This window comes from Uloborus diversus, chromosome 1 (assembly GCF_026930045.1).
Source record: "Uloborus diversus isolate 005 chromosome 1, Udiv.v.3.1, whole genome shotgun sequence".
NCBI classification, from domain to species: Eukaryota; Metazoa; Arthropoda; class Arachnida; order Araneae; family Uloboridae; genus Uloborus; species Uloborus diversus.
This window is the reverse complement of record NC_072731.1, coordinates 106,685,198-106,829,376: the sequence shown is the minus strand read 5'-3', so window position 1 is coordinate 106,829,376 and position 144,179 is coordinate 106,685,198. Positions and strand designations below refer to the sequence as shown.

General features: G+C 32.0%; 1 protein-coding gene across 1 annotated transcript; it reads left to right on the top strand.

Annotated features, from left to right (window-relative positions):
- Positions 1–99,723: 99,723 nt before the first annotated feature.
- LOC129218373 (uncharacterized) lies at positions 99,724–143,661 on the top strand. The gene is made up of 9 exons (XM_054852655.1): positions 99,724–99,927; positions 113,242–113,418; positions 117,506–117,670; positions 128,192–128,362; positions 131,134–131,268; positions 134,223–134,359; positions 136,009–136,123; positions 136,989–137,120; positions 140,877–143,661. The coding sequence occupies exons 1-9, from the start codon at positions 99,831–99,833 to the stop codon at positions 142,412–142,414; spliced, it is 2,667 nt and encodes an 888-aa protein (XP_054708630.1). The 5' UTR covers positions 99,724–99,830; the 3' UTR covers positions 142,415–143,661.
- Positions 143,662–144,179: the final 518 nt, after the last annotated feature.

Genomic DNA, 144,179 nt, shown 5'->3' with positions numbered 1-144,179 from the left:
ATATGTGAGCTAATGGATGAAAAGATCCAACAAAAGCGTTTTTCTTTCACAAGCTCACAATCCTTTGCAATGAAAACGGGTGATGGGAAAGAACGAAATACGTGTATGCAGTTTTCGGCAAATTCGTGCGATTCAGCGTTGCAGTACTTAATTTACTTTTCTGCACACGCTTATTTTTTTTCTTTCTTAGTTCAACATGTGAGACATGAAAATCTTGTCATTTAAACAGATTTTACAGGCGATAGATTGAAACCGTTTTCCGTCTGTGTTTTATTTATGACATATACAGAGGGTAGACAAATTATTATACATAAACAAAATTTTTTGTGTGTGAAACACATCGCCAGCTCAGTCAATTCCAGCCGAGTACTGCAGTTTCGTGCTTATTAGCACTCATCAACCCGGCATAGGAGTAACTGAGCTGGAGGTAGAAAACCTCTTAAGGAAGCCAAGAGTGCCAACAAACTGGTAGCCATTATAGAATTAGCACTGACTAGACGAGTGACCGAAGCAATGATTCGGTTCAACTCGAATATTGAAGGAAGGCAGTTACCATATTCAGTAAGTTACCGACCTATAGCCAGGGCTAAGGCAGAAATACATGAAATACACCGCCAGCTCAGTCAATTCCAGCCGAGGACTGCAGTGCCTTTAAGAGGTTTTCCACCTCCAGCTCAGTTACTCCTATGCCGGGCTGATGAGTGCTAATAAGCACGAAACTGCAGTCCTCGACTGGAATTGACTGAGGTGGCGGTGAATTTCATGTATTTCTGCCATAGCCCTGGCTATAGGACGGTAACTTACTGAAAATTTTCTGTAACTTTACTGTTTTTTGTTGTTGTTTCATAGTTTTATTTATTTGAACACTTTTTAAAGTTTATTTATAATATGAATTAAACCTATCATGCGTAAAGTACCTTCTGATCGATATTATAAATGGGCAAAAAAAATAATTATTTTATATTTATTAACTCCGCCTTTTTCTGCGATCACGGCTTGGATGCGGCGTGGCATGCTCTCAATTCATGATACGGCTACTTGAGTTACCAAGTATTATATATAAAATATTTAATCTTTTTTAAAAACCACACTCACAAGAATAAGCTTGTAACTTTAAATTTTAACGAAATCTGACACTGACGTCTATCTTATTAAAAAATTTAAAATAAAGTGTTGCAAGAATAAACTTTAATCTTTTAAATACATTGTAATATGTATTCAGATAATAAAAATATGTGTTACAGCAATTAAAGTTTGTTTAAGTATAATGATTTGGCCCCCCTCTGTAACTGCTAGGAAAAATTTGAATAAGAGAAATTGTGCAGCTTTACTTTTGGTTGTTAATTTCAAAAAGCAGTTTCCCGAGGAAAAAGAAAACAATTATAGAATACCAATATACTCTATAGATTTACGATACTTTTCTTGATTGACAAACAGCTGAAAGTGTCACACATTAAACAGAAGAAAATATCGAAAATCATTACTTCGATATTTAATTTTGTCACATGAAGAAGATAGTGTTTAAAATTCTTTATAGAGAACCAAAATATGCAAAGAAGATTTGTCATCCGACACATTTCCTTGTAATTAGATATCTAATTGTACGTTACTTTGCAATTTTTAAAGGTAATTTTAAATTTAAAGTCACTCAAAAATTTATTAAAATATGTGAGATTTTTAAAAGAAAAAAAAAATACAAAGATTTATTAGCGAAAAACGTTACTGCATTCGTTTGATCGATTTAGAGTATTTAAGTATTTTCAATAAGTAATAAATCTAGTTACATGCAAAGGTTTTACCAAGATTTGTTATCATCTATGTCTTTCTACAAGGTTAATCAAAAAGAAAAACTCCTTGTAGTTTTTTGAGAAAAAAATCTTTAGAGCACTTTTGATTGAAATATAAGTTTTTGACCAGAAAAATCGGTTTAGAAATGATGTATTTTTACTTTTTCTTAATAAAAAGGCATAAGAAGTTTTTATGCTATGACCTTATAAATGATTTCAATAGAAAAATTTATAGAAATGTAAATAAATAAGCGGTTAAGTAACCCAAATTACTAATTTATAAACCACTGTAGTAAGATCCTTTCTTCAGGTTAAATGACAAACTATAAGGATATAGATGTTGTACTTAAAAAGAAAAATTAAATTTGTAATAAAATTTAATTTAAATGATGTATCCATGAAAGAAGGTTACAGGAAATGTTAGAAAGATTATAAATGTTGGCTTTACTTACAAGGCAAACTACTGCGAATAAAAGTATTTCAAAAAAAAAAAAAAAAACCCTCCAAACTTCTATCGTTTATAACCATTATTAATCTCTGAGAAGAAAAAAAACTAACTTCTTTCCTGAGAGATTTAAAAAAAAAAAGTTTTTAGTGAGGTTAATGTAAAAAAGTGTGTTGAAATATTTACCAATATTATAATTGCGAAAAAGACTTTGATTGTTTGTTACTTTTTCACGCCTTAATTACTCATTCCCATCATCATGAACTTTTTACACACTTTGTCACGAGTTCCGGGGTGAGCATAGGGTACCTTTCGTTTAGAAAAAAGTCTTACATGATTTTTATTCCAATTTTAATGAAAATTATAAATTTGAGAGTGTCTCACAGAAAAAAAGGTCATATTTGTTAGATTTTTTGCAGCATGTTAAAGTCCTTAAAATGTTGCACAAGGTGAGTTTTACACGTAATTCGGGGGATAATTAGAACACCCCACAATTCTTCATTAAAGTATCGTCTGCGATTTAGGTCACGGAATTGCTGCGAGCTCAGTTTTAAATAGTGTGAATAAAATCATTGATAACAAAAATATGTTGCCATTTTTTTCTCGAGTGTAAACAAATAAATTTTTGCTTTTGCTTTGAGGCTTTTCCTGTGATCAAGAGATTTAATTTTTTCACCTTTTGGTTATTTTCCCCGCGATTTATTAATTTTTTGTACTCTGTCGGCAGAAGATAATCTAACATTTCAGTAGCATTAAAAATGGAAACTTTTATTATTCATTTAAGGTAAACGCACTAGTAGTGGCCACAGTTAAGCATATTTTGCGTCTTTTTTAAACAGTAGATATACAATATCAATTCCAATTTTAAAACTCAATGAGCGCATTATAGCCTAATTATTCCTTTATCGTCCCATTTTCTAAAAATGCCAGAATTTCAATTTTTTAACCCTTTTTTTCTGAACTTCAAACTTGATCCATTAGTGGTCACCCCAAAATTTGAGATTTTCAGTAGTGGCCTCATGCATGAGTCAGTAGTGGTCATCTGACATCTATTCCTTAGAATTAACATTACTTACTTAAAATTCAAATACCTGATGAATAAAATTGATTCAATATAATAGTTACATTAAGTAACAATGTATTAATCACATTTTTGTAGTACAATACTTTCTTCGAAGTACATAAGTAGGGGAACATGGGGCAAAGTGAACTAGCAGGGCAAAGTGAAATGGTGAAATCTTTACTCTGCTTTTAGCTCCACCCATCTGGTATTATTTTAACTATATAGTATCATATGCAGTCTATTTCTGTCAGGAAAAAAATACCGCCGAAGATTAAAGCATTTGGTAGTATATGCAACTTTAAATAATTGGTACTCAGATTGTAATATTTTGTTGTAACTCAAAAATTATTTCTGTTGCTACAAAATAATAAAGTTCTTGTTATTAACATTTTAAATATTAATTGAGTCCTCTTAATGTCCAATGCAGTATTTATTTAGTTAATATTAAGTTTATTTGTATTTAAAATAAATTGTACATTTAGTCAAGTACATGTGCGGGCAAAGTGGATGGGGCGAAGTGAAATAGTTTGTTTCATTTACTCAATCAATCATTTAATACACTGCAAATAAACCTGCACAATTTGGAACACTTTGTTCCAGAAAAACTTCCAGTTAATAACTTTTGATCAACCTAATAATCAGAATTTCACGAAATTTTATTCTAGAAGTAACTTTTTTCAAAAATCATAGTGAAATGATAATTTAGAAACAGTATCTAGTGAAATATTTTTCGCTCAATTTTTCACCAAGTAGGCGTCCATTCATAACATCATTTCAGGGGCACATTCAACCTAATATAATTGATGATTCAATTCGAACGAATGCTATCAACCAAAAGTGAAGCCACAAATTTCCTTTACTCCACCCAGAAGAAAATGTCTCGCTACCTGACTGGTAGACAGAATTCGATCGAATCGAACATAATCGAGAAAAATATGCTTCTTAGTCGTCATTGAAAACTACACCGAATTGGCTCAAAAAAAAAAAAAAAAAAGAAAAATTGTAAACGCATCTTTTGGAACCTCTGTGCACACCAATAACGGAGATGCACAACCAGACTCCCCTCAGTCTACATACAAAATTTTAACTTGTTACGGCATACAGTTTTTCAGTTATGCGAGATACATTAAAACCAGGGGTGAATTTGTGCTTGATCTTACTGGAATGCCGTTACTTTTCAAGAAAAATAATTCCGCTTCCACACAAAACTGGTCAAGAATCGTTTAATGAATCATTTATCATTTTAGCGTTTCTGGTACTGGGACATTTACGAATTCACCTCTGATACATACGTACTTTCTGACTCATGAGAAAACTCATGATAATAAATTCAGTAATTATCAAAAATGGGCATTTTGATTGCCTGTACATTCATATGCACCTGCAGACGGGTCGAAAACACTAAACATACATCTGGGAATGAGTTAAATGGAATTTTTTGGCCTAATTCAAATGAAATTGGTTTTCTTTAATTTAATTCATTTACACCTATACTTTTCACAAGGAAGAAAAACTAAATGCTAACTAATTGGTAATTCCATCTTTGCAGTGAAGTTTCACAGAAATGATTAGTTATTAAAGAATTTCATTGCATTTCAATGGTATAAAAAAAACACTTCTTTCTTTAATGGTCATTGATCATAAACCGAGCAGCAGAACTACTGAGTAGCTAAGTAGTAGGAACGTAAACGAATTAGATTTATAGACAGCAATAAAAAAAAGTTTTTTTCTTTGAGGAACTTTTTTTAAAAAATTAATTTATATAAAAATTTGTTTTTGACACATTTTTGTTTACTTTTTACACTATTGATTGGATTTGAAAAATCATTTATGGAAATTTATATTTCAAACTTAGTTGTCATTTCTGTAGTAAATATGATTTTGTACAACAATTTCCTGCTACTTTTTTTGCTCGTTTGTCATTTTGCTGTAAACTATTCAATTGGTTTTGAGATGCTATTAGATTTTAAATTTTCATACTAATAATGCAGATTAATAATCATATTCGCTCAAAGTCTAAAGCCATCATCAAGTCTGCAGTCTCAACAAAAATGAATTTAGTGAGTATTTTTTCTTTTTATAAGCTTCTTTTATACTTGACACACATTCCGGGAGAATATTAGTGATCGGTAATTGTTCCGAAACATATCCTAAAAACTGTACTAAAACGTGTGCCACAAAATGTTTAGCGCAAGTGCTCAAAAACCATTCTTTTACATTATCCATGAAATGTCTAAAAAGTGCGCTAAAATGGATATACATGTTCCGAACAGTGTTTCTAGAAGTGTTTTGAAAACTGACCTGAAAAAGTGTTCTAAAAAAGGGGACAAGTGTACGTGTTCAAAAAAGTATTATGACATGTGTTCACAAAACGGTTCTAATAACTATTACAAAAAATAGTGTTCTTAAAAAGGAGACAAGTGTACGTGTGCAAATAGTGTTGAAAAAAGTGTTTGATTATTTGCAGTGCATAAATCACTTTCGTTTTCATTTATTAATTTATTCATTTGGATTCCTTCTTTTGGTTATTCACTTATTTGTTCATTCATTCACTTATTTTCTTATTCATTCATTCTTTTACTTGCTCATTTGTTTTTCTTCATATCTTAATTGATTTATTCATTTCATTGTTCGTTTATTGTTTCATTATCTTTTCATTTATTCATTCAACCTTTTATTTAGTGATTTTTTTAATCAAAAATACTTTCTACAATCGAATAGAAATTATTTCATTAGAGAAATATTGCATTTTTCACTTTATCACATGAAAAAAAAGTGAAAAGTTTCCACTTTTATTTGAAGACTGAAATTATCCGCCAAAAATAAAAAAAAAACTACTGTTTCAACGCAAGTTTCATTAGAAAATACAATGTACAAAACAAATTTCCGATTTTTTCATTTTGAAAAAACTCAGTCATCTTAATCATTTCCATTTGCCCCACATTCCCCTACTTAGGATAAAGGAAAGAAGAGTTTTTAGTAAAAAATTCGCATTTGTAATTTTTGTACGCTAATGTAAAAAGTAAAGCAAAAGAAAATGTATGTACTTATATAAATAAACTTTGGTAAGTATGAGCTGAATACTTATTATCACTTCAAAATCAATCATAATTAATAATAAGGTAAGCACACCATTGAATGTAATTCTAGGACAATTTGTTTCCTATAACTTACGAAGGCACATCAATGGATATCGGATTTTGTGGGGTAGCATAAGTTTTCAATTCTGGAAAGTCATGGATTTTGGCTATGATCGAAATTGTTCATGGAAAGTCATGGTTTTTGGCAAAAAATGCTCAAAAATCATGGAACATAACTATTGGTTTGAGTTGAAGAACAAGTATATTTATCGAATTCTACACATTAGATCACGGGACGCGGGAGCGTCCCGCCCCGCCAAGGAAACCAAACATCAGCAGCCAACAGAAGCAAATCCACCGCCAAAGACGAAAGAAAATAAAAGCGACCAATAACAAGATTACACGACAGAACGAATTGAGATTTTTTGGGTTTTTCACCCCTCTGTATCTCAGCCCCATGAAGACCCCCGGAGTTGATTTTTGGTACACTCAATCTCTAGTGGCCCCTGACTCCGTAAACCTAAATACAATCCCCTGGACCATCAGGGGGAGGAGGTATTAAAGTTATAAAATCGCTGTTCAAAAAAGTTTTCGCTTTCTTTGACAGGGCTACAGCCCAGACGAAAAAAGGAATCAAGCTGAAATTTCGCACACACATTCCTTGTGCCCTACTGATGTGCCTTTTGTGCCATTTGACCCCCCTTCCCTTCCCCCCTCGTTTTTACCCCCCAAATTGTACCTTCCCGGGGTTCTATCACAGCCCCCCGGGGGGCTACGGTAATGATTTTTTGTATACATATTCTTGGGGGGCCATTGAGTACATATACAAAAATTCAACCCCCAAGGACATCATGGGCCGGAGTAATTGAAGTTTGAAAATCACTAATTTTCCCTACATTCTTATGTACTTACTCTCAGCTCATAGGGTTTGTTTATCTCGGACTGCAGTTGCAAGGTTAGAACACATCTAACAGTTATTCCAAAGTTGTCTTAGGAAATGAAATTCAATCAAGACTAAAACATATCCAACAGTATCCCTCCTGGTTGTTGAACGCATGCCATTTGGCATATCTTTTATTTTTGAGGTAAAGCGTGCAACGCCGGGCACTGCAGTCAGTAAAATATTAACTTGAAATGTTTTCATTTCTATCGTATATTTTTGTAGTATAATGTTGAAATCAATGTTTTTTTTTTTTTTAGAATTTAACTGTTCTTGTTGAAGATTCCAATACCTATTTTTACTCTAAATATGCTTCACAAACGTTAAAATTAGTACAAAATGTTTTGTAGAACCATACGTGTATGAAATACCATTAACAAAATTAAAAGCTAAATTCCTATAAAGTTTTTTTTTTAATTAAGAAAACCGTTTAAAACAAATTTAAAAATAAATGAACAAATTTTGAAAAATAAATATGCGGATATTTAAAATTTATAGTGCTTTAAATACATTAAACACGCATGGTTTGAGGAAAGCGTAGTATTTGTGCCGTTGTACGAACTTTATTAATGCTAATATTAAAACTAGCTCCTTTAAAAATATTTGTGTTTACAATCCCATAGGAATTTACAATTTTCTTTGATTAAAGTCTAATCAAAATGACGCTAACATAAGTAATGAAACCATAACAAAAATACTAAAATATTTGCTTTCACATGTTTTTAAACAATTTAACTACATTGTTCTGAACTTAAATATTTTCAATCATCGATGTATTACGGAAGAATTGTTTAAAAAAACTTTCAGTTGTAAATTGGTAATGCTTTTAATCCTGTTTTAATTAACACATTTGCTGAAGGATATTTAAAAAAAAAGAACTACCCTTTTCCCTCAATTCAGAAACAGAGATTAAAAACTGAATTAAATTGAAAACTGTGCTGAGAGTCTGTAAAAATTAATTATTTAGATTAAACCCCAAGGGAAAGGAAAAAAACAATCTTACAACGAGAAATCAAAAACTTTTGCTGAACTTTTACATTTTAAAGAAATGCTCAAAAAACGTGCCTTCTGGGAATAAAGGGAAAGAACCACCCATTTGGAAAATAGTATTAACATTTGTTCCAGAAAATTAGAACTAATTGTGTTTTCTATTGGAGCAGAAAAGGACATTTTTTACAACATAGTTCATTCATTTTGTAGAAAACTAGCAATTACATTAAAAAGTATGAGTCTGATTCCATTCGTTTCGCATTAAAGAATGAGTGCGAAGAAGTTCTGATTTAAATTAAGTTTCGAAGATCAGATACCTGAGAATGTCATGAGTATAAACTTATTTTCTAATACATTTATTTTATATTAAACTACAGGTACCCGCGTGGCTTAGCCAGTATTAGAAAATTAAAGGGTCATTTAATTATCCTGTATATTAACAGTTAACATCTACTATGCGTTAAGCAATTTTTTTCAAGATATCTTTATATTTTTTGTTAGATTTAAAAACTTAGCAATACGAATTGATAGCAAATTGATTTGTCGCTATTACGACAACAACTGTATTTTTTTTGAAAAAAAAGTCAAAGGAATAAAAAACCTGGTTGCATTTGCTGATGTACGTTGTACGCTAGTCACTGAAAGTGTGGCATCATTTTCGGCTTTAAAACACAAAAGAAGACAATTTAAAAATCATCAATATCAAAATTAGACTGTAGAAAGAACGTTGTAATTCAATATTTTAATAATTTATTGAAAATAAGTCCATAAAAACTAAAAAAATAATTGCAGATGATGCGTCACAGAAATTCAGAGACTTCATATAACTTCCAGTTTTATTAAATGTAAACATGCATCAAATGTAATATTGGCTTATAATGTGCGGCACTTGTCAGAACCTTTTTTACGCAAAAGTATTGCCTTTCATTTAATTTAAAAGCTATTTTTCAACAAAGATAATTTTACCCCAGATTTTAAACATACATACGGTAATTAATTAAAATAGACACTTGATGCGGATACAATTCAATTATCCGAATTTCTGATAATCCGAATCGAGTCCAGTTCAAACTGATTCGGATAATTGGAGCTCTTTTGCTTTTCATTTAAGTCGTTATATATGCTGAAGTAATTTTTTCAATTGTTTAGGAAAAAGGATGGAACTATACTTAAAACATTGTAAATAAATTTAAATTAAAAAAAAAACAACTTAACACGCAATATAATAATTGAACAAGCTATAACTGTCAACAGAAAGAAAAAAGAGTTATTGAACCATTGGTGTCAGACTCTTTTTTTCTATATTAGGCGCCATGATAAAACACCGAGAAACATAACAAGCTTCGCACGTTTTGACCTTCATGTCCAATTATTGATTACAGTAGTATAGCACTATGACTGAAATGGGACCCATATATTAAATTTGCGTGTGTTATACAAGAGGTAGCAACTTACTCACGTCAATCCACAAAGCCGTCAAGAAGTATTCTTGCAGTGACGTCTTCACAAAGACACAAAGTGACCGGTCACAACTTAACATTTGCAAGAACGTGGTGGCAGTAAAGTCACATGAAACATACACAAATATGTCGCAAATGTCACCGAACAATCATGAGACTGGATTTTTTAAAACTTTTTTTGGCGAAGGAACAAAATAGTTCCGAAATGTGGTTACAGATAGAGCTGCTAGGCTTAACACTTGCTATTGTGGAAGTCTGCTAACCCCTAACTAGTGGCATATCTAACCGCAAGCATGACGTCCGTGGGACGTCAGAATTCAGTCCCAAATCAGATGTCTCGGGACTAACATTTACTGTGGCATTGTTTTAGGGTTTCCTTACGACTAAAATCAAAATATAACCTAATATTCCAATATCCAATTTTTAGAAAGAAATGAATAAATCTTAAAATTTACAAACTTAAATTTTAAAATTTATTTCAAACTATTCAAGTTTAAGAGTTTCGAAAATTCTTTTCTAAAATGAAGCAGGAATTTTTAATGTTAGTAAAATCAAGCTTGTATTTTCCTCATCACTTAAATAAGGAAAAAATAGTTTGAAGCTTTATTATAGAATCATTTAAAACTCTCTCCCTTCTATCGAGTTCTAATCGCCGACCGGAATGACTAAATTCCAGCCTCTGAAATTACTTTCCAGTAAATGATTCAAGGTTTTTGTTAAGTTACATGAAATCTAAAATGCTTCAGCTGTATTCAATGGCTGTCGAATGAAAAGAAAAATTGACATTTTATAAGAGAAGAAATATTTAAATTGAATATAATGTGACCTAAGGGTGGATTCCATTTACTGCTGAAAGCTTCATGGTAGATAAAAAATAAGATGAAGCTTTTTCCTTTTTGGAACTGAAATTAGTTTGCTTCTTTCAATTATAAACAATAAATTTGAGAAATTCAAAAAAAATCCTTGAGTCTTTAATAAATTCTTTGAAATTAAATAAACTGAAAATTTCTCAGAAAATATTTGTTACTCTAAATTGAAAGGAAATTAAATGTGCAACGTGAACCATGCATAAAAGGAACAAAACATAATGTTGTCGTTGTATTAATGACTTTATTTGTTACGAAAAGTAATTTGCATGAAGAATTTTTAGTAAGAATGAGGAGAGTCACTCAACTGCGTATTAATTTTTGCAATTAGATATCCTTCAATTTGTATTTAGAATTTAAAATCATTGAGTATTAAAAAATTGCTTTCATTTTCAATTACTTTTAAAAATTAGTCAATTTATTTTTACGTTTTCTATTTTGGTAAGTATTGTATAGTTATTAAATAATCATAATGAAAAGATTGCATAAAGAATTAAAGAAATAACATTTGGAAACTCTACAATAAATATTAAGTTATGCAAGGAAGATTATAGAACTAAAATAGAAAATGCACTTCCTTTGGGCTATTTGAAAGCTTCCGAATGCAGTAAGGTCTATACAATGCAAGCGCCAGAGATTTACAGATGAGGTAAAACGCAATCTACACTTTATATACGCATTTTTTGACGATTTACTGGTTGCGTCGAAAGACAAGGCAAAACATTTAGAGCAACTGTATTAAAAAAATATGTATAATATATTCTTTTAAAGTTGCTCTTAAATCATATAACAAATGTGTTATAATCATTTTCAATTTTGGTCTTATTACTTTGAGTGACGAAAAGAAAAGTTAATAAAAAGTAAATAAAACCAGGTAAATAGACAACAATCCCTGCTCCAATTTTCCAAATATCTTTAAATTTTTAAGAGAAAATTAGATTATGAAATCAAGATATTCAATCATTTTTTTGAGCATAACTTGAAAAATAAGTTCAATAGTAGCATTGAATTGCTTTTTAAATTCTTTGAATGCTGCAATGAATCAAGATAAATTTTCATAAAATCACATTACTAATACTGTAGCTTTAAATAATTTTCAAATGCGGCAGTTACGTGTTTCTTTTTTGAAAGTGAAAAGTAACCGAATTCTGGGTTATTTTGATAAAGAAGCTCTTCTCCGTTGATATTTCAAAATGTTTGTTTAATAAGAAGCACACATTATTGAAATAAACGGCAATGATTTGTTAAATGATGGTTTTAACACGCTTTGATATTGTAATGATTCTGTGATTTCAGATTTGATTTTAAAAAGCGACTGATTTTATAGTCCAGTGATTTTATGTGTGGCGTTTACTGTAGTACATAAATACAAGTTTTTTCAGTTGCTAAATTTTCTCCAAAAATATAGTAGCATTGGGGAAAGTCTTATAAAAATAGGCTGGAGTGGTATAAATTAAGGCCCCTATATATAAGAGTCGACGCATCAGCTTAAGATCTTGCATTTTGGATCGGAGCGCGTGTTTGAGTAGTTGTATTTTCTGGCAAGTTATCGCGTTTGGTGATTTCTCACTGCGAGCAATTATTAGCGAAATGTGAGTTGTTTATTAAATAAAGTATTATTTTTGGCTAATTTTGCAAAACCCGAAACTTGGCTCTGCTAACTCTAACCCTGCAACAATGAAAAATCCGATCCAAAATGGTTAAACTTAAGTTGATGCGCCGGCCTGTATATAAAGCGGCTCTAGTATAAATGTGTACCTGACTACCGTGTTCTCATTTGAAAAAATGCAAACATATGATAGCTAGCCGTTCCATTATTATTAGTCTTGTAATCTCGAAGTACAAGGAACACGTCTCATATGGCTGCCCTGTTCCTTCTCGTGAAAAGGTTATTGTGTACTTCAGAGGTTGTTTCAAAAGGAAAAATTTGACAAAACTATTATTTTTCAAAAATGTTTTGTGAATGTTTTAAAATGTACAGAAACAGCTTTAAATGATAAAATAAGGAAATACTAATATTTGGTAAACAGATTGCCTCCAGAAACACAAAGAGTAATTTTTCGGAAAAAGGCACGCATCTACCCCAACTCAGTTTCTTCAGAAAATTTGAAACGAAAAATGCAGAATTAGTCGGATACTATACAGTCAACACACACACACACACACACACGAAAAAAGGAAAACTTTGTCTCATATCAACTGTAAAAAAAAAAAAAAAAAAAACCAATAGGTATAGCATGAATTATCCGCTGCCATATTTTTAATCCCATGTATTTCCTAAATTATGCAGCAGAGTTCCAAATATGTAAAATTCTTCATATCACTTAATTTTTGATGCTCAACAAAGTAAATGAATGTATAAAAAAATAAAATAGTGTTTTTAAAAAATCAGCAGAAGAAAAGATTGTATTATATGAAATTAAATAGATGTAGCAAGATAACTTTGAGGATTAAGCAAAATTTTACAGATACACATGAAAGATATTTACCATAACTATTAAAACTTTTTTTTCAAAATTTGACGCATAAAATGTTTTTACATTTCCAAAAAGTTGTTTTCAATTTCAAATATTTACATTTTACATAACTTCTAGCAACGATGTCAACATCATCAAAAGATTATATTAAAAAAACATATTTTTTATCCACAACGAGCAAATAATAGTTCTCACATCAGCTGCATTGATTATTTATTTTTTAATATCCCCATTTGCTCCGGAAAAGTTTCCTCGCATAGATTTGAAAGAAAAGGAATAAAATGAGATTGAAATAGAAATTCGAAATCATGTTGAAAATCTAAAAAATGTATTAACTTCGATTTGGACCTTTAGGGAAATAAAAGCAAAATTTCTCGCTTGATGTGTAAACACGATTTGAGAGTTTCTGTTGTCAGAATTCTTGAAAAATTGGAAACATTTACTGGAACCTTGGAAAATGTGTTTCCCCAACATATGACTGCAGAAAACATCAAAGCCGAGAAACATATTGCATGACTGAGTTTTTGAAATATATCCTTTTAGTTGTATGCTAGGTAAATTGCCAAGCGTTATATTTGCTTAAAATTTTCTGTGAAAATTTAAAAGAAAAGATCACTTGGAAAACACTACGCTTGGTACGAAATCATTGAAATAATAAAATGTCAAATAACCAATAACATATAATATTTTAATACTACTTATGTTAAAGTGTTTAGTTATGTATGTAAGAATATTTCCTTTACATTTTAATATAAAAATATAATACATTTTTGACGAAAGAACAAAGGATAGCAAAATACAAGAAGTTCAACATTATAGGATATGTAGGTTGTGCAACTTAAGAATACTGCACACTGTGAAAAAGTACACAGCTAAAACAGGTAAATGGCTAGTAATTGTACAGGTAAATTGCAAAGCAATATATTTGATTGAAACTTTTTGTGAACATTTGAAAGAAACGATTATTTGGAAAACACTACGCTTGGTACGAAATCATTGTTTGTATAAAATATCAAATAAACAAGAATTTACAATATGTTAATAAGTTTAATTTGCATTTTAATACAATTCATTTTTGATAAAGTAACAAATGATGGCAAAATACAAGAAGTTCAACTACATAGGATACGTAGATTGTGCAAGGGTGCACTGTGTAAAAGTGTTCATATTTCTAAAAGATAGTAGAAGAAAACCTATCAAGATTAATTCTTAGAGAAATATAAGAGCTTACTGTCCTTTGCCATGTACAAAATACTATAATTTTCACTTTTTATTGCTAAGTATTAAATTGCAAACTGGTTTCGGAGAAATATTTTATTTACTAATAGACAGATTGTTTTGTTTTTTTGTAATTTATACTGAAAATATATTAAAAATAAAAAGCACAAAAGAATTATTTTTTGCTTTGAATATTATAAGTTTTGCCCAAGTCAGAAGTGGACATGTGCGATAACGTCAGAATGAATGATTTGTTTAGAGCGCCACTGCACAAGTATATAAAGGGTGGTATGAGGTATGCATCTCAAATGCTGTTCAGCGTTGAAACCTGTTAGCAGTAGAGAAAATTGTACAAAAGAAAAGTCATCCTATCCATGGATGTGTCCAGATCGGAACAACGCGCGGTAGTACGGTTTCTAGTTGTGGAAGACGAGCGTAATGCGGACATCTATCGGTAAATGGTAGCATTGTATGGCGAACAATGATTTAGTCGTACGGCTGTAAACATGTTGTGTAAAAGTTTTTGAGAAGGGCGGCAAACGACATCGTATCTGCCAAGACCGGGCCAAGTAAACACCGATGATTCCATTGATCACCAATGATTCCATTGTCTACGTTAATGAAATGATCCGAGCTAATGGAAGGATTAAGACCCGTGAAATCAGTGACGAAATCAACTGAGCAAAAGAAACGATTCACACTATCATCCACAAACATCTGCTCCTAACCAAATACCCACAAACACGACCCTAAACGAATTCCGTTGGAAAGTTTCGGAGTGCCCCCTGTATAGTCCGCGGACTTGTCACCCTGCATCTTCCCCATCTTTGGCCCGCTAAAGAGAGCATTACAGGGGAAATGTTTAAATTCGGACGAGGAAGTGAAGGAAGCCGTGCAAGACTTCCTCAGGAATCAGCCCCGATCTTTCTACAACAAAGGCATCGACCTGCTGCCGCAACGCCGTGTTTCAACGAATATGGCGATTTCTCTCTCTCTCTTGATTTACATTAAAAGTATTATTTTCATTCAACTTGTCCACTTTTCATCTGGGAAACCCTTATATATTGCATTTTAAGCAGTTTCAAACAACAGTTTCATTACATAGTGTTTTACACATTTAAATCATGGGAAACAGCACGGTATTTGCTTTAAATCGTGTTAATGAAAAAATTGATTTATATATATATATACATTTTTTTTAACTTTAAAAATGTGTTTCTTTTGTAGAAATCATAAGATTGAAGCAAGTTTATCTTATTCTTAAAAATATCATCGTTTTACAATCAACCAGTAAACCTACCGAGAGCTCTTGAGGTTCGTCTTACACTATTTCAAAAATGATAATTAAGATCGATAACCTACCTCCTTAGAAATAACGAGCAATATTGTCCCCAATGTATGATGAAAAAGAACTCAAATATCTGCACCTTACTCTTTTGTTACTCAAAGCATTCAAAAAGTTCAAAGCGTTAATCAGAAAAAAAATGCCGATATATTTATCAGTAAACGCGTAAATCTATTGAAGGCCTAAGCTGTCATCGTTCGTTAAAATGTCTCATTAGCGCAACATTAGTTGCGCTAACACTCCTTTGTAAAGACACGATTAACCATGTCATTTAGCAACAGATGTTGTTAATTATAGTATCAAGAGGATGTTCATCGATAATTAACCGTCAGTCTCAGTTTTTGAGATTGGGAGCTACTCATGAACATAATTTATTTCACGCAGTATATTTCAAAGTTTTCAGAGTATGTTCTTTAATTAAATTTCCATCAATAGCTTTTTTTTCGTCGAAGAATATTTATAAAATATATTTTTTTAGACAGTGCTAGACTGATAAATTTGTTTAGATATGTTATGTCTTAGATAAACTATGTTGCTATATTTTTACTACAAATTAAGCGAAAGTTAGCAGTATCTGGTTAATGCATCTTACACAATATGGGCTTTGTTTTTGAAAGGGTAACAAGTTTTTATATAAATCATGTTTTAATACAATTAAGTAGGTTGTCGCCATCTCGAAATTTCCTTCTATAATTCGCTTTTGTATTCTTGACTTTAAAGTAAAAGAAACAACAACAAAATTCTACTATTCGCAAAAGCAGGATCAAAGAGCGAAAATTGAAAATTATTTAAAAGACTTTCTTAAATAAAGTTACAAACATATTATTTGTTAAAAAATAGGCGATGGTTACACATAAAAAAATTCTATACCAGTGGTAAATCTCAACAATCACTTACAATTTTGAATCAAAAAAATTACAAAACTGATTTTTATAGGTCACGTTATGACAAAAATAATCTTCGTCGTTTCAAGCTTTTCTGTTTATTGATCAACAATGAACCAAACCTTCTTACTCTACACTAAGCAATAGAAAAAAAGTTACTTATTTGTTTTTGTGGGTTTATGCCGTAAAACACTCCCATGTCATAAAATATGGCATCCGGTTTTGACAGCCATTTCCAACTTTTGTTCGATCCTTCATTACAGAAACAGTAAAACACTAACCTGTTTTTCGATAAGATCTTTCTTAGAGAAAAATATCTTCATAAATGATAACAGCATGATTTAAAATTAAAAAATCTGTTATAACATTTTTTAGTTACTTTTAATTATATTTTTAAGTTAAATAATTCGTTCGGTTTTCATTGTTTGTTCCTTTAAAAAATTAATATGTATTGGGACTGAAAAATTTCACATAAAAAATTGTAAATCACTTACTTTATTGTTTTAATCTGTGGCATAGTTACCCATTAGATTTAAAGCGTTGGTTATGTCTGTAGCTGCGATATGAAAACAAAATAGTATATTTAAGGGAAAATGGTACACTATTAAAAATTCAGAAAAAAAACTATGGTAAATATTACTGTAAAATTGAGTTTTTACAGTACAGAAAAAAAAATTACAGAAAATTGTACCGAAAATTGTACCCGTAAACGATTGAAGCACCAATTGATAAAACACGTGACTTACAGTGCGAAAAAGATAACACGATATTTCCCCTCACTCGATGTAATTTAACTAGTATGATGGTCAGCGAAGCCACCTGCCCATATGAAGGTCCGAAGATCAAACCTGCTGCTCGCATGTTGCGTTTTTTAACTCTCGTTTATTCTACCGTAAAATTTTACAGTAAAATAGGATTTTACGGTAACAGTTACTGCCAACATGGATGCCAGTAACTTTTACCGTAAAATTTCAGGATTTTTTTAACAGTGTAAAACGAGAATTATTTTTTTTAATAGGTTTTATATTACAATATTCAAATCAAAAGCTTTCAAATGACACCAAATTCATGTTCCTATGTAGAATACAATTAACAAAATTTAAATAGTAATGGGGCAGAAATGTATTAAAAATTTACTTACAATTTTACTTTAAAACGCAATTTTCTCAAAACGTCTCTTTCAAAAGCTCATGCTGTCTGTTTTTAGAAAACTACTTTACTGATTACTTTGAAATTTTCACCATATTAATTTAAATGTTCATAATAATACTGAAGTGATTTTTTTTTTTGCTTCAGAACTTCCACTTTCTCTTAAACAGTTTTTTTAATGTTCAAAAACGTGCTCTTTCGTTTTAAAAATGATTACAGTAAATTCCCGATTATCCACGGAATAGGGCGGCACAGTAATCATGGATAAGCGAAAACAGCGGATAATTTGAATAATAGGTAAACAATATTACTAAACTCACACATTTATATACGAGGACTGTTTTTTTATCAACTTCCGATGTGGTATAAAAATAAAACTAGTGAGAGTAATTAAATAAATTTATTATCAAAAGTTAGGTACATTATTAGTTACTTTTCAACATAATCGTCATTTAAATTGAGGCATTTTTCATACCTGGGTACAAGCTTCTTAATATCTTCTTCATAGAAGTTTGCTGCCAGTGATTTGAGATGGGTTTTCACGGCGTTTTTTGTAGCCTAACTTGTCAGTTACGATAGTGTGACAGTGCGATAAGAATCACACTGCCACACTTTTTCATATCCTTCTATTCCTGCCATTCCCGAATCTCTTTTTTCAAGTTTTCATGCAACGCTAGCATTTTCTACACAATTTTTTTAGCAAGAGCGGAGTGAAAGTCCTTTCGAAGAAGATAATCTTTCACACAAGTTTTCTAGCAAGAGCGGAGTGAAATTCCTTTCGAAGAAGATAATCTTTCACACAATGTGTGAAAGATTCTTCGAAAGGAATTTCACTCCGCTCTTGCTAGAAAACTTTTGTAGAAAATGCTAGCGTTGCATGAAAACTTGAAAAAAGAGATTCGGGAATGGCAGGAATAGAAGGATATGAAAAAGTGTGGCTGTGTGATTCTTATTGCAGTCACAGATAGTGTATAGGGCTGACCTTAAAATTTCAGGAAACTGATCGGATAGGTCCGTAATCGTAAACCACCGATTGCTTCTCACAGTTTGGTCAACTCGATCAACGAGGTCTTCGTTTGCGACTGACTTTCGTCCTTGGCCCCCTTCATCATGAATGTCACCTCGTCCATCTTTAAATTTCCTACATCAATCACGCACTGCACTGTCACTCATAAAGCTTTCACCGTATACTCGTTTCACTCCACGGTGAATTTCTGCTGCGGATAACCCTTAAGCTTGCAAGAAGCGAATGACACTTCGCAACTCACACTTGGCGGGAGATTCTATCATGGTGGCCATGTTTATGTGTTTCTAGATAAACTGGTAATGGCGTCGGATCCCCAAAAAACGAGTGAGGTTGTAGTGGGAGAGGTGCACAATCGACTGCCGCGCATTGCTGGCCAATGCCGCTCGCCCTGCCGTCTAGCGACACGATCGGAAGTTGAAAAAAAAACAGCCCTCGTATATTGTAACTAAAAACATGGCTACATTGCATCTACTAACATTTAATATAAAATGTTTGTATAAAATCTAAAAGCGAACAATAACACAAATGGATAATCTGATCGCCAATGGGATAATCCAAACGCCAATAATCGTGTGAGTTTACGGTATTGGTTAAAATGTTATTAATTTTTAAACAAATTATGTACTGAAGTTTCACTTCAGTACACTGTTTGACATCTCTTGAAATTGCTTGAAATTGTAAGAGTCATAAAACATAATAACATTTGAGGAAAAAGTTCCTGAAATTTAGGAAATTAACATTACGCGTATACAGTGTACCGACTCCTCTATGATATAAATCCTCTTCTATTAAATAATTGAAGATAAACATGATTACTAATGTTATTACACGTAGAAACGTTTTAATGTTTCCTATTACAATGTAAGTAGCTTTTTTTTCATTTTGTATATTAGTTTGATAATTATCAAATAATTAGTCATTTGCAATAGTTTTCAATGTTCTTACGATCTTTGAATGTTTATTTGCTGCCCCCAAAACAATGCTAAAAATCAGTCTTGAGTGAAAGTCCTTAACTAGGGTCGCTTACTTTTTAAATTTTCTTGATTGTAAAAAATTGCTAAAACTAAGCATTGTTATTGTAATAAAATTAAATCTGAAGAAATCTTTCAGTTTTATGCTTCACATTCAGCAGAATAGTTTTTAAATGCTCGTAAATTTTGTGAGACTTATTCAGTGACAATGCTGTACTTATTCCAGTGCAGAGAATGAAAGTTTTAAGATATTCTTAGGAAGTACGCATCTGTAAACAAATACAGAATTTATGACTCAGTTCTATGTTCCAGCTATAATTCCACATTCTCTATCCAACTTTCCTCCATAAAAGCAAACAATAAACTTATGTCGCTTCTCCGATTTTAATATTAATATGCAAATATGTTTGTATGAGAGTTCTTGAGAGAATAGAAAAACTGCTTTCATTGAAGTTAATATTTGATTTTAGCTATGTCACTAATATCAATTTCAATGAGAACAAGGAACCTAATCTACTGTTTAAAGAGAAATATAAGTTGTCCATTTTAATTTGTTATAATTGCTTTAGTTTTTCCCTCTTTATTTCTCTCACTATGCACTAAAAGCAATCTCATCACACGCACACGCACGCACTGATATATCAGTGGCGTACCTAGCATGGGTGACGCCCGGGGTGGTAATTTGTGGTGTCACCCCCCTCTCCTACAAACACACACACACACACACACACAAATAAAAAACAAATTTTATGTTCTATGAAAACATGAAGTTCATACAATTTTTAGAAGCAACTACATTTGTGTTAGAATGAAATTTTAAGTGGGCTAATGTACAAAAAAACTATGAATAATAAAAACGATGAACACTTTTTATATTACTTGCCCCGAAACAAGACGGCCATCGAAAGGGCAAAAAAGTAAGAAAGTGTATGAAATCGATGGTCCTTTAATTATTTCAAACGTATTTCAGACATGGGGAGATACAAAGCAGTTCATTTTTTTTGGTATAAGAGAAAGTCATAACTAGATCAAAGTATTGACAATATGAACCTAATCCAGAGTATAGTTTTCACTGCATGATGTGGGGTGGGAAAGACCTGGGTGCTAAATTATTTACATAGTACAAACTAACTAAAAGATCAATTGAACTGGAAATCTGAATAAGGAAAGAATTCGCCTGTCCAATAATAAGACTGGTACTTTGCTTGAGTAGATAATGGAAGACTATTTAGGTAATAATTATGCCCACAAAAAAAGAAGCGGCAACTAGGATGAGTTAGCAAAGATATGGTTATTAATTTCAACGAGCATTCGTACACTTAATATATAGACTATACTCACAGCCCATACTGTTATGTAATTTTAATTGTTGTGAATGTTCAAAGTCTCAACTGTCAAAATAAAACGAAATAAAGAATTATTTTAACAATACGTAAAATTACAAATATTTTCGCCGTGAAATGTGTGTTTAGTTTATTAGGTTTTTTTTGCTGTCATCGTTATACCTTTCTATCTCATATACGCATGAATAATTTGAACACGTCAAATATGACCGGAAATCTTACTAACGAAGAAGCAATTTGCACCCGTCATAATATAACGGATAATTTCCTAGTTTGTATAATAAGTAGTGATTTACGCAGTATGTTCTAAGGAAAACTGTCACGATTATGGTTATGTAGTCTCACTTTTGCTGGGGGATAAATAACATATAGAAGATTAGGGAGAAAATGTGGGAAAGGCTAATTACCCTTTCTCATTTGAGGCAGCTGCTCTTTTTAAAGCCATTTTGTTGAAGACAGATAATTTCCTGCTGATATTTGGAACAATTTCCTGAGTTAAATGAAGCTAATTCGAAATAACTCACGAACCCCCGACACACAAAGAAAGGGAGTTATAAGTTTGAGGTGTCTGTGTATCTCTGTATATGTGTGTCTGTAGCACTCTAGAGCCTAAATGGATGGACCAATTTAAAAAAAAATTGTTCGAATGAAGAGTTGATCGAGAGTGTTTTTAGCTAGGTTGCATCTTTGGATGACATTAATTAACGAAGATATTAATTAAAACCTGTAAAAGGTTTTTCGCACTTTTTGCAGTGAAAACTTAGTTGCAAATTTTAAAATTTAATAAGAAAATAAAGAGAATTTTTTTTCTGCGTCTGTTAGAATGTGTTTGGAACTTTCATATTTCATATAATTCGAATTATAACGTTTTTTTAAAGCATATTTTAATAGCAGCTAAGCCTGTATTCCCGCGATTCATAACCGAATTCATTGTTGGCCGACAAGGAAATAAAACGCAATGATTTAAAATTTTTATCTGCTGCCATATTCTTTAGCAAATAAAATACTTGACATCGATTTTGAGTAATATAAGGCTTTTAAATGGATTTTCAATTTTAACTCTTGATTCTACAGTTGCGTCTCAGTCGGGGGTTTTTAAAATTTGTAATTTTACCGTTGCTTTTTCTCAAGTCATTTCTTAAAAGAATGTTCTTTCTGTCCCAGGAGAAATGGAGCTAGTTTCGCAAAATTAGTTTACGTCAGGTTGACATTTTGGCAGCAACCTACGCTAGCAAAAAAAAAGAAAATATGTGGGTGGAAAATAAAATCAGATACGGAGTGAAGAAATTTCTACTAATAATAGATGATTATATAGCTTAAAGATGTATAAAATATTCTTCTTTAAGTTATGCTTTTGCATTTGTTTGTTCTGTTTCTTCACCCACTTACACACACACACTTAAGGTGTGCAGTGGTTTCGTAGTTTGTAATCTACTCTTTTAATGAACTCATTTTATAGCTACCTATTACATCCCCTAGATTTAACTAAACACTTCTATAAACGACTGACAATCTAAAAAAAAGAGCAAGCACCGAAAAAGTATTTATACACATATTTTTGCATGGCATTAATTTTAAAAACACGAATTACACAACATTCCATGAGTATTTTGAAATGTTCTTTCGTATGTTATCAGGGCCTGATTACTGAATAGGCCAACTAGGCCTTGGCCTAGGGCCCCCGCTCTTTAGGGGCCCCCAAATGGCTAAAACTGCTTTATCTAACGAAAAAACGGTAGTGTTTGATTACAAGGGCCCCTGAAAAAGGGTTTGGCCTAAGGCCCCTCGACGTCTTAATTGGGCCCTGTATGTTATGTTAAATCATGTTCTTTCCGATTAAGCTTCATTAAGATAAAGGATCCTGTTGTAAGTGTATCATACTTCCTGAAAATGAAGTTTTAACTTTTTTTTGACTTTATATGCAGAATTTTACACGCGAACCAAATAAGCTTAAATTACGTATTTTCTCCTTGTTTTCTGCAATTTGCATTGGATAAGTATTAAAATTAATCACTTATCGTTGAAGCGTTGCGTCCCATGCAGCATCTTTTAGAGACCTTCCATTTATAACCTACAGATGAAATTCTGTAGTAGGATATTTATAGGTATTTATTTTCTAGAGCTCGTAGCAATTGCAAAAATTTCATTTTTTCGTGGCGGATTTTTCAACTTCCGGTTCTGTTCACATAAAATTCGCAAAATTTTCAGTTCGCGAAATCCCAGACTCTTCATTTTCGCAAACATTACGACTCGCAAAAATAAGTGCTTTAACAGTTTTGTCTGAAATACACCCGTTTTAAAACTGATTTGATTTCACTGCAAAGTTGAGCGATTAATTGTTTCCTTAATTTTTGTTAAATAATCAGGCATTTTTAAAAAACTTTAATTTTTTCAGCCTATGTTAAGGTATTAAGGTCGCACTAGCAAACGACGCGTAAGCAAGTTGTGTACTCTATATATGTTTGGTTGTACCGACTTTATAAATAAGTCCAACCTGTTATATCAAAAACTAACAATGAAATTTTCGAGTTGTCTTCCAAATTTTTGCCTCTATATGTTTTAGAGATTTATTTTCGTGGGGTAATGTGTAATCCACTGATTAAATTATAAAACTAACATTTCTACAGTTTTTTTCCAAATTTGTATTTCTCAAGAATTTGAATAGTTTGCACGTTTTTTAAATTTAGCTATTTTTTAAATATAGTTTTTAAATAAGAAATCAGAGCTTTTTCTAACCATGCTTCTTAAAGAAAAAAAATAGAGCTAAAAACAATTTTTTTATCAAAAAAATCCATTTATGTAGCCCGCATTAGCTTTCAACTTCGCTGGTCCCGAAAACTTTAACAACTTGCAAATTTATCTTGATTAATTGAGATTTCTACTTTTCAATAAATTAAATTACTTTAATGGCCATAACTGGAGTGCCTAAGGATTTTTCATATTTTATTTTCTCAAAAGACGTGTTTCTATATGTTGCTTAAGAAACATCACTATTTTAATGCACGTATTTTAACTACTAATAGCACCATTTTGGAATAAAATTACCAAATTATTTACACTTTAAAACTGCAAAGTAGCTTTTTTACATAGTGTTTTGAGCTTGTAAAAAAGGTGAAACAGAAAAAAAATGCATATTAGCTTGTGTCAAATAATGAGAAAAAATTTACTTATCTTAAGCCATTTTCGAAAAACTATTTACTCTAACTACATGAAGAAGAGCTTAGAAAGACTCTTTTACTTACTCTTAAAGGAAACTGTCAAAGTAATTAAGGAAATATTTCAAGGAAGAAAATCCATGCGGACATTCAAGTTCCATTTTCAGCACTTTGTGCAAAATTGTTTTTTGTTACGCCTTTCGCTCACGATGTTTTCTGACTTTGTATTAGGATGTATATGAATTAATAATTTCGCATAAACGTAAATGAGAAAGCAAAGTAAAGCATAAACTGCTGGTTTCTTCACGGCCAGTGATTTTTAGTGCATAGCACTTTTGTGGTTGATTAATGTTTAGTATATTTCTCAGAGGATAGTTCATTTCCTGTACGCATTAAAAGCGTTTTCGAATGCATACTTGAGTGGTAGAAAGTTATTTCTAGTAATTAATCTTAATGTCAAATTCTTCCGCTTTATGTAATTAAAATATTCCGAAATAGCGTCTCATTTAATGAATAACGATTAATTAACGTAGCGAATATGTTTCAAATCAAGAATTGGTATAGATGCTGAGATATAGAAATCTTTTCGTAATTACATACATAAGTAACAAAGCTCACTGCAATGTATTTTTCAGTATAGACGCAACGTATAAATGGACTTATTATTTGTTTGAAGCTTATAAACTGAAGTTCATATCTTGTGTGCCTCCGAGAGAATAGTTTCTATAAAGTAAGAATGTCGCATAGGCCAGATTTGTTATTGTTCGATGATTTTTAAACCATTTTGTTATTATTTTTTTTTTTGCAATAGTTGTGTTTCAATGCTGCCCTTTCTATTTATTGAAAAAAATGTTACTGAACCGATTGAATTTTTAAGCAGACAGTTGGGGCATGTTAGGTGAAGTGAAATAGTTAAGAAAACGCACATTTTTTTCAAAATGAATGAATCATTTTTTTTCATTTTTGGCAGTATTTTTTTTAACTACAAATAAAAGTGTAAAATTATTACTTTACTCTATGTATGGGCAGAGCATATTGCCTGCGTTAAAAATTCATTCATGTTTTAAATAAACGCAAGGAAAAAAAAAACAGGCAAAAATCAAAATATATAATATAGAAGTTTTCCCGACTAAAGTAAAATTTTTCACTTTTTAGTTCTGAAAAAAACCTTTTTTTAAACCAATTTTATCGAATTTAACACAAACATCAAACAGAATATTCGCTTTACCAAAAGGGAACTCAAAAACGCAGTTGAAATTGTACAAACTTGTTGCCAAATGCGTAATTAAAATATTTCGTTCGTTATATAATACTACAATTTAAACATTATTTGCTTTTTTGTGAACTAAGCAAATGATTTTGTTACGACCACTTGACTGCAACCGTTTTCTTGCCAATTTTAAACTAATTGAAGTATTCAGGTTAGATCTTAATTTTATGCTATCAAACCCTCATTCATTCTGCATGTAGGATAATCATACGTCACAATTGTGATGCAATAAGAAATTGAAATTCCCAATGTAAATAGAAAAAAATCTTTTCGTTAATGGGATATGTTTAAAAACATTAAATGCGAGCTGTCGAGGTAACTTTTTCTTTTAAGCTGAATTTGTGACTGAACACTTTTGGGCAATGAATTTTTCTTTTAAATCCACAAGTTTTAAATTTTACCATGTGGAACAAAAACGTTTGTAACGGTGCCTTTTAAAAATTTCTATATTTAATTGTTTGAAATACAAAAATCAAAGTTCATCATGTGGCTGCATTATCTGTAAACTAAATTTAATAAATCCAACTGTAACTTCCAACAAAGTTCAGGTCTGCTTGAAACGAATGAAAGCATCTTTTTTCTGTGCAACAGGAATCGATCAATGGAATTCGCGCTGACTACGTACCAGTCGCAATTATGCTTAACTGTGACTGGCAATTAGATGAATAATGAACGTAACGCCTATAATCATTTAAGAATTGGGAAATGAAATCGCATTTGCTTAAATACAATGAAATTTAGGAAATGTATTTGCATTGTAACTTTATTTAAAATATATTTTTCACTATGCGTTTTAATACTATTTCATTGAAATAGGAGTGAAATAAAAATTTAAATTCACTTGCTATTGTTTCGCTACATGAAATATTATTTTCCTAAAACGCTGTTATATTTGACTGAAAATAAGTTGCCAATTTTAAAGTTGTATATTAGTTACCAAACTAGATGTATAAACGTATGTTTTAAAAAAGAAAGAAAAAGAAGAAAGTTTAAATTTTAAACTTAAAACGCTTCTTTAAATATGTATTGTATTTTATTACATTGCATTGCATTGCACTGCATTGTATTGCATTGTACTGTATTATGTTAGATAAAAATTAAATTTAATAATTAAATTGTCATAGAAAACCGTCTTGCCACACCGCTTTTTCGAAAAATGCAATCATTTTAATCATTACCTCATCGGAAGTCACCTTATCAGAGTTAGACTATTACAAGCGTTACTATGTCGACTGCTTAATTTGTTATTGGCTGCGGGCAGAGCGATTGACCCATTGTTCGATGCATGAAGAAGCTGTTTAAAGGTATTAAGAATTCCTAAAAAATATTAGCAGCCAAAGTTTAGCAAAGAATTAACCATAACATTTGTTCGAAAATTGTTTTGCACTCCGATGGAAAATTACTTTTCGCATACAGAGATATTGAAAACACTGATAGACTTGCAGAATCAGTAACTTTTCGAGGCAAAGAACAATCTTTCAGATTTTCTAAGATCCTAACGTCTTGTGAAGAAGAACAACCTTGTTTGTGTCCAAGCAGTGAAAAGCTAGAGTATAATGGATAAAATTCAAACACTCAATTTTTATATGACAGAAATGAACACTGTCTTGTAAACTGCCTGCGTAAACCTAGAAAAAAAAATCAACAGTAATTGTTTGTTCTTTCCTTGCTATCATCACATTTTTGAGAGTTTTGAGAGGATAATTCAGCTCACTGATAACTGAAGATTAAACACCTCACAGAAGATTTTAAGAACAGGGCAAAAAATACAACAATATTATTTAAATAACTAGTTTTCAAATAAGTGCCTCATCACTAAAATCTCCATTGAACCATTCTTGGATTTCTTGAAAAGTGTAAGTGTAAAGAAAACAATGAGGAGATCACAAATGATTGTTGGAGTTAACTGTGATGTTTATGGGTGGCATGTTCACTATATGGCCAAAAATATTGAGACCCTTTCAAAAATTCACATTTTTAAGGATTTCTCAAGAAATAAAAGACCAATTGCTTTTTAACCTTTGTCACGTAACAAAGTATGCTCCAGCTGTCCTTTTCCAATAAAAATTGCATTAATCTTGCGTTTAGGGGATCATTAACAAATTGAGGAAAACAGAAATGATTTTTGATCATCATTCATCTTAAAGAACTGAGAATGAGCTGTAAGTTTCAGAAATTAGTAAGCTGACTATGTACAATCATTTTACATACTTTCGAGAAAGTATCACTGATATTCACGAAGATATGGGTCATTCTTCAAAAAGCGTAATTTTTCTGTCACACGCCTTTTACAGTAAAAACTTTAAGGAACAATCCATTTATAAATGATTTTTAATTTCATCAAAACTATATTTAAACCTGCCAACAATATTTTAATAATACTCTTAATTTTAGTATATTTTTTGTTCACAACATATGAATTCTCACCTCTGTGGCATGTCGTACACCTTGTGTGACTGTTTATGTTGCTTAATAACTTATTTAATTAAACGTGTATCCTTATTTATTTACTATTCCTTTCACAAGTGTCTCAAATACTAATCGTTTAAGAAAATGTCATTTTTTAATATTTTGTTTCAGTTCGTTTTAGAATTACAAGGAGCCATGTCACAATAAATTCTCACCTCCGTTACCTAAACACAAAATGCCATTCCTCATTAACACGTGGCAGTAATGACATCAAATTTTATTTTCCATGATACAAGAGAGCCCCCTCGTTTATTTTCCGTCATAGTTGAAGTTGTGAGATTTTTGTCGAAAAAGAAGAAGATAGATTTTTCTTTAAAAACTTAGTGTGGTTATTATGACTTCTCACCTCCGTGAACTTAAATTTCAGCGATGTAAATTAAAGTAAAAAAAGAAGTAAACATGATTTTATATGCTTAACATGTGCAGATTAACGAAGAAAAAATATTTCCATGAAAAATGTATCTATTAAGCCTATATTAATGGAAAAATCCTCACTTCCGTGCCAGACCTCATCAATGTCATTGTTTTTGAGGTGAAAATAACTGATGGTTGGAAAATACATCAATAATAGGCATTCTAAGAAAATTATAAATTGCCATTATATCCTCAAATTTACTAAATACTATCTTTTAGACTACGTTTGAAACTACTAATTAAGCCGTACTTTAATTAAGGGAGCTTAATATTATTATTCCCACTAATCATTAAAATAGCTGATTGTTTGTACAATTAACAAAATTACCACTTAGCTATTAAATTGGCCTCGATTCTTAAATATTAATTTTTTTTCTTATTTTTTATTTCCGTGAACAAGACATTTTTTTTTTACTTATGAGTGAAATAATTGGAACTTAGGTGGGCCATTGTTTACGGTACTTCTAGTAGGAAACACTTTCATGTAAGAATGAAAAAAAAAAAGAAAACAAAAGGTTTTGAAAATGAAAAATATTTGCGTTCAAAACTTACATTTCTGGAAAATGACCCTTCTACTGTTTTTTTTTTTTTTTTTTTTTTTTTTTTTTTTTTTACAGCTTTTATACAGAAATAGCTGGAATGGAGAAATGACTCATATGAGCTTTTCTATCAAAACTACGAATTTTATTTGAAGAGTTTGGGTTCCTAACACACAACGCTTTTCATCAAAGCTTACCAAACTTTTAGAAAAATTGACAGTTTACAAGAGAAACGTAATACTAAAATTTGAAGTTAAAATGCTGAAAATTAGATAAAATATGGACATTTGAAGCAATTAATTTTTCACTACAAAAGATAATAATTTATAAATTTCACAATCTAAAATACAACTAAATTCTTTAAGTCATAATAAAATTCCAGTTTAATATCTTAAAACTTCAGAAAGTTATTGTCGATTAAATGAGTAGAACTTCGACAATTCTTGGATAGACGAAATGTCATGAGCTGTCTTTCGCAAGTTTGCAACATTTGCTTGAAATCTTTCATTGTAATTCACGTTGCAAATAGATTATTTGCGAACGACCCCTCACGACTCGTCGCCTATCCAAGAATAGTTGAAATTCGACTCATTTGATCGCTGATAACTTTCTTAATTTTTAACACATTAAACTGGAACTTATTATGCTTTGAAGAATCTAGTTGGGCTTTAGACTGTGAAAGTTATAAATTGTTATCTTCCGCGCATGCGCAGTGAGAAATCAATTGTTTTAAATGTCCATATTTGATCAAATTTTCAATACTTTAACTTCAAAGTTTAGTATTATCCCAAACAACCAACCAAATCTAAAAGCCATCTATAAGAGATCCATTGGATAAAGCAAGTAGACATCACCAAATCCACTAGATATCCATGCCTGGTCTACATATCCAAGTCCATATCCACCAGAAGTCAGAAAGGTTGCACTTTAAAGACATCCCAGGGAGGTCTGGATATTTGGATCTCTCTTGGATATGATATGATCTCCAATTTTTGTTATGGATTTGCGATAGATATCCATGAGATATGCGTTTTATGTCAATTACGTGGATTAGATAGCCATGGGAGATAGCTATTTAGATAGTTTATAGATATCTAGAATATCCATGTTGTTTACTTTGCATACTAAGCCTATAAGCAAAATAAATCTGGACACAAAATGCATCCTTAAAATTTTAAATACTAAATCATTAAAAAAAAAACATAGAGATTATTAAAATTTATATATTTTCACTTTTACTCATTTAAAATATTTGTCAAATAAAATATTTGTCTAATGTCAAATTTAAAATGTGCACTTATATTTTACTTTATTTTGATAAAATCATAATTGCTAACTCTAAGCAATAACCTCCTTACTGCAATTTTATATATTTTATAAACCTTGTCATTAATTGTATTTGATTAAATCTTTTAAATTATGCTTGGAAATTTAAAGTAGCTTTACTAATGAATATGCAACCTCCCCCCCCCCATACACACACAAAAAAATATTTTTATTCAACTAGTAATTCACTTTATTTGCAACCAATTTGAAATTTTACATCTAATAATATATTATTAGAAACTCGTGGCTCAAATATAATTTATAATTAGAAGGATTTCACACAATGCATTATACTTAATAAAGTTTAGTTTATTTGATAAGTGTTCAAAAAAATTAACTATCACACTAAAATATTATGATGCATTGTGATTAATGCATGTATAATCTAAAAAAAATAATAGACAAATATGAAAATATTTATTTTGTTTCATATCTCTTAAAAGATGTCAAAATTCAAATCTGGAAACTGAACTTCAATAAAATTTTGATATTCTTAGGCAGAATGACCTACCTTTATATGCTCCTTCCTTTACATGAGTTACACACAGCAATCTCTACTTTTTAAAACTAAATTCTACGTAGTGAAAAAAGCTTTAATGTCATCAAAATTAATGTAAAATATTTTTATTGGCTAACATTTTAAAAAATGCATACAAACAAAACATCACAAATGCATGAAAATTTGACAGGGACAAAACATCTATGTTTGTTTTCAGCAATCACGAATTGCTTCTTGTTTTCACTTCACCGGTGAATGATGTTAGTCCTTTGATTTTTGGAAAGGAGCCTCGGAAGCAACACTGTTGACTGGCTCAGGTCCTGCTTCTCCAGCAAGCACGGTCTCCATCAGCAGCACTGACCACCAGAATCCGCTCCTGCTGTGCGGTTGCTTCTGTATCTTACCCACACGCCTTCAAACATACACACGTCTTTACACATACACACGCCTTCAAACATTCGCATATCTTTACACATACACATACCTACACAAAACGTAAACCTACACACGTACCAGCACATGCACACTCATGATTGCAAAAAACTTCATTTTAATTCAAGATGTCAAAAATTCAGGTTTATTATTATTATTTATTTGATTTTATCTAGTCAGGTTTTGATGTGCCGCAACTAATATTTAACCACAACTTTCATGGCAGAACCTGTTGCCCTAATTTTGATTAATACTGGGAGAAAACCAATTTATAAAAGTACTTATTTTGGCAATGCAATCTGGAACTTTGTTAATACATATTACAGCAGGAAAAAATACTTAGAATTTAATGCAAAAATTTAGAATTTCAATTACAATAACATCATGACATTTGGAACTATACTTGTCTGCAACTTAAGTGGACAGTGACATCATCACCACACACAGAAGAAAAACCGAGTTAACAGATAAAACGTCACACTTATTAGCTTCCTCACCTTACCTGCTTCACGAATAAGAGGAGATCACCACCTGTGTATGAGCTGCTACTGGCTGGCGTGTTTGATTCAAATGGTTTTAAAGTTCTTCGCTGCTTTGCTCGTAAAATTGAAAATATTTAAAGATTGACAGAAATTATTACTAAAAAAGGTAGTATGCATGGGTTTAACGAACAAATCTGATTTTTAAACGGTAGAGCATAATTTCACCCGAATATCGGAAAAGACGCAATAAACTATTTCCTTCATTTGGTCTCATCTTATTTCTCCATTGTCAAGTAAGCTTGCAGTCAAGTATACAATACTCAAGAAAATTGCAGCCATAACCACAATTGCAGATGTAACTAGCGTGAAGATCTTTTCACCAAAAAGTCGAAACTGTTCCAAAATATTTGAATTAAACATCTCCTTTTTCTAATTTTTGTTCTGAAAAACAGCCAAGAAAACTTTTTATTTCAAAAAATGAGAAAATTGCAAAAATAATGAACTGATGCTGCATAAAGCATGTGTTTTCACATTTGGAATTATTAAATTATAAGATATACTTACCTTATATGTTTGAGCGTTAAAGAATATAATTTTAAAAGATGTCGAAAACACAGAAAACAAATATAAAAGCGAAACTACATTTAATTTAAATAGTTCCTCCTGAATGTTTTTCTCAGTAATTTTTCGCTTGGTTTTTTTCTTCTGCTAAAATAAAGAAATAAATATTTGCTATCTTGTTTTTCATAACAATTTATGAATTATATATTTACATACTTGACAAACACAGGATACTGCAATTTAAAAAAAAAAAAAAAAAAAATGGCTTGACAGAGAAGGAACATAAAAAAGAAACTATGTCAATTTTATTAGGTAGTCGCTATTAAATGTTCCTCTCCGGATGTTTCTCATTCTCTATTTTCTCTTTCATACAGTAAAATAATGAAATATTTGAACAAGAATAATTTGTATATTATATTATGAGTATTAGTGTCATTCTAAGTGCTCGGTAAAGTGTATGTCAACAAGGTTGATATCTGAACTCGAACTACGAGTTACTTGGTACGGCACTAGTGAAAACTACAGATGAAATACATACAATGTGAATTTTGAAGCCAGACTTTTATGAGTAATAGTTGGCTAACTTGGATTCATATTTAATTGTTGCAAAATTTACAGCATTCAGAGACTTATAAAACATTACGCTAATTTTAATATGGTGGATTTCCAAGATACTTAATAACCCCGTCAAATTCAGAAAACTCATCTACATTCTGGCAGGACGAAAACACCTGGGAGAAAAACTTTACATATGCATTCTCATTAACCTGGTATTTTTAAACGCTACCACTTTTTAGTCAACAGTGGTCTGAGTTTTCAAGCAAATATAATACCATTTGAATTTAAATAAAACAATCGTGAAATTGAAAAAAAAAATCATGCCAAAAAATACTTATTATTAAGGAGGAGTAAGTGAGACACTTGGAATACATTGGTAAAACCAAAATTCCAGTATATTGAGATTTCATAGCTTTTAGGGAGAAATAATATTAATAGTAGTGTTCATCTTGCTAATGTAAACGATGAGGTGCTAAAACATGAATGCAAATAATAAACCCAACATTGGGCCTTTTTGTGCCATCCGACAACAAGGGGAAAGACTAAAATGCAATCTTTATCTTTATAATGCAAACACATATTCAAGCAATGTGCAATTGAAAAAATTAACAAACTGGATAGATGTTTTGGGGGAATGCATGCTTAAATTGAATGGTTAAACTGAACATTCATAAACATAAAAATTTCTAGAAAATAAGCTTTAAACATTTCCACAAAACAACTTTAGAGTTTTAATTCTTTCAGCAAAGTAACACAACACATGCAAAGAAATCTAAGTTAATAATAACCTAGTCTACTTGCAAGACAGGTTTTTATATTTAAAAAAATGAAAAGTTAACATTGTGGAAGAAATGCAGATCGAACATACACGAACAGAAATCAAAGTTAGGGTACCTGTGAACTTAACTCTTCATTAGTGAAAAAATTATCATTGAGTAAAAAAAAATACATTTACCAGAAACAAAGAAACATACCAATAAAGAAAAGAAAAACGTCAAAACAGTTTAATACTCCACTAAATTTTTAAAACAGCAAACAAAGTAGTAATGGCCGACATTCAAATCAAACGGAAAAGTGGTAGGTAACATACAAACACTTACCTTTTGCTGACCAACAAATGTTCTAAAATTTGAAAAACACAAAAAATCAGCAGCATCTAAAACACTTATCTAAGAAAAGAACATCTACATTAATTAATGTAGTTACAGCAAAGAAAAGTATCCAGTACAAAATTGTTATCCACCAAACTCACGCCGTATCGCGATAGCGATTTTGTTGATAAACAATGAAGTTTAGAAGAAGTGTTAGTTTTCTCAGTTCACCACACTTTAAAAAGAAATGAATTTAAAAAAAAACTCACCTCACATCAACAAAACTTTAAATTAAAAGAATTTTGCCGCAGAGACCTGAATATAAACAAATCAAGTAATATCCAACAGTCAAATATCTAGCAGATATCCATAAATGAGACTTCGATGGATATTTATTTTAAACATTCAGGTTATTGAACAGTCATCCACAAGCTATCCAAATATCTATATCTAAAACATGTAAAAATCTGGATAGCTAGACGACTTGCGAAAATCCATATCCAAAATCTGGATATCCATAAGCTATCCGAATATCCACATCCAAAACATGTAACCGTTTGGATGTCTTGAAGATATATCAGAAATCCATATCCATAGACATAACCAGATATGGATATCCATCAGCTGTGTGGCAAATCCAATGGATATTTGGATATGCCATGGACCTTTTTGGATGTCTAAGAGACAATTGTGGTTGTCTGGGATGCTTCTCTTGTATGCTGTCAAGTTTTCTGAAAGTTTGGTTAGTCTTAATGGAAAACTATGGAAAAATGGTTGCGTATTATGAGCCAAAAAACTTCAAATAAAATTCGTTGTTTTGAAAGAAATGCTCATATCTTCGTTAATATCAGCGATACTTTCTCAAAAGTATGTAAAGTCATTGAACATAGTGGGCTGACTATTTTCTGAAATTTACAGCTTATTCGCAGCTATTTACGATAAATAATGATCAAAGAACATTTTTTTCCTCAATTTGTTACTGAGCTCCAAAACACGCGTGTGATGTAACTTTTATTGCAAATTGACAGCTGGAGCATATCTCATATGGGACAAAAGTCACAAAGCAATTAGTCTCTTATTTCTAGAGAACTTCTTAAAATTGTGAGTTTTTGAAATTGTCCCGATACTTTTGGTCATGTAGTACAGATAGATGTAAAATTGTTTCTCATATCTTAAGCCGTAATTTCGGCTAGATAGGTATTAAAGGCAACTTATGCACTCAAGATGTACCTTTTTGTAGATTAATGTCAGTTGTTTTTTTACTAAACTTTTTCTACCTTTCCTTTTTTCCAAAGTTTACACTCCAATTATGTTTTCATATCATCTGAAGCAAAACAAGCACATTATCATGATTTTCTGTCCATGCGTCAACTGGTAAATCATCAGGATTCACAAATGAATAAATTTGAAAATAAAAATCTTTCACACCATATCTAGTTAATACACATTTCCCAACAGTTATCTGTTCGCTTTCTAATGTTTGCCACATATCTGCTTGACTAAAATAAAAGTTAAAGTATGATTTGTATCATCAGAAGACATTAAAGCCCCTTATGGTTTTCTGCTCATGAGTAAACTGTTAAACCAGCAGAATATTTATCCAGAAATGATTAAGGTTAAATTTAAAATTGTTTAACCACTTCTAGTAAGCATTTAGTTCCCAAGATTGTAGCTCTCTTTTTTCAAATACCTATGTCTAACCGTTTTTTAAAGAAACTCGGCTCAAGTTAATCTACAAAAAATGAAATGAAAAACAGGAAGAAGAATAAATTCATTAAAAAAAAAGAGCCGAAGGAATGCGCGACTGAGTGAAATAGTTAAGGTAACGTACATCTATGTAAATTAAAAAAAAAAGGAAGTTTGTTTAGAAATATAGGTTACATGAAAAGATAATATTGCCTTTTAAATAAAACTTGCATTAAAAGAATTTTTTTTTAAATATTTTTAGCATTATTTTAAATTTTAAAAAAGGAATAATAACAAATTGAAAAAATTCTACTTTGTCCCATACGTAGCGCAAAGTAATAATTAACATATTTTTCTAATGAATTATTTTCGGTTCGATTAATTATTATAATGAATGAAAAAATGAATAAATAAATAAACAAAATAATAAAACATTAACTGAACTTATTAATTAAATAATGGTTTGAATAAAATGATAAATGAATGAATAAGTGAGTAAATAATTAAATGATTTGAATGAATTTATATGAATTATTGCGCGCAAATGATACATTAAATAATTTAATACAGTAAAGAAATAAACGGTTTTACTTTTCTCCACTCACTTTGCTCCGAATGCAAATAGTATTTTAAGCATTTAAAACTAGAACAGGCCCAGTAATCAAAAAATAAATACATCACTGGACATTAATAAAACTCTATTAAAATTTGAAACCTTAATAACAAAAACCTTATAATTTTACAACAATCAAAATTATTTTGATGTGCTACAGTATATTAAAATAATGAGAATAAATTTTTAAAAGCGAGCTGCATCGTCACATACCACGATTTTTAGAGGGATTTATTTATTTATTTTTAACAGGAATCAATTGCTACATACTTAATAATAGTTAAAATACTGCCCGAGGTATAAACTGTTTAAAAAATACCATTTAGTTTTGCCGCGGTATTTTACTTTGCCCCACATTCCGCTACTCATTTTCTAGAACAAAAATAAATAGCTGATAATATCATTAACGAAAAAAGAACGTCTTATTAAAAACATCATTCTCAATTTTTGAAATTTAAATTATTTCACATATTTCTTTAGAATTCTGCATATTTTTAATCCGCATTCTGTTAAATTTTTTATCAAAAGTTTTAAAAAAGTTTTTAAAATTCATAGCTTTTTTTAAAGTTTGAATTGCAAAAATTAATTTCTAGTTTCTTTAGAATATGAAAATACTGCCCCAAACAGATAAAAACGATGCTTACACGAAAGAACAGAAAAGAGTGATTATTGCAATGTAAAATAAGTAAACATACATTAACACAAAACATAGTACAATGAAAAATAATAAATTAAAAAATTCTTGCTGATTATAACCTTAAATCAGAAGTCTTTTATAACACATGAATAATTTGGGAGGAGGGGGGGAGGGATCCAGTAGCCATTAAAATGTCACCGAAAAAGTGGATATTTATACATTCATGACATTAAATATGTATATTATACTGATATATTTTCACATTTTCTTTTCTTCAACTGAGTTTCTATTGATCGTTTCAGCTGCTTAACATTCGTTTCACTAACATTCGGCAACGCCCTTTCACTAAAAAACGCAACGCATTACAAAAGCCCCTGACAGAAGACGTGAAAAATTATTAATTATGCATTTCTTACAAAACAGCGTGTGTAATATCATTTTCATATGTTTTCTCAAGCTTTAAATATTTTGTGCTCATAGAGGGTAAGTTTGAGCCATTTTATCTCCATTTTAAACTGCAACACTTATATTTTACTGGTTTTGAGATATTTGTTGGTGTAAAACAGAAGAAACTTAATTTTTTTTAATAAAAGTAGTGCACGTTTAAATGTAGCAAAAAATATTTTGACGTATTTAAAAACTCTGTCAATGTACTTCACAGGATACCAAGATTTATGTCATTTGTAATATTGCATAGAACGTTACAATTTACAACATTGGAAGCGTATTTTCAAAAACTCACAAAAGCAGCTTAAAGAGATTATTATAATTTATTGCCGGAAGAGTACTTTTAACAACTTAAAGACAGTTTGCATAGAATATTACAATTTGTAACGCGGAAAGTACTTTCAATAATTACAAAAATAGTTTGCATAAAATATTACAATTTACCATGTCGGAAAAGCACTAGAATTAACTTCAAAAAAAGTTTGCATATAATATTACAATTCCCAGTGTCGGAAGAGCACTTTCAATAACTTCAAAAATAGCGCGCAGAGAATATTGTAATTTAAAATGCCAGAAAAAACATTTTAATTAACTTCAAAACCTAGTTTACGTATAATATTGCAATTTTCAATGTCGGAAACGTATTTTCAATAACTTCAAAAATAGTTTGTATAAGATATTACGATTAACAATGTCGAAATAGCACTTTCAATAACTTCAAAAAATAGTTTACACAGAATATTACTATTCCCAATGTCGAAAAAGTATTTTCAAAACTTTCAAAAATAGTTTGCATAGTTATTACAATTAACAATGTCGGAAGAGCAATTTCGATAACTTCAAAAATTGCTTGAATGGAATATCACAATTTATAGTTTTATAAGAACACTTAAAATAACATCAAAAAAAGCTCTCAAGCAATAATTGCAGCTTTATTGAATGATTCAATGAGCTGTGAGCAATATTGCAAACTTTTCTTCTTGTAAAATCAAGAGTAGAATTTTTTTTTTAGCCTTTTCGGGTGAGTGCTGCTTCGGGCGTTTTGCAACTAGAACATATGTATTAGAAAATGAATTAAAGTTTGCCGGTATTGCTCAAAGTTACCTTGCATGACTAATGTATTTTAAATAATTATCACATTTTATTATAGGGTAGCAAATATAAAAAAAATGTCATTGTACTATAAATGCTGAAGTTAACATTTTCTACAAAAATTTAAGTTTTGACTGAGTAAAAACTTTGTCACAACGAGGATAACCTTCAAAATAAAAAATAGAGAAATAAATTGATTTATCACTGCAGACACTGCTAAGAAATGAGTAAAATAAGTCCACGCGTACAGCTACAAGTAAAATCATTGAAAGGAGTTAAAAATCAGCTAACAGCTGTTTCGTGGAGATCAAAAACAATTCTCTTCTTCAGCGCATAAAAGAAAAGATGATTCCCGAAGTCTGAACTAACGGTAAAGTGAATGAGAAAAACAGGACCCTCAAGGTAGTAAACAAACCACGAGTGGTTGGAATCGGAAACGTCACTTCAACAAAACAACAAGAACATCTTAGGCAGTGATAAGCAAAGGGATGTGAGTTTATATTTTCAAGTTTGAGTAAGTTGCGGTGCTATGTAGGTTTTCATTGAAATATTTTTCTAAATCATTCTATATAGCAGCAACAAGATTATTGCCCTAAAACAAAGGACACGTTCACGTTTCGTTTGTACTGGTTATCGCAAAATTTCTAATGTTGGTACTTACATGCCTTTGCTTCTCCTTGCCGCATATGTATTTAAGAAAAAAGTCACAAACAAAAATGTTTTTAAAAAGAAATATTTCCAAACATTAGGGAAACGGGGTTTTGTTTCAAAAAGCCCCTTTAGTTAGCTAGATAGTAACTGGAGATAAAATGTAAAAATGAATTTTTTTTACGTTAAAACACTACGAGATGTTCAAGTACCTACCATTATACAAACTGTATTACTCATACACTATATGACCAAAAATGTTGGGACACTTTAAAAAATTAACATTTTAAGGGATTTCTTCAGAAATAAGAGACTAATTACTTTGTAACTTTTGTCACATAAGAGATGTTCTCCAGATGTCATTTTCCAATAAAGTTACATTATTTTTGTGTTTAGGGAATCAGTAACAAATTGAGAAAAACAAAAATTGTTTTTGATTATCATTCATCATGTGTTTAGGGTTCACATTTTTACGACAAAAATGTCCTTCCAATACCGTTTTTTAAATTTCATTTCACGAAAAAATCTTGGCTTCGGCTTTTTTAGCAACTTACCATGATTTGTACAAAATAGTGTGCATCAATTTTTGGAAAATATGTATTTTGATTAGTTCACGGACAGAAATGCATCGTTTTTTTTTCGTAAAACCTATTAATTTTCAAATACGTTTGTTACTTACATGCACAACATATTTATTTATTATTCATCCATTCGATGTGACATTTAATTTTGAACTGAAAAAATGGCAAAAAATACGCATTTAATGTTTGGAAAATTTTATAAATTGTTAAAATGTAAAGAAATAACTTATAAAAAAAGATCTTTGAAACATTAGTGAGCTTATACTAAAACATTAAAGGTTTATAACAAATCTTCTATTCTTTTTTTGTTTCGAGATTATTTGCTTTCGTAAAAAATGAATGTTACATAGAACTCTTTTAGAAAAGCATAAATTTCTAAAATAGCTCTGCAGTTTTTTCATTCTTCAAACGACTTAAATATCGTTCCTAACATTAGAAATCGTTAAGATTACAGCTTTAAATTGAAAACCTTTTACGCAGTACAAAAAATACAGCTTATTTTTGCAATCAAAAGCTTTTAACCGCTGAACAAGATTCAGGAAGTGCTTTCACCAGCAACCTTTTTTTTTTAATAGAAGCCTTTCAAAATAGGGGAAAAAATACCCAAATAACGTAATGGTGCAAAATGATTTATTAAAAAATAGAATAACAACAAAGAAACTATGAATATATTTACTTATGCACATATTTTTCTGTATTGACGTATAGCTTATTAGCAAACAACGCTTGAGACGCACAGCGACGTACAGCGAAGGTAAAAATGACGCTTTTTGTGAGCTGCAGAGCAAAATACTTCCAATAAAATGATAGACATAGTGGTAGATAGACGAATATGCGATTCGCTTTAATATATTTGTAGTTACGGTTAATCCCCATTAATCCGGATCTAATGAGCCGAATCTTGCTTAATCAGGATAGTTATTTAGGTGCACATACTGTATAACTAAAATACGAGTCAGGGAAATTATATCAGTTATTTAAAATAACTGTAGTTTCTTCAAATCATGAGCATGTCAAATCAATGAGGATTTACTCTTATTGTAAATGGCATCTATCAATAAAATTTAACTTCTCTTTAAACTAGCTTTTGAAATGAAACTTAATTCTTAGCTATTGTTGACATCTAAAAGTGTTTTTAGTCTTTCGCAATAAAATAAGATGAGAGATATGGATAATATTTATTGCAAAAAACCTTTTTGTTTTCAAAAGTCAATATGCATGCGATCTTTTGGTTGTTAAGAAACTTTACAGAGAAACTTACAGAGAAGAGCCAAATATAGTGTAGTTTGACTACAGGAAATCACATAGAAAATTAAGAGTTTTTTACCTTTTCTTTAAAAATGAGATTTGAAAACTGAACTGACGACCATTATATAAAATTCTGGAAAGAAAATGAAATTCCGGAAGAAAATTTGTTTGCCTTTTGTTTAGACTTGTTCATTTACTAGGTTGCTGCATCGCTTTGATTTTAAATTCCTACAAACTCCTGGAACTCCATAAAACTTCTCCCAGTTTCTTCACAATAACTACACACATCCATAAAAGATTTTAAATGTCATGTGTCAAGTGATCAAGCTTCTCAGAATATTATGTTTTCTGAATATGAAATTGTGCTTAAGTGTTCCTTTACTGTTCAGACAACTATTTATACCAGATGCTTCAGTAACAGTTATTTTAAAAAGCACTTACTTGTCATAAGCATTCGTTTACAGATGATCCTACGTTTTAGGAGGAGAGTGGATTCGAGATATTGTGACAGTTTGCGACAAGGAAGAGAGAAGGTGTGACAAGAAGAGTGACATCACATATTTTTTTTGTAATAAAATGTTTATGGAGAAACTGCGACATGTGACAAGGGGAGGGTTAGAGAAAAATTGACGCTTTGTGACAACGGTAAGTGTCAAATTTGTTGAAAAAAGAGTGGCATCAGTTATGAAAAGCGCCTTAATAAGTTGGACTAAATTCAACGCTGCTAAAAACTTCTTTTAAAGGAAATTGAGAAGTAACGTACAGGACTGATAAATAACCATTTTTTCCCCACCACCTCAAAAGAAAGATTATTTTCGATTTTTTTGTTTACGTGTTCGCAGTTTAAATTATATATCTATTTTTTAAGATAAATTTTAAAACTCTCTTTTTTCAGGAAATCACACCAATTTTGAGAAAATTAAACGTTTCATGAGTTTATATCGTTTATGACTGATTATTCAAAATCCTAAGAATATCGTCTCTGAAAAGAACAGCTGAAAAGTAGCTTGATCCACAAAGGTTTTTTTTTTTCTAAATTCAAAATTTTCTCTCTTTTAATTACAACTTGCAACTTAATTACATTACATAGTAGTAACCATCCAAGCTGAAAGAGGAGAACTATTTCAAACTATTTGATTTAATTACATGACTTTGCTTTTCATTGGTGACCGTAGTCACAGAACTTTTGGATCCTATCTCGTACGATTATTTTTATTCATAAAAACTAACTTTAAAGCAGAAAAGCCACCTTTTATTAAAGAATATTAGAAACTGTACCATTTGATGAAAGATGTAATTAATTGAAGATGTTATAAGAAATAGAGTAGCTTTCATAGCAGAAAGTTCTTCTAAGATTAGGCAGAATTGTACAAGTAAACAAATTAACTGAATCATCAAAGGCGGTTCGTTGCATATAAATTATAAAAAGTCATCAAAATTTTAACTGTTTCTGATAAAGTACACTATTATAACTATTATCAATCAGAATTTAAGTTAATGAAATTATTAGAAAAACATTTCATTTTACACGCACGACATGACCTATAAGATCACTTTTAAAAAACCCATAAACTTCTTCTGAGCAAAAACATAAGATTTAATGCATATTCACTTGCTAAACCTTATAAAATGTTCAAATGAGTCAATGTTTAGGTTTAATAAAAAGGGTTTTTTTTTCAGCAATCTCACTTCAAAATTCGTTAGGTTTTGAAAATTTTCGAATTTTCGAATTTGATTTCTTAGGCTGTATGCATAAACGATCACAGTAAAACATGTATGAAACAACCATATAAAGGCTTCCAACTTCTATCGCCGTTTTTTCAGTATGGCCTTTGTGCTGAAATTTAAAACTCTAACTGAAGAAAAGGAAAATCATGCAAAATCCTTTTACAATATTCCATATGCCTCTTAGATGCAACTTCAGTAATTAAAAAAAAAATATTGTTGGCCATATGACATTTCCCCCTCCTGTCTACCTGATATGAAATGGAGTGACTCGTATGTAAAATGTTTGCTGTCAGGTTCCTGGACAACATTTCTGTTAAATATAAAAGTTTTTTTTTAAACTAGTCCTGTTATGTGTAGTCTAATTAAGGGAAAATAATTTAAAAACAATATTTTAAACTAAACCTTAAATATAATTATGTTTCTTGGTATCAGGAAATGTGTAGGTAATACCATTTTTTGTTTGTGAGATTTACGTAGTCAAAATTTCTGTAAAAATTCCTTACAGTAGCGATTTTCACTGCATGTTCTGCATACATACAGGAACGCTCATTGAAATATGTTGTTCGTTTATAATTAACTAAATAAATCAGGAACAACCACACTTTTGACCAGTTGCGTAAAACTTTACTGAATGAAGCAACTTTTCTAACTGCACGGTTTTAATACGAAACATCGTATGGAACTTGCAACTGGAATTTGGTCCATGAATAAAAGAATAGAAACTTCTTCTGTGACGCAGATGCCGAGATGTATCGTTTATCATATATATGAAGAGATCTACTCCTTACGTTTGATAGCAAGTGAGACAACCAGGATCGATTTATACGACACCACTTTATCAATATTTTTCGAAAAGGTTATACTAAATGTAAAAAATATTTATTTCCAGGTAATTTTTTTTTTTTGAAAATGCTAGTTTGATTTGAATAAAAAGGAAGATATTTTTGTAGACGGTAGTTATTCAGATAAAAAGTAATATCTAAGAGTGCACAGTAATCAAAATACTACACTAGGGGCTTATTTTATAATGTGATATTTATTGAGCAGGTTCAGAGAGAAAAGCGAAATTTTGTTTCAAGGCTTAAAATGCTACTTGTTTTTTTAAGACATGAACTTCATTTTAGATGAGTGAAATATACGAAAACAGTTAATACCATTATAGAAATAAATTCTGCAAAACAATATTAATTCCCTAAGAATGTAATGGTTAATGGCAGGAAAAAGAGCGATGTACAGTGTTTTGATTATTAACTATAAAAATATTTGACATTTCGCATTAAAAAAGTGACAAAGCAGTAAAATGTTATATTAAAAATAGTATTTTTTTTATTTTCCACGATGTTACATTTTTACTTAAAATACAACAAAGCGTGGCAGCCTATGACTAAGCTTTAGAACCATATTTTAAATTTTCAATGAGTGAAGTGTAGCAGAGGTGCTAAAAATATTTCTCAGTGGTTTTTTATCTAGAAAGATTTTCACACTTGCTTTCCTTAATTTGTAACTAGTAGTTAAATGAGACTTTTAACATACGTACTTATTTTTAAATGTTTTTCGTTCCGCCAGTTATTTTTTTTCATATTTATTATTCATTCTTAATAAGATAGGCAGGGGCGGACTGGTTCTTCTTGAAAGCGCCAACTTTGAATCCTAAAAGGTGCACAATTTTGAAGGCGAAAATAAATAAATAAATAAATAAAATAAAAAAAACCTTGAAATCGCACAGGTCGAGGAGAGAGAGAGGAAAAAAAAAAAAAAAAAAAAAAAAAAAAAAAAAAACTCCAAGTCACATAGGTTTGAGGGTGGGAAAAAAAAACTAAAGGCCTACAGGTCTAAGATGCGCAAGGAAAATAAAAACAAAGTCACACAAGTTCGAAGAATGAAAAAAAACGAGCTGATGTGTACATCACATGACTTCCTTTTACTTCAATTTCTTGTCATTTTCTCATTGTTGGCAGTATCAATATGATTCAACAGTTTACTCTCTAAATATCACCAGCAATGACCAAATTGAAACCAGATTAAAAAAAAATAATAAATAAAATTAAAAAAAATAACCACCAAATTTATCGCCAAGTTGGCGAAAAAACTTGGCGACCAGAAAGACTGGCGATATATCGCTAAGTGTCCGCCAAATTATAACACCACTTGAGTTTACATCGAAATTACGCATGATTTCCCTCTAAAAAGGGGCAAAAGACCCCCTTTGGAGCATCCCAAAAAAAAAAAAAGATGCACAACTAGACTTCACTAGGAGTCTACGTACCAAATTTCAACTTTCTAAGACATTCCGTTCTTGAGTTATAGGATATACATAAACACATACGCACATACATAAGTACATACAGACGTCACGAGAAAACTCGTTGTAATTAACTCGGGGAATGTCAAAATGGATATTTCGGGTGTCTTTACGTTCCTAGGCACATATCCACGTGTGGTCGGGTTGAAAAAAAAAAAAAAAGAACCAACATTCATTTGGGGGAGAGAAAAATGGAAATTAAGGCCGATTTTTGGGTGAAAATTTTTTGCGAATACAATACTTCCTTTTTTGCAAAAGGAAGTAAAAAGAAGTCGCATTGTCAAGGATGCAAAAAAAAAAAAAAAAGGCATACAGTCGATGGCGCAGAGAGAGAGAGAGAGAACCGGGCGAGCCAATCCGTCCCTGGCTTCAAAGCTGAAAAAGTGGGCAAGCGTAAGTGCTCAAAATGTTCTCTAAAGGTGTTGAAGATTTGCAGTGTAATGGTGAATTAAATGTGTGTCAATCAGTAAGTGTAATGTAAAGCCGATTCAAGTAAGTTATGCAGACAAAATAACATAGCAGGATACCTAATAAATATCTCACCACTGTCAAAATGACTGCGAAATTAGCATTAGAATCATTTTACAGCCATTGAAACAGCAACATATTACTTACGTCGTAATAGACTGTTGCAATAATTATCTAACTGATAATGATAGTTTGTCTCTTACTTACAATAAGATAAAGCAATCGACAAATAATGGTCCTCTGGATGAAAATAATTTTAAATCATAAAATAAAACTTGTTATGTTGGACCAAACGAAAGCGTGTTGCTTGAATCATGTTAAAGCAATAACGTGTGTTAAAAGTGCACAATTAACTTTTTGTTACCCTCACAGTGGCTGTGAATCTACCATTATTCATTCGTGGAACATAGAGTTACTCTCTCTGAAAGTGCAAAAATAGTGATAAAAATATTAATATAAATATGAATATAATGATAAATAGTAATATATAATAATAATAATAATAAGCAACATGAAAGTGTGCTGCTTACGTTATGTAGAAGTAATAACGCGTGCTAAAAGTGCAGAGCTAACTTTTTGTTGCTCTTTCAGTGATGTGATCGCAGTGGCTGTGAGCATTGGCTCGAGTGAATAGTATTAAATAGCACGATTCACTCGAGAAAAATAGAATTACTGGGCGTTAAAGGGCAAAAATAGTGATAAAAATATTAATATCAATATAAATATAAATATTAAGATTAATGGTTATAATAATAGATAGTAATAATAATGATAATAATAATAGGCTAAATAAAAGCGTGCTGTTTAAATTATGAAGAAGTAATGACGTGTGCTAAAAGTGCATAGCTAACTTTTAATTGCTCTCGTAGTGGCTGATAATCTACTATTATTTTCTCGAGGAACATAAAATTATTGTCATTACAAAGGTAATAATAGTAATAATACTGTAAATAGATATAGCAATATAAAATTAAAAAATAATTACAATAATAATAATAATAATAGTAGGCAATACTAAAGCATGTTCCTTAAATTATATAAAAGCAATGACGCGTGCTTAAAGTGCATAGATAGCTTTTTGTTGCTGTCGCAGAATCTGTGAATCTGCCATTATTCATTCGAGGAGCATTAAATTGTTCTCACTATAAAGGAAAAAATAGTGATAAAAATATTAATATAAACATAAATATGTGTATTAAGATAAATAGCATTAATAATAATAATAATAGGCAAAATGAAAGCGTGCTGATTAAATTACGTAGAAATAAATGACGTGTGCTAAAAGTGCACAGCTAATTTTTTGTTGCTCTCGCAGTGGCTGTGAATCTACCATTATTCACTCGAGGAACAGTAAATCATTCTCAATTAAAGGGCAAAAATAGGTATAAAAACATTAATATAAATATAATAATGAATATTGAGATAAATAATAATTATAATAATAGGCGGGCTGAAAGCGTGCTGCTTAAATTACGTAGAGGTAATGACGTGTGCTAAAAGTGCACAGAAAACTTTTTGTTGCTCTCGCAGTAGCAGTAAATATACCATTATTCAAAAAAGCAATATTAAATTATTGTCATTAAAAGGGCAATTATATTAATAATAGTAATAATAATAATATTGATAGCAATAGTAATAATAATAATAATAAACAATGGTATCTATGCATGACATACACCGATATTACACACACATTATTTCTGCCTTAGCCCTGGCTGTAGTGCGGTAACTTATTGAATGGTATCTATGATGTGAACCTTTTAAAAACTACCTGTTTTATCACTTTGAAGGTAATTTGTTCCATTTTGGAAAAAAATGCATTTTCGATTACGAAACTTTAGCTTTCTGTTTAAAGTGAATTAAACTGTAAATATTCATGAAGCTAAAAGAATTTTTCAACATGTTCAACTTTTTTAAGAATACCTTCATTTCCTGTTTTATCTTTCAATTACCAGGAAAAAAATTGAATTTTTAATGGAAATATGTAAGCGAGATAGATAATGCTCTGCAACAATGAATTCAAATGGGAATTTCTTCCTCAATTGTTTTCAATTTAATTTAATAAAGTACATTTCTCAAGAAATATAATGGCTTTTTACATTAGTTCAATTTTATTCTTCTCCCCTTACTTAAAGAGAATTACTTAGTTTTTCCGTGAACAATACAGCTAATTAACATTCAAGAAAACTAAAAACACTTAATTAAAGGTCGTGGCTTTCTTCTTTTTTAAACTCTTCAAGTTCTAAAGTTGCTATTGGAGTAATCGAAATTCTTAATATAAATTTAATGGCTTTGGTTCTTTGTAACATATACAGACGAACACAAGTAAATGGTTTCTTTTTTTTGTGACACTGGCAAAAAAATTTATTACGCATAGATAATTCAAATTTACGTCACTGACTGATAAATAATTAAAGAACGTATTTCATGCATAGGTGGATATTTCTTGCAGGTGAGCATTATAAGCAAGTAGTTAATAGGATGATGACTTATTGTTAATTATCTGTTTTAGTTTTGAGCAGAGCCACCCTCTCTGTCTAGTGGTCAGAAGAGTCTGACTGCGACGGAGAGGTCCCAGGTTCGAATCCCGGCTCGGGCACGGATATACTTTCTCTCTCCTGTCCTTGTCCTTCCTTCGTATGAATGTGTGGTGAATGGTTACCTACTCTATAAACGGATCCATGTGTGAAATGTAGAAGTCGGACTTCACACCAAATTACGGTACAGTTGGAAAAGTAAAGCAACGCACCCCAAATCGCCAGCCTAGCTGGCACACGTAACAACAACAACAACAGTTTAGAGCAGAGCAGTAAGTAAGGAAATCAAATCTTTTTTCACGAGACTCCATTTATTTTATTTAAAACGCAATTCATACGATTTCCGTAGCCATAAAACTAGTTCAATGACGTATTCTCCATAAGAAACTAGAAAAGCAACTTGTTATAACTGCTATGAATGTAATTAGAAAACCTTTTTTTCTGAACTTATGTGTCAAACGAAGCTTCACAGGGTAAGTCTAAATTCCTGGGCAAAAATTTTAATCGGTGTAAGAGAGAACAATAAGAAGCAAGAATCATATAGGAACATATCATCGCGAACGCAATGCTGACGTACTACATGCACAAAAAGCCGACAACTGATGGAACAAAACAGGTCACACAAAGACGATTTTACAAAACATTTAAGCTTTTAATAAATATTCAGATTAGTTGTTAAAAGTTATGGCTTGTCATAGCTCTAATACGCGAGTCGCACGAAAGGTGCAGCGACCGATGAAAGTTTGTCTAAAACTCGTTATAACGACAGCGAGTTCTTTGTCATTACGACTCATGTTTTCCAACTGCTGGCCACAAATTTTATCAACCACTGTAAACCTTTTTCAAAAAGTAAAATGTTGTGTAAAGTTGTCTTTATGTAATAAAATTGTGACCTATTTTGTATCTATCAGTTTCTGGGGTGGTCTCGATGTAGTGCGACAGCATTCCGTTTGCTGCAATATGCTCCAATATGAATTTTGCTTCTTATCGTTCCCTCTAACATCCCTTAAAGTTTTGCTCAAGAGTTTGGACTCACCTTGTATACAAATAGTTCTGAATAAAAATGCATCCATAAATACACTAACACAGCGCATTCATTACTTTTTTATTGATATAACATCTTAATCAGATTTCAAAGAACTACGAAAAAAAAAAAGATATATGTATTACAGGGTGTTTATAAAGTCTTGCACTAATAATGAAAATTCATTAATAAAAGCTATTTCTGATTTAAACATGATTATTTGGTAATTCGGTATTTAGCTCACAGTTTTTATTTCCGTTTACATAGTGACGAAGCATTGTATTCACGAATAAAATTTCACTCAAATATCGGCCTAAATGCCTATTTTGCTCACCCCAGAAGGAATGTTGAGGTATTTTTCTGGTCGGGGGGGGGGGGGGGGGGACCGCACATGCATATGAACCTAAGAACGTAGGGACGGCCAAAATACAGTGAAAGTTCAGTAATTCAACATGCGGACTACCGCGGTAACTTGACATTTATTTTTCTTATGGTTGGTCCAATGATAATTTCAATGGGCGAAAACTTCTCTAACTTGACACACATTTTCTGGAACCTCTATAAGTCGACATCCAATTGCTATTCTTGTCCAATTTTTGCTACCAACATTCTTTTATATTGACCTCTTCTCAGAATTTTACGCTGCAATCTCTTGGTCAGTCAGTTCTTTTCTGGAATACTCTTTTAGAGAATTCCATCTTTTATCTAAGAGTGTCAGCAACCACTCTGTGGTAGTGTAATTCTAAAGGGTTGGATAAATGCACCCGTGGAAGTCCTTTACTGAAAGAAGGCACCATGATATGTTTTGCACATGTTGTGAGCAGGACGTTCTATTTTGACTAACAAGGAACTTTTTCACCTCGTTTCAAAAATTATGTAGATATTCCTTACCAGGTATTCAAATAGAATTAGTGATTTTATTATGTACTTAAAAAAATACGGAAAGAAAATTTATTTACTGGAATTTGTTTTCATAATGTGAATGATAACATCAGTAAGTAGGTGATGCTGAAACTCGTTAGGAATTTAAATAATGGAGCCATAGTAAGTTGACATCCGCTTAGATCGACATGTTTTCATGTTCTATTGGGATGTCGGTTTATCGAGGTATATACTATATTCATTTCAACAACCCCCGAAATATTTACTACGAGTTTTCTCGTGACGCCCGTATGTACGTCTGTACATATATATGTGCATGTGCGTATGTATCTTGCATAATTCAAAAACGGTGTGACATTGAAAGTTGAAGTTTGGTATGTTAACTACCCCTAGTGTGATCTAGTTGTGCACTTCCCCTTTTGATTGCATTCGGATGTTTCAAAAGGGGTCTTTTAAACCTTTTGGTGGAAAGTGTGTTAATTTCAATGCAAACTCAAGTAATGTTATAACTTGGTGAACATTTGCCCATATATCGCCAAGCTTCTAATCGCCAAGTTTTGTCATTAATCGCCAAGTTGGTGACAAATTTGATCTGCAAATACCGACTAATTATCAGTATTGGGAAGCGTTATCTCAGAAAAAAGTTTTCTTTTTGCATTAGTTCACGGCGAACTGGTTAAAATTAGAAATGTTTTTAGATTGCATAATCTGAGTGACGCGCCCCGAATGAGGTGTTTTTCTGAATATATTGATCAAAAACATTACATATGCGTGAAAGGAAGTCATGTCTTCTCACCGCTAATACGCTTTCTGCTCAGTCACCTTTTGCAGATGTGAGAAAATTTAAACGATTTCTAACTTCATTCCAGGCACTTGCGAAGCAATTAATCACCTTTTAAAGGGGGGGGGGGTTGGTCAGAACAGTCCAAAATGAATAGAAATTATTATATCATAGTTATAAGTAGGAAAACCAAAGTTTTTCGTGCGCGTGCGGGGGGGGGGACGGAGAGTTAACAGCCTAAACCACTTTTGCGGTGCCCGTTGGGATTGTTTCTCATTGATAGACGCCATTTTTTCGTTTTCGATGTTAGCGCCATTTGTATTAGTTTCATCTGAGTGGGAAAACTTGTAAAGTACGGAATAGAATTTAAAAAAAAAGTTATGCATAAATCCTAACTAAGTTTTGAAATAAATTTCCTTATCAGTGCAAGATTTGAATAAACAATCGGTATATATCACGTTTCAACTGTAGAATATGCAAATATGTTCATACTAAAATACTTTCCAAAAAATAATATAAATCTAACTGAAATAAAATTTATATGAGATAAATCTTAGAAAATAGGGGAAGAGATAAAAGAATATCTCTGTAATAAAATTGCAGTAAAAGAAGCATAAAGTTTAATCCCTCGCGTACTTATGTTTCTGCAAGATATTTCTTGAATCTAATCAAAAAGAAACTACGCACAACAGTGGAAAATTTAGAGACATCAATCATAAACTTGCGCACCTTGAGAATCCAACTGTGGATGCAGGAACACGAGAGAAATTTAGTATAATCATAAAAAAGTTATCCCAACGAACTCAATTTAAATTTGCTTCCAATGTGACTAGATTACAGGAAACTTTTATGTTGCGCTCCTGCTTTTTAACAAAGACTTTTTTTCTTGTATTTATTTTTCTCAATGGCTTGCAAGAGGAATCGAAAGAATGAAAGTAGAGCTTGCACTGTTTGAGTGTGCAAGATTCTAACAATATACAGTGACTGCCAAAAGTATACGTACACCTACGACTTTCAATGAAATAGGATCCTATTTATTGATTAGAATTAATATTTCGGAATAGATATTTAATTAATAAGATCTATGATCTATTTTCAGCAAAACTACATGAAATGTTTTTAAAAAATATTAAAACTTATTTTTTTTTTTCAATCAAAAACGAAAAAGTGCCGGAAATTTTTATCTCACAAAAGTTATCGTACACTTTAAAAAATGTCTATATATTATTGAACAATCTAACTTTTTATTAAGTTATTATTTAATGGAATATCATGCAGTTTTAACAACACCTTTTTAATGTCTGGGAATAGGTTTATTTTTATTTATTTATTTATTTTTTTACGTAATTTCTGAGTAAGTGTTCAACCACACTTCAAGAGTCTTACTGTATCTAGTTCTATTTTCGTTTCACAGCCGTATTTTCGTAATCTAGCCTCCAGATGTCTCTAAATATGTTACATTAAGTTCAAAACGGGAGATTGAAGGGATATTTTCTAAACTTTAGGACAATTTTTTGAAGGCACTAGACGCGAACGTTGAAAACCGTGTGCTTCTTATCGTTATCTTGATAAAAAACAAAGTTGTTTCCGATTACCAAATTTTTGGCTAAGAGTTTAAAATTTGTTTTTAAAATATTTAAATGAACAGTATGATTCATTATTTCATCAAAAAATTCCAAACTACTAAGTCCTGATGCTGATATGCACCCGCAAACAAAAACCCCTTTACCGTCCTGATTAATTGGTCCAACACTAAGTTCTTAAGAATAAGTTTCTATATTTTCTTCTATTTACAATTACACAACATTTTAACCACAAATAATACATTAATTTTTATCTGTAAGTAATACGTAATTCCAAAACGTTTTGAGCTTATTTATCATTGGTTTTGAGACGATAAGTGTAAGCTTTCTGTTTTTCGTACGGTCAAGATAATTTCTGGTCCCATTAAGATGTCCTATTTAATCCAGCTAGTCAGAGAACTTGGCGAACAATTTTAGGTGAAAATTAAATGTTAAAAAATTTTCATTTAACTCTGCAGAAACTTTTACAGCACTCAATTGTGTATTTTTTTATAAATTTATTAACTGTAAATATCCGAGCACGCTTTGTCAACTTTGCTAGTTGACCTTTTCTTATTTTATTTTCGGTCTGATTATTTTCTTTAAAGCATTTTATCAAGTTTTATTACTATGGAATAGAATAAATTGTCTAATTTAGAGAAATTTCAAAACCAATTTGCCACTAATGTGAGGAAAAAATTCAAAGTTCGAATGGTGTTTGGTTTTTTACGAATACTAGCCATTTTAAAGTAATAAGCACAATATTAAGGAATAAATAAACAAAAGAAATTAAAGCCAAATGACTTTTAAGGTGAACACAATGCAAAACTTATAAAAAAAAAACGACATGATAATTTTAATCATGAATTTAATCGAAAATATTTCAGCATACGATGACTTTTGTGGCGTATTATTTCTCTGTCTCTTCGTTTTTTTGACCCATTTTTTAAAAGAAGATCCGTCAGTATTTTTGAAAAAAACTACAGGGTTTTATTTATAATGACATAGGAATGATGTGAAAAAATTAATTGGACTTCATATTCGAATTCAGTTTCGCGTTAATTTTGTTTTACTGCAAAAATTTCAAAGTGTACGAATAGTTTTGGGAGCCACTCTATATTAGTTTTCCCGCAGAATCGTTAAGTTGTACTGGGGATTTTAAAAAATTTTGAACTGTATGGATGAGCAACAATTTATTGAATAGAAATTTAGTTTTGGCTTTTTCGTGCGCCTCGTAAAACTACTATCGCATAAATATCTAATACAATGTTGTATTGGCTTATGAATCGCATGTATAATATTAGGGCGGGTCGCAAAAAAAAAAAAAAAAAAACTTTTCGAATTTCAATCGGATTGCCCTCAAAATGTATGAACTGACTAGAAAATGTAGCTTTCAAAGCTTTAGCTTAAGCGTATAGTACTAACTCGTGCCTAAAACAGGGAGAGAACAACGAGATTTAAGGAAAACAGCGAGATTTTTCTACAATATAAGTAAAACCATTCGCCCTAAAAAGCGGGTTTTTGTTTCATTTTGTAGGAAAATTTTATTCTTTTGCAGTCTCATCCTATTAGTTTTCTGCTAAAATTTAGAGTGATATTTGACATTTCTCGGGTTAAGTTGCAGTGGATATCATCAAAAAAGCGTTTTTTACACAAAGGCGTAAAACAATATAAAATTAAACTACATTTCTTTGCTTTTTGTCCTTTTCATTTTGTATGAAAAAATGATTTTAGATAAGGACATTTTAAAAAGTAATTGCTACAATTCTAGAATTCAAAATGGAGGAATAAGGAGTCAGAGGAAGAAGCAAAGAGTGTTAGTGGGACAAAAAGGAGAATAAAAGTTCACATGCACTTTGTTAATTTTACTGCCAATTTATATATTATTATATATTTATTACCCTTAAAAACTGGAAAATCTTCCATCAAGATATGAAGGGCTTCTTTGGTGATATTATGATAGTTGAAAAAAAAAAATCTAACCCTAACTTCCTCCAGTGGATTAACCCTAAACTCCAGTAGATTGCGTTCGTTGACCACTTTTCCGTTTTCTTCATTACCCTGAAATGAGACAATCTTACCAGTAAAACAGTTAAGTTGCCGGATCGAGTTCAGCCTTGTCACAATAAAGCATGATCCCTGCATTGCTAAACATTACCAAAGCATATTATCAAATTATCATGCCTTGGCGCGAGTTTCATTGTTGATGACGTCAGGAGCGTCACTCTATCATTGGCGATTATATGAGGATTACAAATTAAGGTAGTAATGACTTAGACATAGTAGCTTTGAAACAGTCTGGGAAAATGGGGTCCACACTAAGATACAACTTAAAGGGTGTTAATTTTAGAGGTATAGAACTTTAACTGGCGGGCACTGTTTGATATGTGTGCCATTTGGATAGCTGTCACTTGCTTTTGTGTTCAGTTCGGTTTGCCATTTCATCATCATGAATAGACAACAAGTCGGTGCAACATGCCAGTCAGCGCGTGTCAGAATTGATTTATTACAAGAAACATTCAATGAACGAATAATTCCGCGTAATGGACCCGTGAATTGGCCTGCAAGATCATGCGATTTAACACCGTTGGACTACATTTTGTGGGGCTATGTGGAGTCTCTTGGTCTGTACCAATAAGTCACAGACGATTGACGCCTTGAAAGAGAACATTCGCCACCGTATTACTGACATACGGCCTCTATTGCTGCAAAAAAGTGGAGAAAATTGGAATTTCCAATTGAACTTTTCTCCGAGCCAGCCGAGGTGGTCATATGCCAGAAATCATATTTAAATAAAAATGGCAAAGAATCATCTTTCGAATTAAAGCAACATTCATGGCAATTAACAACATTTAACTGTGTTTTATTTGAACCTAAAGTTATATACCTCTAAAAAAGAAACACCCTTTATCAGAGAAACTGCCTTTATTCTTTGTCTTTCTTTAAAGAAATATTGAAATCTTGGGTTAATATTATTTATCTTTCACCAGTGTCCCGAACAACCCTTCAGCGATGTTTTAGCTTTTAAATCAAATTGATTTTTATGTAACACAATGGAATTATAACTTAACTATTCCGCTTTGGTATCAATTCTGTATAGAAATTTAAAAATCGAAGAGAATCACAATAGTCATCTTCTTCATTAAATAAATGATTAATTTTTTCAGATTGTGTTTTAATTTTACAGCCACAACATCACAAGCATCTTCATCATCTACTTCTTTAGATCTTGATTTTCTAATCAAGCTTTATTTGGACGGGAGGGGGGCGGTGGCAAACAAAAACGATTTCTGAATGCAGCTGAAAATTTATGATATGATTAGTTAAAGACATATCTGATGACATGTGATACGAAATCGAAACAGATCGTCATGGGTTTTAGAAAAAAAAAAAGAAAAGGTTAACTGTTACTCAATTTTTAAAAACATTTGTGATTCTTTTCACAATATAGTTAACACTAGTTAAAAATCCTAAAATAGGGTACTTAAAAGACTGCGGCCTGTGCTTAGTTTAAAAGAATTCAATAGTGTTTAATATATTTTTTAAAAATCTACAATGGGAGAGTCGTTTGTAATTGTTTTTAAACTAACATTTTAAGTCAAGTAGTTGTGATTTGAACAATATCTACCATAACTATTCTCCTTTACATATTTTATACAATGCACATGTAACAGCGATTATAAAAACGCCGTTCATTGTATCTATGAAATCCAAATGCTATTTGAAAGGGGAAAAAAAAGCAATTGAAATAAATTACGTGAAGTATGTGTACTCTATACAGAATACGATTTTGGATTGCGTCTACAGTGTGGTGCATTGGTTAGGCTCTGGCCTCTTACGCCCAAAGGTGAAAGTTCAAACCTGGCTCTAGTCGGTGGATTTTCATGACGCAAAAAAAGTTACTACGTTCATGTCATATAATTATGCGGCTTGAAAGAGATTCTTTTAGTAATCGTTTGTCTTCGTATACTCTTGGAAAAGTAAGATTCCTGGTGCAGCATACGAGCCCAAGTGTCTCCATCTGGTGGGGGACATTGGGCATTAGATTTCTAGAGGCAAGTATCCACCGTTAGTGGTGCCAAATGAAAGAATAATATCTATTAGGTCTGCGAATGGTGACAGGGCAGTCCCATTAGAAAACCAAAATCAAAACAACAATTTGGAAAAGTGAAAAACTAAAATAATTTATCCCCTCTCCCTGAACCAGAGAGTTCTCGTTGTAAGGTCGCAATGAGTTTGAAAAAAAGAGTGGGCAAGAGCGAGATATGATATTGTAACCCGTTTGCCTAAATGTTTTTATAATAACAAAAGTGTATCACAGTGTGACGTGTGTGAAATATATAAAAATCTGAATGTCTAAGAAGGAAAAAAGAGCAACTATTTTCTTTTCCACACATTGCATGCAAACTGCTGAGAATACAAATGTGCCATGCATGCAAGGAAAAGGTTTTTCCCTCCCTTATAAGTTAAGAGTTTCCGATGCAAAGTTTTAGGCAATGAATTAAAAAAAGAGTGCGAGAGCTCAAGAGATGATATTGTAACGTGTTCGCCTTAATCTTTTTAACGACTGAAGTGCACACAGTACACATCGTAATGTACCAGTATTATTTTAAATATTTTTCAATTTTAAAATTGGAGAAGACTTAAGAAACTATTTTTTTCTTAACTTCATTTATTGTAGCTTCTTCCATGTTCTCTGGGTAATACATTCTTCCCAGAAACTTTTCCCAGTTACATATTTTCAAAACAACATTTTCCTACCAGCCTTTGATAATGTTGATTTATGTATTCAGTTTATTTACATTTCCTCTTTCTGTTTTCGAGATATTCTCGGGTGGAAAATTCATATTGAATATGCTTTCCAAATTTCAAGGAAAAAAAAAACTTTCATTAGCAAAATACAAACTTTTTTTGCGTAATGTTGTTTTGATGCTCAAAGAAATGGGATGCATAAAAGAAACATTGATGAGAATTTTTTCTTTACATTTAAAACCTTGAGAAGAAGGTTTTGAAGGAACTTCGTTGATTTAGTTTTGATAAATCCCCTCTAGGATAAGCACTCAAAATTAAAAACGTAAATTGAATCGATACAAAGTACCAATACACCATGCTTTAGTTTCTTTTCATCCGAAGAAACTTTCTGACGCACTTTTTTTCGAAGAAAATTTCTTTCATGCAAAATATTTTTATCCTTCAATTTAAACTACTACAATGTACATTTCAAAATTAAAAAAGTGCATTAATTTCTTTTTTTTAAATGTAAATGTTGGTTATGTTGTTCTTTTTTGAAGGAATTATCTAATATAACTATGTTATTTATGTAGCAAACATTTAAATATCCAAAAAAAAAAAAAAAATCAAGAAAAAATAAATTTTTTAGCAAATTTGGGAATCAAATGAACGGGAGAATTTTTAACAATCATTGGGATACAGCAAAGAGTCGAAATTAGTTTTCTTTATTATTATTGTTATCACTATTATTGTTATTATTTGTTATTTTATCATTATTATTATTATTTTATTACCGTTATTATTATGATTATTGATCAATGGTAAACAAGGTTTCTGTCCAAAAGTAAGTAAATGTTGACTTTTATATTTTAGGGGGCGTTGAAAAAGAATATGAGAATACAAATATTCCATCACTCACAGATTTTTGGATAATCCAAAATTTTTAAAATCTCAATAAAATGACATTTTTTTCAAAATATATACAATATTTTTGTCATTTACCATTTTATGTAAAAAATTACAAAGCCTTAAAACTAATATAAAAAGCAAAACATATGAATTGTTTCAAAAGTTGAATAAGAAAAAAAGATTTTCAAGAAAAAATAATGATATTTGTAAAAAAAATTCTTAAATTATTAATACTTTATGTCCCTATAAATGCCTTAATTGAGAATACCCTCTTATACCTTATACTGCCTCTATGCCTTATACTGCGGATACCATAAACTTCTCTAATACGATTCCAACAGTAATCCCGAGCTTATTAAAAGTGGACTGTCCTTAGTATCGCGTTTCAATTGCAGAAATATCCTGGTGGAAAAAGCGCTTCCCATGTTCGTCGCTCACTGCTCCTATACTTTTAGAGAAAAAAACTAAAAATGAGATGACAAAAAAAAAAAAAAAAAAAAAAAACCAATGACATTGAGCATTTGAATTTTCTGTATTTTTTTTTACAGGTCTTTAATTACTTTTTCATAGTTAAAACTTCTATTACTTCCTAAGAATTGTACTGCAAAAAGTTTGTACTGTAAGTCGGATCCCGCTACACGCGATCCGACTTACGCAAAATGGCTATAACGCGAGTTTTTCATGAAAAATGATTTTTTTTTATTGCTAACGCAAATTGATAGCGTGCAATATGATTTTTTTTTGGAAAGGAGTCACGGAGTCTTAGAATGGATTCATTAACACTAAATATTTGTTTCGTGAATGAACTTTCGTCCCTTTAGCATCATTGAAAACGGAAGTTCACACACTTTGCTTTAAATTAGTGCACTCGTACACATAACCGCTCCAATTCCTTAGTTTTATTTTCATTCTACATATGAACGTTGATAAATTAGGATGGCTCCCAAGCGTTATTACTAAGGCATTTAAATCCCTTTATACTAGGGAGTGTCTCCAAAACCTTGTGCAAGCAATGAAAAGTGTGGAAAATTTCAACCTGAAAAAGTACTGGGAGCAGTACACAATTGCCTCTGTACTTCAAAACATAGGCACATCTTTAGAAATCATGAAAACACAGACAACCATTGAAAGTTGGAAGAAACGTCAACTGGATATCGTAAAGACTTTGCTCCTGAAGACATTTACCATGAAACAGTTCAAAATTCAGTGGCGTTGGCGACGCACCTCGGTGGAGAAGGCTTCTCCGACATGAAGGAAGAGGATATAAACGAGCTCATCGACTGCCATGGCAAAACTCTGTCAGGATACTGACCTAGCAGAATATGTTAAATTTGTAAGTGAGGAAGAAAACGAAGATAAAGAGCTTGAAAGATAGCTGCCTGAACTAAATTCTGAAGTCTTTAACAAAATGAGCACATACGCAAGAGAAATCTAAATCTGTCGGAGACGCAAGATCAGAATATAATGCGTTCCATTACCTTCGCTAAACACCTTGTGCCTGCTATAGCTTCTTACAACACTCAACTTGGTTTAGAGAAGGAAAAACTTAGGTAACCAAAAATAACATCCTTTTTGACAAATGTGGCTGATCCACCGAAAAAAAAAAAAAAAAAAAAAAAAAAAAAACGGGATGATACTAAAAATGTTGAAGATGAACCATCACTCTTTCATCTTCGGCCTCTTCTTCTAAAGAGTTTCTTGATGAGCATAGTCAGAAGACTGATAAGAATCTGATCGCATTGCGTAAACTCATTTTCTTCATTTTTAAAATTATAATTAAGTTTACTATAGCTACTGTTCTGTGCTGTTATAATACTGTGATGTACTTAATGTAAATACCGTACTGTTTTGTTTCATGTCTCTTTCTCCTATTGATCATTGATTTTGTGCTTCATAACCATAGTTTTTGTTAAATAATAACACTTTTTCTAAAATACAGTAAGAAGTCAGTTACGGTTATATATTAAGAAATGGGTTGAAACAATGGGAAGAGGGGGGGGGGGTTGTTACAAGTGTTTAAAATAATTGGATATGTTTATAAAAAACTCTAAACATACGTTGTTCCACAACGCGAAATTTCGATTTATGCGAGGGATCTTGGAACGCACCCCTCACGTAAGTCGGGATCTGTCTGTAAAGCATTTTTAAAATCAAGCCATTCTGTTTTTCCTAAATCACTTAAACAAGCTTCAAAATTTTGATCCTTTATAAGTTTTCTAATTTGTGAGTCAATGAAAATATCCCCCTTGTGAGTGATAGGAACTGTACCTGCAAATATTGATATCTAGGCACTTTTTTATCTATTGCTTAACAAAAATGTTTAATGATTGCAACTTTATGCGTGAAGGTGGGAAAATATTTTTTTTATCGATTAGATGACCATTTTGCATTTTTGTTTTTACAAGCAATAATTGTTTGCCTTCGGGCCATTTCTTTTTGATGTGCTCACGTTTTGCCCTGCTGTCCCACTTGCACAGAAAATAGCAGTATTTTGTATAATCGAGTTGCAGACCAGTGACAATGGCAACTACTTTAAAAAGTTTACAGATGCTCCAATTATGATTTTGAGTAGTCGATTTCATGATGCAATATCTACATATTTTCGTAAGATTCATTCAATATCCAAAAATAAGCTACGGGAACCGATGGCAGGGCATTTCGACGTGCCGGAAAACGACTTCAACTACCGTGATCTTGTGTGAAACCGAATGAGTTTAAAAATATGTCTATATATCAAATGCAGCTAAAAAGAAAAATGTAGTAATCTTATAACTACTATAAGATAGCCTATATAACCCAAAACTTGTTGGAAGATCCATCTTTTGTTTCCAAAGAATTTTTGCGACCAAGGTAAGACAACATCTTCCAAAATGCGTTTTCGGTATCTTTCTTGATTAAGTTTTATCCCTTGATCATCAAAAACAAGTGATATTTTCCCACTAGCACATATCCCACACCAAACCATCAGACTGGGATCGTTTACGCCGTTCAACAATGCAAGAAGGTATTGGAGACAATGATGTATGCTAAACCTCAAAAAACTTTTGCATCCCTAAAGAAATCCTTAAGCAAGTTTGTGACACATTTAAAATTCTTTATTAATGCTAAAGGTGACCATTTTGAAAATTTGTAAATATATCAGACGAAATAATGTATTTATATTAATTTTGAAGTTGTCTTAATATTTTCATTACCATTAAAAATTATAATGTATTAAGTGTAACTAAGTTATTTCTTGTTACCCTCTACACTATATATCGAGCTTGAGGCTTGGATTTCCAACACAGCCGCAGCATCTAGTGGTTATCAGAATGTTGGTTTGGTTTCTGAATCCGATACTTCCTTTGTCATTGACAAAACAAAATTTCTGGGGAAAAATATAGAATTGGAAAGGAATTGAAAATTATTTCCGAAAGTGAAAACAACAGTTATATACTCGGTCGTTACATAAACGGTCACGATGACTATAAGGATAAATGAAAAAAATGAGACAGGTAAGTTTTATGCCCGAACTATAGCAGAAAACCGCTGCTTTCTTGCAAAAGAGCCGGTTAGTCAGTATGTTGGACATGCCATCCTCAAATCAAGATATCATAGTAGTTACGTGGTTGTTTACATCCGTCGGTGGATTTGAAAACCTTCCAGTCATCGGAGCAGACGGATTAATTGTAAACATCAGAGTAAAAACTGAAGTCATTCGGATTTTAGAGCAAACTCTTTAGAAACCCCTCCTGTGGGCTTTTTTAAAAGTCAAGTCTCGTTTCTTTATTTAACACTAAAGCAAAGACTTTTTCTGGAAACAATTTTTTTCCGAAGAAAAATTATCTACGGTGAATAAACGCTGTTTGATAATTCAATAGGAAACATAAAATAAGATAAAAGAAAAATCAAATTAATTGAATTTCGATTTTTAATTTTTTCTTGTAAGAAAGTCATCTACAATTCATAATTAAATTTGTTACGTAGTGCAGAACTCCTTTTAAGAATCCATTTAACAAAACAATCACTTCATAATACATTATTTTATGATCAGAGATATTTCGAAGCTTTGCCGGCATTTAATTTACAAACTTTTAGCTATTCTAAATGAGATCTGATATTTCTTTAAAATATGTCGTAGCCAATTACTTAATAGTTAGCAATTACACATTTTTCACTGCTCGAGGCTAGCAATTTTATATCCAATTTTTATCTTCGTTTAATATTTGATTTCAATTTAATATTTACGTATTTTTCTTTTGAAAAACTGTTTAGACAGCAGAAAATCCTTAAATATTTAACTGCACGAATAAATTATTTTTTATTCTTTAAAATTAAAGTAAAATTAAGTTATTGTAAACGCTGAAGATATGTAAAAAAGGGAAGCCAATGAGGCAGTTTTCGTATAAAAATATCGCAGGTTGATTACAGCTTTGTTTGCTTACATAAAAATTTAATTAAGATTGGTTCTGCTTCATCATGGATATGATAAAAAAAAAATCCCCCCTCCAAGTTCAAATAGAAATAAAGTAGTTGAGATCACTGTTATAGTGATTGTGGATCTCACGAAAAGACGGCATGAGCTGGTTTTTAAAGAAAAAAACCTAAAGATGATTCTTATTGGGTAAAGTAGACATATTTTGTCCCCGAGCTCAATTACGTCCTCCTCGATTTCTCTGTTCTGACACTAGGTGTAATCACCGATGATTTTTTTTTCTGGTAGCGGCGAAGAACAATAATTATTTGCGGAAATTTTATGAGTCTAGTCCCCTGCGCAACCATATGAGAGAATTTATTCTGATTTTTTGAAAACTTGAATTATTGTTATACTGTTTGAAAAGTGTTCTTTCTTGTTTTTTAGAATATGTTTATTTAGTTGTATTTGACATATTTGTATAGGGTACATTGTAAGCTGAATAATCTGAGAGTTTTGCCGCATTAGGTTTACTTCAGGTAGAGCAGGAAGCCGCTATATTGGCAAATATAATGTTCCTTTATAAGTAAGTTTCTGCCCTATAGCCAGGGCTAAGGCAGAAGTACAAAAAATACACTGACTGCTCAGTCATTCCATCCGAGGACTGCAGTTTCGTGCGCATTAGCCTTCATCAGCCCGGAATAGGAATTGCCTGAAGTGGAGGTGGAAAACCTCTTAAGGAAGCCAAGAGTGCCAAACAAACTGGTAGCTAATATAGAATTAGCACTGACCAGACGAGTGACCGAAGCAATGGTTTGGTTCAACTCGAAGACTGAAGGCAAGGCATGCTATTTTTAGTAAGTTACCGCCCTGTAGCTAGGGCTAATGCAGAAATACATAAAATACACCACCAGCTCAGTCATTCCATCCGAGGACTGCAGTTTCGTGCTTATTAGCATTCATCAGCCTGGAATTAATTGGAGAAAAAGGCATCGATGTAATTTACCTTATGTTATTAAAACATTTTTATATAGACAAACATGGAGAAGATAAGGGCATTGCCCTCAATACTCCTCCTGGCACACGTAAAATGTGCTCCATTGCGGTTGAAAATCATTTGTGACGCTTGTTAAAAGGCTTGAAAAGTCATTACAACATTTGTTGATTAAATATTTTATAGAAAGATGGCCAATTTGCGATGGTTTTTTAGATACAGTTCTTATTCTGTATAATAAATCATTATTGCTTGTTTTTCTAGAAGGGGTACGGCGTACTGGAAGAGGGGGGGGGCAAAATAGGATGAATATTTTTTGGATCAATTAATCGTAACTTGTGCTACTTAGAGTCCAAAGAGCTAAGGAGGAGGGGTGTTGCGAAATATGGCGCTTTTACCCAATACATCGAAAGCGGTGAATACAGTGCTGGGGGTGTAATTTATCTCAACTTACACGTTTTCGAGATATTCGAAAGAGAAACATAGCATATTAGTATATCGCAAGTCTTGGGGTATTGAACTAGTACCGAAAAATTTCATGTAATTTTTAAATATTAAAACTAAATTGTTGTTACTTTACACAGGGACACAGATGCATAGAAAATGGAAAATAATACAAATTTTTAGAGAATAATTAATGACAACCAGAAAGTCTAATAGCTATGCATAGCTAATGGAGCTAGTTTACCTTTAAACTCTAATTTTACTATTAGAGTTAGACCCCGTGAGAGCGAGACCTACGCCATAGTATAAAGGCCCAAAATTTTTTCGTGTAAGCACATGACAGCTGGTAAGAAAAACTTAAATAAGAACGAACCTTTTGTTCTTATTTAAGCTGAGTCACACTGGTTTTAGCAAGAAACAGGTAGTAAAAGTTGCGTCAAAAACCGAGTCATTCCATGTCAAGTGATCTCGTCGTCTCCACCCGACCATTTTCGATTTGAACGAAATTTTATAGCGGTGCACAGACGTTTCTTTGAAACTCACCTATAGAACATTTTCAGCTTCCAAGACCAAAATCCTGAGGACTAAGGATTGATAAAATAAAAAAGGCCCTGAAGTGGCGGATCAGTTTTGTAATACGTATAGTTATGTTTACCACGATACCCCCATCGGAGGCCATTTTGGAGTACACTTTTCTTATCTTTTTGAGTTATCCTAAATACTCCTGACTTTTGTCTTAGAAGCTAAATTTGTATAGGTTAGTTTCAAAGGCGTGTCTGCAGCTCTATAGAATGTCCTCCTAATTGCTGATGGTTGGATGGGGACCACCAGGACACGAGACATGTAATCAATCTAAATTGTTTAGTTTTTGCAGCAATTATACGCACCTTTGCTACCTCTTTCCTGCCAAAGGCAGCTCGACTAAAATAATAGCGCACCTTTCTTACCTACTGTGATGTCCTTACGCAGAAAAATTTTGGGCCTTTACACTATGAAGTAGAGCTAGCACTCATGATGGTCTCAGGGACTATCTTGTTTATTTACAAAATTATTTTCCGATTGTGTCATTCTTGAAAAAAAAATATTGGTTCAAAATCTTTCTTGAGCTCAGGACTATTTTTTTTTCGTTGAAAAGGATTTTTTGCTGTTTTGGTATTCGTTGTAGCGGGATTCACTGTTTTGCTTTTTCCCTATTTCTTTCACTTAAAGATTAAGAATCTATTCTGTATCTGCAGTACTATTTGAGGTATATCTGCAGTACTTTTGGTACTATTTTTCTTCATTTCAAGTATTGTTGGTTTTTTAGGCTAAATAGTTTGAAATTCTTCAGTCGACGTTAAATATTGAAAATTTTGAGATTGTTCATTTTCGTTATTTTTTGAACATATTCTTCGTCAAGTAGTTTTTGTCACAAAGATTGTTTTAAGCAAATTAAAAAATTCGACTTAAAGTTCGGCAGACAGGCCGACAGACGACGCATTTTCCGCATTTCCAAACCCTACTCTTTTAATTTTTCAATGCTGATAAAATTATTTTGTTTACGTTTAAAATCTTTTTTTTTTGTTTTCAGCGACATTTATAGAAATGTATTCAGTTATTTATAAGGTTTTTTTCTACTGTTTTTCACTTTGACGAAAAATCAGGCATATTTATCCTTGTTTTGTGTCTTCAGCTACATCCGTTTTATTTAGCCCTTTTTCATACTTTTATTCTTCTGTCTTTTACTTTTACAGGAAAGTGGGCTAAAATTGGACAAAGCTGTATACGTTTGTGACATACCTGACCATCCCAACATTCTATTCTAAAACTAATAATCGTGAAAAATACATGTTAAGAAGAGGATTTCGTTTCTTGTGTTCTCGTTTTATGCCGTTCTAGTGTTGGAATTCTTTCAGCTGATGATAAACTAAGAATCATAATATTTTTGGATGTCAATCATTGAAAAATTCCTTTTTCGCTAGAGGCATGTATAAATTCCGTGGTTAATCGCTAAAATAAGTAAAGCAAGTAATTACAATGTTATGACAGTTCAACTGCATCAATTTAGGAGAACTGTAAGCAAGAGGATATTTGTATCTCTGATTTTGTTACAATTTATAACTTGATCAAAACCGCTTTATTTCGAAACTGCCTTATCTCGAATTAGTTTCTGATCCGATAATTTCTAGATACGCAACGTTGTCAAAAAATCTCTCTATCTACTAATCAATTTATATTACAAAAATAGATGTTATATTGACTAATTATATCATCATGATTTGTGAAGCATTTAATAAGTAAAAGTTATATAACTGCATTTTCTTTCTTTACAAAATTGAGATTCATTCAATTATGTTTCCCACTCTATGACATTTATGTTGCTATGGAAACAAAGGAATGACGTCAAGCTTAAACAAAAGATTGCATGAAACGTGTAAATGCTGCTTTGTGCATTTGAATGCGAAGGTAGACACCATTCAAAGACCTAATTACAATGGAGAAACCGAAAGACATCCCAGGAGTATCTCTTCAACTTTTGTCTTCCAATCTAAATGCCAGGGAATGCTGGGGTAGAAATTTGAATAAACCTCAGCTGGCAAAAATGTCCTCATCGAACAAAACCGCCTCTCTTACCTTTTATAGCCGCATTCTGTTCTGTTTTCAAATATTTTAAATTGTAAAAATATTTTTAAAAGTGCATAAAAGCAAGATGTATAACAAAAAATAAATAAAGTAAGAAAACATAGTTTGGAAATTATTGACAGGAAATTCCGTTCCCGTACCACAATGAAACATATTTTCTACATTAAACATAATATTATGAATTTTATTGAGTAGCAAAATTAAAAAAAATAAAGTGTTTTTAAGTGAGATCTACAAAAGTTTTAGAGCCTTCATAGAAGATACAAATGAAATATCACAGTGAGGATTATAAAAATAATATCGGATAAAAAAATAGCTAAAATAAAATAAAAAAAAGTTAGAAATGATAAGGACATTCAAAGCATTAAGAAATACGGTTTTAAAAGTAGAACACTAAAATGTGGGAGTGCCTGTAAGTGTTTATGTTGCTCTATGTACCTTCCCTTCATAACCTTTGAGGGATAATCTAATTTTAAAAAGCGTATACATATTATATATATTTTTTAGAAACCTAAAGTACAAGTTCCCAGCTCTCTACTTCTTGATTTGAATCTAAGTTTATTTGCTGTTAGAATTTGTACGACTCAGAAAATGGGGAAATTTGTAACAATCTGGCTGAAAGTGGGTTTAATCGTAAAAAATTGTATTTTGAGTTCAAAATGCATTTATTTTTGCCCAAAACTGATAATTTCTAAAATTAATTTAATGTTATTTAAAAAAATAAGTTAATTAATAAAAATAAAAATAAATCCCATAAATATGTCGATTACTGCTTTAGTGAAATAATTGTCACAGACATTACACCTACTGTCTTTTTCTAATATATATTTGTTTCATATTTTTAATATCTATTACTTGAGATATAATTTTAAATGGTTAATAAGTAAGTTTCAAAGAGCTGTATTTTCAAATGAATAAGCACAGATACATAATTATATACGATTTCTTTTATTTTAAGTCCAATCAAATGAACATAATCATCTACCAATTACAAGAGCAACGAATGGATGCATGCATTTTTCGACGTTTCAATACTCTTCCGTTTTTTTTCTTAATTTTTTTGTTCACGCATTCTTTCAATTTCTTCTGCACTATACTGTGTTTCTTTTTTCCGAATGATTCAGATTCATAAAAATACTCTCAAAATAGTTTAAAAAATATTTTGGTTCCTCATTTTACATTAAACGATTTTTCTGATAACTTGAAGGAAATTCCTAACTAAATGTTTTCAGTAGGATTTCACATGGCAATTAAAAATAATTAAATATTTAAAGATAGCTTCGATTTTGTAGATCTAAGTGCGTTTATAGGTTGCCAAGTAGGCACTTACCATTATTATTAGTATTTTTTTATTTATTTGCTCCCGAACAGTTTTAATACAGTTTGTCTACCACATTAATCCCTCGTCCTAAATTAAAGTAACCTACTTTTCACTTTTTCACTTTTCACTCCAGTGTCCCCCGTACCAACCACTATTTGTGGTTAAACCAGTTGGATGGGACCCAAAAGACAGCTCTAGTTTTTTGATCTGACCAGAAACCGAGCAATATCTGGTCCAGCACCCCCATAAATTTCGTTTCACATGCAAGAATTTGTGACCACGAGCATGTTTAACGTTCCCCAGTCACCATTAACGAAGACGGTGGATCTTCGGCTGGGATCGAACTCAGAAAGTTAACCCTACTGCTAACTGATACAGCAACAGCCCGTGGAATCCTCGAAGCAACACGCCATAAGAGTTTTCAACAATAATTTTTATTTAAAAAAAAAGGTGCAACATTAAAATAATAATAAACTTCATATGAATAAGTTTACAGCTCTGTAAGCGCATTTGTAGCCTGTAGAAAGCTACAAAGTTTTTCATGAAAATGCCTCGAATATATTTAACCTTCATAGCTAAGGGCAAGAAGGTTGGAAGACAACAATGTCTTCCAACCTCTGAAGTCGTTAAACGTGCCAAAAGTTACAGAATATTCAATCATGTAAAAATTCAGAAAATTGCAATACATCAAAATTTTTATTGCTAACTTGCACAGTATGACGTTGGTTAACATCTACACGTTGAATCTGCCATATTCGAAAATTAACCGAAAATTATTTTAACACCACTTATGTTTTTACTAAGAATCTAGATGTACAGGATGTCCCTGATTGCCGTGTACAAACTTGCATTGGAGGTAAAGAACACGATAACAGGCAAGAATATCTTTGGCACAGATGGTCGCAAACGCAATGCTGACGTCCTACATGCACACAAAGTCAGACATTGACGGATGTGAAACAGGTCATATATTTATTACACAAAGACGATTTTGCACAGCATTTCAGATTTTAAGACTGGTTCAAAGCAGTTGTTTAAAATTGCGACCAGTGATATTATCTGTACTAATAATAAAGCTGAAAGTCTCTCCGTCTGGATCGCTATCCGGAACTCTGTGACACTCATACAGTCTAGACCATTCGGCTAATTTTCTTGAAATTCGGCACAAAATTAGTTTGTAGCATGGGGGTGTGCACCTAGAAGCGGTTTTTCAAAAATTCAATTTTGTTCGTTTTCTGTTCCAATTTTAAGAACATTTTACCGATCAAATTATCATAACGTGGACAAGTAAGTTACCAAATTATCATAACGTAGAACCGTACAATGGGCGAGTAATATTAACATAGCAAATTGCCGAGAAATTCATCATCCTTTATTTGTAAATATATGGGCCAACCAAATGATTTGATAATTTTCTAATACAGGCAAAGCCGTGCGGGTACCGCTAGTGCATAATAAGCGAATCATTTATCGTGATTTTACAACTTGTCAAAATGGCTCGCAATTGCGACGCTTGGTCCGTTGTCATTGCGACCAATATATAACAGCTGCAGTAGCAACATGAAAAGCGACGCTTGGTCCGTTGTCATTGCGACCAATGTACAACAGCTGCAGTAGCAATATTAAAACAAGCCCATCTGAATAAGTGAAACGTAGAGTCAAATTTTATTAATGTGATAATTTATCATTATTTGTTACCTTTTCGCATCTTTCGTTGTCTGGTTTCGTGTGCATGGAGCGCATCAGCACTGCGTTTGCGACCTTATGTTCCTGAGTGATTCTTGATTGTAATCGTGTTCTGTGGCCGTGGTAGCCCGATCGGTAGAGTGTCGGATTCGGGGCCGGAGGGTCCTGGGTTCGAACCACGAAAGTCGAAGACCCACCGTCGTCATTAAAGGGGACTGGGCGACGTTAAATATGTTCGTGGTCTCAATGTCCTCCAAGTGAAATGATACCTCTGGGGGTGCTAGTACTAGGTAGCTATTAGCTCCTGGATTAGTTCTAAATTCTCATTAACTGTTCGATCCGGTGATGGTGCTGCCATCTATCGGTATATAAAGTAATGGAGGCAAGGCGTAGTATGCAGTCCTCGACATAAATACAATTGTAGTCAGTTGTGACTCTGAATAGGAATAGGAATAATCGTGTTCTCTACCTCCATTCTAAGTTTGTACACGGAATTCAGGGTCATCCTGTACATAATGTTGCATATCTTATACAATTTTGGATTCGTAAAAATTTTTGATTTTCGAATTTCGACAGATTTACACGTTTTGAGGAGTCTCGAATCCATTTTGATAATTTTCAAAAATGTTTGTATGTCTAACCGCGTGATCGTTTTTTTGGGGAAGCTCTAGAGCAAACCCTAGTGCAATTAATCGAATGAAATTCAATACGCATATGAGCCACCAAGCAAATTGTTGCTCATTAGTTTTTGGTGCCGAATCCTTTAAATGGAGCAATGGAACATTTTCTTCGCTATGCGTTACCTCTCTACCTCAGGAAGTAACGGACAGAATCAAACGGAAATAGGTCAATAGGTAGACCCTTAAAAGGTGCAAGTGTCGATTCAATTTTGGCATCATTATCTCAAAGAATGGGGTTGAGTAATCGAACTTATTTTCACTACTTGTGACTACAATATCTCGAGCAGTAAGGCATAGAATCAAACACCACCACCAGTAGTAGAACTTACTGGTGTATCCACCAGTCGACTTTGAAGTGTAGAGCAGCTGTTGCAAATTTAGCACAAATATTTGCAAGGGAAGTGCAATCTGACCTTCTTTCTTGTAAATTAGGACTGTTATATCGCAAGAAGTAATGTTACGTATTATATGAAGCTTGGTATAAAAATAAACCAACGCACTGTAAACCAATTTTGGCGCTAATCGTTCAAAAGGTTGATTTTTGTCATTGTTTCCTCTAGTTGTAATCAACTATGTGAAAGGTATAATTATAAATAGAAATGTTTTCACTTACGATTGCATCAAGAAATCATTTATCGTGATTTTACTATTGTTAAACGATAAAAAAAAATCATTACCGATATATCTCGATGACGGAATAACTGATTAATAAATAATACAGGTTTTAGTGTAGTCATTAGTAAATGGGAAAAATTGAAATCGTTATCTGTTACCAATTTCGATTTCTGAACAAAAAAAAAAATGTCTGTAATTTATTCAAGCAATCTTTTAAAATAATTTACATGTTTCACTATTGAATTTTCTTTCACGAAGAGAAAAATTTAGTAGTTAGTGATTGTACGTCAGAGCCAAGAGTTAATGAGAAATAAAAAGTTTTCAATGGCCACAACATACTTGCTAGTTGTGAAATTTTTAATAGAAGGTAAACATTATCAGACACACTCTTCGTTTAATCCAACTTCATCTAAATGTTTTGACCAAGAACAATTTATTACCGCCGTGCTGCAATTGTGCAATTATTCCCAGCTGTGTGAGAATAAAATGCTGAACTTTTTAAATTTTACTTGAATTTTTGGATCTAAATTTATTCGTATTAAGAACTTTGATAAATTTTAATTGTCAAATGAAAATAGCTCTATACTGTTAGGGTTTTTTAAAGTTGTGTACAATTTGAGAAATAGTTTTCAAAAATAAGCTCTTTAAAATTTTTGTAAGAAAAACTTTCAACTGTCTATTTTTTTTATGCTTTAAAGCTATATTACAGAACGAACTGCGTAAAAAAGGAAAAGAGAAACAAACATTGACAATATTTTTTGTTGCTTGCATTAAACTTCTTTATAAGTAAAAAAAAAAAATCTTAGTTTTTTTTTTCTCTATCCTAAGTCAAATAGTTAAATCTTTTGATGTTCAGAAATGTTTCCGTTTTTTGTGATGATATACGAAGTAGAAGTAAAACAGCCTAAGAGAAAATATTTTTTTTTCCGGTCAGTTTTGTAACGGTAAAAGGATACACTTCTTTTGCCTCAGAGCACTCTCATCCGCTGATTTAAGAATATTGAATGCAGAAAAAAATGTAATCCTTCATGAAAGAAATATTGAAATGGTACTGTTTTTTAAGCCTGCTTATATAAAAAAGGTTTTGAATGAGAATATGCTGCTAAGTAGCTATATGCCTGAGTTATAACAAGTAATAAACCTGATATATTAACTCTTTAATAACGGTCAACTTGGTTTCTAGTTGCTAGTATTTATAAATTTAAGGCGCACAGTCATATCAATTATTCATTTAGATTTGCAGAGAGGTGACAAAATACGAAAATCCACGAAAAAAACATGGTCAACTTCAAGGAAGCAGCACGAGCAGGTTACATTGCATTTAAATCTGGCACCTGATAGTAAAGAAAGGTAAGGTATCAGTCACTCAAAATCCGTCGTAGGTGCAGCATGCGCTTATCAATATGTTCTTAAAAACTCATTAAGAACTGATCTTTCAGAGTAGGAAAATAACATGATTGTTGGATGCAGTGCGTTGGTTGCTTGACGAGGGAAATAGCGCATTTTTAGGGTGTGCAATTGTGGGCAGAATTAAACACAGTTGCTAAGCACAAACATTTATTGATAGTTACACATCACAATTACACATAGATGAAAACTACAGACTACTCTGTTCTACATACTACAGCCTATTGCTACACATACAAGAAGGGCTCCGCGCTCGATGCAGCGCAAAGGTTTCTGGGAGGAAATAGGACGTAATATTGACATGCGCATTTAAAATAGAAATAAGGATTGAATCCTAACAGAAATGAATACTGTGTCACATTCTGACAGCATGTGTCTTATACGAATTACAACAGTAGACGTAAATGAAAGCTTTCTGAAAGCGGTAAAGGAGAGTTGGCCCACATAGTAGTCCGAAAGCGCAAGTATTATGTATCCGAAATAATGTCAGAAATAAATAACCCGTTCCTGAATCTCAGTTCAACTAGAAATGTCTAGGGAACTTCTTGCTTCAAGTAATTATGAAACAGTTCAATTCCTTAATTGCAGGTGACATAACGTCAGGATTTCAACAAAGGCAATGGTGTAAAACACACAAAAACTGAACTTCTCAATTGCGGCAATAAGGTCTTTGGCCCATTGAATCAACCTTCACCGTATTTAAGGCCACTGTAAGCGTTTGTGACAGGAAAAACACAGAAGTACTTTCCGCTGTCTGACTGCTAACTGTAAATGCCTGGTGGTGGTTCTCGTACGGTTGGGGTGACATATTTCAGCAGGGTCATCAACAGCTGGTTGCTCTGCATGGGAAGATTATAGCTGCTGACTTTGTTGCTTTTTTGGAGGTTGGGGGGGTTGTAGTTTTGGAGTTAATCCCGAACATAAACTCGTGATACAATATTTATATATAAAAAAATATGTCTGTGTATATGTACATATGTATGCAGGAGTGAACAATGCTTGAAAACTTTCCTGGGTGATAGACAACATTTGAAATCATAGCAATTCCTGTAAAACAGCGTTTCTTAATTTATTTGATTAGTGGAACCCTTTTTTAATGTTCACTTTTTTTGTGTAATCCTTGGTTTTTCGTAAATGGTTTATAGTGGCACAGCGGGGGGGGGGGGGGGGGGGGGGCTGTTTCGGGGAAGGGGGGAGGGCAGGTTCGTACCACAAAGACACTGTCACATTAACTTTTTGTCCTTAAATCGCTAATTAAATAGACTTTATTAAAAATCATGTTAATTATTAATAATTTCTAATCATTTTTAGTTATTGTAAAAAACCAATACATTTCCATTTGTGGTTTTAAGTATTTTTAAAAAGGTTAAATTACCTCAGAAGTTATCCATGAGTTATATAATTGAAATACTTTCTTGATTAGGAAAAGAAATTTTTATGTGTTTTACCTACAATAGTATAAATAGTTTACTTAAATTTACACAAACATATTTTTTGACCTTAAAAATTAAAATGTCTCTTATTTTTCAGCAATATTTTAGTTATTTATAAATCAGAGACTTGAACATTTCTGTGTGTTGACATCAGACGGAGCTAGACCATTTAGACGCCCGTGACCAGAACTACTCCTTAAATTGGTCCCCATTTGTTAAATGTTGAAACTGTTCTTTTAACTGCTGCCAAAGATGCTGGGAGAGTGCCTCACATCAAGAGCAAAATATTTGACACTGACGTCAAAAATTGTAATTTTAGGCAATATTTGGTAATGTTGTAGGGAAGGAGGTTTGGGGTGTACTCCCAAATTTTTGCAAGCATTGAAGTCACCTTTAAATTTTTTTAGTGATATTAGGGAGTCAATAGCTTCTTTCAGAATTTTTTCGAAATTAAAGCTTTTAAAACAAAATTTTTGACTGTCTTTGGAGACATTAGGTAAGAAGAAGGTATTTTGAGATTGATCTTGGGAACATTTCGAAGTTTAAATCTTAAAGGCACTAATTCAGATTACTTTTGATAGCCGAAAATTTGCATTATTTTAAGAGACAAATTAAATTATTCATGTAGCGGCTAACTCTGATGGGGAATACTGCTCAGATTAGTATACGAAATTAAAACTAAATGCATTTTTAGTCTTGAAGAGGTATTATTTTCCCGATTTTTAAGGGAAAAATTGAGAGGTGTGAAAAGAAAACATGCAGGTTTCTTGGAACACCTCTGTGGAACCATAGGTTCCGTGGAACACAATTTAAGAAAAGTTGCTGTAGAATTTAAAATTGCGCGCGCAATGCTGACGCATTAAGCCCTGGTTTCCTAGAAGCGAATCGCCGATCTTCGACGTCGCTCCTCGCTGTGACGCTGAAATCAAAGTCAAGTGGATTCCGGCGAGGCCATTCACAACGTCGATTTAGCTCGGGCACGCATGCGCAGAAGTATCAAGTTTTCGCCTCGGCAAGGAGCGACGCCGACGATCGGCGTGTTCGCTGCTAGAAAACCGAGGCTTTACATGTACTACACACAACGCCAGAAACTTACGACTGCGAAATAGGTCACAAACCTAATACACAAAGACGATTTTAAATGACGCAATTTTTTAAATATTGTTAAAAAACGGTTGTTTAAGAATGCGTCGTAACGACAGAACAGCTATCGATGAAAGCTTGCCAGAATTGCTCGTTGTTCCGACGGTCGGTGCGTTGTCATTGACACGCATTTTTTTTTTTTTTTTTACAACTGCGGGCCGAACATTTTCAAAAACTACTCTAAGAAGAAGAAAAAGAAAAGCTACAACGTAGCGTATCTTTCATATTACACAATTTAAATGTCCCAATTGTATTTTAGTTGTTCCAGTTTTCCTACTAAATTTTATTTTGGGTGTTTTGAGCTCCTGCAAAATTTTGCAGCAGCCAGAGCCTGAAAAGTCTGTCCTATGTGAGAAGACGGGTAAATGTTTGTTCACTAAAGGGAGGAAGATCGTAAAACAAATACTTTGATTTGATCAGATTAGCCTGAGTGCCACTGGACAATTTAGAGAACAAATTTAGAACTTCCTTCACAAAGCAAACGCAGGGGCATAGAGAATGAAAATGCTTTTCTATATTTAGATGTTAGATTGTAGTAGTCAGATTCAGTAGATTCAGTAGTCTTTAGAACTACTGAAAACTTCTATTCGATTTGCAATTCAATGCGATAAATAATTACTCAATTACTTAATTTACTAATCTTCTGTGATTTTTTTTTTTTTTTTGGCCTGCACAGGGGCCACCTTTCTTACGCAATGCAATTATTTAGTTTGTAAATATATTCTGAATTTATTTTACATTACATTATACTCCCAAAATTAGTGCTTTTTTAAAATATACACAACGTACTTCTTTACATATAATGCCCACAAACATGCGCGCACACACACACAAATACAAACACACACACCCACACACATACAAACACACGCACATGCGCACAAACAAATACAAACACACACACAAACACTAACACGCACATGCACACACACACATTTATATATTCATGCTAGAGCACAAGAGGACGCAGTAAAACAGATTAGTTGAAAAAAATAAATGGAAGGAATACTATTTATTTATTTATTTATTTTTTGGTTTTAAAAACAAATGTTATCAACAAGTACATTAGCACCAGTTACTATGAGGAGATGGTTCTTACTTTACAAAATGCATTAAGGTAAACTTGCAAATTTTTTTTCCCCAACAGCTTATAATAGTTTCTTTTACCAGAAGTGGAGCACACAAAAGGTTTTCAAAGTATATAGATGGGTTAAAATTAATTTTAAATTCTTACCTTTGGCTTCGGGCTCGGTACCTTCTAATCCCAAAAGGGAAAAGTTGGGTGCTAAAAATAATTTAAAACCATATGTAAATTTCATTAGAAGAAATTTTGCTACATTCGCAATTAGAATAAAAAGTATTAATAGAATAAAATTTAGAACATAAAGAATTTCATACGAAATTTGATGACTTTTTGTGACGTTTGGTTGCTATGTTCAGTAACATAAAACGAATGTTCGGGGTTCAACTAATCCTGTTCGCCAGGTTATCCGAGTTACTGAAAATACCATGGCTACAAATATATATATATATATATATATATATATATATATATATATATATATATATATATATATATATATATATATATATATATATATATATATATATATATATATATATATATATATATATATATATATATATATATATATATATAATGACTATATAAATCGAAAAAAAAAAACCTTTTCATGGCTAAAGCAAAGCGAGAAAATTGTCTGAAAGCTATGTAGTACTGTGTCGAAACTTGTTTTAGGCTCTCTTTTACTTCATGGCAGTCCAATCTCTTGGAATTAAAAGGAAATAAATTCTAACTTTGCAGAATACAAAGCAGTTTCTAGCCTTTACTCCACTTGACTCATTTTTAACATTCGGATTTCGTGTTTTCGAGCTATACAAACTTCACGACTTTTTTCTTTTTTTTTCTGAATACGAATTTGAGATTTTTTATATCGGAAGTAAGAGCTTGTAAACCTATATACAAGTGTTACTAAAACATATAAAATACCTGCAGTTGCACTTAGGTAAGTTTTATGAAAATCCACGTATTTTTCTTTTATTTTCAACGGTAGGTTCAACAGTTATGAAATATTTTTCTTTGATACTATAACTAAATTGAGCATTTCTTACATTTTTCTGATAAAAATCTAACTTGGTTAAGAATTCATAAAATATTCCTACTAATTACGCTTATAAACAATGAATGAATTTTCAACAAATTTAGGTAGCCCTACCGAGGGAGAATAAGGAAATTTTCATAAAAAAGTGAATTTGGTTCTCAGGCCAGAGATACCTTCACTTACATCTATTGGCAAAACTATTTTTTTTTTTTTTTTTTTTTTGGCATTTAAAATGCTGTTTTTTCAGAAAAGTGATCATGAAAGTGAGCGTTAGATGCCATTTAGGTGTGTTTGTTCATTATGTCGCAAACTGACTTTTATCATGGACTGGAAACAAAGAACTGATTTTCACAGAATCTCATATCCTGAAAAAAAAAAAAACCTTTTTAAAATATAATCGTTGATTTGAGGCGAATTTGTGAGCACTCACAGAAGAAAGGTAAGGTTGTTAGTTAAAATTGCTTAATAAACATTTTCTTTTTCATTTTGGGAAGCAATGATTGATGACTACTACTTGCTCAAAAAGAGAGAACTGTCTAATCGGCGATATAAATGAAAACAGGTGCTAATGTTCTGGATTTAATACTCTTTAAATGTGTTCAACTGTCCAAAATGTTTGCCAATACACTTCACATAAGTTGACAATTTTGAAGAATAATCCCTAGAGCTCATACTTTAATAATTCATAAATACATATTCTTCATTTGAAGAAATAAAAATGCCAAGGAGCGATCTAACCATTATTTTTATGTACGTAAGATTATATCTAACCAAAATAATAGCTTTACATTAAAAAAAAGGAATAAATTAAAAAAAACTCCAAAATTGTTATGATAACTGCAGTATTGTGGCAACTGAAAAATATCATGTTTGTTTTTCGTTTTATCACGCATAAGCTTTTGAAGAAGCACACCAAATTAGTTCAGAGTTAAAATGGCATTTAATATCGATGCTATCAAACTATCAGTTCCCATGCGCTTGGTGTGCATCAGGTCTTCAAATTACTCCGCCAGGTTATAGTTTTTATACAGTGTTAGTTTATCGTTTGTGCAGGTCATCATTAGCGTCATGAATATCAACTCAGAAACATATTAAAAAGTGATTGCGATTAGAGAAAACTTCCGAGACGTTATAGGAAATATGTAAAATACGTGGAGTGAGTACAATTGTCGGAAGGGTATGGAAACAGTTTCAGACTGCCATGAATGCTAGAACCAACCATACTAGAAAATAAAGCCGAAAAGGATCAACATCGGTTCGTAACGACAAAACTTTTCATTTAGTAAGGGTTTCGAATCCGCGATTAACCAGTTTTGACCCGTCCAGGTTTATGGCCCCAACTGGTGTCAATATTCTACCTTCAACAGAGCGTGATACAGGTTGTTAGAACACGGGTGGAGCGTAGGCCGTAGAAGAACCAGCTTCTCATGTCTCGTATGAAGAAAAAAGGTTGGAACGGGCACGGAAATACAAAATATGTTCTGAAAAGAAGATTCTCTTTTCTGACGAAACAGATTTTGTGGTTCAAGGATTCAAGTTCAAGTTCGTGAGAATCAGAAAAGAACAATATCTAAATTTGCATCAAATCAATCAGGCACTAAAGTATCCTCCCAAAATGATAATTTGGGGTTGTTTTAGTGCTTTGGAGACGGAATTTTTTGTTCACGTAGAATAAATGATAAACAGTGTCAGTTACAAAATCAAATTGACCCAAAAAAATACTTCCAACCATGTCTAAACTGCGGCCGAATGGAAATATCGTTTTCCAACAGGACAGTGCGTGATGCCATTTCGAAAAGAATCAAAAATTCCTGCTCAAGAAACAAACTCACTGTTCTGAATTGGCCCACTAATTCACCGGACATAACTCTGAAAGAAGATTTCTGGACTGACGCGCAAAAACGGCTTTACAATTTTGACTGCCCGATGATGGACAAACTAATTTCGGCTATTATTGAGATATGGTTCAGAAATGTTGAAATTAAAGCTGTTCTTGCCAGCTTAGTGCATCCCAGGCCAAAGCGTATGAGTGGTGTTATAATGTCTGGTGGTGGTCAAATTAATTATTAGTTTCAAACGTATATTCATAGAAAATGTGAAAAAAAAAAAAAAAAAAAAAAAAAAACTAAACTAAATTTCATTCAAAACAATGCATTTCTCAATTAATTGCCACAATACTGTAGAATCCTTTCGAGTAATTTTAACCATATTTAATGATTTTGAATTTTGTTTTTTAGTGCACGTATTTGACGGCAAAAAGACTGCAGGAGACTCAAGGCTGCTTTTTGCTGGAAAACTTATAACATCAATTTTCTCTAATTCCATTACAAAATAAATTGGAAACACTATCAACATAATCGTAAAATCCAAGTTTTCAAAAGTTGCTGTTTCAAGCTATTGTTGGAAGCCGATTTAAAGTTGTCGGTACCTGTCGTCCCCCGTGCATTATAATGTTCTATGCAATACAATATACTGTAGAAATTTTGGAATGCTACGTAAAAAATGAGATTTTTTTTAAATTTTCTTTTCTCTTTTAAAGTTTAATAATTTTTTTCTGAAAAAAATTACACATTTTACATCATACTTCGCACATGGCTGAAAGTTACATAGGGGAGGGTGGCCCAAAGCGGGTAGTTTTCGAAGAACACTCGAAAATTGTAGTTTTTGGATTTTTATTGCAACAATTTCGGTTTTATTTTCTAACAGGGTTCTCGAACTTTAAAATATAAAGTGATTTTAGTATTATTTCGAACGCAATATTTATTTATTATCAAACTTTACGAACATTTGAAAAACCCGCTTTGCTCTATCAGGGAGCCCAAAGCGGGTAAGCTTAACTAATTGTGGTTTGGTACATTTGCGAATCAAATATGAAATTATAAATGATTGAAATAGTTGACTAGCCTGCCATTATATAAAAAATATAAAACAGTTGTACTTATCCAATTTAAAGTCAGCACATTTGTTTATAAAACATAAAGAAATAACTGATTAAATTAATAGACTAATTATTGGCCATCCTTAAAAATTAAAAATAACTTTTTAAAGTTATACTCATCCTATTGAAATAGAAAATTTAAGTCAGCACACGAATCAAGAAATTACAAATAAATATATGATTAAATCCTATGCCCGCTTTTCCCGACCCACTTTGCACAAAGGCACGTTTTTTACTTCCTTTTACAAAAAAGGAAGTATTGTATTCGTGAAAAAAATTTCACTCAAAAATCGGCCTTAATTTCTATTTTGCTCACACCCAAATGAATGTTGAATTTATTTTTCAACCCGACCACACGTGGATATATGCCTAGGAACGTAAGTAGTAAGAGCCGCGGTATAAGGGTCAGAAGGAGGGAAACAACTCAACAGTGGGAAGGGGGCGTGGTCCTCCGCCATCTTGGATGGCCGCCATCTTGGATGATCACGTGATCATCTTGAAATCTTTCAGGAGGGGTATTTTCGGATGACGTCATTTTGCGTCAGTTATTTTCTTTTAATTTTTTGAATATTTAATTTCTTGATTATTAATTTTCTTAATTATTTAATTTCTAATTATTTACTGAACGTGATTCATGAGTGTAATCTAAAATGCTGCGGCCGGGAATCGAACCCTCGGCCTCTGGGTTACGAGCTTTGCATGTTAACCACTAGACAAGACAAGTTATTACCAATGGAGGAAAATAAAGTGTTAAATGGAAACTCATTTGTGGCGCCATCTATCGGGGAACATCTCTGAACGGATAGTCACAATTTTATTCAGTGCTGATGGCGCCATCTAGTGATGTTAAAAATGTTTAATTGTGCATTCTTATTTAAAAAAAAATATTTTTGGAAGGAATAATGCTTCGCTGTGAATTAAAATGTTATGGAGTGGATTTGAACTCGTGACATAAAGATTCTTCAGTCGGCGGTATGGTCAACGCATTAGACCGCTCGGCTGAAGAATCTTACAAAGAAGTAGCAATTTAAAGTTCATATACTCATACAGGGGATAATTTTTCAATTAAATGCTGAAAGTCAAGAGTAGATGAATCAGACAAAGGAATTTTAATGACAAAGAGCCTAATCAAAGCAACGTGATCTAATAAATCATTCAGAGAGAGATAAAATATTTATTTTTGCTTTTAAGAAGGGTGATTGCTACATGATTAAGAAATTTTCTTGTTTAAATTTGTTCCAAACAGGATGACAAATTCAATGAGACTACGTCACAAGTCTCAATTACTGGACGATTCAGAGTTCAGATTTTTATCAGCTTATCTGAGCAATTCTAGCTTTATTTCAGTAAAGACATCAGTTTGAAGTGTTCTGCTGTCGGGTTCACTAGACGTTTACACCATGAGCTTCAAGGGTCAGAAACAAAAATGCGACAGTACAAGCAACGCTGCCAAGTCGGAAAAATTTGACGAAATGAAAGTAAGTATTGCTCCTTTATTCGTTTTTGAAAATAAGAATAGTGTATTTGTTTGAAAGCTTCATAATTTATTCTAATTTTCTATTGCAGCCGGGAAACCCATTTTTGGAGAAGGACGTGCCAGAAGGACTTTTTCCGATTGGAGAAGAGGTGTTCGTGTATCCCAATACTTTCCAGAGCAACGTCAGCCTGCAGATACGAAAATTTCACAAATATGGAGAAAAGTACTATCCGACGAAGGAAGGGATCTCCTTGCGGCCTTGGTGGGCTACAGATATCATAGGAAGGAAATCAGTGCCTCAAACCAAGCAACAACTGCGTACGGTATTTGAACATGAACTCACCATCGAGAGCAATGACTTTGCTCATTTCAAATTCACGCGTTTAGCACCAAATGGAGAGCCCCGATCAATCACACTATCGGCAGAGCAATGGACTGAAATGATCCGACAACAAAATGCTATTACGAATGCGTTGCTAGATCATGTATTCCGTGAAATGGATTTTTTGAACGCGTACAGTACCATAACGAATACCACAGTAGCAAAAAGCACCTTGCCTGCTTCGTTGGATACAAGTTTCGGTACGCATTACCTTCACAACGTGCTAGAGAGTGTTCTGTGTAAAATGTTCAAAGATAAGGGACTTAAAGATCCCGAAATGTTAGCTGAAGAACTGCATGGGAATCGCATTGAGAATTTTAATTCTCTTGCACTAGCTATGGACGTTTTAGAAATGGCCGAAGAATTTCGGGAAAATTTGTGGGAAGACCCAACATTTTTGTGTATGAAGCCCGCAATGTATGTAAATGAACATTTTTTAAAACATGTGGAACTAAACAAAGTTCTGTCTTCTGTCCGTGAAAAACTATGTCCAGCAGACGCATTTGAGTATTTTGAATAAAAATGTAAATGAAAAAAAAAATGTACACAAATGTAATACAAATTTGATATTATGTATGTAAATTGCTTTAAAAATAAAATGTCATTGCTAAGAAAAAATTGTGCCGTTATTGTAACATTTTTCAAGAAGGAAAAAAGAAGTTCTGCATTAAAAAAAAAAAAATATTGTTGCATTTTAATAACACATTCTCGGGGGGAATATATACGAAATACATTGCTTATACTAAATTTTATCTTTGTTGTAATATTTTGAAAGAAAAAAAATTATTCTGCATTGAAAAAAAAAAAAAAAAAACTTTACAGACAACTCAGATTAAAACTTTGGAAAAAATAATATGTTTGTTAAAATACAATAAAACTATGATTTAGTTCTCTGGATTGTAGAAATGAGGCAGTAAAATAAAATTCATATCAATACGTTTTTCAAAATTTATAATTTTCTCTTAGTATTTTCCCTTATATCCGACTTAAATGAAGCGTGTGATGCCTCGGAAGCAAAGGGGAGGAGAACGGTTCTAGTTCTGTGTATTGTTTTCAACACATTGACATGTTTAAGCTTTACTGTTCTAATTTTAGCCTTTCTCTTAGTATTAGTCGAAGTCCTTGGCATGTACTAATCTATTGAAATATCACAAAAAATATATTTTCATTCAGACTTAATTACAAAACCGTACAATGAGACGAAGAAAGCATCGACAGTATAAGTATTACTTACAAGAAAGTGCATATAGAAAGATATGAAAGAGTGATGTCGAAGTCTAATCCATCAACTATATTCAACAACACAATAAAAACACAAGTTTCTTTTAAAATGATAAACATGATTTATTCACACACAGTAAAAAACAATTAAACAAACTTACACCTTTAAGTAAAGCTCTTCAAAACTTTCAATCATATTCTTAACATCGATTACATTGAATAAATCAGACACAAAACATTTTAAACATGGACTGTCAACATTCAGAGTAACGAACTCACGAGCCAAGGCTTCCCAATTAACATTATAAAGAGCCTGTTCGAAAAAAGTGTCGAATTTTCGTCCCCTTGTTAATGATTCACATTCATGCACTCTCATGTAAAAAATGAATCTATTTTTACAATCCGTGCATTCTTTTTTAGAAAGACAGTTTATTTTTCGTATGAGTTCATTAAATAGGCACTTACGTAGAGAATCAGCTAATACATCAATTCTTTGTGCTGTGCATGTGTTGATTTCATCACATCGACTACCACAGGGATATTTTTTCTCAATTTCCGAAAGGATGTGCTCTTTTAGAGTACAAGTCATAAGTTTGTCTTTGACACTACGTGAGATACAAGGGGACGCGTAACACAATTTGTCAATCTAGCTTTCCATAAGTAGCACTCTCTCTGGCATCAACTGGAGCACTTCTCGTTTTAGTTTGAACAATCTTTGCACACTAACACAGATGTTACCATTTGCACTCTCGTTGAATACACAAACGTTCTTTTTTACAACAAAAGCGAAATCACGGTCTTCGATTAATTTTTGATTTATATTTTTACGTAGACTTGAAATAAGCGAATTCCACACATCTGGTTCTAAGAAAATACCATCCTTAGTTGGACGAAGAATACCATCTTTCCCACATGTGTATCTTCTAATCTGCACGCGTGTACGTTTCCGAAAAGAACTCACTAAAGTGAAAATATTATCACCCAAGTGTATCATATCATCTGGCTGGGGAGTAGGCTCAATGTACATTTTCGTGCTCGTTGCATCCATCTGTTCAACTTCAAGCTTCAAAATTTCAGAATGATTTCCAGCAACGTCACTCATTCTTAACTTTTTCATAGGATTAGAAGTCTCAATACCAAAATATTTTTTTTCGAACAGGCTCTTTATAATGTTAATTGGGAAGCCTTGGCTCGTGAGTTCGTTACTCTGAATGTTGACAGTCCATGTTTAAAATGTTTTGTGTCTGATTTATTCAATGTAATCGATGTTAAGAATATGCTTGAAAGTTTTGAAGAGTTTTACTTAAAGGTGTAAGTTTGTTTAATTGTTTTTTACTGTGTGTGAATAAATGATGTTTATCATTTTAAAAGAAACTTGTGTTTTTATTGTGTTGTTGAATATAGTTGATGGATTAGACTTCGACATCACTCTTTCATATCTTTCTATATGCACTTTCTTGTAAGTAATACTTATACTGTCGATGCTTTCTTCGTCTCATTGTACGGTTTTGTAATTAAGTCTGAATGAAAATATAATTTTTGTGATATTTCAATAGATTAGTACATGCCAAGGACTTCGACTAATACTAAGAAAAGGCTAAAATTAGAACAGTAAAGCTTAAACATGTCAATGTGTTGAAAACAATACACAGAACTAGAACCGTTCTCCTCCCCTTTGCTTCCGAGGCATCACACGCTTCATTTAAGTCGGATATAAGGGAAAATACTAAGAGAAAATTATAAATTTTGAAAAACGTATTGATATAACTTTTATTTTACTGCCTCATTTCTACAATCCAGAAAACTAAATCATAGTTTTATTGTATTTTAACAAACATATTATTTTTTCCAAAGTTTTAATCTGAGTTGTTTGTAAAGTTTTTTTTTTTTTCAATGCAGAATAATTTTTTTTCTTTCAAAATATTACAACAAAGACAAAATTTAGTATAAGCAATGTATTTCGTATATATTCCCCCCCGAGAATGTGTTATTAAAATGCAACAATATTTTTTTTTTTAATGCAGAACTTCTTTTTTCCTTCTTGAAAAATGTTACAATAACGGCACAGTTTTTTCTTAGCAATGACATTTTATTTTTAAAGCAATTTACATACATAATATCAAATTTGTATTACATTTGTGTACAATTTTTTTTTCATTAACATTTTTATTCAAAATACTCAAATGCGTCTGCTGGACATAGTTTTTCACGGACAGAAGACAGAACTTTGTTTAGTTCCACATGTTTTAAAAAATGTTCATTTACATACATTGCGGGCTTCATACACAAAAATGTTGGGTCTTCCCACAAATTTTCCCGAAATTCTTCAGCCATTTCTAAAACGTCCATAGCTAGTGCAAGAGAATTAAAATTCTCAATGCGATTCCCATGCAGTTCTTCAGCTAACATTTCGGGATCTTTAAGTCCCTTATCTTTGAACATTTTACACAGAACACTCTCTAGCACGTTGTAAAGGTAATGCGTACCCAAACTTGTATCAACGAAGCAGGCAAGGTGCTTTTTGCTACTGTGGTATTCGTTATGGTACTGTACGCGTTCAAAAAATCCATTTCACGGAATACATGATCTAGCAACGCATTCGTAATAGCATTTTGTTGTCGGATCATTTCAGTCCATTGCTCTGCCGATAGTGTGATTGATCGGGGCTCTCCATTTGGTGCTAAACGCGTGAATTTGAAATGAGCAAAGTCATTGCTCTCGATGGTGAGTTCATGTTCAAATACCGTACGCAGTTGTTGCTTGGTTTGAGGCACTGATTTCCTTCCTATGATATCTGTAGCCCACCAAGGCCGCAAGGAGATCCCTTCCTTCGTCGGATAGTACTTTTCTCCATATTTGTGAAATTTTCGTATCTGCAGGCTGACGTTGCTCTGGAAAGTATTGGGATACACGAACACCTCTTCTCCAATCGGAAAAAGTCCTTCTGGCACGTCCTTCTCCAAAAATGGGTTTCCCGGCTGCAATAGAAAATTAGAATAAATCATGAAGCTTTCAAACAAATACACTATTCTTATTTTCAAAAACGAATAAAGGAGCAATACTTACTTTCATTTCGTCAAATTTTGCCGACTTGGCAGCGTTGCTTGTACTGTCGCATTTTCGTTTCTGACCCTTGAAGCTCATGGTGTAAACGTCTAGTGAACCCGACAGCAGAACACTTCAAACTGATGTCTTTACTGAAATAAAGCTAGAATTGCTCAGATAAGCTGATAAAAATCTGAACTCTGATTCGTCCAGTAATTGAGACTTGTGACGTAGTCTCATTGAATTTGTCATCCTGTTTGGAACAAATTTAAACAAGAAAATTTCTTAATCATGTAGCAATCACTCTTCTTAAAAGCAAAAATAAATATTTTATCTCTCTCTGAAGGATTTATTAGATCACGTTGCTTTGATTAGGCTCTTTGTCATTAAAATTCCTTTGTCTGACTCATCTACTCTTGACTTTCAGCATTTAATTGAAAAATTATCCCCTGTATGAGTATATGAACTTTAAATTGCTACTTCTTTGTAAGATTCTTCAGCCGAGCGGTCTAATGCGTTGACCATACCGCCGACTGAAGAATCTTTATGTCACGAGTTCAAATCCACTCCATAAAATTTTAATTCACAGCGAAGCATTATTCCTTCCAAAAATATATTTTTTTTTAAAATAAGAATTCACAATTAAACATTTTTAACATCACTAGATGGCGCCATCAGCACTGAATAAAATTGTGACTATCCGTTCAGAGATGTTCCCCGATAGATGGCGCCAGAAATGAGTTTCCATTTAACACTTTATTTTCCTCCATTGGAAATAACTTGTCTTGTCTAGTGGTTAGCATGCAAAGCTCGTAATCCAGAGGCCGAGGGTTCGATTCCCGGCCGTAGCATTTTAGATTACACTCATGAATCACGTTCAGTAAATAATTAGAAATTAAATAATTAAGAAATAATTAGAAATTAAATAATTAAGAAAATTAATAATCAAGAAATTAAATATTCAAAAAATTTAAAGAAAATAACTGACGCAAAATGACGTCATCCGAAAATACCCCTCCTGAAAGATTTCAAGATGATCACGTGATCATCCAAGATGGCGGAGGACCACGCCCCCTTCCCACTGTTGAGTTGTTTCCCTCCTTCTGACCCTTATACCGCGGCTCTTACTACTAACGTACAGACACCCGAAATATCCATTTTGACGATCCCCGAGTTAATTACAACGACTTTTCTCGTGACGTCTGTATATAGGTATGTATGTACATATGTGTGTATGTATGTCGCATAACTCAAGAACGGAATGTCCTAGAAAGTTGAAATTCGGTACGTAGATTCCTAGTGGGGTCTAGTTGTGCACCTCCTTTTTTGGTTGCATTCGAATGATCCAAAGGGGATCTTTTGCCCCTTTTTGGCAGGAAATCATTGTTCATTTCGATGTAAACTCAAGTTGTGTTATAATTTAGCGATATATCGCCAGTCTTTTAGTTGCCAAGTTTTGTTGCCAACTAGGCTACAAATTTGGCGATTTTTTTTTATTTTTTTTCAAATCTGGTTTCAATTTGGCCACTGTTGGTGATATTTAGAAAGTAAACTATTGAATCACATTAAAACTGCCAATAATGAGAATATGACATTAAATTGGAGTAAAAGGAAGTCATGTGATGCACTCATCAGCTCGTTCATTTCAATAATTATAAACTTAAATCTAAACGAGCTGATGTGCGCATCACATGACTTCCTTTTACGCCAATTTAATGATATTTGCGCCTTGGAGAAGCAAGGAAACACCAAATATTTTCGCCTCTATTTTCTTGCGAACCGAGGCAAAAAAACGTTTTACAGATTTATTTCCCCATTACAGGCAATTTTAAAGTGATTCAGTGATTAACTCTTTAAATATTATCAACATTGGCCAAATTAAAACCAGACTTAAAAAAAAAATCGCCAAATATTTTGCCAAGTGGGCGACTAAACTTGGCGGCCAAAAGCTTGGTGATATATCGTCAAGTGTTTAATAAATTACAACACCACTTGAGTTTGCATTGACATTAACAATGATTTCCCCCCCCCCCTCAAAAAAAAGGTGTAAAAGACCCCTTTAGGAACATCCGAATGCAACCAAAAAAAGAAGGTGCACAACTAGACCTCACTAGGAATTTTATTTCGGGTGTCTGTACGTTCCTAGCCATATATCCAAGTGTGGTCGAGTTGAAAAATAAACTCAACATTCATTCGGGGGTGAGCAAAATGGAAATTAAATCCGATTTTTGAGTGAAATTTTTTTCGCGAATACAATACTTCCTTTTTTATAAAAGGAAGTAAAAATAAGCTGGTCTTTGAATAATCACAAGTTGCGAAACTTCATTTTTTAAAAGAAACATGTCATTTTTTTTTTTTTAATTTTAAGTTTTGTTGTGCCATGTCGCTACACTACTGCTTCGCAGGGACTGATTAAAACTCGAGGGTGATCACGTAATCACCGTTCACGACATACGTATGCAACGCCACTTACACACCATGGAGCGGGGGCATATGAAAGGCCTACCCGCTTTGAGTCACCCTCCCCTATATCCCGTGCTCAAAGCAGCAGCAGAATATCTTACTGTTTTTCTTGGGATTAGAAGTCTTACTGTTGCTCTGAGGCGACGACATACTGTACAGTGAAAAGTAATTGGGACAACTTCAAAACTTAACATTTTTGCTAATTTCTCGACAAGTACCAGCTATGAATTTGAAATGTTGTCCGGCATTTTAAATGTTAATCTAATCCAACATTAAGCTATATAAGAAAAATTTATTATTTTAGAACTTATGAAAACTTAATTTGATTTGCATTGAACAAGTTTTGCTTTTATATCTTTTATTAGAAACTGTCTTTAATAAGTACATTTTCGTAATTATATAGTTAATTTGCAATAAAAAGAGCTACGTATAATCGGCAATATTACGAAGAGCGTTGCAGACCGTGTGTTGTTTCGATTTATGTACATTAATTCTCCCGTAATCGGATTCAGGGCGATTCTCGTTCTACCCGATCTTCTTTTCCAAATGTTTTCGACCTGTCACGTGGTCAAAATTGTATCCACGAAATCAATCTGACGTAAATTCATCACGTGAATCAGTCGAAATCAAGATAAAAGTTAATTCTTTGCGCACTAAAGTCTCGCTGAATGATAGATGGTTGGTTATAAGCAATTTGCTGGGTCATTTTCATAAAAACAGTCATTTTGAGCCTATTAAGTTCAGAAAAATTAAAGCGGGTGGAATCAGATAATGCCTCTTTTAGGGGTAAAAATATGTAAGGGCTTTATGGAAAAAATATTGGTCCTGTTAAGCAAAAGCATTTTTTTAATAGCATTTTACCTTTAGCTGTACTCACTTAAGCGTCCTTCCCTTGCTAATAGCGAATGACGAATTCATTAAAATTAGATTCTATTTGTTATAAATAACTAATGTTTGAGTTTATTTGCATACAAATATTCTCAAACTGGGGAGCAACTTATGATCATGTTGTTTTCATGCAGTTTTATTATTTTTTTAATGTGAAAACAGATGTGAGGGAATGACATATGTGCAAAAACCCTTTTCTAATTTTTTGCTTTCATATATATTCTAAGTAATAATTTCATACAGATCAAAGACACAAACATGTTGCAATATTTTTCTGGATTTCCAGCTATTAATTGCTACACTTTTTGCTCAAAGCAATTTGTTTAGTTACGATTCCGGGAGAGAAATTGGTGTTGTGAGGGAATGACATCAACGGCTGGGAATAAAATTAAAACTCGTTAAGTTAACAAACTTTTATAAAAAAATTAAATTTCGAACTTTTTTTTGAATTTAAATAAAACAATGTTTTGAAATAAAAACCACAAAAATGTGAACACATTGTTTGTTTGCTTAGAAGTAATTTTGATATATTTTTTACTAACAGTAGGGACAAGTGTAGGAATGACATTTGGGTACTTAAGACTTGCATTAAAAACATGAAAAAAATATAGAAATTTTACTTTTTCTGATCTTGTTAAATTATATCCTGAAAAGTATTCAAACCCCTAAAAATATGTATGAGTCATAAAAAATTCGTAAGTTATTATGGGACATTGTATTACACATCAATCGGTAATTTTAGAAATTTCTTAAAAGTACATTTTTTAAGAATTTAATAAGCAAAGGTTGACTCTAATCTATGCATAATTATAAATTTGAAAAATCTTCGAGCTTTACATAAAATAATTCCGAAGTTGATGAAACGTTTTTCAACAGATCAATTGTCAAAAGTCTAAAATGTTTGGAACTAATTAGTATGTATATTTCTGTAACTTTGTATTTGGTTTTACTTATAATACCTATCATTTAGAAATTTTTATTTTTTTATGCAGAACAGAATTACGTTTTAGCAAGCCCTAAAAGTCATATGGTTCTTTAAGCCATAAACAACTAAATAATCTCTCAGCAGCAATTTCTAAAGGTCAAACTCTTCGAAATGATTTGAACTCTAGCAAATTTTACAGAAAAAAAAGTTTCCTCCGCGAACGTTTAATTATACAGGCATTCCGTGGAAACTAAAGCGTAATTACTCATAATTACTTTAAAACTGCTTATGTCGCAATTGAAAACTACATGACTCATTAAATGTCCTTTAAATTAATGTTTCGAAGTTATGTTACTAACTTTATTTGTAGTACGCAAGGTAATGTCTAAGCAACTGATAAATTTGCAAAGACTTAATCACCTTCTTATTTCCTTCATTAACAATATATTACATGCATTAAGATTAAAATAGTTTTAACTTAGTTTAAACATCTTTTTATGTGATCTTTTTGTGATAAAATTTTTTAACTGTTTTTAAGGAGAAAGAAGAGTGAATAGTACAAAGTGGGAGGAAAAGACTAGTGATTTGACTGAATATTTTACATGATTTCGGTGATTAGTTAATATTATTATTTTCTAAGCTGTTTAGTTCATTTTATAAGGACAGAATTTTTAGAAAATGCAGTATTTTTGTAAGTGCTTCTTTTGAAGTTAATCTTGGACATTTTAATAGTTAATGGCTAAAAATATTCTGTTTTCCCTCCCCCCTCAAAAAATAATAGAAGAGTATTCCGGAATGGATATTTAATTCTATTTTAATGTGGTCAACCATTTTAAGCCTACTTTCCCAGTGAAAGTAAGAAAAAGAAAAAAAAAAAAAAAAGCATGGAAGAAGGCTTATTAATGCATCTTAAAAATATCACTGAAAACAAAACAAAGAAAACAAGGTCAAAAATAATAAATAATTAAATAAATATCGAAAAATAAAAAATTGAAAAGTAAGGCATCTTCAGATGGAGAAAATGTGCCTGTTGGTCAGTCTGACTGCAGTCCCCCCCCCCCCCCAATAACTTTTGAGCTAGTGGTCCGATTAAAACCAACTTTTTTTTTTGTTCGAAAGATCTCGGCAAGGACACCTCATTCCCAAATTGCACCTTTTAATTTGAACAATTTTTCAATCAATTTTGAACAGTTCAAAAAAAAAAAAAAAATCTTAACATTAGCGCCTACAGGGAAATTCAAGGTAAATATAAATTCCAAATTTATAGGGGCAAATTTACTTTGAACAAACTTTGTTAGAAGCAGCTCTTGACGACCAACTCCCGACTCCGACTCTTAGAATTTTAGATTCGTCGACTCTAACTCCGACTCCTGTCTCCGAAAATTAGCCAGGCTCCGACTCTCCCTCCGTAGCTTTGGCAAATAATTAGACACGACGGGTAAATGCCTTACTCTGATTCTTAGAATTTTAAAGTTTTAGACCCCGACTCCGACACCTTTATCAAAAAATAAGTCCAAGTCTGACTCCAACTCCGTTCACATTAGCATAGTTGCGGGCTTTGAGAGAGAGTGACCGATGTCTTTGAATCAAAAATCTTAAGACTCCCGACTCTGACTTCTTAACCCTCAAGTAAGATTGATATGACTCCGCAGCCATGATCTTTACTATGAAAAAGTATTGTTGATATGATTTGTTTTTACTTTCACTCTAAAGGTTTAATTCATGTATTCAGTTTTTGGGGGAAAAATCCGGAGTCTTTTATGTTTGAACATAAAGATAAGCGCAGACGATTTTTGTTTTGATAATTTCTTTAAGTTGATATTTTATTGTTGTTTGCTTATTTTTAAAAGTACATTTTCTCTTTTTTTATAATATGTTTTGGCAATTGGGGAAAAACAAACGATTTTTTATATGTGTTTATTTCAATGAGTTTATTATTTTAATTCTTTTTGAAAGCGATTACAGACTTTTTTAATGATAAATAATATATTAGCTGCTTAATATAAAAAAAAATGTAAAAGGTGCTACTACATTTATTGTTCGCTTATTTATTTTTACGCATCCACTTCTTTGCATGAGCAAGGCATATTTTAATTTAAGAAATCAGCTCAAAAAGTTATTAAATTATGCTTGAAATAATTTAAAATTTTAGCTCATTTTGAGAATGTTGATCAGATGGTATTGATACACAGTAAAGTAGGTTCGTTTAGTTCTGGACAGAAATTCTTGTTATGTGTGTTAATTCGAACAGATTTCTGAAAATAAATAAAAAGAAGCACACATTTTAAATTTTTGTTTTGGATAATAGAGGAACGGTGAAATGTATGTAGGGTCATTGACATCATTTAAAAAGAAAAAACACAGAAAATTTTTAAGTATGTGCGGAATTTATGTAAAAGGATAATTTACAGCAAAATTTAATCTTCGGAAGACTAAAAAAATTAGCTGTGCTTTTTTTTTAACCCAGAGTATGAAGTAAAGGAAAACACTTGTATTCCACATAAAAAATAGCAAGAAAGGTGAAATTCGCAACTAAATATTTTGGTAGCTTTCCAAATGACAAAACTAGTTCAAACCAGGTTCAATGTATATCGTCACCTCAGAGCAACAGTAAGATATCTTAGTGCTATTTCTGGGATTAGATATCTTACTATTGTTCTGAGGCGACGATGTGAAGACCTGCAGAAGAGTAGAAGTTAAGATCAATAATCTTTAAACAACAACATATTTCAGTGTTTTCTTCAAACAATGATGACGCCTACACTATTATTCAGAAACACGTGGAACTATCAGAATATCTTTCACGTGTTATCTAACTGTCACTTACCAACAGTTTAGTTTCAGAAATCACCTCAAGGGTAGTAGTAACATGAATTGGTGCAAGAAATTATGATAATTTTCAGATTTGGTCAACTATCTCCAAAACTGCAGGACCGATTTAATTAAATTTGGTATGCACATACATTGAAACAATACAAAACAAGTAACCATCCAAAATTTGAAACACACAAGCATGATCATAAATAGCACCAGTGTAGTTTTTTTTTGTTTACCCCATTCTCTCGTTTACTTCAACTGCGCCTAAAATCTCGAAGCTGAAGAGTTTGTTTGTTTGAACGCGCTAATTTCAGTAACTACTGGTTCGAATTGAAATCTATTTTTGTGTTGAATAGTCCATTTATTGAGGAAGGCTGTAGGCTTTTTTTTTTGTTTTTGATCAGGTTGACCGAAATATTTGTAATTGAAAATTGAATGTTTAATTAATTGTTCAGTTTTTTGAACTCCTAATAGATGGCGGGGTAAGTTAACTCATCGAGAGGGCGTTGACCGACAGTGTCAACAGCTGCAGGGAACCATGCCGCGCGCCTCAGACGCGTGGACGGCTACGCTATTGTGGAATTGCTGTGGTTTAGCGAACTGATCTTTTGAATCAGTTTTTTTAGATATTCAGTCACATAATTTGATCTTGCAGGATTTTTCTATTGGGTTTTGTTTTCCTTATGTCTTCAACATTTGTATCTGTTTTTATAGTTGAAGATAGTTACTTATCTAAGTAAATAATTTGATTTGTCGTATCATTCAGTTCTGATTGTTTTTTATAAATTTTTTACTGTAGTACTGTTTATTTGGCGAAACATTTTAAATTGCGGAAAATAACCCGCTAGTCAATAATAAAGCCTCAACATACAGGTATTTCGTCATTGATTTAAAAGTCAATTTTTTGAGCATTTTACTTTTTACTTCCTTTTACAAAAAAGAAAGTATTGTATTCGCGAAAAAATTTCACTCAAAAATCGGTCTTAATATCCATTTTGCTCGCTCCCGAATGAATATTGATTTTTTTTTCCAACCCGACCACACGTGGATACATGCCTTAAGAACGTATAGATCCCTGAAGAATCCATTTTGAAGATCCCCGAGTTAATTACAACGAATTTTCTCGTGACGTCCTAATGTATGCGTATGTGTGTATGTATCTCGCATAACTCAAGAGCGGTACGTCCTAGAAAGTTGAAATTTGGCACATAGACTCCAAGTGGGGTCTAGTTGCGCACCTTCTCTTTTGGTTGCATTCGGATGTTCCAAAGGAGATCTTTACACCTTTTTGGGGTAAAATCATTTTAATTTCAATGTAAACTCAAGCGGTGCTATAATTTGGCAAACACTTGTCAATATATTGCCAAGCTTTTGGTCGCCAAGTTTTGTCGACGAATTTGGCGTTTTTTTTTTTTTTAATCTGGTTTCAATTTGGCCGTATTTAGAGATTTAGAGAGTTAATCATTGAATCACATTAAAACCGCCATTATTGGGAAAATTTATCCGTATAAAATGTTTTCTTTGCTTTGGTTCGCAACAAACTTGAAATGAAAGTATTTAAAGGGGTTTTTTGCTCACTCCGAGGCACTATTATCTTTAAATTGGAGGAAAAGGAAGTCATGTGATGCACACATCATCTCGTTTATATTACTTTTAAAAGTTTCTCCATGTTTTATTGGAGTGCTAAAAGTGTAACGACATAATTATTTGTTTCGTGCTTATCATGTTTTCTTTTTACATGTTACCTAGTCGTCACTCGCCAACAATTTATGTAAAAATATTTCCACAAGGGTGGCAATAGAATTTTTTCTATTTACTTTATACTTTCGTTTACTCCTATTTAGTGTAAAAATTCAGAGATTAACGACCTACTCAATAATAAAACCTCAACATACGGTATTTCGTTATAGATTTATAAGTCAAGTTTTTGAGCACCGTACTTTATAATATTACGAGAATTTTACGTTTTTATAATTACTTAAAAAAATGAATATCCATGTTTTATTAGAGTAATAAAAGTACGATGATATAATTATTTTCTTAGTGCTTTAACTTTTTTTTCTTTTTTTCCTTTTTTACTTTAAAGCAGAAAATATAGACACCATTTCAGTGATTCTTTTGAGTAAAAGAAATAAAATATTCAATATTTTTGTACAGAGATTTCTCAACATTTTCCTTCCTCTGGGAGCAAAATGCAGTTTCCTATCGTAATTTCCAGACGAGAGGGCCGGAAGCTGCCTTTTGTTATCTCTTTTCCGCTCCGCCTGAGTGGACAAATCAGAGTTCAAGCCAATTTCCCAGATAAGAGCAAACCGTCCTTTCTCAAAACAATTTCAGAGCTTTCAAGGGACAAATAGCCCAAAATAAAGAATTTAATGTCCTCCAACTACCCGCTAACATGTATGCGATTATCAACTGATAAGATAGGTTAACAAATTTCAGGAAGGGGGAAGAGTCACCGATTATGATTTTATTTGCTTTACAGGGTATGCAAGTGCAAACAGTAAAATGTGGCGCGTAAAGAGTTCAAAAGAGGAAAGCTATTTAACTCATTTTTCATATTGTAGTGGCTGACGGTGTAAAATTGAAACTAAATACTTTATAGTTACTTGTATATTTATCTTTGCGTATAGTAGAAATGAAATGACAAGAATGTTTCAAAAAATTGAAAGTCTAGCGCTAGACTTTTTAAATGATTACCATTACTTCTGCAATGAATCTAAGAAATCAATTTCTTTATTTAAAGAAAGACTGCATATTTTTGCATTGAATGACAAAAAAAAAAAAAAAATAACTAATTATACTCATAAAGCATCAGAAGTATTAAAGATACAGTTGTCCGAAAATGCCTTGACGAATAAAATTTATAGAAAAACAACAAATTGAGGCAGTGAGAAGCAAAGGGATGCAAGTGGACTATTTTAAGTTTAGAGTAAAACGTGTTTAAACATCAGATCCTAGGTAGGATTTCATTGATTTTTTTAATTTTTTTCCAAATCATGTTGTACAGCAAAGCAGCACCTACCAAGGCTACTAGTACTATCTCTTGCCCTAAGATAGAGGAAGGGTTCACCTACCATTTGTACTGGTTATCTCCAAATTTTTAAATTTGCCACTTGCATCCCTTTGCCTCTATGTACTTCAATTGTAGTATGAATGTGCTGTTACCACATTAATTAGTCAAAGGTTCACGAATACAGTGAAGCACCGTTGATACGTTCTCTTTTATACGCTTTTATCAATTGAAGGGCTCGGGGCAAGAACCTGATATGCCACATGATGTGAATTTTTCAGCAGGCTGGCTTCCAAACTATTAAAAAAAAAAAAAAAAAATGCGTAAAATTTTTCAAAACTATTATACATTCTATATTCTGGAATACTGACACTAAATATGTTTGTCTCCAAATGACATAATCCACTGTCATGTTTATTTCAATTTTAGTTATGAGAAACAAAATATTTGACCGAAAAGTCATTCCTTTTGGCTTGTCACATTTCTGCCCCAAACCCTTCAACTATACATTTTTAAAATTGGTCTCTGCAGAGTCTATTACATATTGACGTATACCTATTTTCGTTTTTTTCATTTGTACCCCTTTTTTATACAGTCTCTTCAAAAACGTATAAACGGTGCTTCACTGTTTTTTTTTATGACAGTGAGGCTCTACCTACGGCCACAATAGTCTCGTGAATTTGATCCATTTGGCGTGTTTTTCTGTTCCCGAGTCGAAAACTATGCTCGAGAAACTTCCAAAACAACCAATCATCATCTTTTTTTTTTTTAAATGACTGCTGCACATTTAAGGATAAAATGGTCATAAATTGTTTTTTTAAACGCCAGGTTTAAACTTTTTTTTGCTAAAATAAACACATACAGTAAGCTCCCGATTATCCGCAAAATAGGGTGACTGCCTGTCACCGCGGACAGGCGAAAACCGTGGATAATCCGAATGATAGTTAAAAAACGATACTACTGTATACAAAACAGTTAAAAAAATATGAATAACACTCACACATACATTTAAATTATAGCTAAAAACATTGCTGCATTCCATTTACTAACATTGAATGTAAAAAATATGCATACGTAAAAGCTAAAAACGAACAATAACACAATAATAACTTTAAAAAACATTTAATGGCGTTTAAAAAAATAGTGAAAAGACCTGCGGATAGTCCTAACCACGGATAAACTGACCACTGATAATTGGGACTTTATTGTAGTAATGGAAACATTTCTTGGTTTGCAATATTGTAATTTTCCTTCCTTTTCAATGCTTTTTCATGTTTATACGTTTAAATTTTCGTATAATTTTTATGCGGTCTGCCCCGCGAGTTTCATTTTAATATGAGTTGCGGCTCAAAGGTACAAAAAAAGGTTGGGCACCATTGTTTCATGACCTCGTAAAAATATATTATTCGTGAATCTGGAAAGTATTCTTGGACAAACCTCATATTCACAAGACAATTTGTTGATTTTCTATGATTTTTATAAAATGTTTCAAGAACTTTTCGGACACCCTGTATTGCTTAACCAAATATTTGCTTAAACAAATATCGACTATTTTTTTCCACCAAGAAAAAATACTATATTTTAATTGGAAGTTTCTTCCGAAGCATCAAACTTTATTCAGTTACTGAACTTATTTCTATCTTCTACATTTCTTTCACCTGTTCTTTTGCAATTGATAAAATATTTATTAAGTCATATGTTTTTAAAATTCCTTACTTCTTATGATTTTCAACATCGTTTCTTTAAAAGATGGATAAAACATTTGCTAGATACTGTAATAGTAGAAAAGAAGGATCTGTTAAAGTTTCAGAGTAATGGAAGTTCATACGTTCAATACATTGCGATTTTTTGGTTGCACATCTTTAAACCTCTTAGGCTAAGTTTTATTCAGTGTGATTTATTTCGGCTCAAATATTTAACTTCAAAACCAAATCGCAAAAGCGGCAACCGCACAAATATTTCAAGAGTCAATTGCACATTACTTCAGCAAACTTTTTCTGACCAAGTGTTGGTTATAAATTTTGATAAAAGTTGATCGTCTGCATCAGATTTAGAAGCAAACTAAAGATTTTTCGTGAATTTTATCATTGATTTTTTTTTCTCCAATGGACGCATTTTATACGCATAGCTTTATCACGACCATATGCTAAATAAAAAAAAAAAAAACATTACCTAAAAATGCCGAGGAACTTTCTTTTAAAATTATTTCGTTGGGGGTTGGGGTGGGGGATGTAGGCTTGCGGAGTCGGAATTGGACTGATTTTTGGGTAAAGAAGCCTGAGTCAGAGTCGGGAGTCGAAGGTTTACAATTCTCAAGACTTGGAGCTTTAGTCGGGGTTTCTAAAATTCTCGGAGTCGGAGTCTCATTAACCTGCTAACTCCACAGCCCTGGTGAAATGAACTCACGGACATACCACAAGTTCTTTTTTTTCACAACTTTGCACTGAAATTTTATTTTAAGTTGAAAAATATTTGTTTAGAAATATTTTTTTTATTTATAATATCAAACATTATTTTTATAAAAACACTTACGGATCAACGTACAAATCAACGTACCCCATGGTATGAAAATAATTTTAAACTGAATACCAGAAAATCTAAACTGTCACAATATTTTCACGAGCTCTACATAGAACGTTATAATTTGGTTTCAGTTTTGGTAATAAATAAACTGCTTAATTTTTATAAAGGAAAAAAATGCTTATTGAAGATTGGCTATGAACAGAATAAGGAAAAATATTTTTTTTTTAAATTTTGCTTGATATGAACAAAATTGAGAGGATTAAAACTTACAACCATGCAAATTCTAGCAATAATTAATTGCAAAGGTAATATTTATTTTAAAAGTGAATGCACTACGGTACTACTCAACCAATGAACAATATAGAAGTAATTCTAACATGTTTATGAATACGCTGTAAACATAGTCAGTTAAAACATAAATAAGTTTATTTTGAGGATTTAAAAATAGTTCTTACTTAAATATATCAGTGAAATATTTTGAACAATATTCTACAAATTTAAAAACATTAATTCCTGAAAAAAATTGTTCAAAGGGTTAAAAATAATTTTATAATCATGTATGAGCGACAATTTCTTGAAATAGTATGTTAGTAAAGCCATTCATTTATGAAGTATAAATACTAAATATGTGTGAGGCCAAACCGAATGCAATACACTCAGAAAAAATATAACGATTAATTACGTTACTTCTTATTTTGTAGTGGTACTGATAAGTTCCTTTTTTTTTGTTAAAATGTTTTAAAGATTAGCCGCGTTATTTTTTTTTTCAAAATGCATCACACTAAAACAATTTATGTTTCAGAAATAATTTATTTTGTAATGAGGAGATAAAGTTATCTCTTTATATATATATATATATATATATATATATATATATATACATAAAATCCATGTGGAACTAGAAAAGGAAGCACTAACTGACTAATTGCACTTTGCAAAAACGTCGGATATGTATGCTAAAATATAAGAAGAAAAATGACACAACGTAATTAAAAGTAAAAATTGAAAAGACTAAAAGAGACTTCATCATATCTTCAGGTATTTTCCATATGAACTTTCAATTGCGATATGTTTCTCAAAAATTCACTTTCTTAAAACTACAATTTTAAATTAATGATAACCGGTTAATAATTCGCGCTAATCAATCGATGTCAAAACATAAACGAGTGATCTTCCAGAAGCGTTTATTGGAAAAAAGAAACTATTGAATAGCTTAACTCCTAAACACTCTAGAAGAAGGCTAAAAGCGTAACTTTCTTTTCGATATCTAACTTTTCTCCTTTTCTTTGTTGTCACACAATGACTTCCGGCAGGACATCCGGAAGTCTCTGAGACCGCGAAAGTCGAGTTCCGCTGCTAAACTTCCATTCATCTATTGCTGAAACTTCTGACAAAGTGCTTTCTTTCTAGTGATAAAATTTTTAGGAATACTGTTGAAGGTGTATTAGCACTATGTAAAAATTGTTGCTTCAATTCCGGACTAAACAACACGGATTACTGCTAAAAATTCCTATGCTTTCAAGAATAAGGTGAAACACTGGATGATTTTCAAAATATACAATGGATTTTCGTTCTCTACATCAAGTTTTTTTCATCATGATTCTTTTATCCCAACTACAGAACTGTTTCACTTATGCATTTGATTATGATGACGATAGTAAGTATTTGTTTTATTCATATATTCTAAAATACATGGGGATGTCATTGACAATGCAAATGGGTTGAATTAAATCATTTCTAGCTTGCAAAAGCTTTCTTGATAAGTGTCTTTCTTTCTTTTAAAGGTACATAAGACTCCTAAACCTTTCAGAAATGGCTAAAAAAGCAGTCAAATTCGATACACTATTGGTTGAAGAGTACATTTGATACACTAATTTTCCTTTTCTAGAAAAATGTATGTTTTTAATTTTAATGCCTCTAGTTTATTGAACCCAAATTTTGGTCTACGTAATTAGCATGAGCAAAAATATATGATGAAAATTGCATTAGTCTCCTTGTGCGCACGATTACAGAAAAAATATTAGTCATGACACAATATTTTTATTTTCTAAATAATTCGAAATATCAGTTTAATAAACTGAACTAGTTTTCTTTATTTACATTTGTGTAGAATTTCTATTTTATATGGTAATTCAAATTAAAGTGTCAAAAATTGATCAAAAGTTCATCTTTTTTATATCCTACAAATTTTTTTAGGTAAGAAATTGTACACAAATTGTGGTTCACTTTTGAAAACAAAGCATTATACATGTTCTGTAAAACTGCCATGTAAAAGTATTTCTTAGTTTTAACGTTTTTATGCGTGCAATATTTTTAAAAAAAAAAAAAACACATTTTGAGAAAAGGGCTTTAAAAATATTTTTTGCAGCAAAATTACCTAAACGAGCTAATACTTTTTCCCTCATAGTTTTCTTAAATACAGGAACTTTTCAAAACGATTTGTTTTAAATTATTCGGGAAAGACTGGAGAACAATGTATATATTGTTTTCCCAAAAATTACAAAATTTTCGAAATTAATAGCCGTATGTCCCCTTAAAAACTGTGGCTTGAATTGCTTTCCGAGAAAAGCAGTTTTTAACCTTTAAGCAATTAAAATTAATAATGCTTAAAACGCTACTCTTCCAAAGTACCTATCTACATTAACTGTCTAATTGATTGTAAACGCAAAGAGGGTGTAATTCGATAACTTGAGACAGTAAGAATTGTTCAGAAAAGTTTTTTTTTTCTTCTTACGTTTTTCAAAAACTTGGCTTTAGTTTACTTTTAATGAAAACATTTTTTTAAGAACTGAATCTTTTACAATATAGAACTAGGAGAAATACATAAATGCTCTTTCTTATTATATGCCAAAGTACTTAATTTACATACATTTTTCATCGTTATAATCTAAAACTCAATAAAAGAGTTTGAACATAATGAAACAGAAATATTCATTGCTTAAACTGGCTCTCAATGTGAAGGAATTTATATTACCGGTTCTGACTCGAGAAACAACATTTTGAGATATTCCAATACATAAATATAAGAGCTAGTTTACTATTACGAAAGATAAGCTTTATGAAATACGATTTCAATAGTTGAGTACGAACTTTTTATTTTTATGCAAATTAACTTTTAGTTTGGACATTCTGATGGTTATTAAAATATATAGAATATTGAAAGTGAATTTCTGGAACAACATTGTATGAATGAATGTTTTAAATGTCAGCAAAACATTAGAAATATATGTACCGTCTGTAAAACAAGCTCTCTTTTACTCCTTAATAAATAATATGATTAGGCATTTCAATATCGGACCAAAAATTCAATACCACTATTCGGTATTTTTAAAACGTGATACCCGGAATACCATTATGATTAACGGTATTCTAAATTTCTAAAAAAATGCTTATAAACATATTGTTTCTTGCTACATTTCATAATTTTGTGCAAAAATTGTATTATTTATGAAAACGTATTGTAAAAAAATATAAAATGAAGGAACAAATGCCCTAATAAAAATCAATAATAGTAAACTACATAACACATCTATTGAATTGTCTCTAAACCTGGAACTCCCTTTCGTGCTCAACTTTTCTACAGTTGAAAATACTTTTTCTGAACTCACGCAGGTTGGTGGTACTGTTGTGCGAGATACAAACAAAAAAGATGCGCGATACACCTCGTCTAATTGTCTGGAAGTCTTTCATCTTCAAATAACTCGGTCTCTTGCGTGTCATTTTTGGATAAATCACTTTGTGTGTGTGTGTTTCTTTTGTATTCTATGTATGTATTATTATTATTACTATTTTCAAATTTATAGCTAGTTGTTTTTTCTCTCCGAGAGACAATACTTTTCTAATGTTAACATCGTTTACTCTTGCGCAGGAGATGTTTGTGTTTGCTTTTTATTAGCCCTTTGGTTTGAAATTTATGATAAACTTGACTAAATTTCATTGGATGTTCTCGCATCCACGTATCACATTTTCGATTGAAATATGCGGACAGAGGCTTGAAAAAGACCACGTCAGATTGTTGTAAACGATGCTTCGTGTGTGCTGGAAGAGGAAGCATTCTTACACCGTTATCGTTAGCCCCACATCATCATTCCTACTAACGGCTAAGGCTCCTTCCATTATTTTTCCCGTTGATGAACCACATTTCCCTTTCTAGACATCTTCTAAAACCAAAAATGATAGAAATTAACGTAGCTTGTAATTAATAAAGAAATTAGCTTAAAAAAGTTGAAGAGCACAATTTTCAGTCAAATTTAAAAAAAAATAAGGAATTTTATATGACAAAACTGAAATTAAAGCTTCTGGCTAAAAAGAAAAGAAGAAAAAAAAACGATTTTATGAGGTTGAAGCTTTTACGCAACGTAATAAAAACCAGTGTGAATGCTTTAATAAACCTTATAATTAAAATTTCAAGTAATCCTAACTGCACATTTAAATGTCACCACTAAATTATTTTCTACAAAAAAAATAAATAAAATGTTTGTTTGAATTTCATGTTCTTAAACTGGACTTTCGGTCCTTGTAATTAAAAGAAATAACCAGTCAACAAGTAACGTGAACGAGCACACATTTCAGTCAAATTGAAAAACTACGTTTAACTAAACTGAAATTGAATCTTATTAGATTAACACCTATTTTTATCGGTGGCAGCTTCTAGAAAGTGTGCTTGAAAAAAAAAAACAAAAAACAAAAAGGCAAAACGAATTTATTTAATCAGTGTTAAAATATGCTCAAAATAATCCGAACTATGTTATTAAGTTACATTCATCACCCATTTTATAAATTGATAAGTAAAAAGGTTTGCTTGATCACATACTCTTAAATTAGACCACCGGTAAAACATAGGACAATTTTTCGGTCCAATAAAGGAAAACACGTCATTTTTTATTCTTTTATTTATACCTTGTCAACAAGTTTCTCAATCGTGCATCTAAATACATTGCTGTAATCCCCATTATATACTGTTTGTAATAATATACAATTTTCTCAGTTCACAAATTTTAGTATTATTCTACTAGATACAAGTTCTCAAAATAAGATCGAACACGTTTTCACCACAAATCACATCGTAAATCAAGCTATGAAAAACGAAATGTGACGAAACTTCATCCTCAAAGGTTTCAGACACAAATCTTTGTATTTACACCGGCAGAGTGTTGCACAGGACTCTACGCTAAATTTTAAGCCCCCGGTCCAATTTAAGCAGTGGTCCAATATAAGCGGGCTTCTCCTATTATGTGTGTCCGGGTTATTTCTCGTAACCCTTTACATATATTTCACTACATAAAATTACGCATAAAATTCGTCATAAACGAATCGCAATTTTTCGCGAAAATGGGACCGCCAGGCTAAATAGAGCTTTAGTTCTGCTTGGATGGTAACAGGATGGATTCTTTTTCCCGATACATACAAGTATATTCGATCAAAATAATGTTAACTCTAAATAATTATTACGTTTTGAAACCGGGAAACATACTGTATATTATATTCGAAAACATCAAGTACGCTCCGAAAAAAAAAGAAAACTATTCGGTCCAAAGAGTTGTTTTTGTTGTCGTGTGCCAGCTAGGCTGGCAATTTGGGGGGGTGCGCTGCTTCACTTTTCCAACTGTACCGTAATCTGTTGTGAACTCCGACTTCCACAATACACACACGCCATAAGGACCTGTTTCTATAGGCTAGGCAACCATTCAAGACACAACAAGACATTCACACATAGGAAGGCCCAGGACCGGAGAGAGAACGTACATTCATGCCCGAGCCGGGATTCGAACCCGGGATCTCATCATCGCCACCACTGACCACTAGACAAATCGGGTGTCAATAGTGCGAACCATAGATTACAAGAATGAAATAAGAAACAGTGACAGATCCTCACTAATAATGTTCTGGGATGTACTGAATGTAATAACGCTTCCATTTACAACTTGATGTCTCAATAAAGAAAAAAAGAAAAAAAAAAAAAACTTTCTGAAAGTGAGAATTCTTCTCATCAGAGAAAACCATTATGTATTATATATATTTATTACACTATTGAAAAGGACATTTTTTTTTTTTGCTTCAGGAGAGACTATGTGCAAACTTAAATTCTAATAGTGAAGACTTGAAACAAATGTCAAGCATTTCTCCTTAAAAACATTGAACTAGTTAATGTTTACTCAGAACTTAAAGACGATTAAGAACATTAATGAGCAAATCAATACTGGCAAAATTTCTTGTTTTTGTATGGTATTTCTTTACACACACACACACAAAAAAAAAAAAAAACCCCTGGTGGATGAAAGATGTTAGAACCTAATAATTTATTTGATTTGTGTTGCATATTGTTTGTTAATTAACTCCCTTTGGAGTAGAATACGATAACTTTCTTCTGCTCCTCAGTTGTATTGTTTTTCTTGTTTGCAGGCTAGACAAATAATATGGAATTAATTGGATATATTTTTTGCTTTCAACGAACTATTTTTCATGAGCTTCCTTTTTACATCTCCTCACATAATTCCATACGCCTCCGATAGGAAGATTTCCCTAGCGATAAAAATAATTTTGCCTCGAATCTTCCCGTTGTTTTCTTTGACTTGTAATAGGGAACATAAGTTTTAGGAAAATAATCTCTGTCTTATTTGGCACAAGATTTTTTCTGCTCATTTCATAATGCAATTGATTAGTTAAGAGCATTGTATTCTTTTCAAATAATTTGCACGGGTGTGAAATATTTCCGTATATATTTCATATTTGCTCTATATTCTCGGAATTTTGAATTTTAACTTAATTTGTGGCATATACTTCTCACCACGATAAGTACATATTAATGAAATTTACGGTGTGGCTATAATTTCACAAGGTTGAGCATACGAAGTGAATCGCAGGAAATGTTCTATCCCCCAGTTTGGTTCTTACGGTGAATATGTTGTATTATAATTTGTGCAATATGCCTTTTTGTGATTTTCAACTATTGTTTGTGGTAATTCCACTGTTCTGTATTTTTGTATATTATCATACTTAAAAAAATACGATAAGCACAGTTGCATATCTTAAGAAATCTTCGTTTTAAAATTTTTCAAAAGGAACAGCTAAATCGTCAGCTACGCCTGCTCGTCCCTCTCCGTCCTATTTCTTTTCTTTTTTCTTTATTAATTTTCTTTTTTCAAGTTCATGTGAAAATAAGAAAGTCTTAAAATGCTACTACTCCGAATCATCCCCTCTCCCCCCGCCAAAAGCAGTACGGAGCATCTCAAATATCGTTTCTAGATGTTCAATTTCGCAAAATTTCCAGGGAAAGCCCCCGAATACCAAACAACATCACTTGAAACTATGTTCGAAAATCACCAAAGATTGCGTTTTTGGAGCCTCGATTTCAAAAGATTGCCGACCCTAATGTTACCAAATACGGTCTAGTTAAAAACTATTAATTATAAAGCTTAGACTTCGACATAAAGTTCCTACTTTTCGAAGGTTTTCCTCCATTCAAATTATTATTCAGTGCTTCATCTGAACTAAAAATATTCGGGCAAGGGCCTCCGAACCTTCTTCCTTTAATATCATCAGAAGATAGGTTTTTAAAAATAACTTAAGAAAACTCTAAGTGGAATAGCCTCTGAACCTCTTCCCCTCATAGAATATTGATTTAGTTTTTAGGACTTTAATTTTAAAAAAGTTTCCAGGAGGGAGCTCCAGAATCTCTTTCCTGTAAACATCTTCAAAGTTCAATTTCGAAAAATTGGAGGGGAGAGGAAGAATTGATTTCCATCTATTTTTTTCTTTTCAAAAACACATCCGGTAGAATGCCAGAGTTCCATCCCTTGTTTTAACGTCAATAAAAATGGTCGATAATCGCGTTTTAAGGCTTTAACTTTTATAAATTTTCGCGGAGCCCCTTGTACCCTTTTCCCCCCATAACACCATCAAAGACCGTTTAAAATTGCGTTTTTAAAACTACAAGTACCAAAAATTTTCCGGGGAGAGAGCCCCTGTACCTCCTCTTTTTAAAAGAGAATTTTCTTCCAATGTGCCCCTCTAAAACTATTTTCTCGTTGCGCCACTGCTCCTGTTGTCATGTTTTGACAAGCATAAAAGTTTTATTAATTACTAGCCGCCTGCGGCGACCAGCTGGTTCGCCTTCTTACGCCATTCGCCTTTTATGCAAGCGGCCACCTACGGCGACTGTTTGGCTAACTTTACCTTTTTACTTAGCATTTGTCGCCTTCGGCGGCTGTTTAAATAAATTTGGCAGCAGTATTAATCAATTCATCTCTATCTTTTTTTGTTTTTCACATTTTTATGCCAAGATTGCCGCCTTCGGCGGCTATCTACCTGTACGATCCACCTCTATTTATTTTAACCTCCCCGCCCATTTCTTAATAAAAACAAAGATCACTCAAAAAAACGCTTTTTTTTATTTAAGTTTACAAAAAAAAAGTTATCTCCAAAATTCCCCGTAGTGTGCAAAACGTAGCGTTTGACAAAGAAAAGAAAATCTCGCTGTTTTTATTGAATTAAATGCGCACAACTATGAAATGTTTCGTTTTATAGATACAGCAAAACGTCCAGCTTGGGGGTGGGGGGGGGGATGGAAAAAGAAATAAATGCAATCCCTAAATAAAAAAAAGAAAAGAAAAAAAGCAAGCGCTGCCGGAAAAACACGTGGTCATCACGTCATAAAATGTAAAAGTAAGCTATATAGTAAAAAAAAAAAAAAGATTAACATTGTTTGCGATTAAGATTCCGTCGTAAATATCGAATCGAAATCCAAGTAGTGACGTTAGAGGCATAAAAGAATGAAGAACCTTTTTTCGACAGATGCGTGGAAAGACATGATGTGTTCAGCTTAAAACAATTGTAAAATAAAAACTATTGCTTATTCTTAAGAACTTTTTTCTTCTGAAGAGGGCGAAATGTTTTTACTATTACCAACTTAAATTTTAGAAATGAGGCTTTGATACTTCTCGTAGGATGATATTAGAAAAAAATAAAACCCGGGAAAAATTGCAAATTAAAGGTTTTTTCAAAAATTCGTAAAAAATACAAAAATTGCTCTGTCTTCAAATTTTTTTTCATTCATCATATTTAAAATTAAACTTCCTACACTACAGTACAAAAAATATTTGTGTGGTGCGATTGGTTCGAGGTCTGTGAGGTAAAAAGTACTAAAAAGTGCAAAAAAACACATAAAACATTAAATAACTTTTTTTCTAATTAAAATATCAAAAATCGAAGCCCGAGGTGCACATCTTCGGCAAAAACAGTACCTGTATACCAAATTTCATCTTTCTAGGCCTTGCCGTTTTCCCGGGAAGCGCGCCACACACACACACACACAAACATCTTATTTTATTATATGTATAGATGCATCACTTAGAGATTAGATAGATATTCAAATTGACGTTAACTTTGATAGTTAAAATATTTTCCTTTTCCAAAATGTATTGTTAGCATACTAGAGGAGGTGCTGAACTCCAAATAATTTCGAGACATGAAGTAAAAACCTACACCATAGTCCAATATTAATATTCACACATGATTTTTTGTATAAATTAAATGTCAAACGTATTTTTTTCCTTTTTATATTTGTCTACAAAACCTCTCTCAAGATGTTAACTATATGTTTCCTGAACGCAAGAGCATAGAGGCGCTCACAAGATATTTGCACGACGCACAGTATTTCAAAACGACCGAAAAGCGGAAAAAATTCAATAACTTTGAATATTCTCAAAAAATGCTTTGGAAAATTGTTAAAATTGTTAGATGGTAATATTTATCTCCATGCTTGCTGATCGTATTCATTGCGAAACCCCGATTTTACGTCCCTCGAATCTACGTTTTCTCAACATTTTATGTTTTTTTATCGACAGGTCCCAGTTTTTCCGTACACTAATAATATTAATTTAACCCGGATAGAAAGTTTGTTATTTATGAATTTCCCTCATTTTACGTTTTTCCTTGGCAGTTAAAAAAAAGAGAGAAAAAGTTTTAAAATTAAGAAAAGTGTTTCCCTCTGTGCATTTTTAAACATAATCCACTCTGTTGAAAGTTTAATCCATGATAACTGAAACACTTCTGCTCCCTGCGTAGCTGACCTTATGGACTTTTCGGTCACCAATGAAGCTGAACAAGAAGAAGAGGAAACACAACTCGTCTCTTCTCTCAATACTGCATTTTTGAGCTTAAAAATAGTGAAAAACTATTTTCTTTATCATAAAGACCAGGAAAAAACTTTGCAAAGTGTTCCATTCCTGGAAGATGCTGTATTTAGTTTGGATTCAATTACTCATTATTACTGACTATTTTCAACCTAAACGCTCGAATTCGTTACTTAATGTGTTAGAATGATCTAAACTGGTGTGTACAATAATGTTCTTTTCGTAAAATATCGCATTTTTACATTTTATAAGCGTCATTGTAGCAACTTTTTACTAATTTTGTTTTTTTTAATCTAATTTTTACTTTTTATGCATTTCCCGTATTTTACGTTTTTCCATATTTTATGTTTTTGGATTTGATTTGACGTTTTCCCATATTTTATGTATTTTATGTCTGATTCAGGCCTCTGAGAAACGTAAAATCGGGGTTTCTCTGTAGCTCATTTCAGTTTTTAGTGAAAAATATAAATTAAATCAGTCGTTTGCCACACGCAAGGTTTATTTATTGCAATTGATGCCCTCGAACAATATTTTCTGGCAATGTTGACAAACAGAGAACAGCTTTATACTATAATGATTTCGAAAAGGAAATCAGAAATTTCAAACGTTTCATGATTTTCTAATTTCATTGTTTTATGAACAGAATGGTTATTTAACTTTTTATATAGAATTCTGTATGAGTTTTAAAAATTTCTTTCTCATATGTATCTAATTTAAAGCCAAACGGGTTCGAAGATTGTTATTTTCATGTTACTACTGCTTTGCATGTAGAATAATGCTCCGCATTAAGCCATAATAACGTAAATCTGTTTAAAAAAATCCTCTATATTTATTCATGAATGTTTCAAAAGTCCCAACTTTCGGAAACAGTAAACAAACGTTTTTAGGCTCTCCTGCAAAGTAGTGAAACTGTGACGTACGTTAGTCTGGAGCATGTCAAATTTGATGACAAGATAAAAAAAGCAATTTACCCCCATACCGTTACGGGTTATTTTCTAACTTACTATATTGGGATTCGTAAATAGCGAAGATCAAACAAAAACTTCTGCCACGACTGCAGTCGCAAGAGGTCGCAGCTAAAATGTTGTTGTTTATTTACAGGAAGGATTAAACTATTGATATATGTACATTTTAGCTCACCGGAAGCCGATAAAAGTATATTCCACAGTACTTTTCATTATATTTTTAAGAAAATAATATTTTTTTCATTTCAGGTAGTTTTTAATTTTGATGATTTTTTTAATTTTTAAATACGATGTAATATGCATCCTATAAGTGTGAAAAACCAATCAGAAATGACTTTTATTAAATTTTAGTCCTTCTTATTGAACGAATGAATTAAAACTGAAGTATAAGGCGTACGTCCGAAAAAAGTAAAAACATAATTGTTCAACAATCTCGGCTTATTTTTGTCAAAACGAATTTTTTTTTCAAAAAACTCTTATGGAGTAAGTTACTACAACTCAAGGGCTAAGTAATTACGGCATGCATTATTTTTTATCCTAAAACTTAAAAATGGCTATTTTTTCCGCCCTTGAACCACTGTGCGACGGCGCCGATCAAGCTTGGCGCGGCCCTGGTGTAGACAAAATGGACTATTTCACTTTTCCTCATCCACTTTATCCCGCATTCATTTGACCAATTGAGAAAAAAAATTAAAATACAAATAGGCTAAATATTAACTAAATAAATACTGCACCGACTATTAGAAGGTCCCAATCAATGTTTAAAATGTTAATTAGAAGAACTTTATCAATTGAAAATAATTTTGGACTTACAACAAAATATTACGATTTGAGTATCCATTTTTGAAAATTGCTTCTATTATCATATGCTTTGATTTTAAGGGGTAAATCTTTTTTGACTGGAATACACTACATATGTAACTACATAGTTAAAACATTACTAGGTAAGTGTCGCAAAAAGAGAAGCAAATATTTCACCATTTCACTTTTTCCCACATTTCTCTGCACTGTAACCCATAATACTTTAAACATTATACCATAATTTTTCGTCGTATGCTCAATTTCTTTGCTCCAGCTAGGCTCGGATCTTTAAATTTTGGGTCCTCCTGCAAAAAGCCCCAAGCCACAAAATTTATTGATCCCCTCTCCTCCCCCCAAAAATAATGAGTATTTTTTTAACTACTGCTCCTTGGTTTTAGCTGCTTCAATATTTCTACTTTAATTTTGAACTTATTTGCTTCAGCATTTCTATTTTTTTTATTTTATATCATTATTTTAGGGTTATTTTCAATTACTTGTCAAAGCACTTCTGGAAAGTTGAGTGAATATTTGTTTGTGATTTTTGAAAAATCATTTTATTTCCAAGTTATGCATAAAAACAGCAATTAAACAAGTCTCACATATCTTCTCATTGTTTGCATTTCGAAGAATATTTTAATTACATCCCGAAAAAAAATCCAAAACTGTTCTCTCCTAAAGATGTTTTAAAGGGCTCCCAAATTCTTTGGAATTGGTTTAGCATTCTTAATGATTCAGCATTTGTTGCGTATTTTTTTTTTTTTCAAGTTTATCGTATGTTCCTAAATTTTGATGACATTCATTTTAATAACTTCTTAATCGCTACCAGCTTTTTAATTACTTAAATTTTCGGCAAATTAATTTTTGTTTCTTCATTATATCTTTATTTCATTTGTTTTAATGTTAAACTGTTATTCATATTTTTATTCTGAAGAACCGAAATTCTTCGAATTTTTGCTCATCCAAACTCCTCTAAATATAGATTTTGAAAATGTTTTGTCCAGTTTTTTTTTGGTATTTCTAGGGAATTTTGTGAATGCTTTGAATTTTATGTATTTCTTCTGGTTATCTTTCTTAGTTTCTATGCGCTGTGTATGTGTGTGTGTTCTGGCTTTGTTCTTTTATGTATTGAGTAGTAGTTTGAAGGATTTGTTCCAATTTGTTTAGTTTTAATCTTTAAAATACCCTTCATTCTTCTATCTTCGGAAGTACATGAAAGGTTTTTTCCATTGCTATTGGATGATCAAACCAGTCCGCTAACTCGTCTTGAAGCTGAATTTTCCGTAAATGACATTCATTTCTTATCCGAAATCGCGAAATTTGAATAATTTGAATTCTAAATTGCGACAACAAAATGAAACTCAAAATAAATTTAATGCATCAATATTGATGGCTGTTCCAAACTTTGTTTAGTATCAATTGTAAGGAGAGGATAATAAAACTTGAATCATTTGAATTGTTCTTTGTCGTAGATGAGCAAAGCAAATTTTCCACAATTCAAATTTATTCTTTTCATTGTAGTTTTAAGCGAAATTTTTACTTCCTCTATTGTTACTTATTTTTTCACAAAATGAACGTTGAAGTTTCAAAATTAATTAAAACATCTTTAATTAGAGTTCAAAACTTAGAAAACGAAGGTTTAGCGGTTTTTTTTTTTGGCGGGCATGCTGGATATTTTTGCTTCCTTTTTAAATCTTTTCGCATTACTGAAGGATAAGTGATTGTTTTGGCTTCAGATTTTCCTTCGCACTTTTCACCCCCTTTAAAAAAAAAATTTCCCCTCTTTCTTTTAATACACATTTGTTGCATTTTTTAATCCCTTTTTTCGCGATTTGATGTCATGTTTTACATTTTCGGCAGTATTTACTCACTTTTCTTTTACTGTCCTTAAAGTGAAAATTGTCACAAAATTCGGAAGGACCCTTGAAGGGGTGGGGTGCTGTGCACCTCACGGAGACTTTTCTTAAAAAATTAGTTATTTTTTCATTCACGTAAATTATTCAATGTTCTTACATATTATATATAGTGTTTCTATTTTTTCTCAACTTTTTTCTTGAACATTTGAAAAATAATTTCAAATTTTAATTCGAATATTAGGTTTTTAAAAATTATTATTTCAAGTTTTGTAGTGTCTTGTGTTTTGAGTTTCTTATTGGCACAGCGAGGTTTGCGGGTATGCAGATCCGATACTATTAGCATTTCGTTAGAGTAGATTTCGTTAAGTAAAAAAGCACAAATTTTGCAATAATATCAAGCACGTGTTCACGGTTACAACGAACTCTATTTTTAGGGCAAAAGAAGTAAGTTAATGGACCAAATAAGTTGACTTCTGTGATGAGCATCAGACAAAATCTGGATTTTATCGGAATGTTCGGATTACAAGATAAAATTCCGTCTTTTGCGCACACTAAAGTGCAAATATTTACATTCTTCCGTTTTTTATTGCTCCTAAAGATATATTAAGCAATAGCTTTCGCAAAAGCTCTAAATTATTGAGGAGATAACATTTCCGGGCTTATTAGCCGTGGTCTAATTGGAGTAGAAATTCCAGACGTTTCGGCTTGCTTTGCTGCAGCCATCATCAGTGGTTTGAGTTTGGTGAGACTGATTAATGGCTTCGGTGGCTCCGGTATTTAAGCAAACTGCTGCTGCGCTGCTGGTCCTGATTGGGAGGCGTTCCTCTAAATTATTGACTGAAGTCCCTCATGAATATTTCAAATAAAATATCAAATATTTGACATATTTTCGATGTTCCTAAACAAGTCCTTTTTCATTTCATTACTGGTTTTGCATACTATTGATACACAATAAATTAATTCTAAATATGTCTGTTGCATAATTTGTATATCTTAAACTAAGAAACTTTCTTCTGTGCCGAGAAAATAACTTTATTGGTGGTTGAAAATTGATTTAAAACACAAAACACTTTTTGCACGCAAATATCTATGATTTTAGTATATGAATAAGCACGTAAAATAAATCCCAACAATGTGAGCGAAACGAGTTCAAAAAATTGGGGAAAACATTATGAGTTGAAGATATTATTGTATTATAATATATTATTTTTGTTTTTAGATGATAGTTCGAGCCGCTGTCCTTGGATTCGAAATAAATTAAAGAACGGAAGAGTCAAAATACGATCTAGAGGCAGGATAGCAAAGTTTTTGTGTGACCCCGGATATGAACTTGCTGGAAAGCGGTTTGCAACTTGCGTGAGGGGTCAATGGAACAATCCAATTCCAATTTGTGTTGGTAAGTTCTGCAAAATCATCAATTTAAACTTATGAAAGGAGATGACATAAAAGCTAATGTTGCTCGAAACTGCAGGTATTCAATTTAAATTACGGTAGATTAAAAAACACTTGATTTTAAGTTGTGATATTTTTCAATGAAACATGCAAAAGTAATAAAACAAAACTGAAGTGCTGAAAACCCTGAAAGCATTTCTAATACTGTTAATCCGTGTGATTATTAATTTTTAATGGAACATATTAATCCGAATACTGGGATAAATAATCTAAAGTAAATCAACCATACTCAACTCCTTTTATCGCCGGAACATACACATAACAACTTTTTTTTATACTGACTGCAACTTAAACGAAAAAAAAAAATATGTATGCTTTAAACAACCCTTTATTTGTTAGTGATACCGAAAAATAAAGACGCATCTTTAAATATATTTGAATCGACGAATCCTTAAAATAGGAAACAATAGTACTTGATCAAGACTTACCTACCCAAAATAAGTTTATATTACAAGTTGTTGATTTTCGATCCGCATTATACCAGTTTAATGATGTCCGAGGTTAACGGCTTAAGTGACACTGACATGAACTTATGGATGAAGGAGGCTAATTGCATCTGAACAATAGTTAATTAAATTTCATACAAAAACTAAGCATAAAAGGTTTATAATTAATGTTTTCGAAGATTTTCTCGCATTGTTTACACAACACACTTCCTGCACGTGCTTACAAACATTTCTTCACAAAATTGTGTAGGGTGGAGTTGAGTTGGTTACGGCTGCTCTCGTAAATCGGCGCTAGCGACTCTACAGTACGACTCTCTGCAACGAAAATGTCTCACAGAATAATTTGCAGTGAAAATGGACACACTGAAACTTATAGAGTAAGCAAAGAAAAAAACATGGAGCCAGAAAAAACTTTTATTCTCCCAACTGTTATTTTTTATTTGATTTTTTTTAAGTGTCCGATTTTGGAAAAAAGGCGTGGTCTGTATGATATCTAAAGCGATGAAATTTGGCGTGCTAGTCCATTGCCACGCTTAATGTTAACGCTTTGCTGTATGCCTCGTTGCCAGGTTATGATAATTTGCGCTGTCCGGTAATGGCATCAGTGAATGGCAATTCATCACTTGTGATGTCTTTTGCAAAAGCGTAAAAAATGAATTTCAATCTGCGCACCGATTAAAATAATTGTTAAAAAATATTAAACTTTGTCAAATTATTTAAAAAATGATTAAATCCTATGTGGATGCTTAAAGCATCCCTAACATGCTTAAAAAAACATGCTCTTCCAGAAAAAATACTTTTAAAATTTCGCAAACAACCCCATCAGCTTCATTTTTTTACGCGCTTATTTTCAGAAAGGACAAATTCTTCGACAAGACCTCCTTGTGTGCCTATATTCGCTGCTTCAAGCAGCGGTATTGAGACAAAGAAGTTTTGGATGCTCTTAACCTTCAGTAATTAATGGAAGTGCTGTGTAAGTTGTGGTGGAGATATGATGCTAGAAGAGGTATGCGCAGATATCAGTACGTGTGCATTTGTAGTAGCAATGGCATGGCGCAGTAAGCATCAGCATATGTTGTGGAGGAGGTGTTCCAGGAATCTCGAAATTGTTTAGCACAGTTGCCTAGCACTTTTCTGATAGGAATGTAAGAAAATCTTATACTTAATATAAAATATAATAGTAAGCGCAATGATCGATGCTTTGTGAATAGTTTTTCTAATCGAACAAGATCATCTAGGATAGCGGTTCCCCAACTTTTTCTCCCTAACGAACCCTTTCAAAATCTTAAAGAAGTTGGCGAACCCCCTGTGCAATAAGTAATAAATAACAAGGAAAAAAAAAACAGAATTTTTGAAAAAAATACTAAGCACTTTTCATAGTGCACTCAAGAGGATAAACTAACTTTACTGGGTCAGGAAGCACAATATTTAAGTATTCCTGTAGCGTTCGAAAATTCCAAGAAAATGACAACACAAAAAAAGAAAAGTTCGGCTCAGGTCACGAAGAGAATTTTTTATCATTATCCAGTTTTCAATCATAGCTTGGAGTGTTGAAACATGCATATAATTCTTATTGGGAAAATTTAGTTTGAAATGACTAGAACCGCAGTTTTCTTCGTTTGTAGGGTCATTTTCTTGTAATTTTTGAAGATTGCAGGAATACTTAAATTTTCCTATCTAACCCAGAAAAGTTACTTTGTCCTTTTTGAATGCATTATGAAAAGTGCTTAGTATTTTTTTTTTTAAATTCTGTTATTTTACTCGTTTTATTGTAAATGTTTATCAAAAATAGAATAATGCTACCATCACACGAAACTTCACCTCATTTTTTCATATAAATGCTCCGTACTAAAAGGAAAAATAAAACCTATATACGTTCCTAAAACTTAAGTTAGGGAACTTAAGTTTTAGGAATAGTATCCCTTCCTCTCTAGGGAATTATTTGCTTGCTAATTTAATTAAAATCATTTAAACATTAAAGGTTTCCCAAACTAATTTATGTTTCAAAGCATACAAGTTACTCGTGATAAAGGTCATAATATGTCTCTTTACTTAGTCCCGTTATCTGTTATTTTCATAGATGAGAGCAATGATAGGCATTTCATGCGTACTCCGACGAAGCCATCATTCAAAATTTTCATTATGATTACTACTGTTATTACTGTTGTAAGGCAACGAATATTTGTAACATAGGATTTTATATTTAATCATTTAATGGGGAACTTACATGAAATATTTGCTGTTTTCCCTCTTAACCGAAATAAAAGTTCTATTTTAGAATTTTAATTTTTCAGCGTTAATTTGTGCTTTACGATTGAGCAAATCACTCAGTGAAAAACCCGAAGTCTCTAAGTGGTCTAGTTTCCGAGATGTAAGTAAAAGCAAGTCTCAGATTTTTCAGTGACAATCAGGCCAAGTATAATAAAAGTACTTAAAAACTCACACGCTATACAGAACGCAAACATAACTACAAAATATGGAAGTAGAAACTAAAATGACGGCGAGAAAATGAACGCAAAACTAATTCAACTAAAAAAAAAAGGCAGTGGTTTTTTTTTGTTTAATTTTAGCATCCTGCAATTAAAATTTTTTTTAAATTTGATGTTAGTGCATTCAAAGTTTGGCTAAAATATCTGACAATTTCAGTCTTACATTAGATTCAACATTAAATTTGCGTCAGTACTTAGTTCTGTATGTGCTGAAAATCCATTTCACGTAGAAATGTTACTATCTAAAATGGTTATAAAATTTTTAATACGTCTTTTTCTGACACAACAGTACATTTATTTTTAGCCTGAATCAGAAGTCAAATGAAGAATAATCTTTAAAAATACCTTTTACAAAACTGTTTCAGATTAGTTACATGATATTTTTTTCTGCCAGTAAAATTAGCTAGATCTCTAAATTTAGTATCATCTTGAAAATGACTTCTTGTCCGATAGATATATGCTCTGCACATCAATCGTTTGAGTGCTGAAGAATTTTCTTGCCCTTATACTAAATGTGCGAAACAAAATGCGTACCGATTTTTGTTTCGTCTAACTTTTTTTCTTTGAAACAATAAAACGTCTATAACTAAATGTAATTATTTCAAAGAAGGTGATATTTACCAATAAAAATATTTCTATGATCACTTATTAGAAGAGAATTTTTCTGCACGAATTTCTGAACTCCTTTTCTACATGCAGCGCAAATTAAGTGCAAGTTCTCATTCCGTTGATTTTTTTTCACTGTGTACCTCAAATTCATTTATGTTTCGAAATTAGGATAAAATCTATAGCGTACACATCGAAAAGATTTAAAAAAAAAATTTAAAAAAAAAAAAAAGGCATTGTAGCTAAAAAGACACAGTAAAATTCCTTTGCGATGAACGTCCAGAAACAACAAGTTGTGTTTGTTGTGAAGGGTGTTTCTCTGCTATAAGCTAAGACGGTTAATCAATCTTAGCTTAATAATCTCTCCCATAATCCAAGCTAAGACGGTTTGCTTGAATATTTGTTTCTTTGAAACTGATATTTCGTTGTTTTGTTATTTGCCGTAATGAAAGTTTTTTGTATAACTTTTTTTTTTTTGATTAAATTACAGCTCGTGGATGTCCTAAACTTCCAGAACCTGCCAACGGTAGAGTCAGTGAAATGTACCGAGGAGCTCTGCTCATATATGACTGTTTACCAGGATATGTGTTAGATGGTGATATGTCCGTTTTTTGCGATGGAAGAAGATGGAATGCAAGCCTTCCAGCCTGCGTTGGTGAGTTGACCTTAAGATTACTGTCATGAGTGACATCTAGGACATGGGTAACGACGGCCATAAGAGCAATCGTGCTCGCCTTTCCCCAAATACCAAGCATACCATTTAAGATAGAAAAACCCCACCACTAAAGAGGAAAACATATCCATAAAAATACCCCTAAAAATTGCAATAGTTCAGTCTGCCATTAAATTTTTCAGTATCAGACTGAAAATTGTAAATCTTCAGTCTGCTACTGAAAGGGGGTGCAGACCCCTTTCAGTCAAAGGGAAACTGACTTAGCCAGTATGGAACATTAGTAGGATGCTAAAGCTAACAGGCTAAGAACTAATCTATGTTTTATTTTAAGAACCAATAGAGAGCTGAACGTGTTTCACAACGTTTTATGCATATTGTCTTGATTTTACGATTAGTAAAACATACTTCTTATGTAAATTCGAAATAGCAACAAAATTACGCTAACATTAGGTTGGACGTTAAGGAAGGGCGTTTTCAGATTGGATCCTACAGTTGGGGCAAGCATAACCTAAGAGCGTCGTATTGTTGTGATTAGAAGCTGCGTTGCTTTTAGGTTAGGTTTGACCCAATTTGCTCAAAAGAAGTTATGAAACTGTTTAGTCGTACATCTCTTTCATATGTTGAAAAAATAATTGAACACTTGACGAGTTCAAGCATTAAAAAATTCTAGTATTTTTACAAATTTTCCAACGGTTGTAAAAAATGAACAAGCAACAGTGTTTACTGGTTTTAAAAATCATGCAAAGGAGAAATTTTTCAAGTGTTGGAGTAATGTTTTCGCAGTATAACAGAGAAAAGAATAACCCAGAGGTATTTTGAAATTTCCGGAACCTAAAAATGCTATTTACAGTAAAATAATAGATAATAAAGTGATTTTTTTTAAATTCTGAAACTTTATGTTCAGTTACCATGAATGAAAAGTAGATATTGTCAGCTAAAATGGCTACCTTATGATAAAGATAGGAAATATTTTCTGCAATTTTTATCAGCTGTATAGAACTATAAGGAAACAATCTTACTTCACTGGGTTTATATTATACTAGCTGCGTGCCCAGAGTTGCACGGGCTGCTTAAAAAATGAAGGAGATGTCCATTTGATGTTTTTGTATTACTCTGACATCAGTTTCTAAAGCGCTAAGGAGTAAATAAACACGCGTAATGCAAGGTTTGCAAAGCACCAATAAAGCATATTTTTGGCAAAAATCTCTTTAACGTTAATCATAGTTATCAATGATACAAGTTATGAGTATTTTCAACTAGCACAAAAGATGAAAATATATGCATTATCTACTATAATCTGTGCTCACGTTAAAATGAATTACATCTGATAGACTATATCTGAACTATTTATGCACAATTACAATCAGCTTTTTACATAGAATGACAGATACTTTTTGGTTGATTACGTGAAACTAAAGCACCAAGACTAAATAACTACTAATAAGCATTAATTTCATACCAAGTCATCAGATTCCAATTTAGCTTTCATTAAAATACTTAAAAACAATCTTTTCTGTTCAACTCTGTTTCACAAAGAAATCTAAACAATCTTAATTTAACATGTTCTTTTAACGATATAAACTGTATTTTAAAAATAGAAACAGGAAAGAAAAAGAGTTTTGTTACAATTCGAAAACTCATCCATGTGACGGGAAAAAGTCCAACAAAATAAACATAATTAGTCGCACATCCTAAGTGTACCAAAATATGAGGCCTGTGAATGATAAACTTACACTACAATCAATAAACATAGCTAAAGAAACAACTTTTATATGCTGAAAAGAGTTAAGAACATTGAATGTAAAAAATAAAAAAGGACAGACGATAAAATAAAGGCTATGTCCGAATAGGGTAACCAATTTTAAACTAATTTAAAATGAAATTCTAGATGGAAACGTTGTTTTAAGATTTGGACAGCAGCCAAAAAAATCTCTTTTAAAACAATTATTAGGATTTTACTTGCTCACGCATATGCAAAATGGCAACAGGAAAGAAATAAAAATTCCTGAATAACGTTATGTTAATTAACGTTTTAATTAATATCTCTGCTAATTAATGTCGCACAATTACGAGATTGGTCCTATTGTTTTCTTTGGAAAATTTCGAATTGATCGGTATCTCGTTTGACTCTCGATTCGCAGCAGTTCTCGAGAAGATCGATCTTCAGACAGACAGACAGACAGACAGACGGACGCGAACAGATTTTAATATTGTAGTGGATTAGTGTCAAATTGAACACAGAAAACAACCAGATACATATTTTTAAAACCTTAGTTTAAATACTGGTATTTGCATTTAAAATTTGGTGTTACAATCAGAAACAAAAACAAACCTTTGCAAATGTTTGATATATTGTTTCTTTCTCTTTCATAGCTATAAAAAAATAAGTCTAAACATATAAACGTTTAAATTTAATATTAAGGGCTGAAATAGCTGCCTCATGATTAAGATAAATAATTTAATGCCTGAATTTCTTTTTTGTCTCTATAAAAGAATAAGGAGAGATTCTTGTAGCAATGACTTTATATTACCGCTAGATTGGATCCAAGTTAACAACCAGAACCAATTATGGCTTTTATTGGCCCTAGAGTGATACATGTATATGAACGGGAAAACTATTTATGACGTCAATAGAAACACTTCCAACTCCACAAATTTCTTTTGGCTAATATCCAGATAGAACACATAAAGTGTATTGTATTTTAGCGTTCCCGTAAAAAAATATTCGAAAGCGGAAAACTGCCAACTTTATTTGGGAAAATACATTATTTTTTAGCGGTGAAGTAAGAAAGAAAACAAATAACGATTTTTCTTTACAGTTGAAAAAAACAACTTTTTTTTCCAAATATGTCCTCGCGTAAATTAGAAAACGTAATCACAAAAAGTATAATTGAATTTAATGGTGCAAATTTACTGTAAATAAGCTTTGCTTTCGCCCACATAAAGGTAAATCATTGGGATTTACATCTAAGAATTCGCCTTTGAAATCTTTTATAGGGTTTCAATGCTCTCCAAGTTATGAGACTTTGCTTTCTTTCTACAACTCAAACTAAATTCAACGCAAAATTAGTTAAAATGATGTAAAAACTATCAAATTTTGTGAAAACGCTCAACGATTTTTTAGAGACATTTCAAAACTTTTTACACAATTGCTTTTGTGCAACATTTTTCTTTGTGCGCTTCTCTGTTTCTGGTTCATATTTCACTCTTGTTTCTGTATCTATTAGTTTGACTAAGACGTTCGGGTTTGTTTCTTTTTTTTTCATTTTCCTTTCCTTTGGAAGTCGATTTTCTTCTACTTATTTATTTATTTTTAATTTTTTTTACAAATAGAACCATGCTTTTTTCTAATTGTTTTTTATTATGTGATACCAAGAAATTACAAATAAATTTAAAAAATAACATTTTATTAAAGAATATTTCCTGCTCAATAGAGTAAAATTAATTGTTCAAAAATGTCTCACTTAAAATTATATTGCATAGTTTTTCCTCATTAATATCAGATCCTACTAATAGACTCGTTTCATATTGTTCGTTCAGCATTGATAGGTGCGATAAATTGTATATGACAAAGTAGACTCATTTCCATTGTAATTTAATGAAAACTTCATTGTAAAAGAAGAACTATTTTTGTACAATGAGATTTTTTCCCTTTTTTCCCTTACAGACTGTTTTGCGATAAAAGTCTTTATTGATATCATTTAAATTAATTAAATCACATAAAGTTCCACATTCGGTTTAATGTTTTATTTCTACATTTTTTAAAAACTTTAAGAGATAGCTATTAAATTAACTTAAATCGGTTGTGATTTATTTCTTCTTTTTAAATTCGAAGAAGAAAATTCATTTTCTAAATATCGACAATTTTACTAGAGTCGATCCAAAAAAAAAAAAAGGTATTCACAAAGCTTCAGCTGCACGAGAAGGTGCGAGGTAAAATCCGACAGCACCGTTGTGCCCCTTCCTGACTCATCAAGTTTCGCTGCTTAGTTAAATTTTGGCTCAGAAGCAGCCCGAGATGAAAGTAGCTATTGTTGATCTCGCCAAGAGCGAGGTTCGGTAATAATGCAAACAGTTATTGTGAAACAATAAAAAACTCAGAAGAGATATCCAGAACCGCTGGCGAGGACAACTGACAGACGATGCAACGCAGCTTCACGACAACAACCCCTCTCGCGTCCCTTCAAGGCTAGGAATTTTTAACATACATTGGGTGGGCTGACATGCCCCAATATCGAACCTGGACTTTGTGTCTTGTGTTGTTCCTCACTTGTTCCTCAATTTAAACAACACTTGGGAGGCAAATACTTCCGGAGCTGGGATGAAGTCGAAGAAGAGTTGAAACGCTTTCTCAACGGATTGGTACCGGAGTCTACGGAATTGGAATACAGAACTGAAGCAACGTATATAAAAATTCGCAGAAACGATAGTGATTATGTAAAAAAATAAAGCACAGCTTCACCTTTCCAAAGATATAATTGTCTATAAGCATAAACCAATGCTGTCGATTTGTAAAATTGATGGGAAAAATTAATCGGCAAAGTACCGTATTGAAACTATATTCGAAAAATCATTTTTGTCACCACCTTGGCAGAGTATCTCATTCACAACAATTATTATAATAATATTTTTTTTTTTTGAGACCATTCCTCTTTATCCAAAAGCAGATGCGAGATGAAACAAGATCACATGTAAGACTCGTAAATCAAGAATTCTAACTGATACACGCGTAAAAAATGCACTGACACTGGAACAAGAAACATAATAATAAACCGAGAAGTATAAATAGAAAAAAGGAGGAGAAACTAATGAAGCAAAGATCAGCAAGAAAATAAATTGAGACAAGGAAAGTACCACACTAAGAAAAACTAGTAAGAGAGATAAGCCATCGAAGGAAATGAGGAAGACAGTTTAAAACTAGGAAGAGCTATATGACTCTGATAAAGAAAGCTTAGAAAATGATAATTATTTTTTTTTCCTGATATTGTGCGAACCATTTACAGATGTGTGGGAAATGGGTACAATGTGTTAATTGGAAGAAATGGTTACACGGGAGATGGATTGAGGGAAATGTATCTTAAGTAAACTTGAACTGTTGAAATGATTGTATAAATTACAAAGACTAAACTGATGTGTTTTATTTGTTTTTCAACGTTAGTTTTTTAGTTAGAGAGTTAGACACATTTTATGTCTCATTAATAAAGCACAAATCAAGCATTTTATTTATTTATTTTTTTCTTTAAATTATAATAATTAGAATAATCTTCAAATATAGAAGTCACTTATTGTAAAGTTCTAAAGTTTTTACTTGGTTTGGGCTTATAGTTTTACTTTAGGTAACAAATTGACAAACGTTTGCTTTACTGGGGCATGAATCTGCTCAATAAAATATATATATATAATTTTACACTTTGTTTTGTTTAACTATACTAAGGAAATAAATGATAATATTTTTTAATAAAAAGGCTAGCATTCCGTTAATTTTTCCGTAAAAACAAAGGCCTTATTGAGGGTTAAAATTTACTCAACTCTTATCTTAGAACTCCTTAATTCCTTGATTTCCTAATGGGCTGGTTCCTAATATAGTTTTTAAATCGGAAACCCGGATAATTACTTCGTCAAACAAATCTATATTTATGTAAATCAATTAATCATACAAAAATTATACGATTTGTTTAAAAAATGTCACAACCAACCGCAATCTGTAGTGATTGCAATACTGGTATACCGGAATACAGAATTCCGGTATTTGGAGCTATTTTGCCATTTCGTAATACCGGTATGTGCTGGGGTAGAATACCGGTATTTCTGGTATTAGCTAAAAACAATAAATAGTTTTTAACTAAAGAGTTTTCAATTTAAATAATTGGATATCTACTGCTTCGATGAGACACAGTACCAAAATCAATCTGTTGAAGTAATACTTTGGCTTCAAAAGCACGAATTTGTAGAACATCAATGAATAAAAGTAGCAGAAAGATTACATAATGATAGTTACATCTCTAGATGGTGTAATGAATTGTACTTTCGTGTTTTTATGTGAAAACACGTTTTTAAAATTTCAACATTTTAGACTTCTTTCCCTGTTGTGAAAATTAATTTTAAATTTAATGAAGTGCTGGAATTTAAGTCTTGTGCTATGAACAATTTCAACTATCAATCAAACCATCAATTTCAGCAATTCTTTATGATATTTTTTAAATTATTAGTCCAATTAGAATATTTGCCTCGATTGTACTGAATTTTGAGAAAAACTTTTTCTTGTCAATACAACAAACAGTAATTTACTGTCATCGGTATTAGCGTGTTGTTCTGTCTCGCTTTTCAGTTTTACACTAAGCAAGATAATATGAATAATGCTTTAAACATTTACAAAGAAAAAAGGCATAATCATTTGAAACACATTTTCAGATATTTACATAATTGTAAAAATTTTCAAAAAAAAAAAAAAAATGATAAGGTTAAATTTATTGTTAATTTCAAACCAAAAGGGTTAATAAAAAGCAAACTCAAACCTCTTCTGACCAATAAGAAATCGCTGAAGATGATGTTAATACTGGAAAAGAATCGTCGCTCGAAGAACAGTTATAATTGGCTGTAAATAATAATGATTAAAAAAAGCTACACACAATACAACAGAAATACCCACACTCACAAAAATGATTAAAAAAACAACAAGTTAAACACTGAATTATTTGAAGAGGAAGGACTTTCAGGTAACTACAGGAGGAGTGACGCGCATTATTAACAGTACCTACTACTTGCTTGAATGAATTCAGAAAGAATATTTTCAACTGCAAGAATTTTGTTCACTGCAATGAGTTCCAGACTTAGTGAAAACTAAATAAATGCATTGTGTTTATTATTATTATTATTTTTGTTGTTTTTGTTTTTTTATTATGATATTTGAAGAGTTCACTTTCGAAACGGATTACATACTTTTAAAGTTAAAAAAAAAGTTTTTTTACAGCAAAATTGAACTTATCCCTTATTTACAGATATCCACAGATGAATTTCGTACTAGCAACTAAGGTCCAATTTCGTGCCTTAATGTATACATTTTTTTCTCTTAACATCATAATAAAGTGATAAGTTTTTTTAAAATTATTAATTAATTATTTTTTTTTAATGTTTTAGATATTAAAAAAAATCAGTCAGCTTCCAGCTCAATAAAAACAATCATTACTTTTTTCTTTCATTAGAATGTAAGATTATAATGAATTTTCTCCTTTTCAAGTCAAAATGTATCTTTAAAAAAATACCCCTAATCTTTTCTCAGCATAGTCATCTTTAAATTTTGTCCTAACACCATTAAGCTTAGAATAAAACGATTTTCTTATAGCAATGTCACTTAACAAATAAATACGGGAGCATTTACACAAGAGAAATATTCTTCTAACATATATGAATAGCATTAGTGTAAATAAATCAGCTTTAGAGGTATTTCAGGATATCTCGATCTCTTACTGTCAAAATTCTCATATATATAAAGCGATTTTTTCTGTGCAGCTTTTTTCCACTTCTTAAAGAGTTTTCCTTACGAATGACATCCCTGAAATATTCAGGGAATTAAAACAACAAAATTTCAGCTGAAAATACACCCACCTCACTTTTGCAGATGACCTTTATAAATATTTTTCATTTCCTTAAGTCTAGGGTAAACATTGAAATTTCATGAATAAGCTTCTTATGCTGCACAACTTCTTTAAGCTGATTCGTATTTCAGGAGGATTTACATTTTTTATGAGATTACTCTGTGCGCATATTGCCATAAGTCATTATTTTTGAACATTATCTCTTGTATAAACATATATTTTTCATGGCATAATTTCATCCGTCTTTTCCTTTTATTGCAAATCATCCGCTTCAAAATATAGAAACTTCCTTTTAACTTCGTTTCATTCTGAAAACGAGAAAAATAACTCGTACAGTAAATGCAAATTTTAGAAATAGTTTACAAGGGCGTTTTTTACTTATATTGTGCTTTTCGCTTTACAAAACAGTATGTTCATCCGCTTTGAAATGTAGGAGCTTCCTTTTGATTTCGTTTCATACAAAAAACCAGAAAAATAACTCTTACAGTAAATGCAATATTAGAAATAGTTTACAATGGTGTTTTTTACTTATATCAGGCCTGTCCAACTGCAAAGAGCACACGGGCCAGAATTCCGGTCACTGATCACCTGGCGGGACGCAGTTTGAAAAAATTGAACAATAACCTCTTACCTGTTATGCAATAACAATTAATAGTAATTAATTATTAATTATAAAACAATGAAACAGAAGGATTATAAAACAATTGGCTTACATTTTAATGGGAAAACTGAGTTCCATCCGCCTTCTTTACAAAGACAGGAATAACAACATCAATGCGGGCCGCATGCGACCCGCGGGCCGCCAGTTGGACAGCCCTGACTTATATTGTACTTTTTGTGTTTCAAAACAGTATGTTTTTGAAGCTCAAAAAAAAAAAAAAAGTTTATTGGTAGTCTTTACAAAAACCTTTTTTTCTTCTACCCTTTTTTATAGGCATATCAACATAGTTCACGACCTCTTTTATATTTTCACCCTCATTCGGCTGAGCACTTGGTATTATGGATCGCAGACTATGCATAACTTTAATGAGACTCCGAACCACTAGACCACTCCAAAATAACATCCCTACTTTAGCGCAATTCGAGCGCTGATCTTTATCACGGAATACTGGACTTTGCCGCATATAGTTGTGGAAATATGTTTCAGATGTTAGTTGGTGCTACAGGGATGAGACGTGTTTTAATCTTCCAATTAAAAAATCCCCAAAACTGACTTTAAATGAGGCGTGGCGCAACTCTACTATACTCAGGGAACTTTTTGATGCATATATTAAAATATAAAATATTACCTTTAATCTTATTCTTAAATGAGCTTCATAGGTGGAAAAATAAAGAAATTAGAGAGATTTTTTTATATTCATGTCAAAAAAGTAACTCTAAAATGTGATCAAAAATTTATTTTTCGAAAAAAATTCTCCAAAATTTTATTTTTATTCAAATCCGCTCCCCCTCAAAATAATAGTTTATAAGTTCATCTCATAGATATCTATTCGTTAAAAAAAAATGAACAAAATCTGAAACATGACAGCACGGCCGACTATTTACTTTTGTTAATTTAACGCGGAATGATCCAGATATGATTATCCCACAATGTTCGTAATGCGATGTTATTGTAAAGAATCAAACAAAGAAACAAGAATAAATTTTAACAAATACGGATAAAAATTTTTTTTTTTTCAAAACCATAAGTTGATCGCTTTTACCCTGCAAGCTCTTTTTTCGTTTTATTCCTCTAAATATTAGTACTCTTGGTCTGACAGGCAAAATGGAAAGTGAGCCCCACTTATAAGAACAAACATCCAGAAACCAAAGATTTCCCCATCGACAGAATCTCGTAGTTCTTCGCATATTGAGATAATTTTCAATCGTAGTACAGGGTTTTAGGGTTTAAGAAATTTTTCTTGAAAGCATTTACGCAGATTGAAGCAAGTGAGAATGTTTTCTTTTTGTTCAGTGTTTCAGATCGATTTCTTAAATCTGAATTCCAAATTTCTAGCCGCCTGTATATTATAGCAGCAATTTTTGTCGAAAGTGACGTTTCACTTTTTACGTTGGTAATCTGCTTTTTTGTTAAATTTTCTGGTCGAGAAAATGACGTATTATAAGGTTTTATTTTGATTCACTCTGTTTTTGTTCCAATTTTGATCCTGAAAATTAAATACGACACGGAAAGGAAAAATTTAAAGTAAAATTGAAAAATGAGAGTTTTGAAGGAAATATGAGGTTTAAAAACAAATTGAAATCGCAAAGAAAGAAAAACTATGCCCTCACTCACGATATGAACGCTTAAAAATAAACATATTAACTGTTTTAACTTTGTTTTAAATAAAAAAGATGGCAATATGTTTCAAACACAAAATCGTTGCATTAGCTTTCTGTTAATCATTGATTCAAAATACGTTCATGTACGTATATTATTAGAGTATTTTTTTTTCTTTCATTGCTTTGGAGAAAAAGAAACGAATTGATTTATCGCGAAATATCTACGCTTCTGTAAAATGACCATGTTTTAATGCCATCTGAATGTTACTTACAACCGGTGATTATATATGTAACTAGTAGCCGTTGTTAGATTTTGCATAACTTTTGATAAGTGTAAAAATTCACATAAAATTGTTCTGAGTAACACGCAACATGTGCAATCTGTAAATGATTTTTATTTCTTTTACATTAAGGATTGAAAAGAAATAAATTGTTATCATATAAAAAATAATGCTGAGAAAACGCTGCACACATTGAAGTAATACGGTGGTTGCATTCGTTACGGAAAAATTCAAAATTTCCGTAAATTTGTTAAGCTTAGCATTTACGTTTTATTTTACGCTAATGAGCTTATTATCTGCATTGTTTTTTGCCTTTGCATGATTTGTAATTTCCTTTAATTTCTACGCGAATATCTTTCTTTCAGTTGCCAAAGAAAATCCCAGTATGACTTGTGATTTTGAGAGTCCTGATTTATGTGGCTGGAATCATGATCCCACTCACGATTTCGACTGGCAGAGAAACCAACATTCTACACCTTCCGGTCACGTGGGAACAGGACCGTCATTTGACCACACGTATGGTGAAGGGAAAGGAGGTAATTAATCTTGACTTTCACCACTTATTACTGGAATATTTATGAATAATTATTAATTATAATATTATGTTATGGAAAATGATAATTTTTTCTTCCTTTCGAGCCTCACTGAACTTGAAGTTAACTAAAAGTTAGTAAATGACAACTGTATAAAAGAAAAAAAATATATATATATATATATATATAATTAAATGAGACAGTTACATTGCACACATTTTGACTTATATGAAAAAAGCTTTTGCGTCCATGAGCGTTGAATGGCAGTCGTGATCGTTAATCTTTATAAAATGCCTACTAATTAGTAAAATGTAATTTATATCGAAAGTAGTTTGCACGTATCGTGGTTTTTTTTCACATTTCAAAATCAGCTATAATGGATATAAAAAATATCAAAAATTATATGTTTCAAACATTTCAGGGAGTACATAGTTTAGAGCGTTTATACTCTAGGCCCAAAAGGCTTGTTATTACTCGTGGTTTCATTATTTAGAAGATCTTGTGGTTATTTTTACCAAATTGATGTGTACCTAGTGTAAAATCACTGCCACCACCCAAGAAAATTTATCTACAACTTAGCTACAAATAAAAACTCATGTCTCTAAGGTATGCGCTTTTTGGTTCATAAAACGGTTGGAAAAGAATTAAATAACACGAGGAGACGAATTTCATGTCAATGCTTAAACAGTGTTTTGCGCTGTGATAGTTACCAGGAAACGTTTTCCCTCGAAATGAAAGAAACGATTTTAAAGCACTAATTTTTGTAAGTAGGTACAAAAAAAAAAAAAAAGGCAATCAGGATTTTTATTAAAGTAAAAGTTTTGACATTTGATTTCAATTGAAAATATAAAAGCATCAAACCGATGTAATTACTTTTTTACGACTCTGTAAAATCAAATAATTTGTTTTGCAAATGAATACTAAGTTCTATCGTTTCTGACTGAAAAACCGTAATCCAAAAAAGATCGACATTTGAAAAAAAAAAAAAAAACACTTAACTTTTTCTTGTCTTACGGGTCGAAAAAGGTTTATGCATGCTATTAAGAAGATGCAATTTTTTTATTTATTTTGACAGTAAAATTTCCTAATTCGGTGAAACGATTGATATAAAAATCGAACTGATTAGTTGAAAATTAAAATCTGGGTGGTGCAAATAGATGAAGAAATAATAGTTGAATATTAAACTAACTAATAACAAAACAAGTACTCGCATATTTAAATATTTTATACGAAGTTTTAATCCAGAAAATTTTCTTAACTTACGCAATTTTATAAATTTTATCAAAGTTATTGACTTATGAGAGTTTGATTCTCGCACGTAGAAAAAATTGCACGATTCAAGATATTGTTATGAGGTCTTTTTCTTAAACATTCCACAACGAATTTTCAAAGAAATGTCCTTAGATATCCGAGCTTTACTGCCCAATTTAATTATTAAAGCATTCATCTAGTTTTAGGTTCTAGTTTACCAATAAGGGAAAATATGGGTTACCATGAGACACTTGTTTAGTTTCAGGTTACATTTGACGCAGTGCTCTTATTTACTACGTATAAGTCTCTGCTTTCAATCCTGCGTAACAGCAGTTATATAAAAAACGTTGCACTTAACCAGGGTTTTATTATATAAGAGGTGTTCAAGTTAAAAGGTACGAAACGTCACAAAAACGTAACCGCTAACATATTTGAGTATGTTGCTATGTGAGAACGTAGTGAGACATCTATGGATTAGATTATCTAGCGTTGATCCGAGGACACGCGGTCGTTCGCATGCGGAGGTGAAATGACATACTCTTACATACAACGCTGTCTAAATGACTATCGTTTTACACACACAAAGTCCCCAACTTGTTGAATTCCGTGAGCACAGGAAATCACCAACTCCGATGTGTACTGTGAGATACTTCAAAGCCTACGGAGGCTCATCAAGAACAAAAGACCAGAGCTGCCACCAAAAGTGGTTCTGCTCCGTGAAGACGCGCGTCCACACGTCTCCAAGGTCACCCCGGCAGCAATGATTCAAGTGGGAACAGCTTGATCGCTTGACCGTCCACCCTACAACCCGGACATGTCACCTTGCAGTTTCCATGTGTTTGATCCTTTGAACATGCATTTGAAAGAGAAGCGTTTCATATCGGATATTGAGTTCAAGGAAACTGTGAAGGACCGAGTCTTTCACAGTAACAGAAATTTTAGGAACAGGGAATTTTTTTGGCAGTTAATCAGAGAGATCATGGTGCTATGGCCTATGGTGCAGCAAACTCATCATTTAGACCCACAGTATCGTTTGGTACCTGTTCATTTGAGCAGCCCTCATGTTTAGCATATAATTTTGTAAAAAACAGATGGATTTATTAGTGCCTTTAAATTAAATGTATTGATAACGCAAAACAATTTGTTGTAAATATTTTGAGAATGATACATAAGTGTAAATCATAGTTTGTATGCACATTAAGCAGTGAAAGCTGCAAAACTTAAACTAAATTCTCAATAAATATTACAAAGTTAGACAGTATTTGCCTTTTTCTTTTCTTAAATCTAAGTGATGAACGGCAAACAAATGGCAAACAAAACTTTAAGTAAACTCATGCTGATTTTTTTTTTTTTCAATTTAATAGAAAAGCTTTAAGTTTCTTTTAATCCACGTGTCATAAGGAAAAATTTCTGTAGAACAAAATTTTTGACGTAATAAAATTTGCGTCTTAAAAAAGTAGTGAACATACGATGTCACTTCGTACGGTATCATTTTTGTACTTCAGCAAAGTTTCCTTTTTTAGGTTTTTACTTATATATCGAGGCATCGTCTCCCCGCAAAGTGAATGACACATCAAGAATATTTTCTCCAGTATTTCCGATGGATTACAGTGGTGGATGCTTTTCCTTCTGGTATCACATGTATGGATCTACAACTGGTAGCGTATTTTAAGCTGAAATGGTTTCCATTTTTGGAGTATGTTATAGATTTATAAAAATGGCTCTCATGTTTTCTATTTTGGATATGATTGATGTACGCAAGTAATACAAAAAGCTTTCTGTCCTGCTTCGGAAACAGGCCTTTTTAAAAATATATATCTGTTTTCCTGGCCCTAAAAAAATACAAATAATTATTCAATATTTTATATGATTTGAAAGTAAGCTTGCCATTCTATAATCGTCACTTCATTGTTTGGGAATAATAATCTTAAACACTGTTTGAAAAAATGAATAAGCCAAATTTAGATTAAGTTGTTTTTTAATGTGGACAAAACTTCTTGAAAATAATTTTTACAACCTTAGGATGCAGTTAAGTGAGTGTTAGTAAATGCACTAACCATTAATAAAAAATGAAATTCTTTACAGTGATGCTATCTTATACCTTTTTTTACCAGTTGTACTTAAGCCATATTTATTGATGTTAATGTAAGAAGTAAGGTGTTACGTACCTAAAATAGGTTTACAACAAACATTAATATGGAATTTAAAAAAAATTTGACACGGGATAACAATATTTATTTTGAAAAATTAGCTATCACTAGATTCACAAACTCCAAAACTTTTGCAAATAAACTTCTTACTAGTTAAAACAATGATGATAGAAAACATGTTTTTTGGATGTCTAAAAAAACTCAATTAATTATTGTGGTAATGATTCAAAATCCACTCTCTCAAATTGTTTGAGATTACAAACTGTACCGTGAGGGGTAAGCTGTTATCATCGTGATGTTTGATATTGAAATACGTAACGTTTAAGCATCTGTTTTGAATGTATAAGAGATTAAACTAAGAGAAAACGTAAAGTAGATCAATTTGTTTTTGTTAAACGTTTTTCTGGAATTGAATATTATCTTGTCTCACTCAACCACATACAAAACATAGCAAATGGTTTAAAAAAAAAGGGAAAAAAATAAGCATTATTCATCTCAAAAATCGTATATATGAAAGGAATATGTTTTTGTGCTTTAACATGAAAATGTTTTAAGTTTTCTGAAATAAATAAACTATACATAACTTCATTAAAGCATTATTTCGAATCAAGTTACGTAGAGTGTTAAAAAAAGCACTGTATTACCATTATATTAAGTTTTTCTTTGTAAGATCATACACGATTTTGATTTCTTTCTTTTTTCAAAAATTGTTTGAATGTTTTTTTTTCCGTAGTTTTTGTACCGTATTTTTTAAGCAAATATTTTTCATTTAAGTCTTATTTGGTATTCTGAACACTACTTGGTATTCAAACAACTAGAAATTTTTTGAAAAGTATGTGTAATATTATTTAATCTTTAATGCTTGTTGTATCATATCAATGCATCCAGCTTGGTTATATCCCTATTACACGAGAGCTGGCGAGTTCTAACAAGAACAAAGCTGCAGTCTCTGGATGTGATAACTACACTGTCTTTTGCCTTAACTCTGGCTTAGGGGGCTGTAACTTACTGCTATAAACTGATTCGATGGTTTTCAAGTATATCCTGTTAACGTTTAAATGGCAATTTAACGATTAATGTTTTCACAAACAAAAACGTATTAGAGTTACAAAGTATTACGAATTTCTGTCTAGAACCAAACGAGCCTTATTTCCCGTATATATCAGCATTGATTTTCTTGCATTAGATCAGTATTTTCCTAGTTAGCTAATACCGCAAGTTATGTTAGCTACCTCCTTTTAACATTTGACACAGATTTCAATCGACGAAATTCATTTTTTATCTTTCCATAAGGAACTTTTTAAATTAAGCTGTTTTATCTAATATATTGCGTCTACCGGAAAATTATGTCTGTTTCTGAAAAGAGAGACAAACACTCTTCAAAACATTTATTAATATTAACAGGAAATATCCAACGTTGTTTAGCACAAATAAACATATCATTAAACATACGTGTTTCGAGGTTTCCGGAAACCCCCTTTTCAATTCAAAGTTGTGAGTTTTTGGATGCAAAGACGTCCGGTAAAAGCTTTTACTTTTCTATGTAATTGGTATCTATGTATCTATTTTATTTAAGTAAGATATTTTTTTCCTTGAAAAATGGTGATTGTCTTATTAAACGGTATTGTTCATATGTGCTCAGGCATGTTCACATAAGTGGAGTAGATGTGAATAATTAAAGACATGAAAAATCCATAAAATCAAGAAATAGTGTAAAACTTTTTTTTAAACTCCTCAAGACAAAGACTAGACTATTTAAGTATATAATGGCCGTTCCGCTTAAATATTTTGACAATAGGTTTTGCAAAAAGAAACAAAAAGACGAAAAATTGTTTATATGTATCCCCCGTTTGCTTATGTGGTACAAAATGTCTAGTTACGTTGAAACTTAATTCCTTAAAAAGCAATCCACGCTGTTCTTACTACATGTATATATCCGTATACAATCTTGAAAGTTCTGGTCATAGGACAAAAAGTTGCATTAATATTTGTAGTGTAAAACTGGAACAATTATCGATGACCCATGACATGTTAAAATTTTTTTGAATGCTGTAGCTGATTTGTAGCCACTCAGCTGTATAGACGGTACAACCTTGGATCTAATGCTCGAGTAAAAACTACAACGTGAAACGTTTGATGAGAATTAAGAAAAAACAGGGGTGCTGATTTGCTTTCTATAAACTATTGTTTCCATTCGACCAATGATATTTCCGTAAAAACAAATCTTTACAGTATTCAATTCACCGGCACGTTGCGGAATTATTTCTTTTCTTTCGTAAAGGACATTTTCACGGTATCAAGTCAGTTTTAATAAAATATCAAGTCATTCTGATCAGTGGTTTTTAAATAAGAGCGATTGAAATCTTGAACTTTGATAGTAACACCCTGTGTTTCGCAGTTATAATTATAAACTATTCACTTTTTGAATCTACTAATGCGTTGTCTGTTTTTTCTCTTTGCAGGAGGCCTAAGGGTCTATATAAGACCTGAGAGTTCTGTATTTGACGAGGTGTCTCCAACATGGGAGAAATTTGGAGACCAAGGGAACCAGTGGCGAATGGGGAACATTTCAGTTCCATACTATGATCAAAATTTCCAAGTACACAGTTAATTTCTTTTCTTTTAATACGCAAGTTTATCTCATTTTCTGATTTTACTTTTACTTTTTTTTACTGCAAAATTTTATGTCGTTCCTTAGCAGCAATTTCGAATTTCAGCATTACAACTACTAGATGAGTGTGATTTACATCTACTGCGGAATTGTGTATTTACGTATTGATCTCAATTAAAATAATGTGAATTAAAAATGTCCATATAAATTTAATTAAAAAAAATCTTTTTGGAGCGATTGGCGCCAAAAACGAATCAACGCTTGTTTTCGTTAAATTGCATGAAAACGTGTTTTCTGTATTTTCCCTTTACTTCCTGAGATATAGCAGTCACAAAGAAAGTAAAAGTTCCCAAGATTTCGCTACCACCTTGAATAGATTGGCAACAGAAATGAATCAGCACCTCTTCCTTCTAAGGTGCACTGGCCTACCAAATCTTCTCTAAATTCTTTGATTGTTTCTCCAGATGCAGCGGTGACAAATAACAGGAAGAAATGTTCCATTTCTTGTCTCATCTAGGAGATATTGACGTAAAAACCGAATAAGCAATTTTACCTTCTGAGGTATAAAAACAGATTTTTTTGTCTGAATCCCTGTCTTACTTATTGCTATAGAACAGTCACGCATAAGAAAGAACACTTTTGCTTGCTCCATTCTCTTTGGGGATCTGGTGCGAAAAGCTTAACATGGATACCCCAAACAAAACGGTGGATCCATCACTATAAAACACGCATTGAAAATCGTGTTTTGTTTTGTTATTAATAAAAATTCAAAATCTTTTCTGTACTTTCTTACAATGTAAAAAAAAAAAAAAAATCCAAAACTTTACGGACAATTTCTGTGTGAGGATCTTAGCATTTCAAGGATTTTCAGCCTCTATATAAGTTTATCGAACTGCTCCGAGTAGTGTGTATGCAGGCCTAGCACTGTTGGGAGAAATATTTTTAGCTAGCTTGTGAAGATATGCTCCTATTTCTTATTAGGTGCTTCACTTGTTTTTCTGTTACGACCCTTACAGATTGGCTGAGCTTTAAATGAGAGCAAAAAAGGCAATCTTTAGATAGTACTGTAGCATTGCAAGAACTACAAGCAGAAAAACTGTTTGGTATTTGCTTGCAACTTTGACTTAGCTTCAGTTATATTGGTCAAAATACTTTAAAATCTATCTTAATAAATCAGGAAGGTGCCAAGTTATTGTTATAAAAAATCAAAGTTTCCTGGGAAAGTTCCTGATTTATTCTAGAAACGTGTCTGGCGCTTTTTTGAGAAGGCATCTGAATTCTTGAGAAAGATTTCAGGTTAATTTCAGGAAAATTTTCGAATTTAAGCTAAAAACTTTTCTGTATTTTTTCAGATATGCTTGAGATAAAAAATAAGCCGCCCATTATTTTCCTGTAACGTTCCTAATTTTTCTTTACAGTTTATGAGAAATAATAAAAAATATTCAAACAACGTTATTCTTGTACTTGTTATTATGAATTATTATTAGTAGTAGTAGTGTCATTGCTATTTTCAACTTTTTGACATTACCATTTTTTTGAAGCAAGGAATGACACGTCGATAAATATTTTGCATGATACACTCTACAAATGCTCTTTTGGAACATAGTGAGGTAATGGTGTTTGGACTTTAATTTTAGATAGTAATCGAGGGAATCCGAGGAACAAGCTATATTGGAGACACAGCTATTGATGATGTTAATATTTCTACTACTGGTTGTGATAACATTGCGAATGGAACAGAGAACTCAATTGGTTTGTATTTTTAAAAGTTTTTCTTGTTTAATGCATTTATACTGCTACGTTAAGTGAAGTAAAAACTGTATAGAATAACCTAACTGATAAAGCATACGAATACACTTTTTTTTTTAATGCGATAGCAAGAGAGCTTTAAGAAAATGTCGTATAATTTAGTTAAGGGACATTAAGACATCACGGTGATCTCACCATTTTAAAGAAAACTTCTCAAAACAAAGGGCTGAATTAAACTGTCGCAAATGAAAACCACTGTATTGGAGTAATCTAAGAGTATGTTACATATTTGTTTGTCCTGCTCTTGAAAAGCGAGTAATAAGTAACAAAAAATACTTTAAGTCCAACTGGTAAGTTTTTTGTAGCTTGATGCGTAAGATTGATCCAAAAGCACTTTAAAATCAACTACTTATATATATTTATTCTCCAAAATCTTTTTTAATGTTGAAAAGTTTTTGAAAAGTGTGATGACAGTTGTACGTCTGAAACATTCACCGACACAACGAATGTTTTATCAAACGTCTTAAAGGTATAGAATATTCGTACCTACGACACATTCCACTGGGGAAAAACACTATCTGGGAATAGAAAAACATTGATAATTACAATGTTCCAGCCAAATTGAAATTGTCCGTTTCAAACTTAATAGCACTTTAAGAGACAGACAGGAAGGGAGAGAGAATTTCCATTAATAACACCAATATTTTTCGAGATGACAGTGTATGAATATTGCTTTAGTTATATTTATGTATGGTATACTCGCATTATGACATTCAGAAGTTTTCCACCTAATACAAAAAAAAAAAAGATTTTCATAAACTCATAATTTTAATTTTTACACGTGAGTAATTGTGCTTTTTCTTCTCAGAAGTATCAGAGGATTCGTGCCGAGGACGATGCCTAGAGCAAGCAGACATGACAGAAGCAGGATGTGGTTGTGATGATAGTTGCAGCATTACTGATAACTGTTGCAGTGACTATCAATTAATTTGCACATCAGGTACAGTCTGAACATTCTAGTAACTTAACACAAATAAATAATTAAAATTATGACGAAAAGAAAAAAAACGGCAGCAATTAAGTAAAGACACAAATGTAATGGTAAATGTACTGAGAGTAAGGACGAGCCATTGTTTAAGTGAGCTATGATTGAAAAAACAATTGCACAGAAATCTAAATTACACTTGATTGAATAAATACTTTTTAGGCGACTTTTTCAAAGGTGCCTTTTTAACTAAGCGTAACTTGTACTTAAAGTACTTGCTTACATTAAGGCATTGTACACTCCTGCTAAAAGATGTTCTGATTTACTTGTACGGTACGTAAGAATAGCAGAAAAAAATGCTTAACAAATGTATGCTGCATTATATACAACATACTGTCTCTAATTATTCCGTGGGAAAATAACAGAGTAATTAGACATTCATTTACTTTCCTTTCCGTAAAGCAAACTACATATAACCAACCTATTTAATTATTTCTTTGTTCTGACTTCGGTAAAACATATTGTACAGTAGAGTGGGTCGATTTAGACTTTTTTTTGAAATCGAAAACGCCTGTGGTGGGAAAAGTTGTGTATTGGCATCAAATGCTCGCATAAAAATTTTTTTGGAAATTAAAATATATTTAGATCCCCCGCCAGCCCCTTAAAATTTGGCCAAATATGTAAAAATTGTCATTTTTTAAATTTAAAAAAAAAAATCTTATGTGTAATATTTTTAATCGCCTGTGGTGGGAAAAGTTGTGTATTGACATCTAATGTTCATTAAAAAAACTTTTTGGTAATTTAAATATGTTTATACCTTTTGCCAGGTCCCTGAAATTTCGCTAAATATGTAAAAAATGACTTTTTTAAAACTTTTTTTTCATTTCTTATGTATTTTTTAAATCACCTATGGTGTAAATAATAAATCGTAAGGCCCTTTGTTTGTGAACAAAATAATTATCATATCATATTACATATCCCCCCCGCCGGGAATCTGAAATTGCGCGTTTTGCCTTTTTTCTTTGCTCCTTCTGCTTAGTTTTAACTGTCAAAGAGACACATGGTGTGATTCCTCCGAATGTTTATTTTTCTTTTTCTCTGTGATATAATGAAACTATTTAAATCACTCCTCCCCAGTCTGACAAATCGGCCAATTCTTGGCACTTAGCCAATCATATATGAGCCAAATAGAAATCGTAACGAAAAACTCAGAGCAGAAGAATTGGTACAGAGAATGAAGTGTTATCAAGCATATTAGACTATTTAAAAACAACCCAAGTATGTACTGCGGATTTAATTACAGTAGGATCAGATGGAACAGCAGTCAATACGGGTGTGAAAGGTTGTGTAATAAGACTGTTTGAGCTGCATTTAAAAAGGCCGTTGCAGTGGCTCACATGTCAATTGCACGCCAATGAGCTACCTTTACGCTATCTGTTACGGCATCTTGATGGAAGCACTACAGGTTCTTTTACATCTAATGGTCCTATAGGGAAGCTTCTTGGCACATGTAAGCAGCTGCCAATTGTCAACTTTGAAAAAATCGCTTTTGATTTGTCAACAGTTGATACAGACGGGCTTGGCACTGACCAAAAATACTTGTTTCAAATATGTTAAGCAATATGTTCAGAAAATTGTTCAACATCACTGTCCACCAAATCACCAGGAAAGCTATCTCATGTTAGGTGACTTGCAACAGCAAACATAGTACTTCGTTTGTATATTGGTACAAAAGAGTCATCGCTGGAAATAGGGACTATTGTAGAATACATTATAAAAGTGTATGCAAAAGTTTGGTTTTTTATTAAAACTGAGCCTTCATGCACAGCCGGTGCACAGCATCTTTGGGAAATTATCCACTACTCAAGATATCTTAGCGATGATCTGAAATCAGTAGTTGACCCTGTTATATAAAGAAATAGTTTTTTTGGTCATCCAGAAAGCCTGCTGATAGCCATGATCAACGGCACGCGATCCTCAGTAAGGAAATTAGGCTACCGAACAATCCTGAAGGCCCGAACTCTTACTAATGAAACTGTTCGTGATTTTGTCATTCTACCTCTAAATTTTCAAGCAAAAGACTATACAGAATTGTCCTTACAAACCCTCCACTCACCAAACATATACCCAATGTGGAACTTGAGAAAGTAGCTGAAACGGGTGACGTTATTGAAAGTGAGTTGTGGAATTTACTATGTCATACACAAGCGGTGGAAAGAACAGTTAGGTTGGTGACAGAAGCATCTTTATCTGTTTGTGGAGCAACACGCCATGATGGCTTTATACGTACAACATGGGCTTCCCTAAAATTAATGTCAAAATTTGAGAACAAAGCAATGTATAAGTTGCAAAACTTCTTTATTACAAAAAACGCCGAGGTGAATTCTTAGTCATTTTCTCCAATTACTTCGGGAAAATGAGTGAAGAGCTGCTGTAAAACTGCGACGACAGACTTCTGGTACTTTAATCTTTTATACCTATGTTTCAATCCTAAAGAATTTTATACTGTTATTATAGAAAAATAAAGTATAAAAAATTCTTAAATTTTTTAAAAAAAGTGTTGGACTAAATTTTTGCTTTAAAACGTCAAGATTTTAAAAATTATGAAAATATTCCAAATTACACCGGCTAAGCGGAGCTTGAATATTATTATTATTATTACTTATGGGTGAAGAATCTTACTAGGTAATCATTTTTACTACGGGTGATTAAAAAAATCAAACATGAGAAATTTAAAAAATAGCAAATAAATGTCAATTTTTCCATATTTGGTGAAATTTCAAGGGACTTTTGAGGGATCTAAATATATTTTGATTACTAAAAAAATTTAATTGAGCATTAGATGTCAATACACAACTTTTCCCACCACATGCGGTTAAAAATATTATACATAAGATTAAAAAAAAATAATAAAAAATGTCAATTTTTACATAATTGGCCAAACTTTAATTGGCTGGCGGGGGATCTAAATATTTTTTGATTTCCAAAAAAATTTTTATGCGAGCATTTGATGCCAATGCACAACTTTTCCCACCACAGGAGTTTTCGATTTCAAAAAAAGCCAAAATCGACCCACCCTATTGTACAGTCCTTCTGAAATCTATAATTAGATCGATCTTTGTAGCGGCTTATTAGGCATATACATTATGGTGATATAAGTCGATCGTTTCCTGATTTGAATCTGGCTTCAATAACAGCTAATAATTCTTAAATACGCTTTCTTTTCTTAGCTGGGAAAAACAGTTGAGGATAGATTAAACGTTTATTTTCTTTCGCTTACATAGTAACTCTTGTTGCCTATTCTAATCATACATATTTTAAAGTTGCTTTTACATAATAGTTATAATACTCACGTATGTGATTTTTATATTGCAACCTATTTTTATGTGAGGTAATAAACAGCAAAAATAACAAATATCCAATAATCAACCAATGAGCAGCCCTAAGAAAGATTCAATAAAAAGGAACCTTTATATAATTTTATTTTATGAGCTTACCTTTTAAGGTAAAAACCACCTTAATGTGCATAATCGGATTTTCAAGAATACCTCAAGAAAAATACTAAAAGGCTTGGCATACTGATTTTATGTTGATGAAGCCCTAATAAGCAAAAAAAGAAAAAGAAAACACAAATTATTTTCCATAACTTTAGTCTTCTTTTAAAACATATTGACTTATATGAATGTATATATACATTAATATCAAAATAATGCAAGTTCTTCCCACGAGCTGTTTAGATTTTATTCTAATTTCTTTTAAACTTTCTTTCAGGAACCTCTTCAGTAAGTGACAATCCCGAAGAACTTCCAGCTGGTGATCTGTTACCTACAACCAGCATGTTGTCAACCATGTATGACACAACCAATATGTTTTCAACCATGGTATCATCAACAATTAAACAAAATTCATTAGTAGATGTTTCACCTGACATTACGCATTCTGAAAGCTCTGGGATGCATTTCACGTCTGAAACAGAAACTGTTACGCTACATGATATCTCATTACCTATTCAAACTAATAATTCATCACCTATTCCCACTTTTATCTCGTCACCTACTCCCACGAATAGCTTATCTCCCATCTCCACTGATGGCGAACTACCTGTATCTACTAATAGCGCATTTAGTACCACTAGATCATCGCCTACTCCCCCTGATAGCTCATGGGGGAGTTATGATGGCTCAGCTCCTATTCCCAGTGAAAGTTCGTCGCTTATTCCCGTTAACAGCTCATCGCCTATTCTCACTGATAGCTCAACATTTATTTCCATCGATGGTTCAACTAACGTAAGCACCAGCAATTCATTACCATTTAGTAAATATAGTTCATCAGTAAACACGGATAAATCCTCGGTTATGAACACTGATAGTTCCTCAGCTGTTGTCACAGACATTTCAACTCCTATTAGCTATGATAATTCATCATCTAAAACAATGCCAATCGGTGCAAAAAGCAATATTTCAACAACTCAGTTTTTTACAACGCCAAAAATGCTGCTTACTGAAACTAAAAACTCCACAGATAATTCTACGACAGCTTTCATAGGCAGTACACAGTTATGGAAAAACGCAACAAATTCAGATTTGTTGACAACGCTCAAATCTATAAGGATTTCCTCTACAGTCATACAAAGTACTTCAGATGTACCTGATGTTTTATCAACTGTGAAGGCAATTAAATCTACGGAATCTTCGGACAATATAATTTTGACATCTTCTGAAACAAGAAGAACATATAATTTGAGACCAAGAACTAAGAAAACAACTGCAGCCGAATGGATTGATGCAACTACGGTTTCAACAACGTTTTCAAAATTAAAAGCTTCAGCAATTACTAACAAGGAAACAGTAATTTCAAAATCCACGCCTCCTATTATCTATCGTTATACATCGTCATTGACTAACACAGCGGTTGACGCAACTGTGAGTTCACACTTGACAAGCGCAGAGACGTCTTCAGTGTCATCACGTGAAACAATAATTGTTTTTCCGGTATCCAACATCCCTTCTACTCCACTGGAAAGCACAGTGGTTACTGAAAAATATATAACTACAGTACCATATGCGTACAGTACGAAAACAACTTCTTCTTATCCGGAACCAATTGACAGCAGTGCTTCAAAATCTGCATCAACATCTGCTAGTAGTGATGCTATAGTCACAATTGTATCTGTAACACTGGTAATAGCTGTTGCGTTTGTTGGAGGATGGACATTTTTCGTTAGACGAAAAAGAGCTAAAAGACAATCTAAACTATCGGATGATTCAGAGCTAAGGTACTTACAAGCAAATGAAATTACAGATTATTAATTGTGGATGTACATAGAACAAGCTGAACTGATTTTTTAAGAAATAAAAACCATTTGAAAAATATCAAGGATTTTAAATCAAGCAGTTTTATTTAAAGCACTACGTAAAAATGTTATTGTACAAAAATACAATAAGATACGTGAACCATAGGTGTCTATAGTTATGCTTTGAAGATTTTCGTAACTTATTGTTTATGTGTAACTGATTTTTTTAATGTTAAATTTAGCACTTGTCTGTATTACACATTAACGGCACTTTTGTTCTGCAAATATTTTAACTATTTTTAACTGACTAAAATAAGAAGGAGTTTATCAGTTCATACGGTATGTATACATATTTTTGTTTGTTAATTAGCTCACCGGTTTGCAAATATTGAACCCGATTTTGATGATAGGGAATGATTTAACTTCGGTCCCATTTCTTTACTTGGCCACATTTAATCTTCAAAAATCAAGTTCTGGTAAAAAGAGTAAATTTCTTGTAATTTACATATTAAATGACACATCGTTATCGAAGTTCACTGCCATACAACAGTAATATTAAAATGAAGCATTATAAAATCGCTATCGTGAAGACTTCTCTGGAGCAAGCATGACGTTATTCACTATCATTGCCCTAGTAGTATTTTCATTCTCATCCATGACTAATAATTGATAACGGTGCGAAGTAAGGCTACGCATAGGATTTTTATCACGAGTAATTTGTATGTTGTAAATTATGATTAGTTTGGGAAACAGTTACTAATTAAGTGGTTCAATTTAAATTAATACACTTATAAATCCCAGAGAGGAACAAGAATTACATTTAGTGCCAATCGCTTAAAACTTTATACCCGTTGATGGTTTTTTATTTAGGTATGGGACATTTATAGGAAAACAGTTGAAATTTTGTGATGAAAACATCATGCTATTTCTGAAGAATTTACTCCAGAAATTAAAGTATTTTTGAAAAAAAAAAAAAAAAAAACAATGAACCGACCTCCTCAATTTCACACCATCGATATTATATACATTTAAACATAATTTTGAATTTGGTGCAAAACATAATGTAATACATAAAACCATTTGCAGTCAATGCTCAATTACAATTAAATTCAAACAGACTCAGGTGAGTCAATACCACTCGCATACATTATGCCACTGATGACAGCATATTTGTGTAATATTATAAAAAATTTCATTTCTAACTTTGAGTAATTTTTCTGAGAAACATTAACAAAGTATGGTTACACATGATTTTACTTTTTTTGTTTTTTGCACCAACTTCAAAAAATATGTTTCAAAGTTTTATCTATAGTGTACAACGAATAAAAATTATTTTTTTACTTTTTAGAGCAATTTCTGGCTACAATTTTTAAGTCTGCGTTATTTTTGTTTAAAAAATATTTTTACAACACAAATTTCAAAAATACGAACCACCTTTGTAGCATAGTGTTCAAAAGGTGGACTCTTGTATTGAAATCATTTGTAAAATGAGAAAACATTATCGGTTAACTATTTTTTATTTCTACAAGAATAGGGGAAGGTATGCCGTCAATGATCCACATAACAGTTTTCGATTTTTTTAGAAAATAAATCCAACTCTAATTTAACGTTAATTATAGGAACAATTTCTCAGTATATTTCTCCTTTAAAAAATAATATTCACTTTCATGATAAATATACACACTAAAAAATGAAAATTAAAAATAAATATTTTAGCATGTGGTCCATTCATGGCTACCGGTTGCTATGGATGGACCATCGATTTTCCATTGAAGGACCAC

Excerpts from the sequence above, each read along its gene's own strand:
- LOC129218373 (XM_054852655.1), top strand. The coding sequence starts at position 99,831 with ATGGATTTTCGTTCTCTACATCAAGTTTTTTTCATCATGATTCTTTTA. Across the intron at positions 113,419-117,505 it reads TCCAATTCCAATTTGTGTTG|CTCGTGGATGTCCTAAACTT; the intron begins GTAAGTTCTGCA and ends ATTAAATTACAG. Across the intron at positions 136,124-136,988 it reads TGGAACAGAGAACTCAATTG|AAGTATCAGAGGATTCGTGC; the intron begins GTTTGTATTTTT and ends TTTTCTTCTCAG.